General features: G+C 35.6%; 8 protein-coding genes across 13 annotated transcripts; 4 read left to right on the top strand and 4 right to left on the bottom strand.

Annotated features, from left to right (window-relative positions):
* Positions 1-45,662: 45,662 nt before the first annotated feature.
* LOC115976181 lies at positions 45,663-49,638 on the top strand. 2 transcript variants are annotated; one of them, XM_031097327.1, is made up of 6 exons: positions 45,663-45,922; positions 46,914-47,087; positions 47,333-47,376; positions 47,488-47,613; positions 48,560-48,649; positions 49,460-49,638. In XM_031097327.1, the coding sequence occupies exons 1-4, from the start codon at positions 45,782-45,784 to the stop codon at positions 47,534-47,536; spliced, it is 408 nt and encodes a 135-aa protein (XP_030953187.1). In that variant the 5' UTR covers positions 45,663-45,781; the 3' UTR covers positions 47,537-47,613; positions 48,560-48,649; positions 49,460-49,638. The 2 variants fall into 2 exon arrangements, with proteins under 2 accessions (XP_030953187.1, XP_030953188.1); XM_031097328.1 differs by lacking the exons at positions 47,333-47,376; positions 48,560-48,649.
* Positions 49,639-50,361: 723 nt separating this feature from the next.
* On the top strand, positions 50,362-83,157 carry LOC115976180 (protein furry homolog-like). 2 transcript variants are annotated; one of them, XM_031097326.1, is made up of 18 exons: positions 50,362-50,553; positions 50,635-50,776; positions 52,005-52,123; positions 55,416-55,461; positions 57,143-57,215; positions 57,341-57,398; positions 66,079-66,174; positions 67,253-67,370; positions 67,458-67,724; positions 70,225-70,326; positions 70,505-70,862; positions 70,960-71,073; positions 71,612-72,240; positions 72,352-72,548; positions 73,448-73,670; positions 77,684-77,803; positions 78,951-79,724; positions 79,874-83,157. In XM_031097326.1, exons 2-18 carry the CDS (start codon positions 50,681-50,683, stop codon positions 82,940-82,942), a joined length of 6,459 nt encoding a protein of 2,152 aa, XP_030953186.1. In that variant the 5' UTR covers positions 50,362-50,553; positions 50,635-50,680; the 3' UTR covers positions 82,943-83,157. The 2 variants fall into 2 exon arrangements, with proteins under 2 accessions (XP_030953186.1, XP_030953184.1); XM_031097324.1 differs by having other exon boundaries at positions 50,630-50,776.
* A 1,353-nt stretch (positions 83,158-84,510) lies between these two features.
* Positions 84,511-89,282, bottom strand: LOC115976179 (amino acid transporter AVT6A-like). Its single transcript, XM_031097323.1, has 6 exons — positions 88,513-89,282; positions 87,962-88,405; positions 87,639-87,791; positions 86,858-87,061; positions 85,753-86,218; positions 84,511-85,108 (listed from the first exon to the last, which is right to left on the bottom strand). Exons 2-6 carry the CDS (start codon positions 88,389-88,391, stop codon positions 84,970-84,972), a joined length of 1,392 nt encoding a protein of 463 aa, XP_030953183.1. The 5' UTR covers positions 88,392-88,405; positions 88,513-89,282; the 3' UTR covers positions 84,511-84,969.
* A 10,745-nt stretch (positions 89,283-100,027) lies between these two features.
* LOC115976177 (WPP domain-interacting tail-anchored protein 1) lies at positions 100,028-111,069 on the top strand. 3 transcript variants are annotated; one of them, XM_031097321.1, is made up of 5 exons: positions 100,028-100,131; positions 102,996-103,583; positions 104,036-105,027; positions 105,688-105,885; positions 110,409-110,671. In XM_031097321.1, exons 2-5 carry the CDS (start codon positions 103,019-103,021, stop codon positions 110,583-110,585), a joined length of 1,932 nt encoding a protein of 643 aa, XP_030953181.1. In that variant the 5' UTR covers positions 100,028-100,131; positions 102,996-103,018; the 3' UTR covers positions 110,586-110,671. The 3 variants fall into 3 exon arrangements, with proteins under 3 accessions (XP_030953181.1, XP_030953182.1, XP_030953180.1); XM_031097322.1 differs by lacking the exon at positions 110,409-110,671 and adding an exon at positions 110,900-111,069 and having other exon boundaries at positions 100,030-100,131; positions 102,984-103,583; XM_031097320.1 differs by having other exon boundaries at positions 100,030-100,131; positions 102,984-103,583.
* A 2,199-nt stretch (positions 111,070-113,268) lies between these two features.
* On the top strand, positions 113,269-116,953 carry LOC115976176. The gene is made up of 7 exons (XM_031097319.1): positions 113,269-113,547; positions 113,664-113,725; positions 113,837-113,920; positions 115,481-115,535; positions 115,928-116,063; positions 116,433-116,483; positions 116,562-116,953. Exons 1-7 carry the CDS (start codon positions 113,457-113,459, stop codon positions 116,659-116,661), a joined length of 579 nt encoding a protein of 192 aa, XP_030953179.1. The 5' UTR covers positions 113,269-113,456; the 3' UTR covers positions 116,662-116,953.
* Positions 116,954-118,655: 1,702 nt separating this feature from the next.
* Positions 118,656-121,750, bottom strand: LOC115976175 (F-box/kelch-repeat protein At3g06240-like). The gene is made up of 2 exons (XM_031097318.1): positions 120,298-121,750; positions 118,656-118,733 (listed from the first exon to the last, which is right to left on the bottom strand). The coding sequence occupies exon 1, from the start codon at positions 121,478-121,480 to the stop codon at positions 120,302-120,304; it is 1,179 nt and encodes a 392-aa protein (XP_030953178.1). The 5' UTR covers positions 121,481-121,750; the 3' UTR covers positions 118,656-118,733; positions 120,298-120,301.
* A 5,444-nt stretch (positions 121,751-127,194) lies between these two features.
* On the bottom strand, positions 127,195-130,483 carry LOC115968223. Its single transcript, XM_031087545.1, has 4 exons — positions 129,985-130,483; positions 128,574-129,849; positions 128,248-128,503; positions 127,195-127,686 (listed from the first exon to the last, which is right to left on the bottom strand). The coding sequence occupies exons 1-4, from the start codon at positions 130,481-130,483 to the stop codon at positions 127,195-127,197; spliced, it is 2,523 nt and encodes an 840-aa protein (XP_030943405.1).
* A 575-nt stretch (positions 130,484-131,058) lies between these two features.
* LOC115976174 (zinc protease PQQL-like) lies at positions 131,059-143,540 on the bottom strand. Of its 2 annotated transcripts, none has more exons than XM_031097316.1 (21): positions 142,973-143,540; positions 140,697-140,943; positions 140,499-140,624; positions 140,063-140,200; positions 139,843-139,977; positions 139,454-139,711; positions 139,224-139,361; positions 139,061-139,130; positions 138,738-138,951; positions 138,359-138,464; positions 136,713-136,946; positions 136,376-136,540; positions 136,139-136,288; positions 135,963-136,054; positions 135,488-135,569; positions 135,253-135,336; positions 135,054-135,170; positions 134,847-134,957; positions 134,489-134,569; positions 131,986-132,180; positions 131,059-131,606 (listed from the first exon to the last, which is right to left on the bottom strand). In XM_031097316.1, the coding sequence occupies exons 1-21, from the start codon at positions 143,179-143,181 to the stop codon at positions 131,529-131,531; spliced, it is 3,030 nt and encodes a 1,009-aa protein (XP_030953176.1). In that variant the 5' UTR covers positions 143,182-143,540; the 3' UTR covers positions 131,059-131,528. The 2 variants fall into 2 exon arrangements, with proteins under 2 accessions (XP_030953176.1, XP_030953177.1); XM_031097317.1 differs by having other exon boundaries at positions 140,697-140,938; positions 142,973-143,062.
* Positions 143,541-144,179: the final 639 nt, after the last annotated feature.

Raw genomic sequence — 144,179 nt, 5'->3', positions numbered from 1 at the left:
TGATTGGGAAGGACCCTACAGGGTTATCAACTGCAAAAGACAAGGGTCGTATGACTTAGAAGCTCTAGATGGAAGAAAGTTGGAGCACCCTTGGAATGTTGAACACCTAAGAAGGTATTATCAGTAAGATGCTAGTCTAGACGAGATCACCCAAAATGTTCACTTGTCACTCTGGACGAGCCATGCTTTCTATTACTTGCACGCATGTTGTTAGCATTATATGTTGTGTTTTAACTCCTTAAGAATGTAGTAGTTGTTAAACTATGTGCTATGGATTATGGATGAGGTCATGGTCCATGGTTGTATTTAAAATTGCCTAAAAGGCACTAGCTACTAAGCATGTGCCATACTTGTGGATGAAGTTTATATCATAAATATGGTGTTTGGATTTTCAATGTATGTAATGCATAAATCTAACTTCCATGAATTCACCCACAAGAAGGCTAAGGCCTAAGATGAGTAAAAATCTCTGGACGCAGAGATACAACATCTATAAGCTTTCCTTAAAAGGATAAAGCAATGAGACTTAAGGCACATTCGTCTAAACGTTAGACGAGACAAAGCCTGAAGCACACCCGTTCAGCCCACAGACAAGGAAATATGTGCATGAGAATATTCAAAGTTCATGGACAGGCAATTAGCTAAAACAACCCAAACTCTAGACGAGCAAAAAGTTGAACGCCTTAAAAATCCTATAGATGAAAATAATAACCAATACCATTCTTAAGTCGAGTTATACTTGGTTTGAAAAATGGTAAAAGATGTTAAACATGAGGGAATTCCTGTCATGAACAAGGCCATGCTTGAAATCAACGTTATGGATGGTGAAAAATAATAATTTTCGTCCATAAAACAACATGTTTAATAGTAAATAAAAAGCAATGGAAATCTTCATTCATAAAAGTTTTGAGAAGGGTAGACGACCATCGTCCAAAAACCCTTATAAGTAAAGCTTAAAAAAGATATTGTTTGGAGGCTCATCCAAAAAAACTATGGACGCGTTAAATGTGCTTAAATAACTTTGAATGGTCCAAAACAAAGGACCAAATGAAAAGAAAAGGAAAAAAAAAATACAAGGATAAACTAAATATCAAGATCTCGTCTTCATGAAGGAGGAGCGTCAACATTGGGGTCGTCCTGAGTTGGCTGGGTGGTGGCATCGTCCTCCATATTGATATCTTCTGAGCTCTTCTAAACGAGGGAGCTTGTAGCAGTACCACCAAGGTTGAGTTTAATGGAGCTAAAGTCAACCTCAGGGTAGTTTTCCATAGCGTCCATCCTGAAATCCTTAAAGCTGGCTACGTAGTTGGTGTCCATCAAGTCAGTGAATTGCTTGGACGCCTTAAACTCCGCAACCGTATCTCCCTTTGCTTTATCAAGAAGGGTACTCAACTCATCATTCCTCTTTTGGAGGTGATCAAGACGAGTATCCTTCTCTATAGCATCGGTCCTCAGTTCCTCAACCAAGTTTTGCAGCTCCTTGGCATTGTCTTTGGCCTTAGCCATCACCTCAGCCCACCTCTTGCACTCGTCCTTGACTTCCAGGATCCTCGTCTTTAGCATGATCCTCATCTTGTCCATCTCCGTTGCCTACCTGGATGCGGCGATGAACTTAGACATTGCCTAAACAAATAATAATTTTGTTAGACAAAATACATATGTATATATTATTGACTGGACGAGATAAAAAAGTTTACATACCTTAAAAAGGTCATGAACACCAGAGTGCTCGAAATCCTTCATAGACATGTCATAGCATGCCACCACGTCTTGGTCGGTCACAACCTTCTCGAACCTCTCCCAAGCCAGGTCTTCATTTTCAATAAGATTTTGAGGAACTCGTCAAGAAGGTTGGACAGAGGGTTGCTGGGTAGGAAGGACAGGAAGGCTGGGCTTAACCACTCCAAGCTTGGACGACCTGTGCTTAGCCCTCTTCTCCTTACGTTGACTTGGAAGGTTCTCCAAGTCAATTGCTTTTGACAAGTTTTTTTCTTTTGTCACCTACAAATGGACGAGGTTGGGATTGGACCCCCTACCTGACTGCCTTGTCCATCACTTCTTTGCCTTTATTTTCTTTCATTGTTGCCATCCCTGAAAAGAAAGACGTTAATCACTCAAAAAAAAAAAAAAAGAGAAAGAAAGAAAAGAAAGAGAAGAGAGAAAAGAGGACTTACGTCTATGGACAATAAGCTCGTGGGCAATAGCTTCAACGGACAACTCAGGACCTAACCCACAAGTGGCAAGATGTTAAAGGCTTTCCAAAGAATGGAAAATCCTGTCAGTGTATAGACTAGCCTTTTGGACTCGTTCAAGATAGAACTTGCTCAAATGAGGTCGTCTAACACCTGTAAAAAAAAAAAAAAAAAAAAAAAAAAAAAAAAAAAAAAAAACAAGGAGAGAACAGAGAATTGTTAGACAATTGCAATCAAGAATAAATAACAAATAATAAAATGACAACCATAAGCGTACCTTCAAGACGAAGGTTCCCTAACTCTCCTGTGTAGGGAGCAAATGGATCCCTACCAACCTCAACAGGGTGTCCAGCCCAGAAACTAGAGACGAAGAAAAACTCCATTTTCCAGTTCCTATCTAAGGTGACTAAGGACTTTATTAGCCTATAATCTTTCCCTATGGCTGTGAATTGATAGAAGTCAAGGGATTGGTTAATCTCGGAGGGTTTGTAGCAGTAAAGGAACTCGTCCACAGTAAGAGGACGATCCCATTCAAACACCTCCCTCCACAAAACTTGCATAAAGACAACTAGCCTCCATGCATTAGGATTAAACTAACATATACCTAAAACTAACCTAGTGAGCAACGCCAAAACGGGGTTGGCAACACTACTCCCCATGTACAAGTAACCTGGGGTTTAGGTCATTAGGAATTTAGTACCAAGTCTTAAGGGAGTCTAACCTTTTCTCGTTTGTCTTAGAAGCGACCCCTATAGCACAACTATAAACTATCTCAACCTCGTCTTGAACAGTAGAAGAGAGGGAGCACTTGTACTAGCCCTAGACCCGGACGCTGCCCTAGTCCTAAGTTCTTCCTGAAAAACCTCTAAGGGACCCCAGGAACACCAGATGTGTACTCGTCTGTGGTGTTTCCCCCACTACTACTATTGCTACCACTACTACTACTATCACTAGAACCACTAAAACTACTAAGGTCGTGATACTCGTCTATGGCCTTATCAACGCTATTGCTAGACGAGGAAAGGACAAACTCAGACATTTATAAGAAAACTTAAAACCTAAGGACGAGGATAGAGAAAATACCTGGATCTAGACGAAGGGAGACTATATACGCGGGAAACTTCTTAACGAGGCACTAAGACGACAAGTGTCAAAGGAGGAAATTTTAGAAATGTAAAGGGTAGAGGAGGAATTCTACCATTTACAGGCAGTAGACTTTGGCACCTGAAACAACACGACCAACCAAAACGTGACATATGGCATACTCCTCGAAAAAATGAATCGACGCGGCTGGTCACCAATAGGATTGTGACACATGGCACACCTATTGCTGACCTAAAGACATACGTCCAAAGAATAGTGTTAGGATATACATTTTCCTAGACGACCCATGGACAGGGGGGCAACTGATGGTGTGCTATAAAATAAGCCAACTCCCATCTCATCCATAAGGGTCGTCCAAGGCAAGAATAGAAAAATGGGCACTTTATATAGAGCACACGTCCATGCAGAGGTCGTCCATCGAAAAGACGTTTAGATGACTACACAAATTACAAGCATGTTTCTCTATACAAGTTAATGAAGTGAACCACACATTCTTGTTCCAGAGCATGAGTAAAAATCGAGGTTCATTACTACAAGTTCTTATTAACTGCTTCCAATGACGGTTATGGGAAATAAGATCAAATAATCTAACTTCCATGGCAATTATGGAAGTTAACTCCAAACCTTTCAACCTCCTCAATGATAGGGGAAGTTATTAGGCAAGTAACTACTTCAAATGTATACTATATAAACACTCATCTACATCAAAATAAGGTAAGTCTGAAACAATTCCCAAAAAGTTGGAACTCTAGAATTTAAGAGAGAAACTAACTTAATCATCAGAGGGTTCTTGGTCGGACACCACCAATATCCTTTGATTGTTTGTTTTTCTTTTCAGTCCTTCCAAATTATTGAAGCCCGAAGCATTCAGCCTACTGATTTTCTGTGCATCATCAATAAACATGATTCAAAGCCAAATAATAAAATCACTTTATCTTCGGTCTTTTCTTTTTCTGTTAATCATCAATTCCCTCTATGATAGGTACCTTGTCAGCATTGTCCCTTCTTTTGAATTCATAATTGACTTCATCAGGTCCTTCCCGGTTGTCTCTGAAAAACTGTTCTCTCATATCAATCCTTTCAGCTCATTTGTCAACAATCTTGTCTATCAACCAGTTAGAGTATTCTGTAGTCATCTTGTGGAAGTGCACCTTGACAAAAGATTGGTCCACTCGATCAGCCATCTCTAAACCCAATTGTATGCTCTGTACAAAAGTAGGGTTTGTGTCCATAGGAGAGAAAGATCTTCTTCTTTTGCCACTAGGTATTCCTTGCTCATATTTGAATTGCCTCAAGAATCTGTCTCCCTTGTAGAAAATTGCTCTCCGCAATCCAACAAGGAAAATATGATCTAGTCCTGGAGACTTCAGTAAAGGGGGTAGGCACTTCCACCAATAACAGTCCCATTGAATTGAGGTACTAGATTTCTTGTCTAAGAATCACTCAGCCACTCTCAATTTAGCATTTAGTCTTGATTACAGCCCTGCTAAGAAAACTGCTAGGCCCATAATTATCGGTTGTAGGTTTGGCAATCATGTCCAGTCGCTCCATTAGCCATATCTACAAAGTCAAAGGACTCCCTAAAAAGTTTTGAGTTTCTCCACCATGAAATACAGCATCCAGTCCTAGAAGAGTTCTGCCAAGATTAAAGAAACAAGATTATCACCATCCTTAATCTGACTTACAACACCTATAGCTCGAGCATCCACAAAGCTATTTCTTCCAGAGCAAAACAAAAGTTCTCCCACAAAGCATAAAGCCAAACTGAAGTTTTTCTACATGTTGTCAGTTACTCCATAGATGCGTTTGTCAATCAACCAAGAGATAATGGCATGAAGATTCACCATATGACCTTCAATCATACTATCACTAATGGAAGTAGGAAGACTGAGAGCATCAGACAAAGATTCCTTATGCTTGGGGTCACATGAAACCGCTACAGATTTTTTACCTGGATCATAGCCCAAGATAGTAGAGAATTCTTCAATTGTTAGACAGAGTTCATCAGTGTTGAACTAGAACACATGATCTTCGGGATCCCAAAATTTCACAGCAGCACGAAGGAAGTCCCACTTAATTTTGACATTCCTCAGAACCTTGATTCCCTCTAATTTAAAGGTTGTAAAATTGGTTTTGATACTGAAATCAAAGTAACAAACCCATCTATTGATGTCATGAATTGTTGAATGAGAAAAATTATGATTGCTAGCCATGGATGATTTTTACTTGTGATTATTGCGTTTTGCTAACCTTTATGTAGAGATCTGTCGCAGGAGAATTCGTTTAAATAAGCTGCATCAATTCCTAATCAGGTTTGAAATAGGTTTCAGAGAGTTTGTAGCTGACTAGGAGAGAGTCTCATGATCACAAATGAAGTAAATGTTTTTCAAAAAACGCGAAGCGTGCATTAGGAGACCATATGGAGTCGGCCCACCATGGCGTGAGCGTCATGGTGTGGCTCAGTGCAATTCGACTCTCTAGAAGTGCTGAACGGCACTCCAAAAGTGTCGAATGGCACTCTTCAGTTGCCAAGTGGTACACAGCCCCTCGGTCCTACACTTATGCAATTCCATGCAGTTTCATGTTCTCGAGTAATTTTTTTAAGATCATTTGACACTCAAAAAGATTTTTTTTAATTAAATTGAGACATTCCAACAAGTCTAACACACTTGTTTTCGAAAAATCATCCCCTGCATCATTGTTCTCAAAAAGTGATTAACTCAAGTTTTCTTAAGACTCATGGATTTATGTTCCAAACTAGGGGCATTAGCCCACATCTCATGCATTTTTGAAAAAAAAAAAATCACATCAAGATTTTCAAAAGTCATGCATTCATTTTAAACTAGGGGCATTTGGCTCCACCTCATGCAAGTAAGTGCAGATTCCAACAGAGCCAAGCAAGATAAGTCTAAATTAGTACTACAAGATCTCATCAGGTGAATTCTAAACTTATCTTAGTTAAAGTTTCTACATTATCCAAGGTGATACCAAGGACAAATAGCTAAACATGGAAAATAATACAAGATTGTCTAAGGAACACTTCCTTTTTGTTTTGCAGGAAAAATAAACATACAAGTCATGCATCATTAGGACTCCGAGTCCACTTGCGGGAGGATCTCTTTAATCCACCTCTAAAGGAGCCACCTTCAGTATTTCCTTCTTGACTTGAGAAAAAGCGGGGATTGTACTGACGATTTTCAAGTTCAAGGTTCTTGATTCTTCCCTCTAAAGTTCTTCTAGTATTGTCAGCGGTTTCCATTCGATGTGCCTGAAAAGTCAGCAAAAGCAAATGTTAAAGTCACTATCAAGCAAAGCTTAAGCCAAAGATCTTCAGAAAGCAACATGGTATACCCAGTTAGAATCATTGATCACATATTGGGAGGATTGGGTACGAGCCAATGACTGCAAGCCTCCAATCATCCGCATGCTTTCTTCCACAAGATCCACATCAACCTAGAGCACAACTCTACCGAGTTAGAAGCCATTCAAGAAAATAAGGAACTAAACATTCAAGAACATACCGGATCAGGCCAAGGAATATTTGGTACATGCTTTGGCCTTTCCATCAGGATTCATCACATCATACTGCCATGCCGGAAAATAAGGATAAGTCTTTGTGAAAGAACTAGAAGAACCACCAGCATGGTGAGGAGAGGGAATCTCTTCCTCTTCCTCTTCCTCTTCCTCTCCTTCAAAAGATGGAGGCTTAAAATCCGATATGCAAATACTGTTACCAAGCAGAAATATGGAAAAGGAATTTCTAGAGCAAAAGTTTGATCTTAGAAGGGAAGGAAAATACCGTTGTACCAACTAAACAGCCTTGCAGATGATCCCAGATAAATTCAGAATAATTTCCTCCTGCTCCTATAACAATATAGCCATCACAGACCCGAGCAATCTCTTCATCAGCCAAAAAGTCAGCCAACTGAACAGTGCGACAAGGATGAGCCGAAATTGTGGCAGGAGGATACACATGTTCAACTTGGGGCAACACCCGATCACCAAGATACCAATACTTTCCATGCCCACACTCAAACAATACTTAGCGGCTATTCAATTCTAAAGCCCGCTCACACTCAGCATACCCCTCACATCCAACCCAAGGATTTAATTTCAACTAGAAAGTCACCAAGAAACTCAGAAAGAGAAAAGACTAGATCATAACCAAATGCCAAATATTTAAAAAGCAAAAAGAAAGAACTCACATCATCAATTGTCAAATTGTCAATCACCAAGCGCCAAAGCTCCAAAGAACACTTAGAGGGTGGAGACAAGCGATGTTTGGGCAACCAACGAAGAAATATAGGAAAAATGCCAGTAACCTTCTCCCGAATTTCAGGACCAACCCCAAAATACCCATACATCCAAACCTGAAAAATTCACAACACCATTACCACATGACCAAAATAATTTTCATAACCGACACATAGCCAAAATAAATACCAAACTGCCAAACAAATGGAGCCCCACCCAAGCTTGAAAGACTTCGCCTAAAGAGTTAGGTCATGAAATACATCAGAGTAGCATAAGCCATGCCGCCCTAGTCATAATTCCGGAGATGTTCAATTTTTCTCAAACTCCCCAAGTAGTGCAAATTCACAGTATTGCCTAAATCTAGACATAAGAAAGTCCCAATAAAAAGAAGCATGAACATATGAACACCCTTTGCCACAGTCTCACATTGGGGAATACTCTCGCATAACCAAGACAAAGGAACATTGTTACTCCTTATTCTAGAAGGTATTACACCTAGAAGTTTCTTGAGCTCGGTTGAAGTAAGGGAATTATTGACAAGAATTCTTTTACCACCCAACCTCAGACCAATGATGACAGAAAAGTCATAAGGTGTCAACATTACCTCCCCAATGTTCGGAAAATGGAAGGTACAAGTAGTGTCCTAGAAGCGCTCTGCTAAGGCAAGAAGTAACTGAAGATTTTTGTACTCATGTGTCTCATGATTCGACAAAGCTTCAAAGAAGTTGCCAAAGCCCGCTTCATTGATGACATTTTTTATGCTAGGAGACAGTGCGGCCCATGCACTTTTCAACATTTGGAAACTCCCTCGACTCTTGAGGCTCTGCAACATAAAAATTCAGCTCATCAATTTCCATAACCCAAAATATGTAACCAAAAAATTTTCATACCGAAAAAATATTTCCACAATCAATACCACACCACAAAATCAAATCAATACCCCACCAAAATGTCACCACTACCAAATTTATCACATATCCGTACAACCACTAAATTTTTCCATAGCCATGCAAAAAGAAAAAATTTCCACATGCCAAGAAAAAATTCCCACAACTTCATGCACAAATAAATTTTCACATACCCAACAAAAATTTTTCTACAATACCCAAAAAATTTGCCAATGCCTATAAATATATCCATGCACATACCCACAAAATTTTGCCATAATCATAAAACAAAGTTTACACATGCCAACAAGTTTTCCCACATATATCATGAACACATTCATATAAGTCAAGCACAAAGTTTTCACGATGCCAATACTCCCAAAGTCCAAACCAAAATTCATCCAACATCATCATAAATTACCTACATTGTCAAAATTCTAAAAGCCACCAACATTGCCCAAATTGCACCAAGATCAAAGAAAAAACACACTTCAAGAATGCTCCAAAGCAAACATTCCAAACATGATTAATCACACAATGCCCTCAAAATTTCAAAAGTAATAATATCTCACCGTGAAACTTTCAATGAAACATGCAACAACATTCCTTCCAAGCAAAGTGATAGGCCAAAAATGAATTGACCCCTTGTGATAAATTAACTAATTAATTTAACCAAGTGAATTAATTAAGTTAATTAAAATGCAAATGCGTGGTAGCACAAACAAATCACCAATAAACTAATTATGCAGCGGAAAATAAATAACATGGTGATTTGTTTACAAATGGGGAAAACCTAACGGCAAAAACCCCACCGGGTGATTTTCAGGTCATCACTCCCGAAACTCCACTATTATCACAACAAGTGGTTACAAGTAAAGGAATCCCAAGTACCTTACCAACCTATAGTTGAACCTTTACCCCAATACCCAATTGGACTTGTTCTGTAGTGACAGTTCCCCCTTTTGATGCATGGCTCCCAAGTACGTGACTAACCAATTGCGTAGATCCCAATACGCAACTTCAATCACCAACTAAGAAGGTTGTTAGCTGCAAAGTTCTTTAGTTCATCCACACGATGAAGATCAAGAAGATGCTTGGTCACAAAACCCTACGGTGCACATACATAGCAACTTCTTCAAGAGAAAGAGATGAACTAGGGCAAGAATTTCGTTTTCGATCACAATTTGCTTGAACAAAGTTTGCTCAATACTTATGCAACTTGTGAACTGTTTGACAGCCCTTAAAACAATCCTTTTATATGTCTAGGGTTAGGAGAAAAGAAGGCCCAAAGACATATTCACGGATTCCAAGAAAATTAGATTAGAATTCTGAAATTCTTAAACCTCGACAGATAGGAGGTGTCGAGCAGTTATCGAGCAAGTGTCGAGCACACGGGCTGAATAGCTTCCTTAAACCTTGACACATGCTAGCTACCGAGCTTTAGTAACTCTGCACTTTCAACTTGTTTTCTTGGACAAACTTGAAGGCTTCAACACTTGATCTTGAAACATGGTTTCTTGAAGTATCTAAAAACATCCTAAATCTACCCAAATACAAATAAAGTGCGTTTTGTCAAAGGATAAACCAATTACATAAAATCATGACATATGTTCTTAACATGTGAAACACATATGTCCTAACACAAAGAAACCAAAGAAAAACTCACCTTGGTGTCTACATGACAATATGGAGCATGGGTCCTAGGGTCTTGAAGAAGTCCACCATTATCATGCCACTCAAATGTTGGATCATACTTCTTACCATGAGAAGTTAGAAAGGAAAATCCCTTGGAGGAAAAAGCCATTTTGATGCAAAGAAAATGGGTTTTGGAAAACGGGTTTCACCAAAAATGGGTATGTGATGAAATGCTCAAGAACACAAGGATCTAAAGAGATATTGATGGAGATGGATGAGAGAAGCTTGAGAAGCTTAGAAAAGTATTTTTTGTGAGAAGAAATGGTGAGATGAAGAAGAAAATCCAAGGGGAAGAAGAGAGTGAATAGTGACAATGGAGGAAGAGAGGTGGAGAAAGATGAAACAAACCAAAAAAAATTCGGCCCCCACACTTAAACTCAGCCTAAGGCTAAGTCAACTTAGTCAAACTGAGTTGACTCAGTCAACCCAAAAAAAAAAACTTTCTGTTTCAAAGTTTTCAAATATCTCAAATCCCAAATTTTCAACTCAAAATTTTTGTTCCCAAATTTTCAAATTCATATTCTTAATGCCCAAATTTTGAATTCAACTCTTTAGTTTTCAATAAAAACACAAACTTCAAATATCATGATCAAGATTCCGAGCCTTGATTTTAAAATTCTAAAGGCTCAAAATTTTAGATTTTAAACTCTGGATTTCAAGAAGAATTTTTTTCAAAGTCTCAAAAGTCAAAATCAAAATTTCAAAATTTCAAAAATCAAATGTTTCTCAAAAGAAAAATATTTTGTCAATTAAACTTTTCTTGATAAAGTTCAAATCAAGAAAGGGATCACATCTCAAAAAACAATGGGAACGCAAAGCCTTTATCAATTAGAAACTGATTCCAAATTTTGATTTTTGCAGGCAACAACTTGATTTTAAGGATGAGAAGCCCTAGACACCTCCCTTTCGTCAAGATCAAGCCAGTTGATTGCAAACGCTCCTTTTTGTCAAAATCAAGCCAATTGATCACAGACACCTCCTTTCGCCAAGGCCAACCAATTGGTCATAGATATTTATTTTCATCAAGATCAAGCCAATTGGTTGCAGATGCTCCTTTTTGTTAAGATCAAGCCAATTGATCGTAGACACCCTTTCGTTAGGGTCAAGCCAGTTGATCACAAACGCTCCTTTTTGTCAAGATCAAGCCAGTTGGTCGCAGACACTTTTTTTTGTCAAGACCAAGCTAGTTGGTCGCAGACGCTCCTTTTTGTCAAGATCAAGCTAGTTGATCGTAGACACCCTTGCATTAAGATCAAGCCTGTGATGCCCCAATTTGATTGATTGTGTGATGTGTGTGGATGTGTGATGAGTCCCACATCGGGTATTTACTGGGTTGAAATGGGCTTTATTAACAACTACAAGGAGCCTCAATTGTGACTAGTCCTTTTGAGGTATAGCGCAGATGTGGCTAGCGTTTTTCCTTAGGTCGTTACAAAGCCAATTGGTCACAGACGTTCCTTTAGTCAAGATCAAGCCAATTGATCACAAACACCCTTTTGTCAAGATCAAGCTAGTTGATCACAGACATTCCTTTTGTCAAGATCAAGCCAGTTGATCGCAGATGCTCCTTTTTGTCAAGATCAAGCCAATTGATCGCAGACACCCTTTCGTCAAGATCAAGCCAATTGATCGTAAACGTTCCTTTCATCAAGATCAAGCCAGTTGATTGCAAACATTCTTTTCATCAAGATCAAGTCAGTTGATCACAGACACTCCTTTTTTTCAAGACCAAGCCAGTTGGTCGCAAACGCTCCTTTTGTTAAGACCAAGCCAGTTGGTTGCAGACACTACTTTTTGTCAAGATCAAGCCAGTTGATCGCAAACACCTCCTTTCGTCAAGGCCAAGCCAGTTGGTTGCAGATATTTCTTTTCGTCAAGATCAAGCCAATTGATCGCTAACACCTCTCTTCGTCAAGACCAAGCCAGTTGGTCACAGACGCCATTTTTCGTCAAGATCAAGCCAGTTGATCGTAGACACCTCCATTATTAAGATTAGAATGAAAAAGTCTCAACCGTATCAGTTATCAAGAGTCATTTCAGAGTTCAACAATTACAAGCTAAGTCAAGTATTTTCATTGTTTTGATAAAAGATAAGGCACTAGTTCTACGTTCCAAAGTTTTAGGTTCGAGGGCTAGGTAATCTTTGAAAATTCAACCTCAATTAAATCATGGTCGCTAAAATCAGTGTCTTTGTTTTACATTGATATTTGATTTCCAAGCTCTATCAATGAGGGGCATTCTATAGACACTCGATTTTGCACCCATGATTTAATCAAAGAAGATGACTGGGGTGACCATCCATGTACAAAAAAAAAAAAATCATTCTTGCATCACATGCATCATTTTGTTCTTGCATCACATGCATCAATTTGTTCATTGTATGCATTAATTCATTCATTGCATATCATAAAAATGATCTTAAGATTCTAATGGTCGCAATGGTGTTTCCAGTTTTAGAATTGGACCATCGGATCGAAAGACATCACATGATCAAGTTTGCACAGTCAGCAAGTGTTAGGACATATGTGTTTCACATGTTAGGAACATATATCACTATTTTATGTAATTAGCTAATCCTTTGAAAAAACGCATTTTACTTGTATTTTGGTAGATCTAGGATGTATTTAATGCTTCAAGAAATAAGGTTTCAAGTTCAAGTGTTAAAGTCATGCAAGTCTGTCCAAGAATCAAGTGTGAAAGTGCTGCTCATTAAAGCTCGATAGCTAGCATCTATCGAGGCTTAGAGAGCTATTTGAATCTCGTGGCTCAACAACTACTCGACAGATAGGTATTTGTCGAGGTTTATGAAAAACATATTTTTCAGTTCTATTTTCATCCAATCCATGGGTATATGTTTGACCTTTCTTTTCTCATAACCCTAAACATATATAAGGATTATTTTGAGGGTCATCAAAGGTGACACAAGTTGCACAAGTGTGGAGCAAAGTTTTGTTCATGCAAATTGTGACCGGAGATAGAATTTGCCCTAGTTCATCTCTCTCTTGAAGAAGCTGCTGTGTTTGTACACTGTAGGGTTTTTGTAACCAAGAAGCTTCTTGTGATGAACTAAAGAACTTTACAGCCAACATCCTTCTCTAGTTGGTGATTGAAGTTGCGTACTGGGATCCACGCAATTGGTTAGTCACATACTGGGAGCTGTGCATTGAAAAGGAGAGATTGTCACTACAGAACAAGCCCAATTGGATATTAGGGTAAGGGTTCAATTGTATGTTGGTATAAGATACTGGAATTCCTTTACTTGTAACCGCTTGTTGTGATAATAGTGAATTCTCGAAAGTGGTGACCTTAAAATCACCCGATAGGGTTTTTGTCGAGTAGGTTTTCCCCATTCGTAAAAAAATCACCGTGTCAATTTATTTTCCGCTGCATACTTTAGTTAATTGGTGATTTGTTTGTACTGCCACGTACAATTGCATGTTAATTTGATAAATTAGTAAATTTGGCTAATTAATCAATTAATTCATCACAAGGGGTCAATTTGTTTTGGCCTATCAAGTGATATCAGAGTAGGCACACTCTAATTAGGGTTAATCTTTGCTATGCAATCCATTGACCCCTGTTTGTCATGTATAGAGGACAGTCTCTTATTATACCTCCTTTATTTGATGTATGCATACTAGAAAGTACTCATGAGAGCTTTCTTGTAGTCTTTAGATGAGAAAGTGTGGTAAGCTGTGGAGATAGGCTGGACTAAGCCTACAGAAGTGCCAGTCGATTGGGATGATGCTAAGATCAAGGCGGCAAACTTTAACAGCAGGGCATTGAATGCCTTATTTAGTGTGGTCACAAATGAGGAGTTCAAGAAGATATCCTCCACTGAAACTGCGAAGGAAGCACAAACCATTCTCCAGACAACCTATGAGGGAACAAAGGCTGTCAAGGACTCGAAACTTTAAAGGCTAACTACTAGCTTCGAAGAGATCAAGATGGAGGAGGATGAGTCGTTCGATGAGTTCTATGCCAAACTCAAGGACATAGTGAACTCAGCTTTCAATCTTGGGGAAACCATTCCTAAACCCAAGATTGTGAGAAAGGTGTTTAGATTTCTACCTAAGAGATTCCATGCCAAGAACACTACGATTGAGAAATCAAAGGATATTGACAAAATTCCTTTGACAAAGTTAGCTGGAAATCTACAGACCGATGAGTTGGGTTTAACAAGGATCAGGAAATCGAGCAAGAGCAAGAGCATGGCATTAAAGGCCAAGAGTAGTGATACTGATGAGTCTTCAAATGATGAAGATTTTATGATGAAGTCCTATATTACAAGGCAATTCAAGAAGTTCATGAAGAATGCCAATGGGAAGGGCTTCGACAAGGACCGTAGGTAATCTAGCTCCTCACAATTCAAGAGTCAAGACAAAGGGAAGAAGGATGCTAGGGATGGCGGCTAGTACACTTCCCTCAGGACTAAAGTGCTTCGGGTGTCAAGGCTTTGGACATATGAAACAAGAGTGCCCTACATATCTCAAGACCATTGGGAAGAGCAAGGTATTTGCTACTACGTTGAGTGACACTGAGCTTGAGGATGATTTTGATAATAAGGATGATGGAATCCTAAATGCCTTCACTGCCACTGTAAATCCTACTGAGGGGATTGTTGAAGATGTGGATGAAGAAGAGGAATTGGTGGAGTCTAAGTTTGAGAAGATGGATGAATAAGATGACATCCACATAGCCTATGCAAAGTTATACAAGGTCTCAGAAAAGCATGAGAAAATGTATAGGTTGGCCACCAAGAAGCTTAGTGATGTGGAGCTTGAGTGAGAAGAAATCTCTACAAAGTTTGATGAAGCAAATCAAACTATTGAAGCACTGAGGTTTAAGAATAATTTCTTGGCTAAGAAGACCAAGAAGCTTGAGGCAAAATTGTTCCAAGTCAGAGCTCAGCTAGAAAGAACTTCAAGCGCTAAGCTCGATAAGATGCTCAGTCTTCAGAAATCTGTTTCCGATCGATCCGGTTTAGGGTATGATTTCTCTTTTTCTAGTATTGCTTCTACTAGTACTACTGTTTTTGCTCCTCCTTCTAATAATATTGAAACTGGGAATAACGTTGTTAAAAATGAATTAGCTAATGAGAACATAGACAAAGGTAAATCTATCTTAGGAGCACTCCCTAAACTTGATAAAAAAGAGATTAAAAACCATAGGGCTAAGAAGGCTAATTCTCAAAAGCCTAAACAGAAGAAACAACATCTCTATCACCACTGTGGAGCAGCTAGTCACACTACCTAATTGTTATAAGTGATTAGCCACTCAACAGAGCAACGGCTTGATCGCATCGGGAAACTAGAATCAGTTTCCATCCTCTTTTGCTCCCCTTGGAGATCTTCTCAAAGCCCTTATATTCCTTTCAAACTGGAACGGTTTCAATTCTTCCCCCTCACCACCAGTTCAAGGGTTCACTCAAAGGAAAGGTTCTTCCAAGGTGTGGAAGGAAAGGGACTCCAAGTGATTCTATCACTTTTCTTTCTCTCTTCTTGTTTTTGTGTTTGCATTACTTGTGTGTTTTGCTTTCAAGTTTTGAGTTAATCTAGTTTTATGCTTTACTTTGTTTAACATGTTTTTGTTTGTTTTCAGTTTTGTTTATTTTGGTTTTCATATAAAAATTGAAAAAAAAAATTGAAAAATCAGAAAAATACAAAAATAGTGTGTGTTTTGTGTACATTGGTACTTGTGTACCTTGGATGGCCATTGAAACAAAGTTTTCTAAATTTTGTATCTTTTGTAACTTAAATGAGCATCTCTATGCATAACTAAGTAAGTGAGCTTTGTGGCTCGTGCTTGTGATGAGTAAGATTAAGTAATTTCTTGTACTTAACACTCATATCACTCTTTTTGATGGGAAGGACTAGAAAATTTTAAGAGAAATGCATAAATAACCATCTCACCACTGTGGCCTGCCAATCATGAAATGACATTTGTATACTTCGGCATAGCAAAATTGGAATGTCAATAGCTTAACATAATTGGGTATTTCTTTTCTCTCTCTTATATACCCATGCATGATTTGCTTAAAAGAAAAAAAAATATATATGCAAAGAAAAATAAAAGCAAAAAGATTAAAATGCTATATATATGATTGCAAGTGTGTATTCTAGGAGATGTGGAAGTTATAGGATGTACCTCAAAGGTGATAATCCCCATCAAACAGTTATGATTGTGTGTGAGCTAAAATGATTTTTTCATATTTCAAATCGTCATAACATGTAGACACTTATGTAATCTTGCGATGTTTTTCACACATAACACGCAATATTCTTTGCTACTCTTGATACATGTACAGGTACAATGTGATTTGGCTATCACAAGATTTACATTTGTTAACGTATGCTCACTAAACTGTCTTGACTTGTTTTTGAAATATAAAATTGGTTAAACTTGTTTAGTGTGTGTGTGTGTGTGTGTGTGTGTGTGTGTGTGTGTGTTTTGGGATCTATGTGCATAACATTTTTTTATTGAGAGATGATTTTGAGAGTTCAAAATGTTGTTTGGATCATTGGTTGAGTTGCATGTTTGATTGCATTCATGTCTGTGTTTTTCTCTTCTTTGAAAAAATGTTTTTAAGCAATCTCGATAGCTTCTCGACACCTCTCGACACATAGCTTATCTATCGAGCTCTTTAGTTTCTTTTTATCGTAATCTCAACATCTCTAGATAGTTAGGTCGATCGATCAAGCAATTTTCTGTCCCCTCGATAGCTCCTCGACAGATCCTTCGATCCATCAAGATTCTTTTTGCCTTGGACACCTGCTTGATAGCTACATCTCTCGAACCCTTTAAAGCTCGACACCTCTCGACACTTCTCGATCTGTTGAGAATTACTGAGCTTGTATATAAAGGGTTCTCGCGATCTCAGACTCATTTCGCTTGATCTCTCTCGATCTCTCTTGACTCTTCACCTCTCAAAAGCTCTCTCACTCACTCCAAACCTCTTCCTTGAGGATTTCTCGGCCTAGATCAAGTTTTTCTTCACTTGGTAAGGGTCCTAATCCTTCCTTTTCATGCATTTCATGTTTTATGACCTAGCTTTTGGGTTTTGATTAAAAATTTGGAGTTTTTCAAAATCAAAGAGGTTATTGTAAAATTTTTAGGATGGGTTTTGTGTTTTTTATCTTAAAACTTCATGCATTACATTCCATTTGCATTATAACAATGTTTCATGCATTCTTAAATATGTGTTTACCTTGTTGCAAACTTGTGTGCTGGTAGGATTGGATTGGACTAAGCCCATGATGCAATTACTTTTGCATGTCACATGTTCATGCATTCCCATGCATACGTACTTTCTATTCAATACATTTTGTTATTTTTTTTGCTGCTTGGGACTTTTCTAATTGTCTCTTTCTCCCTCTCTCTCTTTTGTTTGTGTTAGTCTGCTTCTATGGCACCCAAATACAAATCTACTCCATCTCGAAACCCTCTTCATTCCGAGGCATCCACTTCTTCTGATCCTACACCATTTTTTATCTGGTTTTGTGATGAAAAGGCCAAATCAAACTTCTTTGAGAACTTCTCTAGAAGAGGTGTTCATTCGCAACGCCAAGTCATTTTTTCGGACTTCTTCGACACTAACCTACCCACTGTCATTCACAGTAGGGGCTGGAAGTCACTATGTGACGTCCCGGTCACTTGTCCATCCGTGCTTATCTAGGGTTTTACTCCAACATGCATGGATTTGATTATTCAGTACCTTCTTTTGTTACTTGCGTTCAAGGTACGCGTATTATGGTCACACCGGATATTGTATCCGATGTGCTGTGTCCCAAGGGTAGAGCATCCTGACTACCTCGGTTGTGATTGTCTGAGGACTGTGTCCAAAGACGAGCTCATATCTTCTTTTTGTGAGCGTCCCTCTGATTGGGGTAATCGTCAGTTCACCTCTTGTATAGCCTTTGCTAAAGGCCCTAGGTTTCTTAACATGGTCATGACTTTTGTTTTACATCTTTTATCTCACTATAACTCTATTACAGAGCCCCGTGCTTGGTTTTTGCTTTTCCTTTTAGAGCATCTCTCTATAGATTTTTCCTCTCATTTCATTCTTTCTATCATAGATGTACATAAGGATTCGGCAACCCGTGATAAGCTCATCTTCCCTTCAGCTATTACGAGGATTTTACACCATTTTTTTGTTCCCTTTCCCTTGTCTAACCATTTCCATGTTATGGGGGCTATAGATACCGCTACCATTAAACAAAACGAGGCGCAGTTTCGTTCGAGGAAGTCCGGGTCGATAGCTCTTCCCACTCCTTCAACTCCATCCACCTCCGCTCCTTCTTCTTCTACAGGAGGTGTGACCCTTGATGCGATCAAGGCACAGTTTCAGCACATGGATGCTCACCTTAATACACTCATTACTAAGATGTATCAGGTGAATACCCATGTCGGCTGTATTCCCAGACGGCAAGCTCGCCTTGGTGGCTTTGTGGAGTCTCCCTCTCCTCCTCCCGAGGCATCCGAGGACAACGAGACATCTGAGGACGATGATGACTCCGACGACGATGATGATGATGAGGATGGAGATGCTAGCTCTTCCTGTACTGATGAGATGTCTACTTGATACTCTTACCCTTTGTCACTTGTGACAAAAAAAATGAGTAGTTTTGGATATAAGAGTAGTCATACTTAGGGGAAGGGTTAGTATAGGAGATTTTTGTTAAGGGGAGTGTTGATTTTAAGGGATGTAGTGATGATTTTATGTATCTTTTTCTCTTGTACATGGGTCTTGTGACCATTTTGACATACATTGTACTTATATTCTTTATATATTGATGTGTGTTCTTTCACCTATCTTTACATATGTTGTTTTTTTTCTCTTTATGCACATGTTTCTTATTACTTGTATGCAATCGATTATTTCTATTTTACACTAAGATGTCTTGATGAGTTTTGTTTAAAGTGTTTCAAAAATACAAGTTGTCAAAGTCTACTTGCCATAAACTCTCTTCTTGCAAAGTTTTTCAAGAATTTGTGTTAGGATAGATTTTATTATATTCAACAAGTAAGTATGAATTGAGTGATTTATGACTTCTCTCATATGTTCATTTGTTTGTTACGGTTTTGTCACAAATTGCCAAAGGGGGAGATTGTTAGGACATATGTGTTTCACATGTTAGGAACATATGTTACTATTTTATATAATTGACTAATCCTTTGACAAAACGCACTTTACTTGTATTTGGGTAGATTTAGGATGTGTTTAATGCTTCATGAAACAACGTTTCAAGTTCAAGTGTTAAAGCCATGCAAGTCTATCCAAGAATCAAATGTGAAAGTGCTACTCATTAAAACTCGACAGCTAGCATCTATCGAGGCTTAGAAAGCTGTCTTAATCCCGTGGCTCGACAGCTACTCGACAGATAGGTATCTGTCAAGATTTATGAAAAACAGATTTTTTAGTTCTATTTTCATCCAATCCATGGTATATGTTTGAGCTTTCTTTTCTCACAATCCTAGACATATATAAGGATTATTTTGAGGGTCATCAAAGATGACACAAGTTGCACAAGTGTGGAGCAAAGTTTTGTTCATTTTTCTCTTGAAGAAGCTGTTGTGTTTGTACACCATAGGGTTTTTGTAACCAAGGAGCTTCTTGATCTTCATCATGTGATGAACTTGACAGTTTTTAGACCCCTTAAACAATTGATTAAACCTAGGTAATTAGCCAAGTTGTTACTTAGTCCAATTAAACAAGTCTAGGTTATCACAATAATAAAGATCAATTCATGCAGAGCAGCGGAAAATAAATAACACACGATATGATCACCCAGGAAACCAAACCGGTAAAAACCTGGGGAGGATTTGACCTAGCTATCCTCAAGGTAAACTTGAATCCACTATAAAAAAGAATTGAAGTTCATACAAAAGGACTTACAAGCACCCCCGCTCGACTTCCTAATGCTACCAACCAATAGAACTTACTGACACGACCACGTGCAAGCTCCGAATCCACGGACTCCTTCTTTCTTTGGATTCCTACCAGCTACAAGCACCCCCGCTTGTGTATTCTTTAAGCTTTAATGGCAGCAACTGTTTTGATCATCAAGGTGTAGAGAATATCTCCTCCTTAAAAATCCTAAGTTTGTGTAAAGGAAAGCTCCTCTAGATCTCACAAGAGATTTACACAAACCGCAATATGAGCAACACTAAAACGTGGCTAGGGTTTGCCTTTTATACTTAGGACAAATAAGAAACCCTAAAAATGTTTTAAAACAACTAGGGCTAAGTTGGAAAATTCTGCAGAAAAGCAATCTGCCCGACGTTCGATCGGTCGAGCCTAAGCTTCGATCGATCGAGCCAGGCCGAAAGCCACAGTGCTTTCTACTTAACACTTGATTCTAACTTTACATTGACATACAACTTTGAGCTAACTTTAAACACTTCTAAACACATTGTTTTGATCATGGTTTGCCAACAATACAAATTAGAGTTCTAAATACATAAAGTCCTACACTTTAGAACCTAACAAACTCCCCCTTTGGCAATCCGTGACAAAACATAACTTAGAAGCTCAAAGTTTACAAAATGAAAAGCCCTTTACAAAATAATGCTCATAAACAAAAATTCAATCTTAACTACTATCCATCAGTTGCAAGTGTAGACAACAGCTCAATTGAATCAACCTGTATATTTCCTGAAACACTAAACAAAATGCATAACTGCATGTGTGGAAAAAATACAAGTAAACAAAATAACTTCTTGATTTCAAATAACACACAAATAAAGACATATATCAATGAATAACTCATAAATATAAATCAATAAGCAGTTTGAAACAAGAAACAAATAAAGTACCAACAAAAACATAAAAACTTCCCCTAACATGAATATCTCATCAAAAACAAGATAAGAGCTAAAAATGTTAAGTACACAGTGAAGCACCTAGATACAATCTAAAACTCCACAAGCTCCAACCAAAAACAAAAAATCTCCCCCTGAAAGCAAAAACTCTACAAGTACTCCCCCTTTTTGTGACGGAATGTCAAAGGGCAAACAAGATATCCATCATCAAAAGGGAGGTGGTCTAAACTGCACCAACTCCGCACGTAAGGCACGGATCTCATCAAGTACGACCACCAAAATTTGTCCTTGAGCCGCCTGAACGGTCAAGACATGATCCAACGTGCGACGAATGTCTGAATCATCCGTAGTAGTCGGTGGAGGAACAGCAGCATCAGCATCAGCAGCAGCACCTGAAGTCTCAACAGCAGCTGTACCTATAGAAGAGGGAGGAGGGGGAACACTACTAGATGACGCACCTCTAGGACGAGAAGAAGGAACCCTCAACTGAGCAGCCCTCTAACGAAGAAAGGTGGCACCTATGGGAGCTATCACATGAACAGGCTCACCTGACGGAAAACCATCTAGACCTAAATAGAGCAGAATCCTATGAATGAAAATAGGATGAATCAACGCATGCCCTACAGCAAAACTCCTATGAACCTCGTTCAAAGAATGAAGGAACAAGCGAGGAAAATTGATAGACGCTCCAGAAGCAAAGGCGTACAAAAACACACATTGCTCTAAAGGGATGGTGTGGAAGTGAGAGATAGGCCACAAGGAATGACACGCAATCCTAAAGAAGAGATAGGCAGTCTCGGTAAGCTCAACGGACGTAATCCGAGGATCAGAACCCCACTAGATAGATGACCCAGTGATGTAAGACATGACTACATCTAAAGAGGGTGACTCATCATAGGGATAGTCAGCATCCCGAACAACCGGCACCCCAAGAGTCTCAGCCACCACCCGAGGGGTAATGGTGAACTCTACACCTCGTATCCAACTCCTAACAAAGGTGTTGGAATCATAGATGTGGCAAGAGAGGTTCGAGTAGAACTCTCTAATCAGGGCGGTCGGAGGTGGATGATCTATCTGTACGAGAGGCAACCAACCCCTAGACTCAAAATTGGCCCTAATGGCCGGATCAAGCGCATCTAACACAACAGCTCGCTCAGACCAGATCTTACGCCTACAGTTCAAGGTGTCATAGGCTTCTCTACACTTATCATTCTTAAACAGCTCTACTCTAGGTGGAGACTCAGAGGAAGTGGAAGTGGTCCTATGAGCTCTAGTTTTCCTAGGCATGGTGCTAAGATAAGGATCAAAACACAGAGCAAAAGAACAAAAACCCAAAACAAAAACCAAAGGCAGACTGCAAGTTAGCACAAAAACAAAAAATAGAAACAAAATCTATATGATGCATGAACAAATTTAAATGTCATGATGCGTGTGCTAGTGCAGTGAATTGAGTCAAAAAGATTCAAATTACAAAATTGGCTTGCACATAAAAGTTTTTAACACAAAAAACCCCAAAATATAGAAACCACTTGATCAATTTTTAAAAAATTGACAAATTGATCATTACACATGATGGAATAACAACAATAATGACCAATTACATCAATTGGAGAAGCCAATTTGACAAAATCCCCAATTCGGATCAAATTCAAAACCCTAGAATTTTCAATTTTTCAAAAACCACCAAATTGATCAAATTAAACTATAGGGAACATCAATATAACATCATGGCACAAAAACCCATTGATCAATTACACAATAATTGGCTTGAATCATCAAAAACCCCAATAATTTTGAAGATGCCGAAAATACCCATGAGAATGCATGAAAAATGCATGAAAACAAGAAATAAACTTGAAAAAGAAGGGAAAAAGGGTCTTACCGGCTTCTAAGGACAAAAACCTTGCAAAAATCTTGAAGGAAAACGACAAAAATTGATGGTGGAGCCAAGAGCCAACGCGGAGAGAGAGAGAAGCTTGAAAAAGTTTGAATAGTGACTTTGAAAAAGTCCTATTCTGCTTTTTTTTTTTTAAACTGATACACGAGTTTCGATCGGTTGAAAATCAGTCTCGACCAGTCGAAACAGACAAAGGCTCCCTCTCTTAAAAATTTTAAAATTTTAAAAATTTCGATCGGTCGAAAAACAGAATGGACCGATCGAATCAGGTAGAGCCTCACCATATTTTTCAAGAAAAACACAATTTTCGAAAAACAAGTTGATTTGACTCAAAGCATTAAAATTCAAGAACAAAAATGCATGAGTATGAGATGATATGATTTTCCAAACAAGAATTTTTAAGCCCAATATTCCCAAAAACAAAATTTTGCATTCTCCACAAATTTTCAAGCAACAAATTTAGTTTGCACATAATTCAAAGTGATTGCAAAAACTTGGTTGGTCAGACCATAAACACACACAATAACATGTACAATGTTTAGCAACGAGTAACTCGTGTAGTGTGTGCGACTAGCAAAGACATGAGATACATGTGAGGTGATATGTGAATAGCAATCAAATACAAAGTCTACAAAATTCATCACAAAGAATTTAAAAGAGACTATCACCTAAAGAGTTACATCATATAACTCTCACATCTCCTAGATCATAAGCTTGCAATCATGTAAGTTTCTTGTATTTATGCCTCATAATATACATTCTAATTTTAAGTTTATGTGAGTTTGGCATCAAGCCTAATAGTACACACCAATTAGATTTTAAGAATTAAGCACTTTTACCGAGGCTTCACCTTATGTTCTTTTTATGCATGTGTTACACTTTCTCGAGCACAAAATCTTATGATATGCACTAAGGTGTTCATGATTGGCTAGTGAACAGTGGTGAGATGGTTATTTATGCCTTTCTCTATAAGTTCAAGTCCAACATTTAAAAACAAGTGACTTCAAGATTAAGACATAGTAATCAAAAACCATACACATCTTTCCCACACAACATGCACTACAAATCTTCAACTAGTAGAGTGCAATAAATAAGCTCATCAAAACTAAACAAGGTACAAAAAAAATGTTATGTGAAAATAAATTAACCAACCTTGTTCTCAAAAACCAAGAAGAATAGTGCAAAAACAAAATGTGCTTCCTTTTCCTTTTTTATTTATTTTTTTTTTATTTTAATAAAAATAAAAACACCTAGAATGAAATGCATGAATGTTATGCAATGCAAATCCTAGAGACAAAAAAAACACAACCAAAGAACAATGGTCACAAAAGGTAGAGTAATGAAGCACAAGGACCATGTCAGAAAGACTCAGTTAGGACGAGTCTTTTGCATCCAAAACTTTTTAGATGCACCACGAGCATTGGAGTTCTTATTCACTTGAGAATGATTTCCAACTCCAGGATTAGAATAAAGGTTTAAAACCTTTACCAAATCACCAATAATTACCATAGGATCAAGTGCTTGAGGCACAAGTACTTTTGGTTTGTTTGCTCTCTTTGCAGCTTGTAGCAATTTGGACGTTGTCCAGTCTTTCCACAAAAATGACAAACCCATGCAGGTTTTTCATGTGTCTTGTCCTTAGATAGGGTAGGCTTCTTAGGCTTAGATTCTTTCAGATCAACCCTAATCTTCCTAGATGATGAACCTTCTAAGGGTTTAGCAACCTCACTCACAGGGGGTTTGACAGTTTCACTCACTATCTCACTCGCAGAAGGTTCAGAAGAAGAAGATGAAGGAACAAACTTAGTGGAATGGGGAGCGGACACACAGATGCTATCAACATAACCTAAACCAGTTTTGTCAGAAGATAACTTTTAAACACTTAGCATTTGATCAAGTTTAGAACTAGCAGATCTAGCAACAGATAAATCAAGTTCTAAAGATTTAACTTTATCAAGCAAAAGCATGTTTTCAGTTTTCACATTGCTCAAAAGGTCATTAGCATCAAATAATTTAACAAGCAAATTTTTCTTTTCAAGCTCAAGAGATTCAATTTTCTTTAGGCCAAGTTCAACATTCATAGCATCCTTTGCAGCAACTTTGCAAAGTTTGTTATAGGCCTCTTGAAGATCTGCATCTTCAGAGAGTTCCCCATCAGAAGGGTTCTCTTCAACAGATATGCTCTCATCAACTACAGCAGTAGCAGTGAAAGCAATGAAGTTTCCATCCTCATCACAATCAGAATCATGATCAGAAACTTCACCATCACTAAGGGTTACAGCCATAGCCTTACCCATAGACTTCAAATAGGTTGGACATTCAAATTTCAAGTGTCCATACCCTTGACATCCAAAACATTGAGAGCCCAAAGAATTATTGGAAGTTTGACCTACTCTTTCTCTAGGTTTATCATTGTTATTAACCTTAGTGGGATCATACTTCCTAAAATTTCTAGGTTCAGCAGTGTTTGTGCCTCTTGCCTTTCTATTGTTATTCCTGAGAAAATTTCTAAAATTCTTAGCAAGATAGGCAATCTCTGTAGCAGAGAGCTCATCATCAAATCCACCACTTTCAACATCATCAACTGACTTAAGAGCCATTGATTTGGATTTGGTAGTTTTGGGTAGATCCAACTCATAGGATTGAAGAGATCCTACAATCTCATCAACAGGGATGGAGTCTACATCCTTACTTTCAGTAATGGCAGTCACCTTGGGTCTAAAGTCTTCAGTCAAAGATCTAAGAATCTTCTTAACAATTTTAGGTTGATCATAGATTTCACCCAAGTTAAAAGCAGAATTAACAATATCATTCAGTTTTGTAAAGAATTCATCAAAAGATTCATCATCAGACATCCTAATGCATTCAAATTTAGAAGTCAATTGCTGCAGTTTATTTATTTTGACAGCCTTTGTGCCTTCATGCACAGTCTGGAGGATATTCCAAGCAGTATGAACGATCTCAACATTCGAGATTCTCTTAAATTCCTCCATAGAAACAGCATTAAAAATCGCATTCATAACCTTGCTATTAAACGAAGCTGCTTCTTTCTGAGAAGTTTGCCATTCACTAACAGGAGTAGTGGGCTTCTCAAATCCGTATTCAACGGAGTTCCACACCCTCTCATCAATGGATTTCAGGAAAGCTTTCATCCTTACTTTCCAGTAAGCATAATTATTCCCATCAAAGTGAGGAGGAATAACTAGAGAGTGTCCGTGTTCCATGACAACAGGGGTCAAGGATCAGCTCAGTGATCAAAGGATCAACAACAAAAGAGCTACCCGCTCTGATACCACTTGACAGTTTTTAGACCCCTTAAACAATTGATTAAACCTAGGTAATTAGCCAAGTTGTTACTTAGTCCAATTAAACAAGTCTAGGTTATCACAATAATAAAGATCAATTCATGCAGAGCAGCGGAAAATAAATAACACACGATATGATCACCCAGGAAACCAAACCGGTAAAAATCTAGGGAGAATTTGACCTAGCTATCCTCAAGGTAAACTTGAATCCACTATAAAAAAGAATCGAAATTCATACAAAAGGACTTACAAGCACCCCCGCTCGACTTCCTAATGCTACCAACCAGTAGAACTTATTGACACGACCACGTGCAAGCTCCAAATCCACGGACTCCTTCTTTCTTTGGATTCCCACCAGCTACAAGCACCCACGCTTGTGTATTCTTTAAGTTTTAATGGCAGTAATCGTTTTGATCATTAAGGTGTAGAGAATATCTCCTCCTTGAAAACCCTAAGTTTATGTAAAGGAAAGCTCCTCTAGATCTCACAAGAGATTTACACAAACCACAATATGAGCAACACTAAAACGTGGCTAGGGTTTGCCTTTTATACTTAGGACAAATAAGAAACCCTAAAAACGTTTTAAAACAACTAGGGCTGAGTTGGAAAATTCTGTAGAAAAGCAATCTGCCCAACGTTCGATCGGTCGAGCCTAAGTTTCGATCGATCGAGCCAGGCCGAAAGCCACAGTGCTTTCTGCTTAATACTCGATCCCAACTTTACATTGACATACAACTTTGAGCTAGCTTTAAACACTTCTAAACACATTGTTTTGATCATGGTTTGCCAACAATACAAATTAGAATTCTAAATACATAAAGTCCTACACTTTAGAACCTAACAGAACTGAAGAACTTTGCAGCCAACATCCTCCTCTAGTTGGTGATTGAAGTCGCATACTGGGATCCGCGCAATTGGTTAGTCACATACTGGGAGCCGCACATTGAAAAGGAGAGATTGTCACTAAAGAACAAGTCCAATTGTGTATTAAGTTAAGGGTTCAACTGTAGGTTGGTATTAGGTATTGAGATTTCTTTACTTGTAATCGCATGTTGTGATAATAGTGAATTCTCAGGAATTATGACTTTAAAATCACCCGGTGAGGTTTTTGGCGAGTAGGTTTTCCCCATTCGTAAACAAATCACCGTGTCAATTTATTTTCCGCTCCATGATTTAGTTAATTGGTGATTTGTTTGTGCTGCCACGTACAATTGTATGTTAATTTGATTAATTAATAAACTTAGTTAATTAATCAATTAATTCATCACAAGGGGTCAATTCGTTTTGGCCTATCAGCATGCATTGTGTCTAGGTAGAATCGACCGCACGTGATTAATTTAAATTAATTTTGATTGGTTAAGCAATTAAAATTAATTAGATAATTTTATGATTGGTTAATAATTAGTGTTTAAAATAGGAATGTATGCATAGGAATAAAAGGGATGATTGGATAACAACAAAACTGTGGATAATCTGAACATTATCAAGATTTATTTTAAGGGATTTATCCACAAGATAATTATTTAAGATAACTGTCCTTAAATAGCCTGAATTATCCAAAAAAGAGACAAAAAAAAATTTCATAAATGGAGGTTGAAACATGTCTAGGTACAAAGACCGGCCAAGAAACCCTAGAAGGAGAGTCCAAATGGCACCCAAACACAGAAGTGCGTTCAGCATTCAAGAGCCAATTCGGCACTTTTGGAGTGCCGAATGGCACTCTAAAACTGCTGAATTGCCATCATGTGGGCTTTTGCCCAACGGCCTTCGAGTGACGACAAGGCACACCCTTTTAGACCTTTTCGCAAAAGGATGCATCCGGATTCAAATCCTAATCGTCTGTACCTATTTTTTTAGAGTCCTCTAAGCTCTATACATAGAGACTGAACCTCATAATTCAACACCTCTTTTTTACACTCTAAGAGACATACGTTTTTTACTCTCAAACAATACATATTTTCTGATCCTCTCTCTGAGTGTTGCTGCAAAATTAGGGTTTTTAGGTTTCAAAGAGAATTGAATAAATTTCTTTGAACCCTAAAACATCCTCTCAAGAACAAAGTGTGCTCATGCAAGAGGTTGTTTCCTTCACCTTCTCTTGCGATGTGATGGTCCATATTATATATCTTTCTTTTTCAAATATCTATGAATTGTCAATTGTCCTTTTGTTTAAAGCATGATATTTTCTATATGATTGTTATAATCTTTTTCTTGAATATCAATAAATTTGCATGTGAACAATTATTTTTCTTAAAACAAAACAGATTTGCATCTTTATAAGATGTAGACCTGAATTTTTTCTTAAAATAAAACATATCTGAATCTTTATAAGATATAGATCTAAATTTTTCTTAAAATAAAACATATTTGTATCTTTATAAGATGTAGATCTAAATTTTTCTTAAAACAAAATAGATCTGCATCTTTATAAGATGTAGATCTAAATTTTTTCTCAATACAAAAACTGATTTGCATCTTTCTTAAGATGTAGATCTGAGTTTTCTCAAACAAAAAGAGATCTGCATCTTTTTGAGATGGAGATCTAAATTTTTCTCAAATCTAATTTTCTTAATACATGCAAATTGTTGAAATAAAGAAAGAGATTATGTATTACTGTGTTTGTGTTTATTTTAATTCATGATTGCATAATTTTAGATTATGAGTGAAGTTTTCTTCTTAGAAAATCTTTTTTTTAAAATATATAATAAAACAGATCTAAATTTTTGTCATCAAAAATCATTTTTTTTTTATCTAACAAAACAGATCTGAATTTTTGTCATTATAAAACCTTTTTTTCACATCCCACAAAGCAAATTTGATATTTTGACAAATCAAAATCAATTTTTTTTTTAACAATAAAAATAGGTCTGATTTTTTCAATAAAAGAAGATATTTCATCCATGCATAGCATAGTACATTGGTCATAAGAGTCTAGAAGACCAAACTTTGTCTGGGCGGAATGGGTGCCTAACACCTTCCCATTCCGTAACCTAGCCTCCAGATTTAGGTTTTCGGTTTAGTAGATCTAGCCTTATCTTCATTTGTTTTGGATAGAATATAACTAGGAAAACAAGCCATGTAAATATTTGGTAGATTGTAACTAGGACCCAAAACTATCTAACTTTTTAATTTTCTTTCAAATATGTAATTTTATTCAATCAATGAATGGAACTATTCAATCATGTATTTTGTAATTAGTATTTTTTATTTTCTTTTTTTGTATAAAGAAAAATAAGTGGCGACTTCATACCACTTACCCAAAAAGACAGGTGCCTTAAAAAGGTACCCGAATCTCTTTTTTTGAGGGACACATCTATCACAACTGTCCTTCCGTCAGATACTCCAACACAACCTTTATCTGCCATCTTAGAATCTTCTCCTCCTATGATTTCACCTACCTCTCCATCTATTGTACCTTCATCTGCTGAACCATCCACTATATCCAACTCAGAACCTCTTCCAAAATCCTTAACTACTCTCCCTACCACTACAATAACACAACCTTCCTCACTTCCTTCTAACTCTACATCCAATTATCATCCTATGCAAACCAAATCCGAGGGTGGGATTACCAAACCTAAGTCCAAACTTTGTTACAAGGCAGTTCTTGACTATACCTACTCAGAACCTCCCTCTTTCAAAATTGCCTCTCAATATCCCAAGTGGTGTGAGACAATGGATGCTGAGTTTCAAGGTCTCCAAAGACAGCAGACCTGGTCCCTTGTTCCTACACCTCCTAATGTGAATCTAGTTGGCTACAAATGGGTATTTAAGCTCAAATTGAATAGTGATGGTTCAATCTCAAGGTACAAGGCCGGGTTAGTTGCAAAAGGGTTTCATCAGCAAACAGGTGTGGATTTTCATGAGACTTTTAGTCCTGTGGTTAAGCCAACCACTGTGAGGTTAGTCTTAGCTATTGCTGTGAGTTACAAATGGCAATTGAGATAGTTTGATGTCTCCAATGCATTCCTTCATGGCTGCCTAAAGGAAGAGGTTTACATGCACCAACCTCTAGGCTATGTGGATCCTAAGCATCCTGATTATGTTTGTAGATTGCATAAATCCCTTTATGGTCTCAAACAAGCACCAAGGGCTTGGTTTGAGAGGTTTACCTTTCATTTACTTCACCTAGGCTTTACTGCATCAGCAGCAGATAGCTCCTTATTCATTTTCTTCTCAGCTAATACCATCATTTATCTTCTCTTGTATGTTGATGATATCATTGTCACTGGGAATGATTTAGCTCAAGTTGCACATCTTATACCAGCTCTTGGTCAAGTCTTTGAGCTTAAGGACTTGGGACCCCTCAATTACTTCTTGGGTATTCAAATTACTCAAACTACCTATGGTCTCACTCTCACTCAGTCCAAATACGCATCTGATGTGCTTCACAGATTTCATATGGAGAACTCCAAAGCTACTAAAACTCCTTGTTTCCCTTCTACCAAATTGGTGCCTTATGATGGGGTTGCTTTCTCAGACCCTACTGAGTATAGGAGCATGGTTGGTGCTCTTCAATACTTGACCTTCACTCATCTAGATATTGCCTTCAGTGTACACCAATTATGCCAATTCATGAGTCACCCTACTACCACTCATCTAGAAGTAGCCAAGCGTGTTCTTTGCTACATTCAAGGCACCTTGCATTTTGGCATTTCTTTATCCCCTGGAACTTTGACACTCAATACATTCTTAGACGCGGATTGGGCTGGGGACCCCACTGATCGCCGCTCTAAAACAAGTTTGCTTGTTCTCCTTGGCCCTAATCCTATTTCGTGGTCTACCAAAAAGCAAAGTACAATGTCACGTTCTTCAACAAAGGCTAAATACCGTGCCTTAGCAACAATTGCAGCGGAATTGTCTTGGCTTTGAATTTTGTTCAAAGAGCACAGAATCTTTCTTCGTTGTGTTCCTGTGATTTGGTGTGATAACATTTCTGCAATTGCTCTCTCTGCAAATCCTGTTTTTCACTCTCATACAAAACATCTCGAGGTGGATTACCATTTTACTCGAGAGAAGGTTCTTCTCAAGCAATTGAAGATTGGATTTGTTTCTGGCAAGGACAATTTTGCTGATGTTTTCAGTAAATCATTCCCTACTCCCCTCTTCCAGTTTCACCGGGACAAAATTTTGGTGGATTCCTCCCCCTGCAGTTTGAGGTGGAATGTTGAAGATGGTAGTAGTCTCAGACCTGTAAAGAAGAAGAAGCAGAGGTTGAAGATAAAGGACAATCAAAACGATAGTGTTTTGCCATTGCAATAGTAAACGCACCAACACATCGTTTCATTAAAGGGGTTTTGTTGACAAAACGCATCGTTTAGTTTAATGACTGAACTTGAAGTTATGAGTGGATGAAATGGTGCCATATTGCTAAGTTCAAAGAGTCATTGGCATGGCGCAAAAATCTGTTAGAGTTGCTAAAATGTAATCATTATTTTTCTGGGTTTAGATCCACATAATGTGGAAGGTTAATTAAGTAGTTATAATCATCTTGTATACTATAAAAACAGAGCATAGAGCTCATTTGTAATTATGCATGAAATATCAGTTGGTTAATGCAAGTTTACTCTCTCAATTCTCTCTCTTCCTTTCTCTCACTTTCCCTCACTTTCTTAAACTTTCTCTCTTCAAGATTCTTTGTTACAATCTTTCTTCAACTGTTGTTGATATTCGTTTCTCGTTCTTACTTCATCAATACATTTTAGTTATTAAGAATTTCTTCAATGTGAGATTTATTTATTTTTTTAATGATTTTGACATTGGTTGTTTAATATGAGTTAGGGTTTATGATTTTCAAATTTGGGTTTTTTTTGGGGGGGGGGGGTTTATTTATGTGTGGCATTATGATATTTTGTGATGAATGTAAACTAGTTTATGATATATGTTTGATATCCAAGATTCCTTGTTAGAATTTGAAGTAGCTAATCTGATATGAATTCAATGTTTGATTCCCTTTGAGGCCATGTTTGCACTTTGGTCCTTGGATTAAAGGCCGTTGTAATTCTTTTAATCTTGTTTCCTGGTCCATCTTGATTACTATAAAATTATTCTCTTTCTATTATTTTTGTTCTTCTACAAGTATATAAAAAACTCCTGTTTATATGAGACCAAATAGCATGGTGATCTGTTGTCAAAATCAAGCATTTCTGTCATGTTCATGCTGTTTATTCTTGTTTAATATTAACATCATGTAGGGCATCATTGATGGCCTTACCTCACCAACAAAGGATTTGGCAATAGATCACCATAAGTGCAGTGTTCATGTGGCCCACGTAATCAATCTTCTGCTCTGTTTTGTTCTTCTATGAGTATATAAAAAAATGCTGCTTGTTTATGAATAAGGATCTTCACTATATTTAAAATCATACTTTGCTTAGGTAATGAAAGAATAGGTTTACTGGTCAAGTTATGTTGAGGACCCCTTAAGGACTCTAAGTCAAAATTTTAGCATATATAGGAAATAGAGGTGTGAAAGTCTTCATTATGAAGAGGATGCCGACCAGGTTTTCCTATGTTTTATTTGGGAAATACTAACAAATGCCTTTAGGGCATTGGTTAATAATCCATTTAAAGTAATTTTTTATGGGAAAAGAAAAAAAAATTAATTAACGTTTTGACAGTTTTTTTCATTTCCCTTAAAAATTGTGTCAAAACTTTCCTAAAATAGATTGTTAACCAATGCCCTAAGGGCACTCGTTAGCATGAGCCATTTTATTTTATGTTATGTAAATGATTGTAACATGCAATCTGACCAAAAGAATACAAAACGATAGGATGAGAAAGCATTGGTTGGAGAAATTTTTCAACAAAACCTTCTAACTTGAAGTTGTTGGATATGTTTTGCGAAACAAGTTAGTGGTACCATGGTATTCTTTAGGTTATTAATAATTATAGAACAATTCCATATTTTGGAAGATTATGTGTTTATGTTAGCTATATTGCCGTAGTCTTTGGGTTTTGTTATTGTAAGTGTGCTTATGGATGGTTATGCAACACTAATTAACATGGTTTGGAATGGTTATGGGATAATGTTATATTTCTCCGGTACTTCTTTTAACCACTATTAATATTTATTTGATCCCTTACTTTTATTTCATGCAATCAGTTTCTTTTCCATATCTTACCATCTTGTTACTCTTTGAATAACTTCTTTGCTCTCTGCTTTTCTGTTTATGCTGACTTTGGGAAGTTGCAGTACTGAATTGACTTGCAACTTAAGGTCTTAATATATTATCCTTAGTTTTTCTTTTGAGTTATGACTTCCTTAACTCCAAATCATCACTTTCCCCATTTTAAATTATTATTTCTATCGGAAGCCTTGGCCTGACAAATTGTTGAATTTTAGTCTCTAGTTCATGTGTTTCTATTTTGAATTTGCAGGTTGTCCCTGGATTTGGGCAGGGAGTTTTGCGTAAGATAGATCTGCTCTCAAGTTATATTTTTCCACTACTTTTATTTGCAGTTATTCTCTGATGCAGCTCTTTTATGAGTTTATCTAAATTGTATTTTCTCTTTTGTTGTTCAGCTGATATGGGACCGAGCTCTTGGACTGCCACTAGAGAGGCCAAAAAGTGTGTCGGGGGCCGTGACTTTGCTAGGCCCAGATTTGTTTTAGGGAGTTCAATCTGGAACTTAACATTAAGCCGCATAAACCAATGGCTTCCAGTGCATTTTTAAGCCTACAAAATAGATAAAACCCAAAGTCTAAGAATTGTGATAATGGTTGAAATAAATAAATAATATGTTTAGCATAATAAATTTGATTAAATGGTGAGTTGAACGTTATTATTATGTGTGTTAAGTGATGTCCATTAGAATGATTAATTAATTTTCATATGTACAATAATGGCATGAGTCCAATAGTCCATATCCAGCTATAGTATAGTTCAAGTTCAATATAATAAGGTATGTCCAAATAATATATATCCTTTTTTTTTAAGAATCAAATAATATATATCGAGCTGTGGTTTATGTCCAAATATTACACATCCAGCAGTGGTTAATGTCTAAATAATATATGTCCAGTAGTGGGTAGGTTCAACTTGTCACTATTTTTGTATTCATTAGTGAAATATTAGTGAATCCATTTTGTTAAATAGTAAGATTTATTAGCGTGAGTTTCATTTTTCGATATAGTGATAATGAAACAATATGTACTCAATAATGTAAGTTTACAGATTGAGACATAATAACTTATCTCGATATGGTTTATGGTTCCAGCTATAGCATCACTTTATATGGTTTGTGGCTTCAGCCGTATAGCATCAGTGAGCTAATAACATTCAAGCGGCATAATAACATAAGTCCAGCGGTACAATGATAATGAAGTTGAATATATTCCATAATTTAAATTTAGAAATAAAGACATAATGACTTATCTTTATGTGGTTTGTGGCTCCAACCATATAACATCTATGGACTTATAACATTTCAGTAGCATAATAAAATAAGTCTAGTGGTACAATATGATATGTTCAGCCGTGTGCATAGGTTGGTTAGAGCACTTGTAGCCGTGGAGCTAAATAACTATATAGCTATTTTAGCTCCACCAAAACACAAAAAACCACCATCTAGCAATGGAGCTAAAGCTATTTTTTTTAGCTTCATTGCTACAGTGCACATCTATCTATGGGTGTGCACTGTAGCTGAGAGCTAAAAAAATAATAATATTTTATTCCCAACCGGATTAAAATAATATTCCCAAGCTCTCACCTCTGTCTCACCTCTCTCAAAACTCTCTCAAGCTCACTCTCTCCCTCACAGCCACCTCACCTCAGCCCGCCATCACCGCCATTCGAGCTCGCCACTACCGCCAATCCAGCTCGCTGACGCCTCAACTCGCCTCCCTTCGTCGACCATTCACCTCCTTTCACTCCCTTCGCACCCAACCGGCGACCCTTCACCTCCCACCCATCCTGCAACCCTTCGCCTCCCACCCATCCGGCAACCTTTCACCTCCTACCCCAACCGATGACCCTTCATGAAATGAGTATTTTTTTTTTTTCCTTTTGTGTTAATTTTTGTTTAATGATTCTAGTTCCTTTGGGTATTTTTGTTTAATGATTCTAAATGCTTGATGTTAATTTTTTTGTTTAATGATTCTAGTTCCTTTGGGTATTTTTTTGTTTGATACAATAATGGGTACATGTATTTTTGTTTAGTTTGGGTATTTGATGTTTACTGTGTAATGGTTTTGAAGAAAGTTTCTTTAATGTTACAAAGATTTCATTTTTATTATTGTTAATTATTATTAGTGTTGGTCTTGTTGATTACATAGAGCAATTTGCAAGGAAATGAAATGAATAGAAAATAAAAAAGGAATTAGTTGGTGTTGTTTCTCTAAAGAGTTGTTCAGTTGAATGGTTGATTTTTGAATACGTGGCGGTGGTGGTGGAAGAGTCGGTGGCGGTGGTGGCGGCGATAGTGGCAGCGGTAGCAATTGCGGTGGCGGTGGCGGTGGCGGTGGAAGAGTCGATGGCAGTGGCAGTAATGGCAGCAGTAGTGGTTGCAGATGGTTGTGATTGTTGTTTATTGTAGTGAATATATTATTTTATTGTAGTAGATATATTATTTTATTGTGATGTTTATATTATTTTATTGTATTGAAAATTAAAATAGATCCACTGTTGCATCATATGTGTAGGTAAAAGAGATAAAGTAACTTTTTGTGGTGCCAAAGAGCTAAATTTTTAGCTCCAGTACTGTGGTTGCTCTTAAGTTTACCCCCTTTTATCATGCACTTAAATGATTTTCTCCATGTAATGCTCGTTTAGTTTTTAGTCAAATATGAGTGATATTGCATTCCATGAGAATGACTTTTAGTATTATAAGTTTGTGCCTTTCATAAGAAGGGCTTTTAGCATTATAAATGTATGACTTCCATGATAAGGGCTTTTGTAACATGTTCTTGGAAGAGTGTTTGATATCTTTTAAGATGTATGCAGATGATAAGAAATATATATTTTTTGTGAGATATGGTGTTTGTAAGATATATTAGAAATATATGAGGGAAGTACGTATGGATAGTTTGTGAGGAATGTGTTTGTAAAATATATGGAAGTATGAGATAGATAATATGAAGGTTAAATATGGTAAATACATGAGCTTATAATTCCTATTGGAGTGATTTTTTATGTTATGTTATGGGTTATGTTGATTTCTAAGAAGAGAGATTTTGCAAGAGAAATGGAGAAAGAGATGGAGATGTGTTTATGAGCTGCAAAATGATGAAGTTTCAGAATAAAAGAGTGAGAGAGGGATGGATAGTAGTGGTGTGTAATAGGTGTGTTGTAATGTTATTATCTAAGAAGAGAGATTTTGTAAGAGAGATAGAGAAGTATGGAAATGTTTAGAGATATGGGCAGCAAGATGATGATATTTCAGAATAATAGAGTGTAGGAGAGATGGGTAGTGGTGGTGTGTCAGTGTGTGGCTCAGTTCTTTTTATATAGAGCCAAGTATGTAACTAGATTAGAATTAGTTGCAGGAAAAATTAGCAAATAATGAAAAGTATTTGCCAAAGTAAGTGATTTCTCTAGTGGGTTTTTGGTTTTTAGCCAAAAGGAGAAAGTTTGAAACTTTAAGGCTACTGCTGTAGCTGAACAATAGCTGACACAATAGTACAGCAGTAGCTGCTGTAACTGACAGTTGTACAACAGTAGCTGCTGTAACTGACAGTTGTACAGCAGTAGCTGGCCTAACACAGCTGGATGGTGTCAACTGTGTGAGGTCTTCTGCTGTAGAAAATATTATGCATTAAATTCATGGGTTTGGCTAAAAATGGTAAGATAACTTTTATGGGATCTTCCTATTTCTAGTACTGCAACTAGAGGCTAAGGATCTTAGCTTAAAACAGTATGATTTCTTTTATAGGACCCTTGCTTCTTTGGGTATGGCAGCAAGCTGCTGGGATTGGGCATTAATGGGTTGATGATGACAATTTTGGACATGTGTCAATTGCTAGAGGCTGGAGTTAAGGTAGCTTCTGCTGGAGCTGCTGCTGTCTGTTGGAGCTTTTGGCTAAATTTCCTTTTTTGGAAAAATATATGCTTAGTCCATGGTTTTATACAATACATTTTTTAGTATATAATAAACTAGTTGGTTGATATTTGATGAAGTTTTAGATATGTAATTATGATCTTTTTGTGTTTTGACCAAATCTTAAAGAGCAAGGAGAGCATTTAATGCTAGATATGAGATATTAATATAGATTTAGTCATGTGCTTGGGATTGATTTTGTTAGGACATATGTGATTCACTTGTTAGGAACATATGTCACTATTTTATGTAATTGGCTAATCCTTTGACAAAACGCATTTTACTTGTATTTGGGTAGATCTAGGATGTGTTTAATATTTCAAAAAACCTTGTTTCAAGATCAAGTATTAAAGCCATGCAAGTTTGTCCAAGATTCAAGCTGAAAAGTGCAAGTTCATTAAAACTCGACAACTTGCCATCTATCGAGCTTGAAGAGCTATTCCAGCCCCGTGGCTCAACAGCAGCTCGACAGATGGGGTATCTGTCGAGGTTTAAGAAAAACAGATTTTCAGTTCTGTTTTGACTCTAATCTATGATTATGTGTTTGGACTTTCTTTTTTCACAACCCTAGACATATAAAAAGATTATTTTAAGAGCCGTCAAAGGTGGAACAAGTTACACAAGTATTGAGCAAAGTTTGTTCAAGAAAATTGTGACCGGAGACAGAATTTGCCCTAGTTCATCTCTCTTGTGTAGATGTTGCTGTGTTTATACACCGTAGAATTTTATGACCAAGTATCTTCTTGATTTTCATTGTTTGGATGAACTGAAGAACTTTGCAACCAACAATCTTCTCTAGTTGGTGATTGAAGTCGCGTACTAGGATCCGCGTAATTGGTTAGTCACATACTAGGAGCCGTGCATTACAAGGAGAGATTGTCATTACAGAACAAATCCAATTGGGTATTGGGGTAAGTGTTCAGCTGTAGGTTGGTATAAGGTACTGGGATTCCTTTACTTGTAACCGCTTGTTGTGATAATAGTGGATTCTTGGGAGTGCTGACCTTAAAATCACCCGGTAGGGTTTTTGTCGTATAGGTTTTCCCCATTCGTAAACAAATTACCGTGTCAATTTATTTTCCGCTGCATACTTAGTTTAATTGGTGATTTGTTTGTGCTACTACGTGTTTACATGTTAATTTGATTAATTAATAAACTTGGCTAATTAATCAATTAATTCATCACAAGGGGTCAATTCGTTTTTGGCCTATCTGATTTAAATGAAAATAATAATATAATTTATATGAAACAATATAATTATATTTTTAAATTTATATTATATAATGAATATTAAGTTTTAGGTAAAAAGCAATGGGGAGTTTTATCATTTTGAGTGTTATGTGATAATAAAGGCTTACTAAATGTTACCTATTGCACATTGACCCGTTAAAATTTAGGGAATTGGGGAAGACATGCCAAATAACATGTTTCCTTTATCTACTTTAAACAACTAGAGCTTTACTGAACATACTTCTTGACCATCCAAACCACGACTCCTAAAATTCCCCTGATAACTCATGAGCTTGGATCATGAGCCAAAAATGAGATGATGTGCCATGAGCTTGAACGATGGGCTTTGATGAGATAATATCGCCATGGGTTTCAAACCATGGGCTTTGACATCGTTTTGTGTAAATATGGGCTCTTTTGGGCTTTGAAATAGATTTACCCAAAATCCATGATAATATTGATGTGGTGCAGGTTGCCAATGAAATAAAGCCATATGGCATGAAAATTTTGTCCTCAACATTTAGCCCCCCAAGTGCATAGGCTTGTTTTGCAAGGGCATGCACGAGTAAGGTTTTGCTTGAAGACTTTGTGGTTGAGCCATTTTGAGATTTTTGACCGCTAGAGATGATGGCTGATAGTACTGCTAGAGTAGTAAAATAGGTGCTGTTGGACATGTGGTACATTTGATGAAGAGATATGATGTTTCCATGTACTTAACTTGAGAAATGTGATGATGAAGTTGATGATCGTTGGTTTTGATGTGAGCTTTATTTGTTGCTTGTAATTTTGTAATGAATGTCAAATAAAATGTTCATAAAAAAGATTGGTCGTTGTTGGACTGATAGACTTGTGTAGAGGAAATGCTCCATTGATATAGTTGATACTTTGTTGAATATCTAGTTGTAGCCCCTAGAATTGGAACCCTTTGGACTAATCAAGCCCCCAAGTGTGTAGAGGCATTGGATTAGCATAAATTGGGAATGTGGGAAGCACCTTGACAAGTTCAGCAGTGGAATCTTGGCACTTTGATGTTTGAGATAGTGCAAGCACTTGCGGTAATGATCTTGTATAATGATTTTTTGCTTGAATATGCTTGATTAGTAGGAGTCTGACTACTGGAGGCATCTGACAAGACTGCTGGTATTCTGAACATAAGCAGCTGCAGTTTTAATTTGGATGTAACGGCTGGATCCCTTAATGAAAGAGAACATGGCATATCTAGCAGTTGAGATGATCATTTTCTTGTAACAAAGAGATAGTTGAGATCTTCCAGCCATAAGGAGCTTGTTTTGTTTGCTGCTATATATGTGTTCATTTACTACTGGAGTAATCTTTTCTTGATTTGGATAAATGGTTCCTCATTCCTTGGTGGCTTTGTGACTTGCCAAATATATTAATGATTGTTGAGTAGATGATGATAATTGAGAGCAATGGATCTCCATCTCTTTGTTGGAAGCTTTTAGGAAAGTATGGCTGGTATGAGTTCTAGTGGTAAAATAGTATAAGCCAAATTGCTACAAGTATCACTACTGAACCGCTGACTATTTCTTCTTAGCTACATGGGCTTTGATAAATAATTTGCCATGAGCTTGAACCAAAGGCTTTGATTATGAGATTGAATTCCATTGATAAAATAGTTTTGCCATGGACTTGAATCATGGGCTTTTAAAATATTACCGAGTAGTATTGGGCTTTTGATAAGATATTGCCTAGCATTATTGGTCTTGGGCTTTGATAAATAATTTGCCATGGGCTGAACCGTGGGCTTTGATTATGATAAAATAGTTTTGCCATAGACTTAAATCATGAGCTTTTATTAATTAGTATAATTGTAGAATAAATAATTGCTTTGGTAATATAGTTTTTCATGGGCTTTTGATAAATGTGTGCCGTGGGTTTGTAAAATAAATGTAATTTCCATAGGTCTCAAATATGACTTCTATGGGTTTTAAATATTAGTAACACAAGTTCATATTTCTCCATGGGCTTGATGTATGTTTGCCATGGGTTTTGGAAAGATGGCTAGTTTTACATAAGATAAGTAGCTACAACATTTTTTATGAATCTTATGGTATAGATAAGTACATATCTTTGTAAAGAAATCTATGTTGCCAAAGATTATTAGTTTTGTGCTTTTAATAATATATTAGAAATAATTTATTTGCCAAGTATTATTAGTCTTGGGCTTTGAAGATTTTACGACAATATTTGCCAAATGATATTGGGCTTTTAAAATATTGCCAAGTAGTATTAGGCTTTTGATAAGATGTTGCCAAGCATTATTGGTCTTGGGCTTTGAATGTTAATGAGATAAATAATGTAACATAAGATAAATAATTATAATTTTCATGATAATATAATTTTTCCTTGAGCTTTTTATAAATGATTTCCATGGGTTTCTGTAAAATAGTAAGGTAAAATATTAATTGCCATGGGATTTAAGATAGTTTCCATGAGCTTTTGAATAGTAGAGATATAAATAATGTAATATAGGATAAATAATTACCATGGGTTTTAATGAGGTAAGTTCCATGGATTTATTATAAAGTATGAAGTAAATAAGTGTCATAAGTTTTGAACATAAATTGCTATATGTTTTAAGGTAAAAAGTTTTATGGTTTTAGATATTAGTAACACATATTCATAATTCTCCATGGGCTTGATATATGTTTGCCATGGGTTATGGAAAGATGAATAGTGTTACATAAAATAAATAATTAAATATAATTGCCATAGGTTTTAAATATAATTTCCATTGGCTTAATTATTAGTGACACACACTCACATTTCTCCATGGGCTTGATATATGTTTGCCATGGGTTTTGGAAAAATGAATGGTGTTACATGAGATAGATAATATGGTATAAATATTTGCCATGAGCTTATATGCTTACTATGAAATTTAATTTGCCAGAGGTTATTAACTTTGGGCTTTAAGTATAATGTTTTTGTTGAAAATTTTTATTTTGCCAAAGATTATTAACTTTGGGCTTTGAGTAAGATATAATATATTTTTTTGTAAAGTGATTTTGGATTTTTTGAAATGATGGTTTGCCAAAAATAGTACTTGGGCTTTTAGTAAAATATTTATAATATAATATTTTTCAAGTATTAATAACCTTGGGTTTTTTATAAAATAGTGCTAAGTAATTAGCTTAGGCTTTTGATAAAATAGTGTCAAGTAGTTAGCTTGGGCTTTTGATAGTGACAAGTAATTAGTTTGGGCTTCTGATAAAATAATATCAAGTAGTTAGCTTGGGCTTTTGATGTTGCCAATAAGAATGGGGCTTTTTGATGTTACCAGTGAGAACTGGGCTTTTGATGTTGGCAATGAGAATTGAGTTTTTAATAGTGTCATGTAGCAATGGGCTTTAATGGTGCCAATAAGAATTGGGTTTTTGATGGTGTCATGTAGAAATGGGCTTTGATGTTGCCAAGTAGTTAGCTTAGGCTTTTGATAATGCCATGTAGCAATGGGCTTTGATGTTGACAAGTAGTTAGATTGGGCTTTTGATAAATAATTTGCCATGAGTTTGAACCATGGGCTTTGGATATGGTATTTGAATTCCATTGATAAAATAAATTTGCCATGGGTTTAAACCATGGGCTTTGATTATGGGGTTGAATCCCATTAATAAAATAGTTTTTCCATGGACTTGACTCATGGGCTTTTTGAATATTGCCAAGTATATGTTGTCTTGGGCTTTGAAGGGATGATATTTGCGCGTTGGGCTCATATGGTCAGTTTTGGGCTTTGCCAAGTGTTAAAAAAATAGGGCAAGATATGTGGTTTTTGGGCTTTTATGGGAATGATTTATATTGTGGCCCAATTTGGTAATGAGATAGTAAATATTTGTGGACTAATTTGGTGATAGGATGAGAAATATTTGTGGAGGCTATTTGAGTTTTTTTTTTTTTTTTTTTTGATGAGTGGATAAGTAGGATTAATGTATTTTTTGTTGGAAACTTATTTGCTTCAACTGCTGGAGAAGAATGGATTGTCCAGCGATAGGATGAGTTTCTACTAATGAAACATGACTTTTTATACTAAAGTGACGGATAACAATGTGTTTGTCTAGCATGCATAAGGGCTTACTACTGATGAGGTCATCTGCTGCTGAAGAGATAAATATGTCTAGTGGTAAGAGAGGTTTCTACTATTGATGCCCTCTGTGGCTGGAGAGATGAATATGTCCAATGGCTAGAGAGCTTTCTACTGCTGGAGCCCCTTGTGGCTAGGATGATGAGTAATAATAAATTATTCCAACAAAAAAGAGAAGTTTCTGCTCCTGATGCCCTCTGTGGCTGGAGGGATGAATGTCTAGTGGTAAGGGGGGTTTCTACCACTAGAGCACTCCATGGCCGGGATGATGGATTATAATAAATTATTCTAGCAAAAAAAGGGGTTTCTACTAATGAGAACCTCTATTGCTAAACTTTGAACCCCCTTTTTTTTTTAGCTGCCACCACAGCTGGATAGACTTTTTTTTTTTTTTTTTTTTTAAGGGATAAGAGCTTCTTTTTTCTTTGCCTTATGGGGGCTATATGCTTAGAATAAGCATATTGAAAGCCTTGGAGTAGCTCACATAGTTGAGAGATAGGTGGTTTGGCATCTCACAAAATATCTCGAACATATGGACCAAGCGATATTGAGCATGTGATATGTTGGGGTTGAGATCTCCTTCATGATACGTGATCTTAGGCTTTTGGAGGCATAATAAGGCTAGGCTTTATGACTCCCTAATGGAGTCGCCAGAATGTTGGGAGCCGTTTTTGCGCATAGCCACATTTCTTCCGTTGGAGGCGTGACTTTGCTAGGCTTGGATTTGTTTTGGGGAGTTCAATCTGAAACTCGATATTGGGCTACATAGACCAATGGCTTCCGGTGCATTTTTAAGCCTACAAAAAAGATAAAGCCCAAAGTCTAAGAATCGTGATAATGGTTGAAATAAATAAATAAATAAATAATATGTTTAGGATAATAAATTTGATTAAATGATGAGTTGAATGTTATTATTATGTGTGTTAAGTGATGTCCATTAGAATGATTAATTAATTGTCATATGTCCAATAATGGGATGAGTCCAATAGTCCATATTTAGCTGTAGTATAATTCAAGTTCAATATAATAAGGTATGTCCAATAATGGTCTATGTCCAAATAATATATGTCCGGCAATAGTTCATATCCAAATAATATATATATCCAACTGTGGTTTATGTCGAAATATTACACATCCAGCAGTGGTTAATGTCTAAATAATATATGTCCAGTAGTGGTTAGGTTCAACTTGTCAATACTTTTGTATTCATTAGTGAATCCATTTTGTTAAATAGTAAGAAATAATTAGTGTAAGTTGCATTTTGCGGTATAGTGATAATGATACAATATGTACTCAATAATGTAAGTTTATAGATTAAGACATAATAACTTATCTTGATATGGTTTGTGGTTCCAACTATAGCATCACTTTATATGGTTTGTGGCTTCAGCCGTATAGCGTCAGTGAACTGATAACGTTCCACCGGCATAATAACATAAGTCCAGCAGTACAATAATAATGAAGTAAAATATATTCAATAATGTAAATTTAGAAATAAAGACATAATGACTTATTTTTATGTGGTTTGTGGCTCCAGTCGTATAACATCAGTGGACTTATAACATTTTAGCGACATAATAAAATAAGTCCAGCGCTACAATATGATATTATGAGTCATTTCATGGTGACTTCATGATTGAAGGGGAAAAATGGGTGCAACTAGAGGGAGAGAGAATATGTCCAGCCGTGTGCATAGGTTGGTTAAGTTTATCCCTTTTATCATGCACTTAAATGATTTTCCCCATATAATGCTCTTTTAGTTTTTAGTCAAATATGAGTGATATTGCCTTCCATGAGAGTTCTTCCTATTTTTGGTATTGCAGCTAGAGGCTAAGGATCTTAGCTTAAAATAGTATGATTTCTTTTATAGGACCCTTACTTCTTTGGGTATGGCAACAAGCTACTGGAATTGGGCATTAATGGGTTGATGATGTCAATTTTGGACATGTGTCAGTTGTTAGAGCTTCTGCTGGAGTTAAGGTAGCTTTTGTTGGAGCTGCTGCTCGAGCTTTTGGCTAAATTTCATTTTTTGGAAAAATATATGTTTAGTCCATGGTTTTATACAATACATTTTTTTGTATATAATAAACTAGTTGGTTAATATTTGATAAAGTTTTAAAGATGTAATTATGGTCTCTTTGTGTTTTGACCAAATCTTAGAGAGCAAGGAGAGCATTTAATGCTAAATATGAGATATTAATATAGATTTAGCCATATGCTTGAGATTGATTTAAATGAAAATAATAATATAATTATATTTTTAAATTTATATTATATAATGAATATTAAGTTTTAGGTAAAGAGCAACGTGAAGTTTTATTATTTTAAGTGTAATGTGATAATAGAGTCTTATCAAATGTTACTATTGCACACTAACCTGTCAAAGTTTAGGGAATTGGGGAAGACATGCCAAACAACATGTTTCCTTTATCAACTTTGAACCGCTAGAGTTTTATTGAACATACTTATTGGCTCTCCAAACCACAACTCTCAAAATATAAGACTCATAAGCTTGGATAATGAGTCGAAAATGAGATGATGTGTCATGAGCTTAAACGATGGGCTTTGATAAGATAATATTACCATGGGTTTCAGACTATAGGCTTTGGCGTCATTTTGTGTAAATATAGACTCTTTTGGGCTTTGAAATGATTTACCCAAAATCCATGATAATATTGATGAGGTGCATGTTGCCAATGAAATAAAACCAAGTGGCGTAAAAATTTTGTACTCAACATTTAGCCCCCTGAGTGCATAAGCTTATTTTGCAAGGGCATGCACAAGTAACATCAATAACACCACGACTCATTACATACTAGTCTATATATATATATATATAAAACCGAAACTTTTGAAGCTCCCACAATTTTCCACGTCAGCATTATTTAAAAAAAAAAAAAATCTGATTTTTTTTTAAAACCTGATAACACATAAAACCCAATAATACAAAAAAAACTAAATTCTGATTTTTTTTTCTCCCGTTCCCCTTCTCCTTCCCCGTTCCACTTCTCTGTCATAAAAAACCTCTGTTTCTCTTCTTCAAAAAAAAAAAATCTGATTTTTTTTTAAAACCTGATAACACATAAAACCCAATAATACAAAAAAAACTAAATTCTGATTTTTTTTTCTCTCGTTCCCCTTCTCCTTCCCCGTTCCACTTCTCTGTCATAAAAAACCTCTGTTTCTCTTCAAAACAAAAAACCCGATAATGACTTTCTTCTCCATTGTTTCACAAACATGAGAACAACGACTACACAATGCACTCGGCAGAGAGGCTCCACAGCACCATGGAGATCTGTGGTGGATTGACCCAAGAGACAACTCTCCACTTCCACCCATTTGCACGGATGGGTTTGCTTGAAGCTTTTCTCTCTGTCTTTGGAACACTGGTAATTCAGGTTTTTCTCTCTCACTCTTTGGGTTTTCAATTTTGGTAGATATATAGATTCAAATTGCTTCTTAAAATTTTCCACTCCTACTTAGGGTTTTGGTTTTAGGTTTTTGAATTTCTTGATTAGTTTATTTTTATGATTAATCGATGGGCAGTCCTAACCATTTAATCTGTTTACATAGGTTGTTGAAATTAAACATCTGTTAGCATCCGCCTCTGTTTTCTTTCAAACCCACTTAGGGTTTTAATTAAAATTTTCCACTCCTACTTAGGGTTTTGGTTTTAGGTTTTTGAGTTTTTTGATTAGTTTATTTTTATGATTAATCGATGGGTAGTCCTAAACATTTAATCTGTTTACATAGGTTGTTGAAATTAAACAGTATTTGGTTTCTTTTGAATTGTATGTACCAATTGATTTTTCTGATTGATTTTGTTGAATTTTGGTCTGTGTATGTGATTCAAATTTGAGAAAATTTTTAGTTGAAATTTCAAATACAGTAGGTTTGGATAGATTAGAGGTTGATTAGAGTTTAAATTTTGTGTTTTTGATGACCAAGTTTATGGATACCCAGATTTGTTTTTATTTTTTATGGATGACCAAGTTTGTGATTTTTTAGGGATATTTCTAGGTTTTGCATGTTGGTTTGTATTACTTGATGGATGTAATTAGGCTAAGACAGACAGGTTTTTCTGTTGACAGCTTAGGCGACATGGGGGTGGCATTGCTTACTTGAGTGGCAGTGCTTCTGCTCTGTCCCTGTGTAGATACTATTTCATGTGATGGAGATCAATAATGATTATTCTAATGAAGCCACAAATGTCATTGCAGAAAATTTTATTAATTTTGAATAATACAGCTTTTCAAGTCAAGAGTACATGTGTTTGTAATCTGTTAAGTTAATAGTTCTTTGGTAGAAAATGTTATCTTGAGTTATAACATGTGAAGAAGAAAAACCACTGTACTTCACTGCATTCAAAACTGAATCAATATATTTCAGAAAACTTGCAGCTACAAAGGCATCATGTCTGCGCCCGAGTCAATTGGAAACAACACTCAGAAAAAGCTTATAAAAATAGTTATCAGTTTAGACACTGTGTGTCCATGGTGCTTTGTGGGCAAAAAAAATCTTGACAAAGCTATAGCTGCATCTAAGGATCACTATGACTTTAAGGTTTGCTCTCTCTCTCTCTCTCTCTGTGTTTGTGTGTGTGTGTGTGTGCACGCATGTTTGTGTTCCCACTCTTATCTTTTATCAACTACATTTGTAGATTAGATGGCATCCATTTCAACTTAATCCTTCTGCCCCAAAAGAAGGCATCAATAGGAAAGAGTATTACAGGAACAAGTTTGCATTAAGTTTGATTTGGCTGGTCATTGTATGCAATAAATAATTATGACTGCTTTGCAAATTTTCAGGTTTTTAGGGGCCATGGATTGGAATATAACCTTTCAGGACTCACGTAAGCATAAAAACAGTTTTAAATATATGGATAACTTTATATAGGTGAGGAAGCTATGAAGCAACCTTAATCTATTGGAGATTCCACTAACATTGTCTTAAATGCACACAGGGGAAATACTCTAGACAACCACAGGCTTATGCATTTCGCTGGGCAATAGGGTCTTGATAAGCAACATAATCTTATGGAGGTGCTCTCTCTTGGCTACTTCACTCAGGCAAAATTTATTGGTGACAAGTAAGTTGGGCTGTAACGTTTGATCTTTATATTTTTTAAATGTTTAGGCTATTTGCATAAATTTTATTTTCCTGTAAACAATTCTTAAAATTATTTTTCTTATAGATTGATGTTTTGTTTAACATGAATACCATGTAGAATGCTCCCCTCCTCTTCCAAAAAATAAAAATAAATTCTTTCAAAGATCATGAGTTATTAGAGACTAAACAACTGGACAGATCTTCATTTTGGCTTTAGCTCCACATGTTTAACTCACTTATCAAAATAAAATTGTAGGAAATTTATTGCTTTCTAGAACCAAAATTTCTGCAATTATTGATCATTCTACTTTAGTTTGACATGGCACTGGCAGTCAACTAAAACTGCTGGTCCCCAATAGTTTGTGCAAAGAGTCACTTCTTTGCATAAAATATAGATTAAAGCTTCTTAGATTCTGGAAGAATCTATTGCAGAGAGATAATTAGAGTCAAAGCAATAATGTTGCTGCTACAATTCTTATAATTCTTTTGAATAAGAGTATGAAATTGAAACTTTGAAAGTTTTTTGCCTGTTTGTTGTTGATGATTCTAACTACCAGAAAATTTCATTTATTGTTGTTTTGGTTGTCATCAGTTGTCTCATGAAAGAAAAGCTTTAATCAATTTGAATATTTTTAGTGGAAATTGAGCTATGGGTTTGAATTTTTTATGATTCATATGTAAGAAATTGAGATTGGTATTGATGGTGAGATAGGTTTATATAGTAGAAAGGAGATTAATTGAATCATAATGGTCTCTAAGCTTATCAATTTGAAAGTTTAAGGGATATTGATAAGTAGGTTTGATTTTTTAATGATTAGAGTTTTGAACATAATGGTTTCTTCTATTAATGTTTCTTGAATGTTGGCTGAAAATTGGATTCCTATGGCTAGATTGCTGCATAAATATATTGCTTGAAATTCATACAGATTGTCAGAGTGATCGCTACTCATTCTCTCTCAATCACGCGCTATAGTCCACCCCCTCAATCTTTGCCTTTTATCAACGCCACCACCAAGGTTTGCTACTTTCCTCTAATTTTTTTTTTAAAATTTTTCTAGCCTACTTATGTATAAAATATATGATAGTTGACCATCACGAAACCTTCTTGAAGGTTTTCCAAAAAGGGTTTCACCATTGGGTCTATGAATCTCTGTCAAAATTATTGAAAAAAGATGGAACTTTTCAATTAAATATTATTGGCCTTCTCTTTAAATATTGTTGCAACAAAGGACTAAGCACACATGCTGCTCATACAGTCAACTTCCAAGGAATGATTTATAAGTTATTGGTGAATATGTCAAATATCTGCAAAATTTTCACAATCACTAAATCAGTTTTGCTTCCGACCGTTATGTATAACATTTTATCCTTCAAAATAGTCAGCATTCATCATTAAGTTTACTTCCAATCAAAAAAAAAGTTTGTACATACCTCATTATGAGACATCCGTAGGAAACATGGATCAGTAGAACTCCCGTTTATTGCTATGAACAATTTTCTTTTTTCAGTAGAACATCTTTGTCCAAGTTTTACTTGAGTGTACAATTTGAAAAATATTACTTTTGTTAGGTGCCTGAAGAAGTCGTCCTTCCTGTGCAAGTAGAAAATCTGAATTTGTTTTCCAAAGACAACTAAATGACTATAATCTTAAGTATGGATGAGAATTCTACACTCTCAAGAAAGTTTTTCATCTTTTGAAAATACTGACAAAGCAATTTAGTTTGATAAAATGTCAAAAGTACGTATTTTTTAATATAACAAAATTACAAATTAGATATTTAATTTGTTTATGTTGTAATACATTTATCAACCTGTTTTATTGTCAGGCTTACATCAGTGATACTTCAAATGAATGTAGTAGCAACTTATCAAGTGAACAAGGTGGTGATTCTACAAAGTTTCAAAAAGTTGATGTTCAAAGCAATGGGCAACTCACACCAACATCTATGCTCAAGGAAAACAAAAAGACATATTTAGTGACTATTACAAAGCAACAAAGGAAGAAGATACAAAAAACACTTTTTAATTTATTTTTTTTCAATTTATTTGAAATATTGATTAAGTAGTTCTTTAAATTTGTGTTTCATACATTTTATGGATAATCGAGGATGTTAAAGATTTAATTCTTCATTTTATTTTAAATTTAAGTTTGATTTCTATTTTTAATTATGTAATTTAATGATTCATATCAAAGATAGGAAACTATAAGATTGGAATTCTAATGTACAATTGAAGAGGAAGAGAAAAAGAACATTTTATATCTTTATACACAATAGCTTTTCCGTGCATCGCACGGGTTAGCGACTAGTTAATATATAAAGATAAAGATTATACATAGTAAAAATGATGAAAAATCTTAAATAAAAACTCTATTATTACATTAAATAAGTTACAAAACGTTTGCAAAGATGATTCCAACATAAAATTTAATTAAAAGAAAAAAAAAAAAACTTATTTTCCTAATCACAATCTAGTAATCTGCCTAAAAAAAACAGAATAAAATAAACTAAAATAAAGACAGAATATGAACGTGAACCCAACCGGACAGAATGATTCGAGTAACGAACCCGCTCGGTCGGGTATCAGCAATCGAGCACACATCGCTTATCTCTAAAATAATAAATAAATAAATAAATAAAAAAGAATAATAATAATAATAAAGAAAATAAGAAAAATGAAAAAAAAAAAAAAATTTGGGATTTGCTTATGTTGAAGCTGTAGAGGAAAAAGAAAACAAAAACAGAAGAAAATTGGTAAAATTGTATATATGAAGAAATGAAAACGAAAATAAGAAAATAGTTTCAGTTTTGTTGTTAATCATTCATCTCCGTCGGAGAATCGGAGGAGGTCTAGGGCTTCGTGCTTGCTAGACTCGATCCTCTCTCTCTCCCCAAAATTAAGGGTTCTGCAAATTCTTCAGGTACAATCTCTCTCTCACAAATTTTGGTTTAAATTTTGTTAGAAACTTTACTGATTGTTTGTTTGGGATGTTGAAGTGAAGGAATTGATGAGATAGTGTTGAGTGAAAAAACACGAGAGTTAGGAAAATGAAGGCAGGGAGCGCTGCTAAGTTGATAGTGGACGCCCTCCTGCAGCGGTTCCTTCCCCTCGCTCGCCGCCGCATCGAAACCGCCCAAGCTCAGGTCTCCTCTCCTCTCCTCTCCTCATTTCTCTCTATTATATGATGAACTGAGCACCACCACTCCATTTCAATAACTCTATTATCATTGCTTATAATAACATGACCTGACATGACATGACATGTCTAATTCACTGCAAGACAATGTTTGTATCTTAAAGCATTAAGATTTGTGATGAATTCTTTTTTTTTTTTTTTTTTTTTCAATGACCTTATGTTCCAAGTTGTTAACTGGTAGATACCAACTCATTTGGAGTAGCTTTCTTAATGCATAGGTGTGGGAGTTAATTAGGTGCGTTGCTTATAGGAAATTCCGAATTAGGCTGTATTTTGATGTAGCGCGCTGCTAGTTATAGGACGCCTCAACTTGTTTTCCTACAGGATTCATGTTCATAAGACGTAAGTTTTATGCTGATTGTCAAAAATATTTGGACACTAACAAGTTTGATCGACCATTCATGACTTCTGATTTTTTTTTTTTTTTTTTTTTTTAATTTTTATAAAACATGAATAACCAGAGTTTTGAAGATTTTGAAAGGACAATTCCTAATCTTAAAATCTTCTTCTTCAAAACCTTGTTGGATTGGTTGTCTGTAGTAGGCAGTCATTCTTTTTTTCTTTTCTTTTTTTTTGAGTTTTTTTCTTTGATGGATGCTTGTAATTTGGGTTTTTGATTGTTCTTGTCCCTAGCGTATACTTCTTGTGTACTTGGGTGTCATGTTTTTGATATTCTAATAACTCATTACTTATCAAAAGAAAAGAAAAGAAAAGAATAAGCAATTATTATTATGCGTCAAAATTTCTGCAGAAAGGTAAGATTATTCAGATTTTATTTTTTGGGATTTCATAGCTTGGTCTCAAACCATTATAAAGGAAAAAGTGTGTTAAGTGGGGTTGCAAGAGATAGAGGGTTCAAGACCCACAAGGTGCATTTGTAACTTACCAATAAAAAAAGGGTTGCAAGAGATATAAACCTTAATTTTTCCCCAATTTCATGGCATGTTTCCTACGTTTTCTGTACTGTGTGTATGATATAGATACCAACGATTTTGTTCTCAATGACCATTCATTTAAAATCTTACCAACATTATTATAGAATTGCATATTTTTTATATATTACCCCATGCAAAACTATGACTCTGAAAGCTGGCCAATGCTGTATTGCTAATATAGATTGATGCTCATCTATTGTATTTTGTATTTCTTCTTCTTGCTACTTGGGCAAATCACAGGATGGACAGTATCTTCGACCGTCAGACCCTGCCTATGAGCAAGTACTGGATTCCTTAGCCATGATTGCACGCCATACACCTGTACCTCTTCTAGAAGCTCTTCTCAGATGGAGAGAAAGGTGGGCCAAATCCCCATTTTTTTTCCCCTTGGTTTTCTTATATTGCTAATACAATCCATGTTGCTTACTTTTATTTTGTATATAATCAAAGGACAAGAGTGACATTTGACCTTTCCCCTTCTTCCTTCTTTGAACTCCTTCCCAATGAACCTAATGTCCACTCCCCGCTACACACTACTCCTTGTGATTCACTCTCTTGGTGAATCTAATTTGAAAGTTTATTATTAGTTTATTCTTTACACATGTAGATGAAATGGAAATCTCAAATATGTTGTAGGTAAATGACCCAATGTACAGCCCAATCACATTTTCAATCAATATAGGCTCATTTTTACTCAATATGACCTTTAAGCCAAGTGCACTCTCTTGGCGACCTCCATTTGATGTCATTTGTTGATTTTATTGACTCTCTTTCTTTGCGATTGTATTCTTTGAAAAGGGATTGTTCCCATCTTATTATGTGTCTTTATCTTTTCCTCTTCTATAAAATTTTTTTATTATCAGAAAAATAAAGATCTTTAAGCTTGTTACTACTTCAAAGCAAAGGATAAAACTTCGTAGAATCGTATTCATAGGTAATCAGGATGTTGAGAATTTCCTCACAAAACAGTTCAATGTCATCTGTGAAAAGGAAATATGAGATCTTCATAATCCCCATGTTTTGACCTCCTACATTAAACCCAACAATAAAACCAATTTCTACGTCCAATTCGCACTACTCATGGGTTAGTAGTTTGAAACGCCGCTAGAGTAGTAGGTTGGGATTCCTTATGTCAATTTGTTGGCTTTGGGATTGGAGATGGCAGAAGAGTTAGATTTTGGAATGATATTTGGTGTGGTGAGTCCCTTTTAAATAATATAGCATCACATTTACTCTTGTCGATTGGTGTTGCATGTGGAAGGGTAGTGGGTTACTGTGGATCTCTTATTGCTGCATTGTGCAGTTGGCCATAAACTGTGGTCTATTGTCTTCTCTATTTAGGAGTTATTGTGGATTATGTAGCGTGGATGCCAAATTTGACCTATTAATGCTGATTGATTTTGTTGGATTTGATTGATGCTGATTGATACTATTTGATGGATTTGATTCTATTTTATTTTATTTCTCATATCTCTTATGTAATCTTGTTATGAGGTTTTTTTTCCCAATGTCTAATGTGATTTTGGGAGCTGTTTTAAAGGGTTGAAAATTCACTATTGTAGATAGTTGGTTCTGGATTAATGAAATTGGGTTGGAAGTTTTCTTCTAGTGCCTTGTGGTGATTCCAAGCTAACCCATTACTTGGTGTTGGTTCCAAGCAACCTTAGGTAGTAATTACTAGTTTTTATTTTCCTCAAACCCTAGGTAGTGATTAATAGTTTCTATTTTTCTAGTTTCATCCTTGGTAGTGATTCCTAGGTTCTATAAATTTTGTTCTTTTTGTTTCCTCCAACTCTAAGTTCCCTTTTAAGATTTTATTGTCCTTCTGTTTTGGTATGTGTGGTATCTGAGCAAACCACGATCTAGTCTCTAGGAAAGTCAAGAAAGCCACCATAATTGCTACCCTCCTCAATTGACCATCACAAGTTCACAACATAGTCAACCTCCAAAACCTCAAATCAACTCCAAAAACCTATCCAAAAAAAAGAAAAAAGAAAAAACGACCCTCAATTACCTCCAAAGCCAGCTTAAATCCAAATTCCCCATAATTCATTAAGAAATAAAAAACACCCTCAGCATTGCCAACCCAATCTTGCTGCAACCTACAATAGAGTGGCAAGACCCATCCTAAACACCCCAACCAGAGATTTTATTCGTCACAAATCCAGAGGGTCCAACTGTCATTCAACCATGAACCAATTCATGTTGAGTACATTACCCACCCAAGTCATCGTTGTCAGCTATAAAAACCACAATCGAACCTCAATGAAGGCCAAACCCATTTCAAATCACCTTGAACTCGATCTGGCTTCACCAATTGAGCCCAAGACTTTGGCAACACCCTATAACCGAATTCCCTGCTGTGAGGTGACTTGCCTCATGAAGCTAACCACCTCTACTCCTATTGTCATCAAAGTCCTGTTCTCAATGCCATCTTTGACTTCTTTACAGGAGCCACCTAGGTCATGTACAAAAAAAGCCTCCTCATTGCAAAAGACAAGCTATGTCACCCTTTGGTTTTGAAGCTGATGGAGGTTTCAGAAATTTTTTTTAAGTAAGAAAATTCAATTGAGATTCAAGGGAGCAACTCTAGTACATGGAGAATATACGAAGGAGATGCCCAAGCAATTAGAAACAAAAATAAAGTGAAAATATTAGAAAGGCTAATGAAAGCTCAAGGTATCCAGGAACACTAGACAATCCACAATAGAAAAGGTATTAGAAGTTGAATTCCATTCGTATAAGTCTTTAAAAATAAGAACTTAAACTCAATCAAGTTTGGCTCCTTTCCCACAAATTAGTGAGCATTTATCTCTCCAAAGACTCCACATCAAGCATGACAGAACAGCTTTTCAAATCCTTCCGTTACCTCTCTTACCAAAATGTACCTTCCAACATGATAATAACTCCATCATAGAGAAAGGCCTTCCCCAAGAAACGCCAAACAAGTAGAAAACTAAGACCAAAAATCTTGAGCCACTGCACAGTTGAGGAAAAGATGAGCTACACTCCCATCATGTCTTTTACACATAAAACAACAATTCAAAATAGTTTTCCCTCACTTAGATTGTCTATAATCAACGTCTTCCTACGCACCATGGCAAGAAAGCCACCCTTGGAGCTATACAAACTTCAAATGCTCTGCCAAGGAAAAGAATTCCCTCCTCTGCTTAAAGCCTTGTGTTGCTTTTCATTCTCCTCCTTGTTTTACTCTTCTAAATATGTTTGATCATTTTATTTGATAGATTGATTATTCTTCTCTTTGAGTACAACCCGGATGTACTTGGTTTTTTTTAAAAATAAAATTTGTTATTACTTATAAAAAAAAAAAAAAAAAGGATATCAAATTTACAAGAGATGCAACCTAACAACCCCATAGGGAACCATCCAATGTCTTTGTTGTCTATATATCAAATGGCGAAAGAATTTGATCGACTACAATGAATGAGGAATTTTAACCTCCTATGTTATTGTTTTCATGCATATAAGAGTTAAAATATATTGTTGATAATCTTCATATATATATATTTTGGGTTAACATAAAAATGGAAATGGCATCACTCTAGTAGATGATCCTATCACTGTGATCTTATTTGGTGTTTGTATTTGGATTATGAATTTTTTTTTTGTGGGTTTTTTTATTCATTGCAGTGAGTCCCCAAAGGGAGCAAATGATGCATCTACATTCCAAAGGAAGGTTTGTATTATGATTAGTAGCTTGTAAAATTTATTCCTATTAGCAGACTCATTAATTTTTTGTTGTATTTAATGTATGTTGACAGTCATGAACCTGTTTCACTAATGCAGTTGGTTCCCTTAATTACTAATGATCATTTAAAGACGTCATTATCAGAGTAGTTTTTGTAAACTTGTGACTATATGACTGTACAGAGAGATATATTTTAGAAGCCTAAAGAAACTCCCAGACCCTTTGTCTTTATATATATAAGAGTTATTCCTTCATCACTGCAGTCAATGAATTGGATTCTATCAACTGAATAGTCCTACTCCCCCCCCCCCCCCCCCTCTCTCTTTTTCCCCTGGGCACTGAACAAAAGTTTGCCACTGGATCAGATGTGAACAATGGAAGCATTAATTATAACCAACAAATGCACTTTGCAGATACACAGTTAGAGCATAAAAATAATTAAAGTCGTGATTAAAAAAAAAAAAAAAAAATCTGATAATGCTATTCACTGATATGGACATGCTTATTTTGGCCTTTTATTTGACACATAATGTTAACTCGTGCTAGCGCTCTTGTAGCAGTTATATAAATTTTGTGTAAGCTCATCATATAGGGCACATCTAGTAGTGTTCTTGTCTTTGTGGATAGATTCTCTAGGATTGACTTTTCAGATACACAGTTAGAGCATTAGAATAATTAGTCATGATCTTATCAAAAAAAGAATAATTAAAGTCATGAGTTTTCAAAAACTACTCTGATACTGCTATTGGCAGATATGGACATGATAATTTTGGCCTTTTATTTGCTATGTGATTTTAACACATGCTAGTGCTTCTGTAGCAGTCATATCACATTAGTGTAAGCTTATTGTCTAGGGGACATCTATGAGTGATCTTGTCATTGTGGATGGATTCTTTAGTGGTTGATTTCTAGACCTAGATTTTGAATCAAAAGGTTGGGTTTTTCATTTTTGTCTTTTAGAGCATTGTTGTCCCTTTGTGAAGCTATTATTATCATCCCTTTGAGTTTTACTTATATTATTTTTCAATTATCAGAAGAAAAAAAAAAAAGATTTTTGTTTGATTTATCATATCATGGCTTAGTCCAAATGTTGGATTTTAGTATTCTATTGTCTTTGTTGCTTACCAATGTTGACTTTTTTGAATTGTGTGTGCCTAGCTATTAGTCACTAACAGTTTAGTTTATGATCGAAGAAAGAACTGCTTAAATGCAGTAGAGGGAAAAAAATTGGTTGAAGGCAATGAGATGGCTTTATGTCCCTGCAAAATCATTAGGAAAAGGATAGATGGGTGTTGTTTATCCATTTGCTTACTTAGACAGTGAGCTAATCTATTTATTTTTAGTTATAGCTATCATGAGTCTGGACATGAACGCATTTCAATCTAATCCTTATTCTGCATTTTTTTCTCTGATTGGCCTCCAATGGGTTAAATCTGCTAGAATTAAGATGGTGACACTGGTATTTATAAAAACAGATAATTGCTACAGCTGTTTTCTTTGTTAAGACTATGTTTATAGAAGACATCTGGACAAACCTTAATTATCTTTTGATTGTGAAAGACCTTTTTTTTTTTTTTCTTTTTTTTTAATGCATATATTGCATAATTGTTTCATCCGGATAAGTGTGCTTTATTGATTCTTGATTTTACATTGTCTTTATTTGGGTCAGCTTGCAGTGGAGTGCATTTTTTGCTCAGCATGTATTCGCTTTGTGGAGTGCTGTCCACAGGAGGGACTTACCGGTTTGTAAAGTTTATATATGCGTATATATATATATATATATATATATTTGGATATATTATTATGCTGTTTTCCCCTTTAAAACGGTAATATCTTGTTGTGACGTATCGGATTGTGCTCATTACAGAGAAGCTGTGGTCTGGGCTTGAGAATTTTGTTTTTGACTGGCTGATTAATGCTGACAGGTAAGCTGCTTTAAATGGGTGTGGGAACTTATAGAGGTTATGTGCTCATTCTTTTTTCTTGCATATTAATGACTGTTTGTGATAAAATTTTGGACTTCCTACTTCCCGAACGAATGTGGTTATTTCATCTTTAGGTTAAAGATTCAACTGAGTTTGTGTGAGCTGTATCTACTGTACATATACTAGGCTCTAGCTTTCATTAGATATCAGTGCAAGATTTCTGGACATTGACACATTTAAGCATTTGAATGAGCTTATTTTCATTAGTTTATCAAAGCTTATTTTGTTTATTGTGTAAAAGTATAACTGTACCTAGAAAAAAGTAATGCTTTAAAAAGCTGTACACAAGGCCTTAGTTATGTGGACTATCCAGAGTAAGAAGAATAATTGGACTTTCAGTGGAGTTGAAATTCTTTGTAACAAGCTAAAATCCTTATTTTTGAAACCCTTGTATGTTTTGATGGCTGCTTTTTGTAGCCCCAACTCCTTTTTAGATTTTTACGCTCTAATTGAATTTTCACATGTAATTTTTTAGAAAAATTTCTCCAAGAGCCTTATAATAGCTCAAATGACACCTCTTGGAATTTTCAATAGAGATATTAAAGGTTCCAAATTGGAAAGCACGGGTGAGCCGATTGGTTCAACGCACTCGAGTCCAATACGCATGGACGTGCCATGTGGCCATGGACGCAGATGCACGTGCGTCCATCACCGAATTTTTTATTTTCTGATTCGGGCCAATACGGTCCGATTCGGTCCAAAACAGGCTCCGAATCGGTCCGATATAGGCCAAAATAAGTGTTAAAAAAAAGGGTAAATTTTTTTGTCAAAACACACCGTTTTGACATCCTAGTTTAAAGAAAAAACCCTAAACTCATCTCAAACTCTCTCTGACTCTCTCGTTCTCTCCGTCTCCTCTCTCTCTCTCTCTCTCTCTCTCTCTCTAACCCACGACTCTCTCTTTCTCTAACCCACAACTCTCTCGTTGCTCTTAAATTGGTATATATTTACCATTATACGAAAAAATATGCTTAGCAATATATAGAAAATATAAATAAAAATATATTAAATAATTTATTAATAAACGTATCCCGCTGCACTCGCACCCTACTTTTTCAAAAATTGCCGAGTCGCCGCACCACACCCAAATCCGAATCCGAATCTGCACCTGTGCTTCCTAGGTTCCAAGCCCCCTTCCCTCATTGTTGTAACTATTGAATTATCAATTTTTTTTTAAAGAAAAATCTCTCCTATCACATAACAAGAACAATATTGAGTGTCCATGAGAATCTTTGCTTTATTGTACAAGCCTGCAATTACTAATTGGGAAAGAAATGAAAGACAAACTTATGAGAGGAATATCTACCTTAATCATATTGAAAGAAATATCTACCACTATATCATCATGATGATTTTCTAGATCAAAGATACGCTCTAATGCTATGGAACATATAGTTAGTGACACAATCAAAGAAAACAAGATGAGTGTTCCTGCCGTTTTTAGACTTAAACCCACTCCAATGCAAAGTGTGTGATAATGTTAATACTCAGCTTGATTTATTGGAGGCATCAAGAATGCCCAATAACCTCAAAGGTAAAGCTTCAAGCATGAATTGTAATAATGTTAGGCACTAACCTAGTGTTGAAATGGAAGTACAAACAGATATTGCTAGGGCAACAAGAAGAGCATACTGTAGCGTTTACAAAACATGCTGGAATAACAGAACCATGTGTAGTAGATTTGATATAGCTTGTTGAAGAGTCAGTTATGTTGCTTACTCTTGAGAAGGAAGATTTCCCACTGCTTGATGAGGAGAAAGTTCAGTTAGAGAACAACAAATCATAGGGTACATTTGTTTTGAATAGTGAGTAGATGCATCTACTACTGATCCAGTCTCTATGTTGCTTGAAGTTAAAAGGCTTGATGAAGTGGAAAAGATTGATACAATGGTGCTTCTTGTGGCTCAAGATAAGGCTGTATCATTTGCAATGTTGGTTGCACACAGTTAAGTTGTAAAATATGAAGATTTAGAGTAAAATGTGAATAATGAGGAAGAGAAGAATAGAGAGACAAAGAGAAAAGAAAGAAGAGGTTGAGGGCATTAACTTATCAAGCCCACACCTTAGCATATGTTTATATTAGGGTTTAAAACACGATTACAGAAATACCCTTATTAATATGCTAAAATAAATGACGACTAGAACTAACTCTAACACTCTCCCTCAAGCTGGAGCATACACATCAAACATGCCCGGCTTGGAAGTCAAACTTTGAAAGAACAAAGAGAGTGACGATATGTTTCTTCATCAATAAATCCTAAATGAAGTGACAATGCACCTCAATATGTTTGGTACATTCATGAATCACGGGATTGTTAGCAATAAAGATGGCATCTTCATGAAATGACAATCCACCTCAATATGAAGGAGAGATTGAACCCATAAACATCTTAGAAGCAGTGTGAGCCATAGCTCTATACTCAACTTCAGCAATAGAACGAGCAACAACATTTTGCTTTTTACTACACCAAGTAACAAGATTGCCACCAACATGGGTACAATAACTAGAGGTGAACCGATGATTAGAATGATTACTAGCCCAATTGGCAACACTAAAACCTGTCACATAAAGAGAATGAGAGGGCTCTTACAAAAGTCCGTGCCAGGAGCCCCTTTGAAATAACCCAAAATAGGATAGATAGCTTCATAATAAGGCTAATGAGGAGCTTTCATAAACTGATTAACCACTCCAACCACATAAGTAATGTCAGGACGAGTAACCCTAAGGTAAATTAACTTCCTAACCAAGTGGCGATATCGACCAAAATCACTAAACAATTCACCTTGCTCCTTATCAAGTTTGACAGTGGATTCTATCACCAAAAAAAAAGGTTTAAAAGTGGAATCCATAGGAGTATCAGTAGGACGAGCACACAAAAAACCAGTCTTGGTCAAAAGATCTAGAACATACTTCTGTTGAAACAAAAATAAACTTTGGGAGGAACAAGCAACTTCAATCTCGAGATAATAGCGAAGAGTACCTAGGTTCTTAGTATGGAATTGTAGACCCAAATATCTTTTTAAGTTAGTTATACCAGCAGAGTTACTTCTAGATATTATAATATCATCCACATAAACAATCAAAACAATAGTGCTAGTGGAAGAGTGACGAACAAAGGCAGAATGAGAACGCTGGAAACCATACCCAAGTACAACAACACTAAATCGATAAAACCTTGCACAAGGAGATTGCTTCAAACCATACAATGCCTTACGGCCCTTACTTAATTGACAAACAAGGTGTTCACTACCAGAAACAACATACCCAAGGGGTTGATCCATGTATACTTCCTCTTGAAGGTCTCCATGAAGGAAAGCATTCTTGATATCAATTTGATACAAAGGCCAAGAGTGACTAACTCAAAAGATAGTAGGATCCAAATTGAATGTAGGCGTGCCACAGGAGACAATGTTTCTAGATAGTCAACACCATATGTCTGTGTGTAACCTTTGGAAACCAATCAATCGTGCCTTAAGGCGCTCAACAAAACCATCAGGGTGGTACTTAACAGTGTATACCCAACGACAACCTACTGTGTGTTTGCCAGGGGGAAAGGTGGTAAGTTCCCAAGTTTGATTCTTGTGAAGAGCACTCATTTCCTCACCCAAAGCACGTTTCCATCCAAATGAAGACAAGACCAGCTTATAAGATGAGGGAATAGAAATAGAGGACATAGTACAAGCAAATGAATGCAGCCAAGGTGAGACAAGGTTAAACACGATGATAGGACACAAAATTTGCAGTTGGATGTTGAGTACAAGAACGTTTACCTTGTTGTAGGCAATAGGAAAATCATCAGTTTCTAGAAGACGGGTGGATAAAGTAGGAAACCTCGAATGAAGAAGATGTAGCATCAAGGCCATATGACACAACATGCCTATCCTGAGATCACTAATAAAATTGCAAGGGAGGATTAGGCTAGGAAGCCAAAGGTTTTGGAGGAGGAGAAGACAAAGGTACTAGAAACGTAGGAGATGGGAAGGAAACCTCACCCTCATGACTAGAGATAAGATCATGTGACATACATTGACCACGTGAAGAAAAGAATGGGGTGAACTCAAAAAAGGTGACATCAACACTCACAAAATAGGGCAAAACTCAAGACTATAACAATAGTTGCCTTTCTGAGTGAGAGAGTATCCAAGGAAAATACACTTATGAGCTTGAGGAGAGAGCTTATCTTGACCAGGATCCAGGACATGAACAAAAGCAACACAACCAAACACACGAGGAGTAAGTGGGAAAAGAGAAAAGTAGGATATAAAAGTGAAAACAAAGACTTATGATTTAAGATATTAGAAGGCATACGATTAATAAGATGGCAAGCAGTAAGAACAACATCACCCCAAAAATGTTTTGGTACTTGCATATCATGGAATAACAAGGTGTGAGCAACATCTAGTAAATGACGATGTTTTTTTTCAACCACCATTTTGTTGGGAGCTACGAGGACAACTAGTCTGATGAATGATACCACGATCAGTACAAAAGGAAATCATAATAGATTGTGTATACAGTAGCGCATTATCAAATCAAATAATCTTGATGCGTTTATTAAACTGGAAAAAATTTCATTATAGAATGTGGAAAAAAATGAGGTAGTTCAGATCTTCCTTTTATAAAAAACAACCATGTCGTTCGAGAATAATAATCCATAAATATAACAAAATAATGGAATTCATTCTAAGTAGAAACACGAGAAAGGCCCCATATGTCTGTATGGATTAGTTCAAAGGACTCAGATTGGTGACCATGACCACTACTTGAAAAAGAACTACGATGATGCTTCCTTAACTGATGGGACTGAATAGTTGGTGGAGTTTACCATGGTGTGTGGGTGGTGATTTCAATGCTATTTGCTTTCCCTCTAAACGTTTGGGGCTGCAAACTTCACTTAGAGTATGCACAAATTTTCTGATTTCATCTCCATTAATGGTTAATGGATATCCCCTTGGAGGGTGGCTGTTATACTTGGTCCAATTCATTGTCCAGGTCCAAGATACTGTTGTCTCTTTTGTCAAGAGTGTGAGGAACATTATCCTAATATTCATCAAAAATGGATGGTAAGAGTGTTGTTGACCACTTTCTGATTTCTCTAGAGGGTAGGGATATTCATAAGGGACGTAGGCCATTTCAGTTTGAGAACATGTGGTTTCAGGTGGAGGGTTTTGTGGGGAAGGTAAAAAAATTGGTGGGACTCTTATGATTTCTATGGTACTCCCAGTTACAAGTTAGCTATGAAGTTGAAAGCTTTAAAGGGTGATTTAAAAAAGTGGAATGAAACAAAGTTTGGTAATGTAACCATTAAGAGAATGAAGTTGTGGAATGATTTGAATGCCTTGGATTCTAAAGAGAAGAGGGTTTCCTTATCTGTGAATGAAAAGCTTGAACAAGAGAGGATTCGCATGGAAATTGAGAAAACTGCCTTGTTAGAAGAAATTAGTTGGCGACAGAAATCTCGAGGGTACTATGTTTAAAGGAGGGAGACAGTAATTCAAAATGTTTTCACCAGATGGCTAATTCTAATAGAAGGAACAACAGTATTGGCAGTCTCAATATTGATGGGGTGTTGATTTCTAGTCAGGAAGTTATTGAAGAAGGTATTACTCGGTTTTATAAGAATCTTTACTTAGAAGATAAGCTACATCACCCTCACCCAAATGTGCTGAATTTTTCCACAATCTCTGAGGCTAAGGCTAGCTGGCTGGAATGGCCCTTTGAGGAAGTGGAGATTTTTGGGGTGGTCAAGGATTTCAATGGAGATGAAGCTCCTAGACCTGATGGTTGCGTTTTTCCAGACTTGTTGGGCATTATTAAAACAAATCTTGTGGAATTCTTTCAGTACTTTTTTGAGAATGCTCAATTTGAAAAAAGTTTGAATGCCACCTTCATTTCCTTAATTCCTAAAAAACCTGATCCAATGGAGGTAAGGGATTTTAGGCCTATTAGTTTGATTGGGGATGTGTATAAAATTATTGCCAAAGTTTTGGCTAATAGATTGAAAATGGTGCTTGGGGACATTATGTACGAATCTCAAAATGTTTTTGTTAAAGAAAGAAAGATTTTAGATTCTGTTCTTATTGCCAATGAATGTTTGGATAGTAGGATAAAATCAGGAGTTCCTGGGGTGTTGTGTAAGTTGGATGTAGAGAAGGCATACGACCATGTGAACTGAGGCTTCCTCATTTATATGTTAGAGCGTTGTGGTTTTCTTGAAAAATGGAGAAGGTGGGTTTCTTTTTGTATCTCTATAGTCAAATTCTCTATCCTTATCAATGGCACTCTTTGCGGTTTCTTTGACAGCTCTAGGGTATATGATAGGGTAATTTTGAATTTTCTAGAAGAGCCATACTGTAGCGTTTACAAAACATGCTGGAATACCAGAACCATGTGTAGTAGATCTGATATAGCTTGTTGAAGAGTCAGTTATGTTGCTTACTCTTGAGAAGGAAGATTTAACACTGCTTGATGAGGAAAAAGTTCAATTGGAGAACAACAAATCATAGGGTACATGTGTTGTGAATATTGAGTAGATGCATCTACTACTGATCCAGTCTCTATGTTGCTTGAAGTTAAAAGGCTTGATGAAGTGGAAAAGATTGATACAATGGTGCTTCTTGTGGCTCAAGATAAGGCTGTATCATTTGCAATGTTGGTTGCACACAGTTAAGTTGTAAAATATGAAGATTTATGGTTAAATGAGAATAATGAGGAAGAGAAGAATAGAGAGACAGAGAAAAAGAAATAAGAGGTTGAGGGTGTTAACTCATCAAGGTCACACCTTAGCATATATTTATATTAGGGTTTATAACATGATTACAAAAACACCCTTACTAATATGCTAAAATAAATAACAACTAGAACTAACTCTAACACGCACATTGATTTTTTTTTATTTTTTTTATATAAGTAAGAAAAATTGTATAAGGAGAAGATTACTTCATTAAGGAATGAAGTAGCCAGAAAAAATATGTACAAGCAACAAAAAAGAAGAGCAAAAAATTATGTACAAGAAGAAAGGGAATCCAAAAACAGCGGAATGGATTCCCTAGAAATCCCCATGCATGAGACCAATCGAACAGGGTTCTTGCAAATAAAGCTGGGAGCTGATCCCCGGTAAGCACCAAATCTTCAATTATGTGATTATTACACTCCCTCCAAATAATCCACATCACACAATGTGGTACCAAATTTTAAATATTCGAAGAGTGCTTTCCCAACCAATTTCTCCATCCTACCAATAAATCAATAACCCTCTTGGGTAAAACCTAAGTAACACGAACCTATCTAAAAGCAAAACTCCATAACCGAGAAACCTCCCCACAGTGCAATAGGAGGTGATCAAAATTCTCCCCACTGCACTGGCAGAGGCAACACCAATCCACAATTGTAAAGCCCCTTCTCCTCAAATAATCACCTGTGAGAATCTTCCCCATGCAGCTATCCAAACAACAAAAGACACTTGGCATGGAGCCTTCATGCCCCAAAAGCTTCTTTATTCTTGGTGTTGCCAAAGATAACTCAAGAGTTGGTGCAAGTACCATGTGCCAAAATCTTATCGTTCAACACTTCAAAACTTTGGGTCAAGTTTTTTCCAACAATGTGAAAATGATGTGGGAACCATGATGAAAATTTTATTCTAATTTAGTCTTATTTAATTTTGGAAGTCAATTGTATTTTTATTAGTCATTTAAATTTTATTTTAGATATTAGTAGTTGATTAGGTTATTAGTTTTTATTTATTTAATTTACTAGAGCCAATGATATTTTTGTAATTCAGTAATTGGAATTTCCCAACTCAAGCATGATTATGGTTTCCTAAGTCAATTAGAATAAGAAATAGGGTTAATTCATAGTCTATATAAGCACGGTATTGTACCTCATATGGAGAAAATTTCCAATTTGATTGATTAATAAACTTTCTCTTGGAAATGGTCTAGTGCTAACTCTAGCTAGTCCTAGGTACCAACTCCTAGGTATGTTCTCTCTAGTTTGATGCTAACTCCAAGCTAGCATAGGTGCTAACTCCTATGTTATTATCTTTTATTTTCTGTTCTTTCAACTTTATTTTTGCATCCATTTTGGTTTTGATTTTGTTTCGGATCATCTTTCCCAGCTGTTTCTATTAAATTTATCTTTAGTACTTAAGGGTACCTTTCGAAGATGCCTTGTGTGCATAAGGGTTCTAGTTCTACCCTATAATAGAATTTTATCACTTACCTAGAAGAAGGGAAAGGGGAAAAATAGGAGTTGATTGGCTGTTTGTTCTACTGTTCAGATTGGAAGTTTTATAATAATATCTTGTAAAGAATACTTCCATAAGGATGGATAGTTTTCTATCTCTGTTTTCTTTTTCTATTTTTGGTTACTTAAAAAAAAAAAAAAAATCCCGTTGTTATTTTTTTAGTGTGAATTTTGAAGTACAATCATGCTTATGAATCTTCTGATCTAGACTGAAACATGTACTGTAGACATTAAGGGACTTGATATTTTCCTTTGGTCAGAATGGACTAGGTCATATACTTCAGAATTTTATGAACACATCATCATAAGCCTTGAGAAGTTTATAATGTGCACATATACATTTTTTCTTATGAATTCAGTATACTCTCATTGCAGGGTTGTTAGTCAGGTTGAATATCCCTCATTGGTTGATTTGCGGGGACTTCTTCTGGACCTGGTTGCTCAACTCTTAGGTGCCTTATCTCGCATCAGGTAACCCAATCAGGATCTTTAGAACTTGAACTTTTAAAGATTCTGCTCTGATTCAAAATTGTTTCACTGTTATGAAAGTTATTCTGGAAACAGGTAGTCTTTGTAGTGTTTAACTGTTTATATTCTCTCATATTTTAAAATTTTGGCTCTATGAGATATGCAATCATTGCTGCTTAGTTGGATTATTATAAGACTACATAGTTTTTGACAAACTGAATTTAGTTGTTCCATGATTATGTATCATTGGATGTTGGTCAAGTATGGCATTTCTTAGTCTCAGCATCTATGGCCTGTTGTGACTTGCTTTTGGGGTAGCTTGAGGAAGAAAATTTTGTTTTCCCTAATGATAGAATTATTGCTTGGTGAACCATTCATACCTTGTATCTGTGATTACATCATTATCATCGTTTCTTGCTTCGTTATGTCTGAAATTTCTAAGTTGATGCGAATTTAATAGCTACCTATAAATTGCAGCTATTCCTATAGCTTATTCCTAACCCACTCACAATTAAGTTGTGTGCGGGAACTAGCTTCTCTCATTGGAGGAAACCAATGCAACTATGATAATCTGAATTTTTTTGAGGTTGCCCCGCACCGGGGGGGGGGGGGGGTACCAAGTTGTTATATGGCTGCTTGTTTGTCACGACAGTTTTTTTTTTTTTTTTTAATAATTTTCCTGGCCTTATCTAGTATATGTCTAAATCATGGTTTAAAAATGATTTAGATTACTAATAATAGTATTCTCAATAATTTGATGCTTACCCTCAGCTCTATATTGTCATGTCTGGTAGAATTTGTGTTTTGCTGATCAGACGGGTTGTTCTTAAAGCTTTTAAAATATGATTATAAGTAAAGAGCTAATTCAGCCAAAAAAAAAGAAGAAGAAAGAAAGTAAAGATCTATATTTTGACCATAGAATGCTTCTACTAACCAAAAGAAATATGCTTCTCGTTGCATAAATTAGTTGATTGGGTAGTCATAGTATGAATGTGAGATGGGAGCAACCATCAATGTTTAGTTCTGTATCTCTGGAGTAGATCATATTTAAATTTATGGTTCTTTCCCTTTCCTATTACAGATTTAGTTCTGTGACTGAGCGCTTTTTCATGGAACTCAATACACGTCGGATTGACACTAGTGTTGCCCGAAGTGAAACCCTTAGCATCATTAATGGGATGCGCTACCTAAAGCTTGGGGTATGTACAAGTTAATTTTTTTTTTTTTTTTTTTATAGTGAAAATGGCATGGAAAAGACAATGATTTAACAATAAGGTAATTGCCAGGTTAAGACAGAAGGTGGACTGAATGCTTCTGCTTCCTTTGTCGCAAAAGCAAATCCTCTTAACCGTGCTCCACACAAACGCAAAAGTGAGCTTCACCATGCACTCTGTAATATGCTTTCAAGCATCCTAGCACCCCTTGCAGATGGTGGAAAAGGCCAGTGGCCACCTCCAGGTGTAGAGGCTGCACTTTCCCTATGGTATGATGCTGTTGGACGAATAAGATTGCAGCTCATGCATTGGATGGATAAACAGAGCAAACATTTTGCTGTAAGTGGATCTTAGAAAACGTAACTCCCTTTTTCTTTTATTCCAAGGTTCTGTTTGTTTTTCATCTGAGATGCGGAAATTGCTACCTTCACAAGTTTCATATTCTGTTTAATTTTACCTTCTAATCAGTTTGTGTCATTAAGTAAAAATGACGTTTGGAAAAAACTCTGATACCAAACTGATGCGGGACGGTAGGCTCATTGTGGAGTTTTAGGATAGCTAGGTCTAGGGTTTGTGGTGGGGAAGGCTGGAAAATATTATGAAATTTAGTATTTCTAACTGGGCAAGGGAAGCGTAGAGTTTGGACATGAAACAAAGATAACTAGGGTTTGGGTTGCTGTTCCAGCGTTAGGAACTGTAACCCAAGAACAATAGTTGGGTGGGTCTTCTTAGGTTGAATGGAAGTGTTTCATGGTTGGGCAATTTAGGGTTTTTGGGAATGGATTTGAGAGAGAGCTATTGAAGTAAAATCAGGTCTGATACTTATGGAAAATTGCTCAAAGTTCAAAAGAAAAAGGAAAGAGAATATACTGTCTAAACCTCACACCTAGCGATCCTAAGCATCACACCTAGGGTTTCCTTGATATTACACCTTCGATTAAGGTTGCATTACACTTTTTTTTTTTTTTTTAGATAATAAGAGTTTTATTGATGAAAAAGAACAATGTGTTTACGATTGTAAACTCACTGCCCTTGAAACAAATACAATCAAATCATTAGGAAAGTCTAATAGAGATAAGGAAATCAGACAAGGAACTACAATGTGTAAGACCCCAAATACGAGACCACTCAAACAAAGTCCTAGCAAGCAAGTTCTTCAACATATCTATAGGTCTCTCAATGTCCTCAAAAGTTTGGGCATTAAGGTTGCATTACACAAACCGCGATCAAAAGCTTCATAGCTTCTGAAATTTTTGCAAAACATATGCAATGGAAAAGAAAGCATTACAATCTGATTTCTACCCGTAATAGGAATTAGACTTGATGAACTTAGATCACTAGGTCCAAACTAGATAACTATTATAAACACAATGTAATTGATCCAATAACATAAGAGACCCTTTATATAACCCAATATGTGATAAATAATGCCCCTCTAGATATAAAATTACAATAATGCCTCTGATTTAAAATTAAATATAAAGTAAATAAATCAAATTCCAGCATCTTGCATCATTGTCTTCTGGTTGGAGAAAATTCATGATTACAATGAATCTATGAAGTCACACATTTCCTGTTTTCAGTTTTGTTAGTGTACCTTCCTTTTACCTTTCTTAATAGCTTTGATCTTCTTCTGGAGAAGGGATGAAAATAATGGAATTGATTTTCCCTAGGTGCTTATATGGCTAATTTTATATAAATATTTCTTCCAAAAGAATCTTCCTTTAATTACTTTGTAATTCCCTAGGAATCAAAACCTAGGTTTGCTTGCAATCAATACCAAGCAAGAGGAACAAAACATAGGAATCAACACCTAAGGTTGGCTTGGATCAGCACCAGACTATTGAATAAATGTTTGAGTGGGTAAATGTTTTGGGTTTGTTGTCCTTTAGTTCTTCATTTGAGATTCTTGACAGTTGTACCATCAATGCTTGATGGTGGTGTACCTATTTTATACTTTCTGTATATGTGGGTTACACCTATTTTCTTTTAATTAATGAAATATATACTTATAAACAAATTCTTATATTAACTAGTAGGACTAAACCCTGAGTCTAATTGACAAAAGGAAATCCCAAATGTTGAATTACACAGCTGAACCTTTGGCTGTGATGACAAGGTGCCTTGTGATTGGCGTTCAAGATTGCTGGCGCTTCTTAGAGACCAGTTGCGGGGCTTAGGGGCTTGATTTGACCGATGTGGGGTTGTGGGGCTTCCATCAACTTCCAGTGAACTCCTGGGTAGGCTCGACAGATTTTTTTTTTTTTTTTTGGGGGGGGGGGGGGGGTGGGGGTGGGGGGCTTTGCGATGGCTCAATGAAGGCAACTGGGTGAAGGGTTCTATGTCATTGTTTTACAGTGGTGAAGAGGGGTTTTTGTGGTTGTGGCTCTTGTGTAACAGTGGCTGTGGTGGATTGATGTTTCTTAGGTATGGAAATTTGATGTAGGACAATAGATTCTAAGATGACAGCTTGTGTTTGGGAAACAAAAGAAGATCAAAACAGGATAGCATCTTGGAATCATCACTGAGGGTTTGCCTGTAATCTACACCAAATGTTGAAAATAGGAAAATAGAACCTAGGAATGAGTACCTAAACTGCTTGGAATCAGCACCAAGCAGTAGAAGAAAATATCCAACCCAAATTTTATAAATCCATCGTCAATCAACTTCCAAAATTTATTTAAAGGGAAAAAAACTAAATTTTTTGGTAAGTTCATATCATCTTTTTTTCTCCCTTTTCATTTCTTAATAAATTTGCACCCCCCCCCCCCCCCAAAAAAAAAGTGCCTATTTATGTTTATAGTTTTTTTAATCCCCACTAACTATTTTTATGTGTTAGGTTGGTTACCCTTTGGTGACTCTTCTTCTCTGTCTTGGTGATCCTCAAATATTCCACAATAACCTAAGCCCTCATATGGAGCAACTCTACAAGCATCTTAGAGTAAGTTTAACTATTTGGCATTTAGTACGGGGGAACAAGGAAAGTGTGGATATGGTGATATGATTTAATATTCCATGTCTTTCTATAATGTCTTGTCTTGTTTATCTGTCGGCCATATCCATATGGAATTATATTTTGAGTTTTTAGCCATATAACAAAATCTGGGTTAATCATTCAGGACAAGAACCATCGTTACATGGCCTTAGACTGTCTTCATCGTGTTTTGAGGTTTTACTTGAGTGTTCATGCGGCTAACCAGGCCACAAATCGTATATGGGACTACTTAGACAGTGTAACCTCTCAACTCTTAACAGTTCTGAGGAAAGGGATGCTTACTCAGGATGTCCAACATGATAAACTTGTAGAATTCTGTGTGACTATAGCAGAACATAACCTTGATTTTGCCATGAACCATATGATATTAGAATTGCTGAAGCAAGATAGTTCAAGTGAAGCAAAGGTGATTGGTCTTCGTGCTTTGCTTGCCATTGTTATGTCCCCTTTAAGCAAGCATGTTGGCTTGGAAATCTTTAAAGGTAACTGAAAAATGGTCATAGACCTTGATTATTGTTATATAGTTATATTTTGATATCTCAAGGGCTGATTAGACTTCATCTGACTTTTGTTGAACAGATCACGATATTGGCCACTACATTCCAAAAGTAAAGGCTGCAATTGAGTCAATTTTAAGGTCTTGTCATAGAACCTATAGTCAAGCTCTTCTAACTTCTTCAAGGACCACCATAGGTAATTTTCTTTTTTGTCTATTGTAGAACCAGTCTGCTGCAAGTTTTGGTATCTGGTAACCTTAATTTAAAAAGGACATGGAAATATTGATTTAGATATTTTGTGTGATTTGCTCTTGATTTGATCTGCTAAATAATTGTATTTTCATAATGTGTTCTTTTCTTTTCCTTTTGTTAGACTTATTATCATTTTTATTGGTATATGTTTCCTGGTAAAAATTATGATTTTGATTTCATTATAATTGGTGAATGTAGTCCATTTCTATCTGATGTGAATGGGCCAAGCCTGAGCTCAATATGAGGTTTGCAAGCCCTTTGGATGTACATACCCCAAATGGACTAGGTTCAACACAATTGTTTAATAGAGCTTTCTCACCTCATAGAAATAAATAAAATTAAATGCAAATGATTCATGAAGCTGTTGATTAAATGCTTTAAATTCTTGGTTATCTGTTTACTGTATAGTTATGCTTAAATTGCTTACATTTATGTTTTGGTTCCTGCAGTGGCACATGCTAATTAAATTTTATTCTTTCCAGATGCTGTAACGAAGGAAAAGTCTCAAGGACATCTTTTCCGGTCAGTACTGAAGTGCATTCCATATTTGATTGAAGAAGTTGGCCGAAGTGATAAAATCACTGAGATAATACCTCAACATGGCATAAGTATTGATCCAGGTGTTCGTGAGGAAGCAGTGCAGGTACTGAACCGGATTGTAAGATACCTTCCCCACCGTCGCTTTGCAGTTATGAAAGGAATGGCCAACTTTGTCCTAAGGCTTCCCGATGAATTCCCTCTTCTCATTTCAACATCATTGGGACGTCTGCTGGAACTCATGCGTTTCTGGAGAGCTTGTTTATTAGATGATAGACTGGAATATGATGCTCAAGATGCAAAGCACGTTGGGCATGTAAATCAGTTGGCCAAGAAGCCTCCTTTCCACCAATCAGAAGCAATTGAGTTCCGCGCATCGGAAATAAATGCAGTTGGGCTTATCTTCCTTAGTTCTGTAGATAGCCAGATTAGGCATACAGCACTCGAACTACTTCGGTGTGTTCGCGCTTTAAGGAATGACATACGGGACCTAACACTACGTGAACAACCGGATCATAGTTTGAAATATGATGCTGAACCAATATTTGTAATTGACGTCCTGGAAGAACATGGGGTGGGATATTCTTTTCTATTTCCCCATCTTTTGCTTCTGTATTTCCTTATTCTTAATTTTTCCCATATCACTTCCTGATCATAATTTGAACTTGATCTTTGGATATGACAGGATGACATTGTTCAGAGCTGCTATTGGGATTCTGGTCGTCCTTTTGATATGAGACGAGATTCTGATGCTATTCCTCCTGATGTGACACTTCAGTCTATAATATTTGACAGCCCTGATAAAAATAGATGGGCTCGGTGTCTAAGTGAGCTTGTCAAATATGCTGCTGAGCTTTGCCCAGACTCTGTTCAGGAAGCAAAGTAAGTGTTTTCATATTCTTCTCAATGCTTGCTTCTGCCCAATGCTGACTTGATCTCTTGGCATACATGCTGTCCTCAACATTAAGTCTTCATGATAAAAATAATATTGGCGACATTGTTTCTTTCTTTTGTTTCTTTTCTTTACTTTTTATTATTATTATTATTATTATTTTTTTTTTTGTTGACTTGATGTGGTAGATAAGCAGAAAAAATGTTCCTCATTATACTTCATTTCTTTCAGTAGAAACATATTTCCTGGGGAAAGTGACTTGTTTTCCTATGTTTGGTTGCAACTTTGAAAAATATCCAGTGAACATTTTCAGCTATTTGACTTGCATGGAAAATCAGTAATATTTCATGTAGACGTGGTAGTGGGGGTGATGGAGGTGGAGGCACATAGGAATGGAAACTTGTGGGGGCACCAAAGAATCAGAAGCAGAAAACATTTTCCTCCTCTTTTGGGTTATTTTCTGTTGACTTTGGAAAATTTTATCTGCCACAGATTTTCTGACATACTAAACACCAGAAAATGCTGAGAACATTTTTTTGGAAAGTTTTTCCACTGAAACAAAAGGAGTGTTAAATCTCTCATATTTTATGGGTGGCCTAAAATAAAATTCTTATATGTTTCTCTAGTTTGTGACATTTGGGAACATGTTTTCATGTGTGTTAACTGTTAGGTCCCTGTGACTCAAAATGAACAGTTTACAGCAATTAATGAGAAAAGTAATTTGACATGGAAACTTCAAAATCTTGTGAGGGTTGATTTGTTACTAATTTGTCCACAAAATACTTAGTCTGCACATTTGCTTTCTAGTTTCTGCTCAAGATCTTCAGGTTAAATCAAGTTCACAAATTACAATTCCAGGATCTTCTTTTAACAAAATCTTTATTTGCAGGAAAGAGGTTATGGAACGTCTTGCTCATATCACACCTGTTGAGTTGGGTGGAAAGGCTCATCAGTCACAAGATGCAGAGAGCAAACTGGATCAGTGGCTGATGTATGCAATGTTTTTATGTTCATGTCCACCAATGATTAGAGAAGCTAGTGCCTTAGCATCAACCAAAGATCTTTACCATCTTGTTTTTCCCGCCTTAAAATCTGGATCTGAAGCACACATAGTAAGTACTTAAGATCTAATATTTGTATTTGTAGTAGGAAGTTAACCAGCCAACTATTTCCTACTGCAAATCTGACATGGAGCTCTCAGATGTTCTTTTCTGACACTCAAATATTGACTGGACCATATGTTTAGGAAATTGATCCTGTTTCGTTCTTTCCATCTTAAATTAAAAATAAAAAAAGTAAGAGAGAGAGCTATGTGGTCTGATTAAGACTAATGTCCTATATTCTGATGATAATATATATATATACACCCACATTAAATTTGAGGTAGCAAGCTTTGAATAACTGTTTAATGGCCCCATTTATGTGGTTGTTTATCCTTTTTTTTCCCTGAATGGAGGAAAAGTGGTGATAATTGATGTAGTCAAATATCTTATACTTGATCTTACTTGTAATGAGTAATGTGAAATTTTGAGAAGGAAATTGTAATGGTGAATGATGCAGCCCTCTAATTAATCTTCCTAGAAAAACCAACCATAAAATGTTTAATGGGGTAATGTTAGGTAAGTAATTAGCTTGATAAACTACCTATCAAAAAAAAGTAATTAGCTTGATAAACTACCAATTTTGCTAAAAGGTTAAGTTGACATGAATGGGTGAACTCACTCATTTAACCATTATTCTAACACACCCCTAGGGCCCTGCTTGTGAGATTTTTAACTTTTTTAAATGGGAAGTATAGTGGAGATCTGGTTCGAACTTAGGACCACCACTTGCTATGATACCATGTTAAACTATCACTTGTCCCAAAAGCTTAAGCTAATAGGAAATTGTGAATTTAATCATTTAACCATTATTCTAAAACAACCCTTGATTTACATATTTTGGGAACTTAAAATATATGTGGAGTCAACAAGGATTGGTAGACTCTTAATTTCATATCTAGGAACTTATGAAAGGAATTGATTCTGAGAACATCAAAATTATGTTAGGCTTGCATTCTCTATAAAAGAGGAATGAAAATTGAAGAAGGCTGGCTATCTTGGACTAGAAAAACTTGTCTAATTTATTGGGTTATTCCATTTCCGGTGGTTTTAGGCTGTATCTACCATTTCACAGCAAACATATAATACTTGCAGCATTATCTGACTGCATCAAGTGGTATCTAAGAAGAATTGACACTGACACTGACATGTACACAAAAAAATATAAAACATGGCAATATGGAAATTCTTGAAAAATTAGGACATGCCACAATGAGAATGGGACAAATAATTGATTAATATATAGGTAGGTATATTTTATTTATTTATAGGCATATTTTAGGTTTATTTTGAGTTTCTAAAATAAATAAACACCATCAAAATCATTAACAGTATATCTAAAATCAAAGGAATATAAAATAATAATAAAAATTACACGTCTGCGATTTTGGAGTGTGTGCTTCTTAGGGTGGTATTGAAGCAAAAATTGGTCTGTGGCTTTGCGTAAAAAATGATTGCAATAGTTGAAGCTCATATGCGGATTTTGGAAAGGAATTGCTTCAATTCTAGTGCTTTCCTAGAATAGCTAGAAGTGAATGGTATAAAATATCCTGTTCAAGTTTTTGAACAAAAGCATTTTCAAGTTTCCATTTGGTATTGGTATCAAATTGATAAATTACAGTAAGATTTTCTTTGGGGAGACATAGGATATATGTTTAAATTCCAATTTGTTTATTGGAGAACGGGGATGGGGAATCAGAAGCATGGTAATGTTCAATCAGGTATTGTTGGGAAATGGCTATGGCATTATGCAGTGGAGGCAGATGCACTTTGGGGGGGAGTGGAGGATAAAAGGTATGGAAGTACGTAGGTAGGTTGGTATTCAGCTGGAGTAAATGGTCCTTTTGGGGTAAACCTATTGAAGCATATTAGGAATGGTTGGGGGAAATTATCTGGATCATTAAATTTGAGGAGGCAATGGCAGTCGCATTTGATTTTTGCAAGGTTTATGGTGTGGGGACTATGTTCTAAAGGAGGCATTTGCAGAGTTGTATTAAATTGCATGGTCTAATGAGCCATTGGTCTAATGGTAATATTCATTGGGATATGTTATTTTTATTAGAGCCATACATACCACGATTATTTGCTTTTCTATTTTACTTACCAAAAAATATATGTGTATATATATATATTAGAGCCATAAATGATTGGGAGTTAGAATCTCTAATTTCTTTTCTTAATATAATATTCTACCAAGAATTTTTTTTTTTTTTTTGGGGGGGGGGGGGGGGGGAGAGAATAGGATATGCTAGACGCTGACTAGAGATTGGATATTTGAGGCTCAATTTCTACGAGGTTCTACATTCTAATGGTGATTTACCGTCTACAAGTTGGATTGGTATTTGGAAATTACTGATCATTTACTTATTGTGAGATTGCTCGTACATTTTGAAGGGAATGAGAGAGGAATTTTGGACTAGGAAAATTCTCTTCTTGTGCACCATGTATGATTGGATTGCTGCCACTAGTGGTCACTGCTTTTCTAATTTGATTGAGTTTCTTTACATATATTTTCCAATTTTAGATGATAATTTATTAGTGTATTTTTATATACATCCCTTGTACTATAGTTGTGCTCCTATTTTGCATTTATTTAATACAAATTATAAATAAATAAAAAATTTGCCTTCATCTCCTGCATTAGAGATTGATTGGAACTTACCTCCAATGTTTTATGATTACTGGAATAACGTTTCATTATGGGTGATGGATCTTTTGAATTAAGAAGTAAAGAACTAGACATTATATTTGAAATGATGGAGAGCTTAAAATAGTAGATGGTTTTGAGATTTATCCAACAAAGTTCTCCTCAAATTATGATGATTTTTTTTTGGTGAAGTTATTTTGAAGAACATGGGAAGGAGGAATTGAAGATTTTGTTTTCTTAAACAATGCATTTGAAATCAATGGTCACACAATAATGTTCAAGCAAGATGAAAAATTTTGGTCTTGTACGGTTAAAGCAGCAAATCAATTCAATGTTTCTTTCCTTTTGTCAGCCAGAGTTGTGTTTATTGGCACAAAGCTGCAAGAGATTGAAATGGGTTTGGTGGATTAGCCAAGAGCCGAAGTTAGCAACTGACAAGAAGACAATGAACTCAAGGTTGAGTTCTTGATGATCAGGGGAGACTGATATAGCCAGTTGGTCAAATTTCCTGAATAAAAGTCCATGAAATCTGTAATTGGGTATCTGAGTTAGGTTTAGTCATCAGCCCTTGATTTCCATAGTTTGGGAACTCCAACATGAGTAAGTAGCGTGGTCCACATCTCATAGGCTCTTAACATCCCATCTAGGAACTTATGAAAGTAGTTAATGGACCGTCTAGAATGTCTATGAGCATTAAATTTAATTTATGATTGTGTTCTCTTTAAATTAGGAATGAAAATCTGAGACTGCCTTTGACAGAAAAGTCATATTAATACTGGGATTATTCCCTTTTCTTTCTTTTTGGGCTTATCTGTTCTTTTACAGCAAGCATCATATTTGCAGCATTATCTAGCTGCATCAGTAGACCTGTGGGTTTGGTGGTGGTGGCTGCTGACTGCCAACCCTTTCTATTTCATATGTTGTGCTCAAGTTGCCATTTGTCTACCTTGTCTAACCTAATCTCTACATTCACACTCATACATGTACACACTGTTATAACTTATATATGGTATTTTTTCTCCATTTTACCTTAGGTATTACAAAATTGACATATTTGCCTAATTGGTGGACTTCACTCTGCCATTCCCCTCTTCACTGGAAAGCAGCGTTGGGATATATATATAAATATATATATATGTGTGTATGTATGTATGTATAACACTGGGGTGATTTAAGGCTGAAATTGTCTCACCCAAATAATATAGTTTTTGTACAATTGCTTCTGAATGCTCTAATCCCACAATGTTTTAAATTTTGATGCTTGTGCTTATTAATTTAAAAGACAAAAAGAAATCTATGCAATTTTCTTATTTATGTAATTTGAATGCTATTAGATTTGTTCCTCTTGGTTAAATTAATTTTTTCCATTCCAATTTAGCATGCAGCCAGCATGGCTCTTGGCCATTCACATCTTGAAGCATGCGAAATTATGTTTGGTGAGCTTGCGTCTTTTATTGATGAGGTTTCTATGGAGACAGAGGCAAAGCCGAAATGGAAGGTTGGGAATTTGTTTTAATTTGTCAAATGTCCTAAATTTTCTGATTGTCATTTGTATATTTATAACCAGCATAGAATTCTCATCCTAATTGCCAGTCAGTGAACTACGTAATTCTTTACTGGCAAAGGTAAGTTATCATAAGATTACAATAATTTGTGGTACCAACAAATTAATAGACGAAACAGGCAATCTGTTTTGCTAACTCAATACTTACAGTTTTGAGTAATATGAGTATAAAAAAGAGGTTACTGTGTTTGGGTTATCTTATTTTCTTTGGCTTATTTTGGTTAAAAAATAAGTTGGGTAAATGTACAGTTATAGCTAGAAAAAAATGTGGCATTAAAAAACTATACCAAGCTATACAAGCTTGGGGGGGGACCCCAGCCCAAATGTAAAGAACAAAATCTCTCTAATTTTAAATTGACAAATTATGATTAAATCAATGACGTTGTAGCCATTTGACTTAACAAGTGAATGAAAATTGCAAATGCTTTAAGGTAAATGGTAGACACTCTTAAGTGAGTGAATGACAAAAAGAAATCCAAACTACACTGGAGTGCAAGGGCATGGCTCAGATATATGACATCCAAAAAACTCCCAAGTTGGGAAAGAGACCACCACAATAGAGAATCTTTATGCACACTTAGAGAACGGGACAAAACGAGAACTAATACCTCAATCTCTGGAGCTACCTATTTTCTTGAGAAGGCTTAAGGCCGTGGAGGGTATTAGGATGCCAGTCACTTGCATGGTTCTACCAACCTGTTCTGATGGGTTACACCAGTTGATCTGTTATCAGAGATTGAGATTCCTTCGGTAAATATAAATAGATTTTCCTATTAATTGGTCCTATCAAAATAACCCTTATCTGACATATTCTGTATGAATGCTTGTATTTTTATGAAGGGCGCCCCTCCTAACCAAATATGGAAAATATGTTAAATAGCATATTCTCCTTTAGTTCATTGTCAAAAAATTCTAGGTAGTGTGGTTTAAGAGTGGGCAACAGCTGTTTTTACCTGATTCTTTGAAGAAATTTACTCACATTTCCTTTCTTTTGCATTAATAATTACTAAAAATCTTCTTTTTCCGAATTTTGGATTTCAGTCAAGATGACTTACAAAATATATCACTCCTTTGGATGCAGAGTCAAAAGGCTCGCCGTGAAGAACTCCGTATCCACATTGCAAATATTTATCGGACTGTTTCTGAGAATATCTGGCCTGGCATGCTTGCTCGCAAGCCAGTTATCCGTCTCCATTATCTGAAGTATATTGATGAGGCAACCAGGCAGATCTTAACAGCAACTGCCGAGAGCTTTCAAGAAATGCAACCTCTCCGTTATTCACTTGCTGCTGTTCTAAGATCATTGGCCCCTGAATTTGTTGAGTCAAAATCAGAGAAATTTGATCTTAGAACTAGAAAACGACTATTTGATCTTCTTCTCTCATGGTGTGATGACGCAGGCTGTACGTGGGGTCAGGATGGTGTTAGTGATTATCGACGTGAAGTAGAACGCTACAAGTCTTCTCAACATGCTCGGTCTAAAGATTCTGTAGACAAAATATCATTTGATAAAGAATTGAGTGAACAGGTTGAGGCAATTCAGTGGGCCTCAATGAATGCTATGGCTTCACTTTTATATGGACCTTGCTTTGACGATAACGCAAGAAAAATGAGTGGGCGGGTAATATCTTGGATCAATAGTTTGTTCAATGAGCCTGCACCTAGGGCTCCATTTGGTTACTCACCAGCTGATCCAAGAACTCCATCTTATTCCAAATACACGGGTGAAGGTGGTCGTGGAGCTGCTGGTCGTGACAGGCATAGGGGTGGTCATCATCGTGTTTCATTAGCAAAATTGGCTCTAAAAAATCTTCTACTTACAAATCTGGACCTGTTTCCTGCCTGCATTGATCAGGTAATAATGTTGTTCTTTGACTGTTGTGCAGCACTTTCCAATTAGCATGCATTTTACTGTTTGATAAATTAGTATGTGGGATGCTTGTCAGTTTCTTTATAAGGAACTAATTATATATATATATATTTTTTTTTTTCCTTTTTTCCCAGTGCTACTACTCGGATGCAGCTATTGCTGATGGTTACTTCAGTGTGCTGGCTGAGGTCTACATGCGCCAAGAGATACCTAAATGTGACGTCCAAAGACTCTTGAGCCTGATCCTCTACAAGGTGGTGGACCCATCTAGACAAATTCGTGATGATGCCCTTCAGATGCTAGAGACACTTTCTGTTCGTGAATGGGCTGAGGATGGTATTGAGGGTTCAGGAAGCTATCGAGCTGCTGTTGTTGGCAACCTGCCTGATTCGTACCAACAATTCCAATACAAGCTCTCATGCAAACTTGCCAAAGATCACCCTGGGTTGAGCCAGCACCTCTGTGAGGAAATCATGCAGAGACAACTCGATGCTGTTGACATAATTGCACAACATCAGGTTTTGACATGTATGGCTCCATGGATTGAGAACCTTAATTTCTGGAAACTCAAGGACTCAGGTTGGAGTGAAAGACTGTTAAAAAGCCTTTACTATGTGACATGGCGACATGGAGACCAATTCCCTGATGAAATTGAGAAATTATGGAGCACAATTGCTAGCAAACCTAGGAATATTAGTCCTGTTTTAGATTTCTTGATCACAAAAGGGATTGAAGATTGTGATTCAAATGCTTCTGCTGAAATAAGTGGTGCATTTGCTACATATTTCTCGGTGGCAAAGCGTGTAAGTTTATATTTAGCACGGATATGTCCTCAGCGTACAATTGATCACCTGGTATACCAACTGGCTCAGCGTATGCTGGAAGATAATGTTGAGCCAGTCGGGCTAAGTACAAACAAAGGTGATGCTAATGGAAATTTTGTGTTGGAGTTCTCCCAGGGGCCTTCAGTGGCCCAAATTGCAACAGCTGTGGACAGCCAGCCACACATGTCACCATTACTTGTCAGGGGTTCCCTTGATGGTCCACTTAGGAATGCTAGCGGAAGCCTGAGTTGGCGAACAGCGGGTGTTACAGGACGAAGCGTCTCAGGCCCATTAAGTCCAATGCCTCCTGAGTTGAGCATTGTTCCAGTAAATCAAGGCCGCTCAGGCCAGCTTCTTCCAGCTTTAGTTAACATGTCAGGGCCTTTGATGGGGGTTAGAAGTTCAACTGGAAGTTTGCGGAGTCGCCATGTTTCTAGGGATAGTGGAGACTACCTCATTGATACTCCTAACTCTGGTGAAGATGGATTGCATTCTGGGGTTGCAATGCATGGCATTAATGCTAAAGAACTTCAGTCGGCCTTGCAGGGTCATCAGCAACATTCATTGACTCATGCAGATATAGCATTGATTCTACTTGCAGAAATTGCATATGAGAATGATGAAGATTTCCGTGAGCACTTGCCTCTGCTCTTTCATGTCACATTTGTTTCAATGGATAGTTCGGAAGACATTGTGCTTGAGCACTGCCAGCATTTGCTTGTTAATCTGTTGTACTCGCTAGCAGGCCGTCACTTGGAGCTGTATGAAGTAGAAAACAGTGATGGAGAGAACAAGCAACAGGTTGTGAGCCTCATCAAGTATGTCCAGTCGAAGCGAGGAAGCATGATGTGGGAGAATGAGGATCCCATGGTAGTGAGAACTGAGCTTCCCAGTGCAGCACTTCTCTCTGCATTAGTCCAGAGCATGGTGGATGCCATCTTCTTCCAAGGAGATCTGCGTGAGACCTGGGGGGCTGAGGCACTCAAATGGGCTATGGAGTGCACATCAAGACATCTTGCCTGTCGCTCACACCAGATTTATCGTGCTTTGCGGCCTAGTGTCACAAGTGATACATGTGTATCACTCCTCCGTTGCCTTCATAGGTGCCTAGGGAATCCAGTTCCTCCAGTTTTGGGATTCATCATGGAAATCTTGTTAACGTTGCAAGTAATGGTGGAAAACATGGAGCCAGAAAAGGTGATACTCTACCCTCAATTATTTTGGGGGTGTGTAGCTATGATGCACACAGATTTTGTTCATGTCTATTGCCAGGTGCTGGAGCTCTTCTCACGTGTGATTGATCGTTTATCATTCCGAGACAGAACAACAGAAAATGTGCTTCTTTCAAGCATGCCTAGGGATGAGCTTGATACAAATGTTGATATAGGTGAATTCCAGCGTGTAGAATCTAGGAGTGGCTATGAGCTACCACCATCTAGTGGGAATCTGCCAACATTTGAAGGGGTGCAACCTCTTGTGCTTAAAGGACTCATGTCAACTGTTAGTCATGGTGTTTCTATTGAGGTTCTCTCACGTATCACAGTGCACTCGTGTGATTCTATATTTGGGGATGCTGAGACCAGACTCTTGATGCACATCACAGGCTTGCTTCCCTGGCTCTGCTTGCAGCTTAGCAAGGATCCACTGATGGGGCCTGCTTCACCGCTTCAACAACAGTACCAGAAGGCCTGCTCTGTTGCAGCCAACATCTCCATTTGGTGTCGAGCAAAATCATTGGATGAATTAGCTACTGTATTTGCAGCCTACTCCCGTGCTGAGATCAAAAGCGTTGATAACCTTCTTGCATGTGTTTCACCATTGTTATGCAATGAGTGGTTTCCAAAGCACTCAGCTTTGGCTTTTGGGCACTTGTTACGGCTACTGGAGAAAGGGCCAGTTGAGTATCAGCGAGTGATATTGCTCATGCTTAAAGCCTTGCTCCAACACACCCCCATGGATGCTGCACAAAGTCCACACATGTATGCAATTGTGTCCCAGTTGGTAGAGAGCACTTTGTGTTGGGAGGCACTGAGTGTGTTGGAAGCCCTTTTGCAAAGTTGTAGTTCGCTGACAGGTTCTCATCCACACGAACCGGGGTCATTTGAGAATGGGCTTGGTGGCCCTGATGAGAAGTTGCTTGCTCCTCAGACCTCGTTCAAGGCTCGCAGTGGACCCCTACAGTTTAGTATGGGTTCAGGGTTTGGGACAGTTCCAACACCTGCACAAGGGGGCTCAACTGAATCTGGAACGTCACCTAGAGAGGTGGCTTTGCAAAATACACGTCTAATTCTTTGGCGGGTGCTTGACAGCTGTGCTCTAGGGAGGAGAAGGGATTACAAAAGACTGGTGCCTTTTGTGAACAATATCGGGAATCCATAATCTGCAAAAGCCTGTTTCTTGCTTTGTATCTTGGGTGGAGCACTGGGGAAAGTTTTAGGTGATGAATATGTATATAGCCATCGTAAAGTAGTGATTTTTGTAGTTAGGGTTGTAAAATGTTGTTTAGTTCCAGTATTTATGATCTTTTACGGTAGTCCGCTGTCTTGTATCTCTTCTCTATTTATGTTAATTATAATTTCTTTTTCTGTTCTCAATGGAAGTCCTGTCATAATTTCTTTTCCTTCTTCCAACTGGATGCACTTTGAGTTTAGATCACTTGACCAAGTTAAAACAGGTTAGTTGGATTCATGGGATACTGCGATTCTAATGGACTCAAAATGTACATAATTTACTTCATTGAATGATATCGGTTCTCATGCTTGTGGTTCATCGTCTAAGTCTAGGCGAAATTCGGTGGGACCTTTCCAAGCTTAAAGATAGTTCCATGAGGGCTTTCAACACCAACCAACCAAAAGCTTCACAAAACATCTCAACAGAAGAACATGGGAGCCTTGATTTTCTTTTCTTTTCTTTTCTCTTTTTTTTTTTTTTTTGGAGGGGAGAAGGACAAAGTCTTGAGTGAAAGAAAAAAATAAATAAATAAATTCTATAGCACAAGAGTTTGCCACTACAAAGGGCCCATGATTATCATATTCGGATATTCCACTTCAGTGGGGAACTAATATTACTCCATATATTGGTTATTTAAGGTTAATTTTATGTTTTACATGGTATTTAAGGTTTTCTTTAACATGAAGGGGATTTTTTGTTGCAAGAACAAATGGGAAGATTTATCTAAAGAAAGTTTTAAGAAAATAGAAAGACAGTCTTTTTTTCTTTATCTTTATTTTGAGAAGAGAAAAAGCAGCGTCTTGTGTGAAAAAGAAATAATCCAAAAACATTTTTCTTTTAACCAAAACCCACAATATTACCCCCCCAACACAAAATCATGATTCAAAATCCCCAATTGTCAAACCAATCCATTAAAAATGTAAAACCCTCATATTCTCACTTCACCTTGCCGGCAGGGTTGCTGATAAAGTCTTCATATGACTTGAGCAGTGGGTCGCAACTGCACCTTGATCATGGGTTGCGCTGATGGATTGATGGGTTCAAAGGCTCACAACAAGGTCTTATCATGGTTGATGGGGGTGGCCTATTTATAATTTGCCACTGCATCAATTAGAAAATATAGAAATGAAACTGAAAATATCTTCTTTTTTAAGACATGATTTTAAGATGTATTTTTTATAAACATTCAGCCAAACAAAACTTCTAGTGGATCCCACGGTTGTTTTTAGGCATTGGAAACAAATCTATAGGGTCACAACATATCCACAGCCATGCAGCTGCAAAACTTGTTTAAAGTGGTCTGACTGAACTTTTAAGTCTTAACAGATATCCATAACCATGTATTAATTGGCTGATCTACGAAAATTAAATGATGAATACAATCCATTCAGTCCTAGTTATGTCAGTTAATATGTATCAAATGAAAACAGAAATTAGTAGTTAAAAGTAGACTAAAGCCATAATTACATAAATACCAAGTATCAAAACTTTAAATGTGCCAGCAAGCCAGGGAGAGTTGGGAATTATGGCATCATCAATATTATTATATAAGGCAATTTGTGTTCTTTTGCAACTTAAATTTCCCATCACATTCGTCAGGGAGAAGGGATGACACACAAACTGATAGAAAGAACCATGCAAGGCCCATCTAGGATATGCACTAGCATTTCTATGACTTAACCCTATTCCCTCACAACAAAATCCAATAACCAGCACAAAGCAAGACAACAATGCACACCAATATGCATATACACCTTCATACACTTCTAAAAGTACCTTTGTACATTGAGTAAGGGTCTTTATTATCACTATAATTCAACTCAAGCCCTCTTAGAAAACCTTGATTTTCTTACTGGCTTCCAAAGGATCCCACCATGATGTTCCTTTCTCTGGAAGAATGACCATACCTCCTGCCTGGGCATGTCTTCAGATGACAAAGCACATAACATGAGAGATCATTCACGGGGAGATGTATTCCTTTTTATCAAGGCATAGGCATCACTGTATATGGCCACCAAGTTTGAGAAGACTGCAAGGACTATCATAAAAACAGCCAAGATCTTGTCCTTCTTTGTTGCGATGTTGTGTCGGTCCCTGAATCACCAAGGAAAACAATTTACAACAAATTAATGATTTATTAGCAATTCCATCCATAAATCATTAAAAGCAAAAATAAAAACACCAATGACAGATATCCTGAATAATCCCCCATGTTAAGTCACAGAGATCAATAAATAGCAGGTGGAGCCAGTAGAGAGTCTCTTTAACATTATTTGATACAAAAAATAGTAGCAACCATTCAGAATTCTTGATATCAAGTAAATAAAAGGGCTAAAGAGTCACAGTGGTCCATCATTTCTATCAAAAGGTTAACACATTTCCCTTCACAGGAAATCACAGTCCTAGAAATATCCATAAATGCAAATTGAAAGGCCTTAATATTGAATTTTCCTTGCCTAAAGAATAAGTTCACATAAGCTAATCAACCATGAATGCCTGGACCAAACCATGATCTTTCTGCATTTTTTATTTATTATTTATGGGTAGTCACATTCGCACCCAAAGGCCCACCTCCACCCCATTCTTATGAGGGGGAAACATGCCAATTGAGCAAGTGCTCATTGGCTTTCTGCAAATTCCAATATCCAAATATTGAAAATGAAAATAAAATTTTACATTTGAAAAAGTTAAGAGAAATAAAATGTCTTTCTGCAAAGTAAAAATGTTGGGAAACTCACTTTAGGGTAATGGCAGCAGGGAAAATGAACCCAAGGCAGACTGCAGCAGTCGCTCCAGTGAATTGGAAAGCATCCCAAATGCTAGGTATGAAATTTGCACCTAAGAAGATAACAGCGATGAGCCCAATTGAGACCAATGCAAACCTAAGATTGTCCAGAACTAGAGGCCTTGATGTGGGAAAGAGAAGACCATCCAAGTTGAGCCTCAATGGATAGAAGACAATGGGAAACACAAGCATAAGGTGAGCAGCATAGCTAACACGGACAGCATCATTAAGCAAGGAACTGTAAGGAATGCCAAGGTTGGTGTCGTAGTTGGCAAGCACATCATCTAAAGTTGCATCACCAAAAAGAAGGAAGCCAAAAAAGCTTGTCATTATGTACACAGATGAGCATAGAGCAAGTGAAGTTCGCACAACCCCTTTTATCTGTGTAGAGTCTTCAAGTTCATTGTCTATGCTGTGAACTGCAAATGAAGTGCGCAGGAGTTAAATCCCTGTTATTTGCATGTTTCACAATTGAAAGGTGAAAGAACATGAAAAAAAGAAACCTCCCATTTCAATCAAAACAACTAGAGCTTATTCCAACCCTGGTAACTTTAACTCAAAGTTAATAGGATGATCTAATGTACAAAGCAGAGCTAAAATACAGATACCAAACATCACTTTTTAAGTTGGTTCCTTTTATGAAATTGCAAAGCCCATCATGGAAAAGGAAAAGATCAAATACAGGGAACACTGATTTTCATCTTTCCTTATCAACACAAAACAACCTGATTGGTTAAAAATGTTATTCACAAGCTCAAAAATCAAAGACAATTTTAATATTAGGCTGCATTCAAGTTGCAGAGAAGCAATGCCAACTAATCCAAACTACAGTCAGTTCAACCAAGTTGATTCAAAATTTTACTACTGCTGACTAAGTCAGTAGTCTTGATGGTGAGTTTTTCTTCATCCTTTTTGAGTTTTTTTTTTTTTTTTTTTTTTTTTTTTTTTGAGTGGGGAGGGGGGTGTTTACTTCTATTTCATCCAATTCCAACAGAAACACCAGGATGTAGGAAATGAAAAAAAAAAAATTCCCATAAATGAGTAAACAGCTTCCATACCGTTATAGTGACAGATATATGCAGTAACAAGGACAGGGACAACAGTGAAGAGATTGAGCAATGATGTCAGATCAGTAACATCTGGTATCAATCTAGGCATCATAACACCTCCACTTATCAACTTGATGATTGCAATTCCAACAGTAATAACAAGAAACACAACTGCCAGGGCTACGGATAAAGCAGATGTAAATTTCAATGAATCTGTCACCACAGAAAGAAGACATAAGATCTCCACAGCAATGCACAACAAACATAACAAGGCCAAAGAATATGAAATAAAGCCCTATGGCCAAGCTACACAAAGGTTGTTAAGAGGGATAAAAGCATTTAAGAAACCACATGCAAAAGACAAGGTATGAAAACTCAAAGCAAGAGAAGGCCTTTGAGATATGGTGAATTGCTGTTACACCATATTCAAATCACCCAGATGTCACAATACTTTTCCAATTTGAGAAGAGCAATATACCAACTTATATGTTTTATATTCTTGCAGGGGCAAGTATCATTGATCAAATCCAAAGAAAATAAGGTTTTCAGGCTGCAAATCTCTATTGCTAGTTAATTGCTATGTAGTAGAAACTACTAGTACAACATGCACATACCAATGAATTATATCACTTATGAAAAAAAAAAGTGCTAGTATAATAGTTTCAATAAAACATCAGAGATTAATAGATCTGTTCAGTGTTCTACTTGAGGTAGAAAATTAGAAGTTAGATGGAGTAGTTCAGATAGCAGCTGATTAAAAAATGGTTTATGAGTAAGGGATAACACTAACCGATTCGCTTAAAGCATGCCAATGGAGCAAATATACAAACAGTTGTGACGGAAAGAACAACAGCACGCCCATTCCACCATTGGTCTCCAAACCAGCCTTCAAGGACACCAGCATGGTGAACTCCACTTGAAGATGTTCCAGAAAGCACATCACCTTCAAGTAATATAAGGATACAAATTTGCAAAATTAATCAAACATATTTATAGCTTTCTCCAAAAAGTACAGGTGAGCAAGAAAATCTACAAAAACCTTCCCTAGATAAGGTACCAGTAACACAAATGAAACTGAAACAGAGATTTGTAGGAATTAAATATAAGTCATACCAATAATAATCATGTACACAATGAGTACACCAATATTGTTAATCATAACACATATCTGCAGCATAATCTTTCCATATTTTCCAAAGGCATCCCCCATAAGACCTCCATAAGAAGATGACTTTCCAGCCCGGCTAAACCTGAGGATCAACTCAATTGAAGCCTCAGTCAAGAAGGCCATGAAGATGATCATGACAATCCCAAGACCAAGCCCCAACACTTTCATTGTTGCCGGCAGCGCCATGATCCCAGCACCAACAATTGTGGTAGATAAGTTGAACACTGCCCCAGTAAAGGAAGCACCATTGAACTCATCAAACTCAGCACCAACATCATCTTGCCTCTTAGGCAACAAGGGTGCTTTTTCATCAACAATTGATTTGTTCTTTCTTGACTTCCTCTCCTTCTTAGGTGCAATATTTCCAATCGTCATCTTCTTTCAAGTATCTTCAATAAAAGTTTCACACCAAATATGATTAGCTTCTAAATTGTATAATTCTTGGGAGTTTGAAATCAAATTCAAGTAAATTTGCAAACTTTTAACAAATACTAACCTGTAAAAATGGAAGAACTTCAACACAAACTATTGAGATCCCTTATACTGATTCTCAATCCACAAGAAGATATAATATTCAAAACAAATAGCTAACTTTAGAAAAAAAAAACCCACTTCTTTCAAAGTTCCAAAAGAGGCAGATCTTTTGCAAATGGTTCCAAACTAACAACAAGAGGGCTGATACTAACAAACCCAGAAGAAATTTCAAAACCCCAGAAGGCAAGTATTGAAATTAAGCTTGGAATTTGGCTAAATTCTTTAATACACACAATTGATGAAGAAGAAGATTCAAACCCAATTCCACAAACCCAGAATGTCTTGTCTCTTCAAAGATAAGCAAAACCCCCCAAATCCAAACAAGACACAGAGATTTCTGAAATAGAAACAACAAACTTGAAAACCCCAAAAGCAGAAATTGATAAAAATTGGAACTATAAAATTAAAACCAAGAATTATTGGTTCTACGATGGGATGCTTGGCAATAAATTTATAGAGAAAGTCAGAAACCGTGAGACAAAAGCTTACGTAATGTGTTGTACATTTGTACAATAAAATATAAAACTACTAATAATTTTATATACGAATTGACTGAAACATGAAAGCAAATTATGACTATAAAGACAAAGAAATTTCAGGGATTGGCTAATGCAGTATAAATGGTCCAAATTACCATCAATCTTTAACTATTCTCCATTCACAGACATTGACGTCAACATCAACTCCAACATTAACAACAGGGTCTGTTTTTTTTTTTTTTTTTTGATAATCCAACAACAGGGTTTGGTTTGGTTTTTTGGGTGATCAATGGAGAGAAGCTTATCAAAAAATACAAAAAAAAAAAAAGCTCAATTATTGAATTTGGGATTTTGGGTTTTTATCTTTAAATGCAACAAATTGAATTTTCCCAGTAGCAGAAAAATTCAGAAATGAAATGCATAAGATATTTATGTTTTCCAACTTTTTATTAAAAATATATATATAAATTTTCGAGGAGAGACTAATCACTAATGTGCTTTTCTTATATACTAATTTAATGATTTTTTTTAGGCTAGAATATAGGAAAGTAGAATGGTAAGTAAACATTACAGGCTGAGATTCTCAATAGAGTATTTTGGAAAACTTTAACTGTAAACTTGTTAGAATCTTTAACTTTAGCTATTAAATAAGAGGTCCAGATTCTCCAATATTATTAGTAATGTGCAGATTCCAGTGAGTTAATCTAATGATAGTTTGTTTGTCAATAATATTTTCTAGGAAATGAGTTATTTAAAAAAAAATATTTTTTATAAAATTATTTTATTTTTCTATATTTGGTAGCAACCTTAAATTGATAAACAATCTCCTAACTTTTCTTATTTAGTTTACATAAGATGAGATAAAGTTGTTTTCCAAAAAAAATTAGTAGAAAAAAATCTTTAAAAATAAATCATACCTTTTCTATTGACCAAAAATTGTTTTCTTTTTACTCATTGTTTCTGATACTACCAAACACAGAAAAAAAAATTATATTTACACAAAGTTTTCCATCTAAACATACAGAGTGATAAAATTATGAATAGCATTGCTAGCACAATAATTTCACAACAAAATGCTTAGGTGACAAATTGTTATTAATTCTTATCTGAATTCACTAATGGCATATATTTTTTACTTACTATTAACAATTTAACACCTGGACTTTATTATGAAATTGTTATGCTCATGCTTTTTTTAAAAGCTATTTATTTGTCATGGAATAAAGAATACTCAATATCCTTTTTAAAAATAATGAAAATTAAGTTATTCTATATTCTTAGCTACAAATATTTAGAATATTACTTCTTTTCAATGTACAATTTAGACAAACCGGGCTTATTTCTTTTATATTTTTTATTTTTTATTTTTTTGATAAACCAAGGAATTTTGATTAAATTAGACTATAGAGTTTGGGCAAAGCCTCTCGAAGTAGATGCAAATAACATCAAAATACAACAAAGAATTAATTGATATTAATATTCACAAGTGGAAAAAATGAGAGGTGAACCGGGATTATTTCTATATCATTAAAATATTTATATCAAATATATATATATATATATAATTATCACACTTAATTAATATTTATTTGAATATTGATGGAAAGACAAAATCTAAAAACTCATTTAACAATCGGAATTTTAGTCTATGATACTCTAAGTAATGTTACAAGCATAATATTTTTACAACAATTTTACAATAAAGCCTTGGTGTCAACTTGTTAAAAAACTTAAAATTAAAATATTTGCTACATGATATGATTATTGATCTTTGATCAGATAAAAATTTTCAAGTACGTAAAATATAATATGAAAATGTAATCAACAATGAAACTATCAAAATTCACATTAAAAAAAAAAAAAAAATTGTAAGTAGTGTAACATTGTTTAAAGTGTACCTAACTCTCTCACATAAAAATAGGAGACAACAAAAAATTTTCCAATTCAACTAACTAGAATCTATCTTCAAAAAAAAAAAAAAACTAGAATCTAGTTTACAACTTTACATACTATGTTTAAGTGCTTATTTAAAATTTATATATAACAAAAGATTTTACCAATTCTACTCACTAGAATCTATCTTCTAAAAAAAAAAAATTTAAAAATAGAATCTATAGTTTACAACTTTACATACCATGTTTAAGTGTTTACTTGAAATCTATATATGGGATTAATAGTTAGCACAAGATATTTCTTAATTTATATTTGTAGATTCAACCATATCTTGCATCTTACCCACCCACCCACACACACATGTGTGTGTATATATGTGAACTAAATTTTTGGCATCTTTTTCATTATGATTACCATCATGCCAAAATAAGAGTCAACAAAATGTTTTACCAATTCAACTGACTCGAATTTATAGTTTACAACTTTACATACTATGTTTGTACATTTACTTGAAACCTATATATGGGATTAGCACAAGATATTTCTTAATTTATATTTGTAGATTCAATTATATGTTGCATCTTGCCTAAATAATATGCTTATAGTATATTTATTTTTGTTTATTACTATCTATTAACAGGAGGCCATTGTTTTTCCTATCAAATACAAGATTTCTTATGACTCAACTAGGAGATCAATTGTTTCTCAAAAAATAAAAAAAAAAAGAGATCAATTAGTATTATTTAAAAATACTAATAATTATTTATAACTAGGAGATCTGTTTGTTAGAAGTATGTGGTTAAATGATTAAATTTATTATATCTCAAAAGCTTAAACCTTTGAAATAATTGGTAATTTAACATAGTATTAAAGTAGGAGGTTCTAAGTTCAGTCCACATGTGAGGGGGAGTGTTAAAGTATGTGATTAAATGATACGTAGTTTTGGCCCACGTGTGAGGAGGAGTGATAAAAGTATGTGGTTAAATAATTAAATTTACCATATCTCAATAGCTTAAACTTTTGGGATAATCAGTAATTTAACACTATTAATGTAGAGGCGCATTTTCCTTGAATTTTTTTTCTAAATATGAAGTGGAGGAGCATATGATTAATGTCGATTACATGTTTTATAAATTAATCAAAGTGGATATCACTCAAATCCCCATGAAATAATATATACCAACCAGGTCCACAAGTCCTTGAGTATCTTCCAATCAGGTCAAAGGGCAGCTAATTAAATTTCTCATTATTCCTGTTGAAAATTTGTGGTGTTTATTTGAATTGTCTTTTTGAACAGCAAGTCCATAAGGGCGATTTACTAAAATGAAAAAACTAAAATGTGGTGTGCCACAAATTATATTAAAGCCACCGCCACAGAAGTGTGAAAGCCAAAACTAATTAACATAAGGACAAACTATAAACAATGCCTGTGGTGTGCAAATTGCTAATTGCCATTGACCCTTTCACAATAGAAAGAAATAAATATGAGTTTGTTTAATTTTGTATACTATATGTTTGATTATATGTTTTTGTGTGCTTTACGTAATAGACCCATAACCCATGGTCAAGAATGAAAATTTGGACTAAAAAGAGGCTTTGGGATTGAGCAGAGGAAACATTCAAGCAAAAATCAGGCAAAGGTATTATTCATAGACACCCTTTGAGGTCAACATCAACACCAACATTAACAGGGTTTGATTTCTTTTGCGTGAACAATGGAGAGAACTTTAACCTTAAAAGCCCAATAATTGAATTGGGGATTTTGAAATTTTTAGTTTTGAAGGCAACACACATTGAATTTGCTCAGAGATAGAAATTCAATGTAATGGATCTTTGGACGGTAGCCACTTAGTGCTTTGGTTTTGTTTTGGTTGTCCAATGCAGAGAACCTTAACCTAAAAAGCCCAATGAATTGGGTATTTTGAGTTTTTAGTTTTGAAGGCAACAAACATTGAGTTTGCCCAGAGATAGAAATTCAATGTAATGGATAATTGGAAGGTACCAACTTAGATATTAACATGGCTTTCCTTAGATGAGTTGTGCCACAAAATGTTAAAATATTTTTATAACAATTGAGTTGTCAGCTTATCATAGGTTAAAATAAAATGAAAAAGATTATACCAAGATTTACCACAATTGAAAACAAAAGTGTTGTGACAATGATGTGACATTTTATTGTGTCTCTAGACTTCTCTTCTTAAAAACTAATTTTACGATTTTTTTTTGGCAAAAAAATAGGAGGGTAGGATGGTATACAAGATAGGCCGAGATGCTCAAAATATTTGGAAAACTTTTACTATAAAATTCTTAGAATCTTAAATCTTAGTTATTACTTAAATTAGTTAAATCTTTTGTTTTCACTTAAACTTGACTCATTTGGATCTGGATCTGATAACCCACTTGAACATGAAGGACTTAATTAGTATGTCTAGGAATTTTTTTTGACTCGTAAAAAAAAGATTCGCTGAAATGATGGACATAAGTCATAGAAAGACTAACAATGATAGCAAAAGCATACTTAGGATTTTTTTAGGATAGGCTTATTTTGTTAAAATTGAAATTTTTTTACTAAAAGTATGGTAGAAAAGGTAAAAGTTAGTTAAAATAGTACGATAGGACTCATGAATAATACCAAAATGTACAGTGAGGCCCATGAATAGTAGCAAAAATAAGCTGAATAGTAAAATAAGCTAGCAAATTTCACCACGCCAAACGCACACTTAGAGTTTGTTTAGGATCCGCTTATTTTGTTGAAACTGAAAATTTTTTGCTGAAAATACTGTAGATAAAGGTAAAAATTAGTTGAAATAGTACGATAAAACCCATGAATAGTACCAAAAAGTGTAATGGGACCCATAAATAGTAGCAAAAATAAGCTGAATAGTAAAATAAGCTAGTTTTTTTTAATTTTTGCCAAACACACACTTAGGGTTCGTTTGAATACTGCTTATTTTGTTGAAAACTGAAAACACTGTTGCAAAATAATATTTAAATGTGTGAATAGTGTCGTGGGATCCATTTTTAATAAAAAAGTTACTGAATAAAGAGGTTTGTGGGTCCCGTGAACAGTGCACGGGACCCACTAACAAACCACTTTCCAATTGAAACATCCTTCTCAACGTGCCAAAAAAAAAAGAAAGGAAACAACAGGCGCAAACGCGTCTGGTTTCATCAGTACCTAAACGCCACTTTAAGGTCTATTTGGGATCCGCTTATTTTATTAAAACTGAAAAATTTTTATTGAAAGTACTGTAGATAAAAGTAAAAGTTAATTGAAATAGTACAGTAGGACCTATAAATAGTACCAAAAAGTATAGTGAAACCCATGAATAGTAGCAAAAATAAGTTGAATAGTAAAATAAACTGGCAAAAAATAAGTTATCCAACGGAGACTGACTATACCAAAATGACAAAAATGAAATCTACAGGTTTAAAATGAGAATTAACCAAAATTAAATAGTGTAATTTGTCTCATCCTCCTTTAAAAGTTACTATTATTTTTTGGTGGAGTTTATAATATGCATTTGTGTTAGAACCACATTTCATTTCCTTTGTGTGTGTGTGTTTCTTAAATAATAATAAAAAGGTAATTATCCCATATTGCTTAGTGGTTCATTTGGATTAAGAGAGAGTAAAGTAGAGTAGAATAAAATAGATTTGGCCCAAAATTAGTCTATTTTCAGCCAACTCTACTCTACTTCCCCTCCTTCTCCCCTCAATTCAAATGGGCCCTAATATAGTATGTTGTATATAGTATAATTTGTCTCACCACCTTTCTTAATAGTTATCATGACTTTTGATTAGAGTTTATAATATATTTTTGTATTAGTAGTTAGAACTACATTCTCTCTCTTGTCCGAGTATGGTATGGGAGTGTGTATGCTTCTCAAAGGGGTCTTTTTTTTTTTTTTTTTGCCAAAAACAACATAGAATTAATGACTCTGCGATCTTGAATCCCAGCACACAATAAATAATGTGACGTATTTGTTTTATTGTTCTTATCCAAAACAAAATGATAACTACGAAGATAAAGTTTAGTTCTTTTATTGAGGAAAACTTGGATGTGAATTTCCTTCCTCCATTTGTTATAAGAAAAAACACTTATTATCCTTATTTATTAAAATTATGAATAAAAATATAAGAGACGCAATGATAAAATTATATAGTTATTTTTTTTTTTTTGTAAATTTTTTTTTGTTTTTATACAAGATAAATTTTTTACTTTAACTTAATATAAGTGTGTATGTGTAAGAAACTCTTTCCTAGAGACTTAAATTCCAGTCTATAACCCCACTCCACAAGAACTTAATATTTATGGAGTAACCATTACGTCAAAAGTGTACGGTAATTTCTTGTAAGACTTTCAAACACACAAAAAAACTAGAAAAAAAAGGGCATCGCATTCCTTTTTTATTCTATTCAATTCCTTAATTACTTATTTATTATATTCTATACATTCCCTCTACGTGTTTGAAATGTTACATTGAGATCATTATATAGAGTGGAGCACCCAAAATTCCATGGCCTTCCCCTTATGTTTAATCCAGGAATGGTAAAATCCGTTTGTATTGTGATTTGACTAAATTAATTTAAAATTGATGTCTTCGTTAAAAACACTAAAAAATACCAATCAATTAAATTACAAGACTTTTATTATTTATACAATCTAATGACATTAGGAAATAGTAATGCTTAATAATTCAATGAATGACAGTGGCAGATTATTCTATAAAAAATATGAGGCTGTGGTTGCAAGAAGGTTTTAGTAGCCGACGAAAGGCATGGCAATTTTTTGAAAATTTCCCTCTACTTGCTGAGGTGTACCTTGCTGAGGGGTCCCTCATTAGTTAATTAGTCACTCATGGACAAGACTCAAAGATTATTTTATGGAAAAACAAAAGCTAAATTACAATGGATTTGTAACTTTATTAAAAGTTGGGTGACCTCATTAGCCCAAAGATGAATCTCCATCACAAGTTTTTCTTTTTTTTTGCGTTACATATGAATCATGGTGGATAGTGAATATGATGGAGATGGGCCCATGAGCCCAATTGCCCACCAAGAGTCACACTAGGCATTTGATGAGGCCCAGTGTTAAAATACTAAATAAATAGATAAAATATACAAAGATTTCACTATCAATTAGGTCTATTCACTTGGACGCGGCGACACGCAAAATGTACACATTTCATTGGGTTTTTTAGTTTGGACTTTGGACACGATCTTGATTTTTATTGGGCTTCTTAGTTGTTTATTACAACATTGCGGAGATTGGATTGAGATAAAATATTTCAATGCAAATTCAAGGGCAAAAATGGCCCATTAGCATTAATTTTTGAAATATTTAGCAACAGAGCACTGTTTCGGAAATAATTAGGGAAATACCACTTTTCCGAAAATGCCGCTATAGGGCCCGAAAACGCCACTATAGGGCTTAAAAAACGCCACTATAGGGCCCCTTGAACCTGTTATGGGGACTCATAAAAAAAATTTTGCAGGAAAACGCCGCTATAGGGCCCAAAAACGTCACTATAGGGCTTAAAAACGCCACTATAGGGCCCCTTGAACCTGTTATGGGACTTATAAAAAATTTTTTCAGGAAAACGCCGCTATAGGCCCGAAAAAGTGGTAGATTGCTATATAGTTCGGAAACAGTGTTTCTGAGCAAATTATTTCCAAAATTGATGGTAATGGGCCATTTTTGCCCAAATTCAAGAGTTAATTGGTTCCATTTAGTTCAACTACTAAAACTTTTTATCATTAAAAGATTTGAAAAACCTCATTTATAGCAAAAATTAATTAGTGTCTTAAAAGGATAATAGATAATAATAATTATGAAGCAAAAGTCACAAATTAAAATTTTATCATATCTATATTTAAAAAAAAATTCGAACTGTAAGTAAAATTTGTCAAATTTACATCCCCATTAACCCAGAACGTGTCACATATTTGTGGACAGTGGACACTAGTGGAAATGGAAAATCCAAAGTGAAATCGGCACAGATGAGATGACAAAGAAGTTCTTCCAACTAAAGAAGTTCTTAGCCATCAACTTCACCTAGAAAATGATGCGTGTGCCTTTTTTGTAACCAACAAATTAAAACTCTTCAGCACATCCTTATATTATGTCCATTGACCTTTTGTGTGTGTGGTCTCAAAAAGTGTGGCCTTTTAGATTTAAGAGGGGGTGCGATCATACCGACACTATATCTCTATGCAATTTCAACCAGAAATTTCTGAATTAGTGCTATTTTGACTGTATCTAAAGATATAAAAATGAGATTGTGTTGGAAAGCAAGTCATTGGCGGTTTCGATTAGTAAAGTTGGTGTATGAAGAACGTGTAAAAACTTGGGATTCACTTAAACCAAGCTTTAGAGGAAACTCAGCCCACCCTAACTCCCTCTTGGATGAGAGTAAGAATAAATTTTGATGTGGCAACAAATTACTACACGAGTCAAATTGGATTTGACTAAAATTTGATGCAACAGCAAACCATTATGTTCCGCATCTTAACAAATGAATGTAGTATTACAACTATGAGGCAAGAAACTCTCTAGAGCAACAATTGGAGTATAACCTTGAATGAATAGATTCCCCTACATAATTTACTTTAGAATCCTGGCTCATAATAAGTGTTCTTGTAGGGGGATAAATTGTATGGTGATTGGGTGAAGGGTATTTGATGGAAGCTCTCACAAAAGAAGATCTAACTCGCTAGTACCTACACGGCTACACACAATAAACGCAGCACCATTGTAGGAGGTGGTAGTGAGCAATCTCAAGATAAAGTTAGAATTGTGGAAGATATAAAATCTAGTGGAAATTCTCCATTGCCTTCTCATATTGTTTTTTGTAATGTGACAAATCTCTGTCTGTTTTGTTGGTCTGGTGTGTGTCTATAATGATTGGAACTCCCACCAAGGGGACAGGTCACATCGCATTAAATGCTGAGTGGGTGGTTAGGTATGATAAATGTGATTTGACTAATCTTACAATCCGATTTACTTTTTGAAGATTATCTCATGATCGGTCTTGGTGAACGATACATTGAGCTATTTGCATGCCAGCCTCATATACCAACCTCCTACCTACTATTACATGTTGATGGTGAAGTTACTATATCTTGCCCTTGAGTCATATATTCCAATAGGCAAAAGTTTATAAATAATCAAATGAGCCACGGTTTCTTGCTGATTCTTGGCAAAATGCACAATTTCATTAGACAGAACTGAAGTTTAAAAACAATCAAGTGAGCCATAGTTTCTCGCTGATCCTTGGCAAAATGGGCCTATCTATGACTACCTTAGCTCTCCTTAGCATCCAAATCCTTTCATTGCCAACACTCAACACTCAAACCCACAACACACCTTAGTCCTCCAAATCAGTATTAACAACACTTCAAAATCCTTATTAAAAAAAAAAAAAAAAAAAACACTTCAAAATCAATTTAGTTTTAATACATGCTATAAATAGTTAATAATTCCGTGTGCCTCTATGCCAACTTTCATAACATTAACAAGTTTTCTAGAGCAATTACATAATCCATATAAAATTCATTTTGTAAGGAAAAAAAATTTAGATGATCAACTAAAAAAAGCAATTCTAGAAGTATCAAATACAACTACTAGATAACCAGTTGTAAATACATAAAAATAAATGAAAATTTATGACATCCAAATTCATTAAAGAGACAACTGATATACCCCTTCCAACACAATTGTGGTAGTTGCATGGTTTTATTAATTATTATGTAATGTGTTAGAGGAGTTTTTCTCTAAACCGATTTGAAAGTAAATTTTTTCCTTATAAAATTGATGACTCTCACTGTCACTGCCTCCCTCTTTCAATGAATTTTTTTCCCTCCGTTTCTTTGATTATATTCTGTTTGTTCATTTAAGTAGTTATTTATCAGTGATATAAATGTTTTAAATATGACTTTCACTTAAAACTTTAAATGTTCATTTATGTAAAAATTTTCTATTTCGGTAATGCTTTAATAGAAATAGTTAATTTAACTCCTTTTTTTTTTTTCTCCTTAAAGTAACATATGATTACTTTCTAGGTAATTTTTTTTCAAAGAATTAATTTTATTTACTTATTTATAATCTATCTAGACCAATGAATCATGTCTCAAATGGCACTTCCTTCTCATATAAGAATGAATGGAAGATGTGATAATGAATTCAAAACTCATTGGGTGCATTTATAACTTATTAATAATTTTTTTGTTTAAAATGCAAAACCCACTCTCTAAGTTTCACCAAAATTCATTTCAGTTCTCCAATTTTGCTTTTGTTCATTTCAGTTCTTTAAGTTTCAAGTTTATTCAATTAAGACATTTCCTTCAACTTCTGCTATTTTTTTTTCTAAATAGAAAATATTTTGCAATCATTAATTGAATTTTTTTAAATTTAAAAATTTCAAAGAAAAAATTAAAAATTTGGATAATTAGCCGCAAAAAAGAAGTTGATAAAGGTGCCTTATTTAAATAAACTTGAAATTTAGATGACTGAAATAAATAAAAGTAAAGTTAGAGGACTTAACCTAATCTTTTTATAATCAACTAATTTTAAAAAACGAAAACTAATATTCAATTAAAAAAAAAAACTAAAGCTAATATAAAAATGTTAAATGAGATAACAAAAAATAAAAGTCATTGTAAATAATCCAAGTTATTATTACCTTCAAATTTTGAGGTCTTTTCTTTATCCAAAGTTATTATTACTATTTTCTCTCAAAAAAAAAAAAAATTTGTTTACTATTTTATATTATCTCATAAATTTAAAAATTTACAGAATCCAGAAAGTCTAAAACAGAGACAATCTAGTACAAAACCTTATCCATTTGACTAATCGAAAAAACCATGTCCATTTGAAGATATAGACTAGTTGTATTAAATAAAGAAGAAGAAATAATAGACTAGTAGACTAGTCGCCTTAAAACCAAGACTCTCGACGTAATAGGTTCACTTCGTATTTCGTAATAACAAATATAAAATCCGCTACTACAAAGAATTTATTACGTCAAAGTGGCTCCTCACACAAAACGACGACGGTTGCGTCTTATAACTATTAACTAAAAATTAACGTCCTATTTATAGTATTAATTAGCTAATTGCCAATTGGTAAAGCGAACCAACACATTTCTGTTCGGTGCTCCGGTAGTTTTTCACCTTGACGGTTCTCTTCTCCTACTTTCCTTCGTAAGGTAACACTTTCTCTCTCTCTCTCTCTTCTGGTAAATTCAATGTTTTTTACATTTCCTCATTGATTTTTGGAAAAACCATGTTGGAAAATAATGTGGGTTGTTTTTATAATCTCCAATGTTTGGTTTATATGTGTCATCAGTGCAAATCATGAGATGGGCATTTTGTAGTTTCTATGTTTGGTTAATGAAACTTCTTTTTTCAATGATATATGGGAAATTTAGGATCTGGGTGTTTCAAATTTTTATCTATTATGAATTATTATAAGCCATATAAAGGTTTTTTTTTTTTTTTTTTTTTTTTTTTTTTTTTATGGCTGATATTATGTGGATTGCTGCTATTAGAAACTGAACCTTCACGGGGTGAACTGTCAACTTTTTTAGATGGGTGTTTAGGAGTAAGGATTGTTCATTCATTGAATTGTTTCAAGTTTTTTTTGTAGAGGGATTCTTTTGTTGGTTTATGGAGGTAGTTTGAGAAGTTAGAAGAGAAATTTGGATTGGTTTGAGGTAGGAAAATGGTTTCCTTGTTTGTGTTTTGTGCATACGTGCGGAGTTTATAATTTGTTCTACTTACTGAAGGGTGAAACTTGGATTGGATTTCTAGTGAGTGTTCACTTATGGTTATAACTTATATATAAGTTAAGTTGTAAATTTTAGTGAAGATATTTAAGGAAATTATTGAGTTTTTTTTTTTAGTAAAATGCACACCCAGTGGATCTTTGAACTAATCACCTCCATGTTCTTATAGGGAATGACATGTCATTCAAGGTAAAGCTTATTGGCTTTAGAGTTTTTGTTTAGTGCAATTATTTGTTTTTTTGCACTCGATCCTGCTCTATCGCCTGAGCTGGGAGATCTTACAATGTATTGCAATGGCTTTGGGAAGAAAAAAATTTGCTTTATATGATATGGAAGTGAACCACTAAGACAGCTTTGCCAAGACATAGTCAAGGGCAAAACTAAGATTTTATCTTTTGGGGTGCCAAACTATGAGCCAACAAAATTTGACTACTTAAGAATAAGAAATATATTAAAATGCAAACCTAAATTAATATATGAAAAATAAACTAGAATTTATTTATTTGTCTTTTTTTAAGAAGAACTAGAATTTATTTAGTAATAACAAAATATGAACAAAATAAAATAATTGTTTCTTAATACATTTCAACTCAATCATCTATGATCTATCAAAATAGAACTTGATGTTTTATTCAAATCTTGAAAGTCATTAATGATTGATTATGAACCTAATTTCGTAGCAATTTCCCTTTCAATGTACAAAATCCAGGAATTTTTTAGAACATTACCTTCCATTTTGTTGTTAAGCCTAGTTTTGACAATATTCATGGCTAAAAATGCTCATTCCATAGTTGTGGTTGAAACTAGAAGAGCAATTACAAGTACATCCACAAGTTGATAGTGTTAGGCTACTGATTTTCTAGTCCTTATAAGCCATTTGCATAGTAAAAATAATATTTGATAATCTTTTGAAATAAAAAAGCAAACTTACATTATGCTTATGATGATGAAGTTCCAATTCCAGTTCCAATAGTAGTTTTTCATGATCTATGAAGTCAAGCATATAAATTTTTTTGACCAAAACAAATATAATCAATTCTAAAAGATTTATGTGCCTATAGAGGAACCATAGTTGAGCTAAGAATAAACATCTTTTCATCTTCACTAAGCCAAATATATATATATATATATATAATTTTTAAAATTTAGAATCTATTGTAGCATAGAAATGTCTACTTTAATAATGATGCTCAATTCAATTGTAATTTGTAAAGAAATCTTGTTGATGGTGAGCTCGACCTTGTTTCTCAACATAAGGAACATTCGTATTGGGGAATTTATGTTGCATTCCTTAAAAAATTATTTCGAAGTGGTAAAGTAAAAGCATCTCATCCATCGTGTTTGAATTCTTTTAACTAAAAGAATATTTAGTTTTACCAAGTAAAAAAAAAAAAAAGTGTGGGTTCCAGTTAGCTTACAATCTCTTGTTGTCAAATAAGAGATTTGGCATTCAAACCCTGTCTATATCAAAAATTAATTAGTGTCTTGGCCTAATGATAAAGAGCAATCATCATAAAGCAGATGCCATAGGTTGGAATTTTATTATATTTATCAATAAATAAATAAAACCAAATTGTAGGCACCAAAAAAAAAAAAAAAAAAGAACCCAAGGAGCAAAACAGCATCACAGCACCCAAATCCCAAAATTTTAACATTGGTAATAAAGAGAAAATAATCTAAGTGTCATGCTAAACACATATATAGGTCAGGTGGTGAGGTGGCTATGTTTTTTTGGGTTCTTTTGGCCAGCTTTCAATTTTTCTTTTTTCTTTTTTTGGGGGGGGGGAGGGGGGTTGTGGGAGGAATAGGGGAATATAAATTTTTTGGGTTCAAACTTTCGAATCTTATATATGCTATTAAATAGAAATTACATTCTTGGGGGGGGGGGGGGGCGCTTGGTCTTATAATATTTTCCGTAACTGCTGAGGTAGTGGTGGTGCTGAAATTGATATGGCAGTGGCAGTGTCAGTGGTGAGGATGATGGCACAGTGGTGTTGGAGGTGGTGGTGAAAGGGTGGCAGCAGTGGCTGTGGTGGGATGGTGGTGGCATTTGTGAACTGATAGTAGAAATAGAAGTAGTAGTTTCTACCATTTTCATTCTTAGCGAAAACATGAAATATTTGCTTCCTCTATTCTCTGAAATTTTGTTTCTGTTTCCCATTATTTGGAAACAAATTCTCCTTAGCTAACTGTAGTGCATTAATTTTCATGATATTTAGATAATTTACAACTGTTTTCCTTTACAACATGCTCTAATTTACTTATTCTTTTAGTTCATTTTCCAGGTTTTAAGAGCTAGACAATTGCAATGGAAACTGATGCTTTTGGTGAAGCAAGTGTATCTCATGATGATGTTGTTACTGGTTATCCAGAGACAGAGTCTAATAAAGTTGACTCACTTGAAGGGAGTTCATCTAATGGAGAGGTTGTTGGAGAATTAGGAAATGCTGGGGAGTTTCTAACGAGAGTTGAATTAGATTTAGCATGTTCTTCTGAAAAATTGGTTAACCTAAGTGTCCTTATGATGCAAGTGGCGACCAGGGAAAGTGACTATGAAGCCTTTGTGTCACGGGGAGAAGGCATGTCGAGTAATTCTTTTGAGAAGGCTTTGGAATTTGATCTCTTATCTGGAATTTTAGATTCAGAGGTGCAAGAAGTGGATAAATTCATGTCTACACTTCAAGCAGATGTAATTAGTGCCCATGAGATAGTATCTTTATTCAAACACTTGGGAGAAACTTTTGTGGAAATGGAAGGAAAGTTGTGTGATTCTGAACTATCTTTGAAGCAGTCGCAAGATCAGGTCTCTGAAATTAGGATGCAATCTGCGAAGTTCCAGAGGATCTTGGCAAGTTCTAACCGGGATGAGCATTGTAAGCTATAGAAAGTAAATGTAGTTTATAATAACAAATAATTGTTATCATCATCATCATAATTTTTAGTATTATGGATTAATATGATCATAATATGAGAGGTAGCTGTAGAAATTCATGGAGTGGAACAGGGTTGTTTGTGCTAAAGAAATGTGAAGTTGACTATAAGCAGTGAAAAGGCTTTTTATAATCATTCTTTTAATATATTATAATATATATTTTTTATATGTTTACCACTCAAATGGCTGAACCACTATGGCAGCTGTATGTGGCAACTGAACATCTTCAGATCGTTTTTATAATTGAATGGCTCAATTCTGTTCTTCCTGATGAAGATTTGTGACAGATTAAGTTTTTCTCTCTGGTGCCGTTATAATTTAGTGCAATATTAGATGAGAAAATTTTTAATTGTTATGTTGGTATCTCAGTTTCTAATGAATGCATGTTGACAGGGAATAATGATAAAGGTGTGGACTTTCCGGGGGATGATCAATTTTTGGATACCTATGCAAATATAAAAATGCAAACTGCTGAACAACAAAGACATATTCTCAGGCTGCTGGAAAAGTCTTTGTCTAGAGAGATGGATATTGAGAAGAAGTTGACCGAATCAAGGCAAATTGAAGAAGAATTGAAGCTGAGGCTACATTCTTCAGAGCAAGAAGTATTTTTCCTAGAGGAAGAAGGAGCAGATATTTGGGAGAGATGGTTCCAGGCAGATAATGCCTCAGAAATTCTGATGGGAATTTCAAAAGAACTACTGGGTCGTCTCCATATTTTTCAGTTTAATTTGAATGGTGCTGTTCAGAGGGAAGCTGAGCTAAGACGTGAGCTTGAACGCACTACAGAACAGTTGAAATCCAAAGAAATTAATTTGCACAAGCTTGAAAGCGGTGAAATGGACAATGTTATTGTGGGTCTGAAAGAAAAAATATCTAAAGCAGAAAGTAGGGCAGAAAGCGCTGAAGCCAAGTGTAAATTATTAGCAGAAACCAATATTGAACTTAAGGATGAGCTGGGTCTTCTTAAAGATGGTGGTAATATCTCTGAGAAGGTGAATTTACTTGAGAGGCAATTGCAGGAATCTGATTATCGACTACAGCGTGCAGTGGCATCTGCTGAAGCTAGTGAGGAGAAGCAGAGCATGTTGAATTCTACAATTGGAGACATGGAGAATTTGATTAAGGATCTGAAGTTGAAGGTTTTAAAAGCAGAAACTCGGGCTGATAGTACTGAGGAGAAATGTATCATATTATCCGAATCTAATATGGAGCTACATAAGGAACTGAGCTTTTTCAGTAGCAGACTGGAATCCTTGGAGGCATCTTTGCATCAAGCTGAGGAAATGAAAATAGCAAACGCAAAGGACATTGCTACCCGGAAAAAAGTTATTACAGATTTAGTCGTGCAACTGTCAATTGAAAGAGAGCGTCTTCATAAGCAGGTATGGACCAATTACATGTGTGATTTGATTTTTCAGATCAAAAGCTGGTTTTATCTATAAAATATCCCTTTTTGTTGTCTCTTTAGCGTTTACCTCCTAAATTTAAGTATCACCTGAAGTATGTATTTAATATCTGCATATCAAAATTAAGCAAAAGTATAAAACTATTCAATAATCAGCAACTTGGTAGTCACTAACTAAAAACTATGATAAAAGATTTTTTGTCCCGACAGTGTCTCACTTCAATCCAATATAGAAAAGCCTTGATGAATCCTATATAAAAATTTAATAAACTAAGTTATGAATGATCTGCTTTCTTAAACGAAAAAAGTTGTATGTTTTTGTGTTTTAAGAAAATTAAAAGTGGGGACTGCACATGACTCACAAATTATGCTTTTCAATTATTGGATTGAGGCATATGTTTAGTCTTGTTTTTGTGTAAAACTTTGTGGAGTTTAAGAATAAAAAAATGTAGAAATTTGGTTATGGTAAGAATAACACCAAGAACAACAACAACAAAGCCTAAATCCCAAAACTTTGGGGTCGGCTTTTTGGTTGTAGCAAGTCTTAAATATGAGGGTATGCTTCTAAAGATAAAATGGAGTTTTTCTGAACTCAGCACAGTTCCTGCAGACTCAAGATATTTTGTGTTATGTGCAGATATCTACATTGACAGTGGAGAACCACAATTTGCTACTGAAGTTACAGCAGATGAACATGCACCACCCTGTAGATATTGGCCATAATGGTCGAGGGAACAGTGAAGAATTTTCATTGCCCAAGCATGATTTGACTGATGTTACTTGTGCAAGAGAAAGTAAGGAAGAAGTGACTGAGTTGTCAGCTACTGGTTCCATGGTAGGTGCTTCCTATTTATTTATATTCTTCTTAACAGTGGGTCGATTTCTTTTAAGCAGGTTTAAAGCTGCCTTATTCTTGTCAGGGTATATAAATTTGTCATAGATGTTTGATCTGCTAACTGCCTTTAACACTTGTTTTCAAGCCCAATCCCTCCCCCAAAGACTTAGGGAGACAGATCTTTTTTGATGACATGGAACCTCACCAACGCAAGGCCCTTTGGACCTACTTTTGGGGAGTAAACCACGGATACACGACCTCACCTACCAGAACCGTGTATCATGTAATCCAAGAGAACTCCTAGTGGGGATCAAACCCAAGATGTTTGGGTCTACAATTCATCCCAAGCCTCCAATCACTAGGCTGCCCCACACCACTCCATAAGTAGGAATTGAAGAGCCTTTCAATGTCCTTGATCACCTTTACAGTCAAAATAAAAGTGCTTTTCCAATACACTTGAATGCCACCCAAAAAAAAAACAAAACAAAACAAAACAAAACAGATTGTATAAGCTGCAGTCTTCCATAAAAAAGACAGCCTTCTAGCAGACCATGTGTGTTTATCCTGGCAGCAATCTTGTTAGCCAACAGTTTACAAACCTTAGAAGCCAATTTACCAGAAATGAGGTGCAGGCCCAAGTACTTGACAGGTAAAGAGCCCTCTTTAAAGTTTGAAAGTGTCAGAATTTTCTGCTTCATTTCACTGGTAACAGCTGAGAGAAAGATCTCAATCTTTGATGGATTAACAGCTAGGCCAGAAGTCAGTTTGAACTGAATAGTAACATTCTGAAAGATTGAATGGAGCCTTCCTTTGCAGTAGCAAAGCGCATCAAATCATCAGCAAAACAAAGATGAGAGAGTGCCTCCTTATCACACCTAGAGCGATACTTGAATCTGTCCTTTGTCCTTGCCAACCTACTCATCATTTTTAAGAACGCCTCCATATCTATAACAAACAGGTTGGGAGTGAAAAAGGATCACTTTGCCTAAGACCCCTTCCACCTTTAAATTAATCCACCAAGGGGCTATTTATTGCCACTGAAAACTTTGGTTAAGTAATACAAGATTCAATCTAACCAATGAATCTATGAGCAATACCAACAGCAGCCTAAGTGTCGAGTAAAAAGTTCTAATAAACTATTATAGGCCTTCATTGGATCCACTTTTCTTGTGCATCTTAGTGAACCAAGATCCCTGTGGTAGTTCCCCACCAATTCCTAAGCTAAATGCACATTCTCAGTGATGCTTCTTTTGGGTATAAATGAAGTTTGAGTAGGACTAATCAGATTATGAAGAAAAGCCTTTAATCTGTTAGCCAAGATCTTTGTGGTACACTTTTTAAATTGTATCGCAACAGGAAATTGGTTAGATTTCTAAATCAGATTTACATTATATGCTTCATTACACCTGTATAGTCAATTTCTGCCTAACTCATGATTCTCATAGTTATTCAAGAAACTCCAATTGGGGAATAAAAAAATCCTTAATTTTCATAGAATTTTCACCCTTAACTCTAGTCTCTAATTAACATGCTAGGTTTTCCCTATGGATTTAAGCCTCTAGCATTCTTAACCTCTTTTTGTTTGAAAGGGTCATTTAAACCTCTACCATTCCAGATAAGAAGCTTCATTGGCTTGTATCAAGGAAATGGCAAACATCACTCTCCAATTGGAGAAGCACATGCTAAATCTTCCTGATCCACATAATCAACATTTTCCTTAGCTTTCCCAGCTTTCTTCGGCTTTAGTTTTGCACCCAGCTTCAAAGTTGCATCTAAAAACTCCTTTTAAGTAGTCTGCCCTCTAGACCTTGTCACAACTGCTATAAGGACCTTCCACATCCTTCATCAGTATCCTTTTTCCAACGGCAGGTTTAGATCTCATAACAGCATCATCAGAGTGAGCAGTTCTGGCCCCTGGAACCCTCTTCCAAGAGGAATTTTTTGGAGAAGCAGAGCCTGCAACTTGATAGCCTCAAGGTTTTTCTCATCTTCCTGCTTTCCTTTAGACTTTATCTCCTATCAGATAGGAGAAATACTACTTCTAATCTATTCTCATTTTACACCATTACTTATTACCAAACTTTTTTTTTTTGTTGAAAAGTACCATTCCTTCATTGGTTTTCATTGATCTAGAGAAACATACAATAGGGTCCTTAAAGAGGTTATGTGGTGGGTTTTGGAAAAGAAATGAGTTCCTATGAAGTATATTAAGTTGATTAAGGATATGTACGACGTAGTGGTAACTAGTGCGAGAACAAGTGGAGGAACCACAAGTGAGTTTCCTATCACTATAGGTTTGCATCAAGGATCACTATTAAGTCCATATCTCTTTGCACTAGTGATGGATGAGCTCACTAAATCGATCCAAGAGGAAGTCGTTGGTGTATGTTTTTTGCAGATGATATAGTTTTAGTGGATGAAACTAGAAGTGGAGTTAATGCCAAGTTAGAAATTTGGAGAGATGCTTTAGAATCTAAAGGCTTTCAATTAAGTTGGACTAAAACAAAGTACATGGAATGTAAGTTTAGTAAATATAGAAACACAAACAAAGGGTTAATAAGACTTCATGATCAAGAGATACTAAAGAGTGAAAGCTTTTTATATCTTGGATCAATAGAGAAATTTCAGTGGATGTGAATTATAGAAAAAAAGCAATGTGGATGAAGTGGAGAAGCGCGTCGGGAGTGTTGTATGATTGTAGAATATCTATTAAGTTAAAGGAAAATTTTTATAAGACTGTTATATGACCAGCTATGCTTTATGGTACCGAATGTTAAGAAGCAGCATATTCTTAAAATGAGTGTAGCTGAAATGAGAATGTTAAGATAGATAAGTGGAAATACACGGAATGATAGGATTCGAAATGAGGAAATTTTCCTAAAAGATGATGGAAAATCACTTGAGATGATTTGGTCATGTTCAAACTTCAGAGGATAGTGACTACTGCAACAGTAAGAAAGAGCGAGTTTATCCAAGTTAAGGGAACGAAAAAAAGGTAGAGGAAGACCAAAAATGACATTAGTAAAAGTAATAAAAAATGACATGTCAATTAAGGCAGTAACAAAGAATATGACTTTAGATAGAGTATAATGGAGGAAAATAATACATATGATTGACCTTATAACTAATCTATTGATTATCCATAGCCAATCCCAAAATTTTGGGACTAAGGCTTTGTTTGTTGTTGTTATTTTTGTACCATTCCTTTATACCAGACTTTATCCTCTTTCTTTGCTCATGCTCTGTTAGAAAGACCAAAACACCTTACAATGAAAAGTATAGGTGGCTTCCAGGGGTATTCTATAGAAGCCTCCAAGAGTTGATCCATCAAGTGATTCAACTAGTAAAAAATCTGGAAGTGCATCCTCAAGCCCAAATTCCACACAAATGTTGGCAAACCCGAGCCTCTTCTGCTGATCAGTGATAGCATCAGCAAAAAGGGGCTTTCCAATACCACTAGCAATATAGCTAAAGCATTTAGGAGCCCAAAATTTAATTGGTAGATGCCGAATTTATTCCAGATTGGAATCTTATTAAATCTTATCTTTTCCATCTGCAGCCTGGGGTTCCATTCTCTTAGGAACAATTGCTTATTAGCATTAGCAACATGCCACATTTTGGCCTCCAATCAAAAGTGAAAACCTCCATCCCACCAAATGATATTCACAGAGCTTCAACAGACTTCTTTACTAGATAAAAGGGGATTTGTGTCCAAACACTGTCCAAGTAGCAAGTAGACCATTAAAAAATGCTTTATTCCACTACCTCCATATTTGACAACAATTCCCCCATTCTTTTTAACAGGAGCATGGAATTTCCAAATGAGCAGCTTCCCTTTATCCAATTCAAAACAAAAAATTTTAAATCTTGAAATTGGGTCCATTTCCCTTGAGCATTCTGATCCACCAATTCTTTACACATATTCTGAACTGCAGAGGATTCGGAGACTTCCTGCATACCCAACCCCTCCCAATGCTTCAAAGAGATTCCAGCCTTGCCTCTGCCTCTCCCCCTAGTCTTCCTCATGAGTAAATAAACACTAATTAAAGAATTTAAAGATGAGAATTTGGATCAAGAATCACAGAAAACTCAAGAATTTTCAACCGTGCATAGCATGCGTGATTCTAACATGGACTGAGAACATCCTAATCCTAGCTAACCAACTGCCTCTCTCACAATACCAATACTTGTTACAAATGATTTACTCCCTGGAATAGATGTGATCTTTTAGGATTCCAATTTTACAAAAGCTTCAAAAGCTGTCCTAAAATGCAGCCAACCCTAACTGTTTTTTGTTTTTATTTTTATTTTTATTTTTTTCGTTTAAAACTCCATAGAATAAAAGAATAATGTATGTGGGGAAAATTAGAATAATTTAATTGGTAAGATATCTGAAATATCCTCATTTTCCATCATTACCCCTTTTTTCTGTTTGAACTCTGTTTTACTGAAAATTATATTTTCAAAGTATTTGGAATTGAACCTTGTTGTTATTGCTGTCTTGCCTATTTCTTTGTTTCCAGTTGGACAAGAATCAGGTAAGTGTTACAGTTGGTATGACCAAAGTGGTGTCTGCAAATTCTACATCAGAGCTTGAGTCAGTGAGGAGAATAGATGCAGGGCTCCTGAACTTTAAACATGTTTTAATGGCGATCATCATCTTACTGATTTCAGTTGTAGCTTATTTAATTCAAAAATAAATTTCCTTCTGTTATTTTATGCTCGTCTAAAGTTTTGTCATCGCCAATAATAGAAAGGTTTTCATCAGTGCTTTTCTTGGTGTTTATATTCTCTCTTTTGTAGTGCATGTTATTTCTCTCCTATGGTAGTTTTGTTGTTAACCAGGGGTTTAGAGCCTCGAAAAAAAAGTGATATTTTTCTCAAATTTTGTGAGAAATGCGACCTGTTGTGCCTAAAGCACAGATTTTCATTAGCTTAATACCTGAATACATACAAACAGAAGGCTTTGTGTTTTGAGGATAACAGGATGAGCTTTGTTATGTAATTATAATAGGGTTGGGAACCAAGTGAGAATGATATATCTTGCCTGGACTGAAGACAATCAAGAAGTTAGCATGGAAAGTGCCCACCGTCAACACTCTGGCCTTCTGCAGAACACAAGTATTCTTGACTGGTGTTTAGCCACCAATCCATGATATGGTTTTAACAAATGTATATAATAATCCATTTATCCCCCAAATAAGAAGTAAATAAATTTTCTGGAAAAAAAAAAAAAAATGCTTGTTATGGAAATTATCTCTCCTGTAAGTGTGCTTTTGATATAACTTATTTTGGTGAGGTGAAAAACTGAAAATAGGCCGAGGTTTGACCAAATTTATGGGAATTGTTTATTTATTTTTATAATACAGGACAAAAATTTAAAATCTAGTTTATATTCTTTAAAAGCTGAAAGTTAGATTATCTGAAATAAAATTAAATTGAGACAAAAAGTTGTGTGTAGCTTGCAAACGGTATATAAAAAAAGGCAAAAAACTAACTTATAATCATTTCCCAAACTAAGGTTGTCAAAATCGGAATCCTACATAGAATCGTTGAAAGTATATGGAATTGTAGATCATAAGATTGGATCATGAATCGGATTGTGAATGGTAAGATCTTATATATTTTCAGATTTAAAGTAAAAAACACATTAATAATGACTTTGTATGTTGAATAATCATGTAAATTATAAATTTATCCATAAAAAAACTAACATTTGCATTATATGATGTAATTTGCATGTCATACATCGCTAAGTCTATATTAACAAAACAAATATATTTAAGTTGTGACCCAATGTATCTAAAAAGTTCAATAAATGTTTAATTAGCAATCAAATACCAAAATATTTATCAAAACATATGGAAAATATTTTCTAAATTTTAAGTTCCAAGTTTGAAATTCAAAATAAGTTAGCAAATGGAAACTAGCTAACTACAATATAAAATCCAAAAGCAAGATGAATATTAAGGTGAAGTGAACATTTAATTATTCTCATTCTAAGGTTCTTATAACCACCGTCCTAAATTCCTAATCATTATCATCCATTTCATCATCTATGTAGACATTATATATATTTGTATATTAGAGCTACAAAAGACAGCAAGATACAATTTCAAATTCAACTATTCAAGTTATACCACTTGCAACAATTAAAGAGCATGCTCAAAAAATCAATCAATCAATATACAAATACAAGCATAACTAATAAAATTATATATAAAAAAAATATTTTAGTAATATTGGAACACAAATTAGTATATTGATTAAACAAATTTAACAATATTATAGTTTATAAGGCAGCAAAGCCAACATCAAATTCTTCATTTAGAAATGATGAAGCATTCATTCTTTTTTTTTTTTTTTTTTGGATAAATCCATTTATTCATTTTGATTACAAGTGAACTAAAAACTAGAAAACATTTGCTTAGGTTAACATAATTTTATAAAAATAAAATAAAAAATCATACTATCACAACATGAAAAAATAAAAACCCTTAAAGCTTCATCGAAACAAAAAATTTATCCCATAAAAAAAAAAAAAAAAACCAAATTTTTTGTTTTTGGTAGGATCGGTAGGATCCCATATGATCTTATGATCCTATACGATCCTACATGATCCTACCATTTTTATGATCCTAGTACGATTTTAAACGTTTTAGTGAGGTGGGATCGTAAAATTGTGTGGATCTACGATCCAAATCGCAATTTTGACAACTATGCCCCAAACGCACATATAAAAAGTATAATTTTAAAAAACTTGTAACTATGAAAATAAGGTGATAATCACATAATATGAAGGTGGAGACAAGTTCGATGCCATACCTATAGCTCATCTCTACACAGAGGCAAGATATTGAAATGGTTATTTTATTATTATGATTATTATTATTATTATTTCTTGAGAAACACACTAATTGCTAAATACACACACTTTTAATTATACTCTCTCAATTGAAATGGTTATTTAGCCAAATAAATGCAAGAATATTGCTATATTTTTGATAGTTTAGTCAAATAATTCATGTATACATAGTATTCACAATTTTTGTTTACTGTGACAAATTCACAGTGAAATAAAACAAACAAAATATGTGCCATTGTAAATAATTAAACCTTAAATTTAAATAGAAAAATGCTACGTACATAATATTTTTCCAACAAATCTTATGTGGCAGGTTATTACAAGATGTTATTGATTAGGTCCACTTATAGTTTATTATAAAAATGTTATTGATTAAGTTAAAAGAACAATTCCTAACCAAAACGACATTCGTTAATTCCATAGTTTGTTACTGATGACTTGGCAAAAATTGAGGTTGAATTTCAAACATGATGCGAATACGAACTCAGGTCAAATTCCCGAAGCGGTTAAAACAACAGATGGGAAAGCGTCAACGTTGTTTCTGTCACACAAACAAAACACAATTTTCCTTTCCCCAACATTTTCCCGACATTGTTTCTTAAACTTTCTCGGGCACCGAACAGGGGAAAAGCTCTCTCAGCGGCCACAACGAAAACGCGCGGTTCAGAGACAGAGACAGAGACAGTCGAGGTCGAGGAGGATAACCATGAATAAGCTGACGAGAAAATGGCGAAATTCTCATGACGATAGATTCTCTCTCCCTACTCTCGACGATTCTCGCCCCATCGACACCCAAGGTCTCTCTCTCTCTCTCTCTCTCTGTGTGTTTGGTTACTGAGAAAACGAAGGTAGAGAAAAGAAAATTCAAAGTTTGAATCTGGAAATCTTGTTTTTCTTTTAAAAAATTTTGCAGAACAGGAGGAGATGATTCGATCCTTTGAAAAGACACATGCTCAACAGAGTCGTCTATGGCGGGTAGTTATATTTGACTTGTTTCTCAAGCAACAAAATGGGTTCCACTTTATTTTTTACTATTTAGCTCGAAAATGAAATCTTTTTATTTTTATTTTTTGGATTTGTTGGCAGGGTGTGTTCGCAGCAATGCTGTTTTGTTTTGCGGTATTTCTATTGTACTCTATCTTCCAGCAAGCTTCATCTCCATGGGAACTGGTACGGAAATCCTTAATATTGTTATTCCATAGTTTTCGCTTAGTAGTATTAGACGAATTAGATCTTCTTGGGGCTAATTCCATTATGGAGTTTCTAAAATTCTATCCATCTATTTTGAATTAAGTTGGTTGGATTTTGTCACATTATCAACTATCACCATTTTATTACCTCTTTAAATTATCCGTGCAGTTATCTGGTTATATTATCTAAAGTGTTAAATTTACTGAATTTGTGACATTTGTTAGATTAATGGTGGAATGATTAAATTAATTCATTTCCATTTTACTTTGTAGTGGTAATTTTTATGGTAGAAAAAAAGGTGGTCCTGAGTTCGAACTAATTCCATTTATGATTTATCTCTCATTTAATGTGAGAAATTCCACCTTTTGAAAACTACTCATTGAGGGGGAATTTGGGCCTACTTGTACATAAGGGGAACAAATAATGTATGTCTTAATGTCTTAATGTAAGGACGTTGGGAATCAGTCTCTTCAAAACAAATTGGGGGTAAGGCTGCCTAACATGACCTGTCCTAGACCCCACAAAAATTGGGAGCTTTGTGCACTGGGTATGACTTTTAATGTAAGGGTGTGATTTGTAATAGGTAAGACAGTCATTTTGGAGATGTCCTTAATCATATTTTTATTGATGAATCAATTGAATATTATTTCACAAAAGAGTTCACACCAAGAGCCCAAAGGCCCAGAAATACAACAAACCATAGGTACACCTCTATATCACCCTGCACCAACCAACACAGTACACAGCCATAAGCTTGAAACCAAAAACAGAGCAAAGTACTCTGCCACAGCTCTAAACTACAATTACAGTAATATCCTAAACTATTGCAGAACCAATATAAGCCGTAAGGCTATTCAGCTACACAGAAAGGAGCTCAGGAAGTTTTGCAAAGAATAGCAGGATTTATGTCCCATTTGCAGCATAATATCCTCATTATCCTGTTAAGAATTAATTCTTCTTCTCCCCTTTTGCTCTCTATTCTGCTTTTAACATCCTTCTTAATAACCTTGATGATTTGCTTCTCACTCTTGATCCTCTTTGAATGAACAATAGCATTTCTCTGCTGCCATAAATGATCGACAGCAGCCCACCAGGCTATCTTACAAATGGTAACTCTAAGACTATGCCCTACTAGATCGTTAACAACCCAATCACTCCATTCCTTCCATCTGCTTTCAGCATCTGAGATCAATCACAGCTTCATTACACTAGCCCAGATTCTACCAGAGAATGAGCTTAATCCTTGATCCTAATATTTTGAGCTTAGTATGTTTTGGTGAGCTATTGTAGGATACTGAAATCTTGGCAGAATGCTGTTATGTTCATCATGGAAAACTCTAGAAAATTGAGACGTGTAATTCCTCGAATTTTCTGGATAAATGGAGCTTGTTTGTTTCTGTTTTGTGGCATTACAACAAAATTAGCCAATAATATCAAGTTTAGACTTGGGGCTATGTAATTGCATACTGTATCTCATGACTATTTCCTTTCAAAATTTGTGTTTGTTCAATTGATTGTTTAACCTTTTTTGATGAACAGCGTTATCATGCTTACTTCATGGAGGAGGTTGACTCATGGATGGTTATATCTGCAGGTTCATTTTTTTACTTCAATCTTCTTCTTTTTCCATTCATTTTGGGATGATTGCATGTCATTTATTGTTAGACTATTGTAGCATTAATATCAACTGTTCAGCTAGTCTTCTGTAATCAGCATTTATTTTTGGCCCTTGCATATATGGTTCTTGTAATACCTTCCTTTGTCTTGCTTATCAATCAAATTCTTTGTTTCATGAGAACGTACCTGTTTGGTGGCAAGGCAACAGCTTTCTATATGTTCTTCAATGTATTAGTTGAGTTTTATTTCTTCCATTTGGAGTGAGGAATTTTGAAACCGGATGTTGTGAATCTTGTGATGTCATGTTTTTTACACGGTTGGTGTTGTTAAATTCATTTCAGATATAACACTGGTTTTAAATTTGAACAGATTGGCTAGCTGTTTTAGCATGTTCAGTTGCCATCATAGGGCTACTTCATAACTCAAAGCATCACAGGCAATGGATTTGGTACTCGTGCTTAGCTGGAATCATACTGGCAATTTTCTGGTTATATCACATGTTAAGGTATTTCAAGTTCTCAAAGTTACCTTTCCACAAACTCAAACAAGATAATATTATGAATATATTACACACGGAGTATGTTTGATATAAAATCTCTTGGCCTCTGTCTTCCCTCATTTCTTTCGCTTCACTGACTTTCTTCTTCTTTTTTTATTTTTTTATTTTATTTAATTTCTTGGTCCCTGTTCTAACATGGTACAGATGCAATTATCCTGAGTTGCTGGTTACATTTTCAATTTGATGCCATGTTTTTCTGCTCTTTGGATTCTCTTCACATAGTGAAGTGTGTTTTAGTGTTTATATCCTGCTGGATGTTCTAATATGTTAAGTGCAGTGATCTGTTTACTTATTTGATACTTCTTTGGGTGGTAGATTGCCAAAGTTCCGGTGGGATGTTATCTGGCTTCCATTTGGGCCATTTGGGTATGTTATTAACTTATTTGTCAGCATTTTTCTGTTACAATGTCTTCACTGAGAAATAACGCATGCATGGAATCGCAGCGGAGCTGGAGTATGTCTCTATGTAGATCATCTACTATTGGAGTCATCAGAAGAAATAAGAAAGCTTCGAGCCTATACGTATTCTTACAAAGCCTATTGAAAGGGAATTTTGGTCATTGTAGTGGGGTTTGAGTTAGTTTTTAAATACAGAGGAGACAGACGAAGAATATGTGCGCCGGTGATGTTTGTTGTTGTCATATACTTAATTGGTGATGTTTGTTGTTGTCATATACTTAATTAAGTTCTTGATGGGAATGTACAAAATCATAGTGTAACAGTATATAGAACTTCTCTGGAATTTTGTTTACAAATTTTGTGATTGAAGACTATTGGCAGTAGAGATTGTCTATGTAATTTGTTAGTTATTATCAATGAGTGGATGAATTTTTTTCTTTTGTCGTTTATAACAACTGGCCTCTCTTGCGTTCTCTCAAAATGACAAAAATACGGACTAAATGGCATAGTTTTGTTTAAATGTTCGAACACCTACAATATATATATATATATATATATATTGGCTTATTAAGTTAAAAGGGGAACATTTTAGTGGCCACAGATACGGTTTCTTCTTCTGGAATGACAAAATTCTGTTAACCGGTATATAAACTCAGTGTACATGTCCTATCAAAATTAGTAAACAATAACCAGAATCATACCAGAAGAAACGAGTACCAAACATGGGCCACCAAGAAATTCATAAGCAGACAAACAAAGAAACAAGTAAAAACTTTTAGGAATGGTCCCTCTTTGTTACTTGAATAAAAGATGGTTGACACTGCAACAAGGGAACATTTGGCGGGTATGCAGTCCTTAATTGCAAAGTGGATGAAACTGGACTCCATGAACCTTATCTGTGGTGAAGTAACTTTTGGGCAATAGGCAGCAACACAAACTTCTTGTATTTAAAGGGGTTCGTATATCTAATATTATGTATTTGTAGTGATCTGTGTACCTAGTTCAATGATATTATTGTACTATATGGAAGAATATTCAAGTAGAATCCGTATTTCCTCCGTTTCTATTTATTACTAGACAACATTGAAAAAAAGAACCAGAACCAAGGAAATTCATATTCTATCTGACATTCTGATATGTCCATAACATCTAAAGTTCAAATCCACTCTACCCTATTGTAAATATTGAATTATTTAAAAAAGAAAAAAGAAAAAAATATATTATAGATGTTATTCCAGTCCAAGGATGTTCAGGAAAAGCTGATATGTTTTTTAGTCTACAAATCATATGTTAAGCCCAATGTAGCATCTTTTGACATTTTCCTTTCTGGCTATTGTTTTTAATCATTTCGATTTTGTGTTGCTACAGCACAGACATGGCATTTAGTATCCTGTCTTTTCATTGATCTTTCAACATTGATTAAATTTTGAAAAAAGCATAAAACCTAAATAAGTATTCCAGGCAAATACATTATTGATTCATGAGATGTAAAAAATGCCAACTTGATCATTTTCCCAGTAAAGCCACCCCCTCCAACAAAATTTTTTTGGTGTCAAATAATCTGGAATGCATCTAAATTTTTAGCCATCTCACCATGTACGTCTAGAGAGTCTGTGTTCGTCATGTAGTCCAGATGCCTCAAAGAATGTCACATTTTTTGCCATGAAGACAACAACAATGCTAATCCTCCAAAAGGAGAGCAAAAGAAAGACAGTTCAGCAAACTTTTTACCAATAGAAAATGAATATCCAGCAAAAGCTAGCTGCAAGTAAGTAATATGCATCAAAAAGACATACGCACACAGTCCAAATGAAATTTTAGTCGGATATCCTTTACTTGTATTTATCGGTCTGCCATCAAATCCAAACAGCCATCAAACAAGTGGAATTTTTGTAAAAAACTCGATCAGACTGTGTAGCATTAGAATTAGTTCTAACTACAACCAAATAAAAGTGCCAAAAGCCAGCAATCTAAAGATTAATGAAGCAAATATCTGAAATAACTTGCTACTCAATTCTAGCCTAAGTCATGTAATCTTTATACAGCCTATGAAGGGCAGGGTTTTATTTAAAAAGATAAAAGATTCTTCAATGGTGCTCAATCTGTACAATAACTACAGTGAAATGTAATCACTCTTCCTTTGCATTTTTCGTCATCATCTTTCTTCGTCATCATCTTTTTTGCCAACAACGCTAACCTAGGTCAAACCTCTCCAACCTGTACCCAAAAGAAAATTAAATAAAAAGGTAAAAATGTTAATAAAAAGAAGTAATCCTCAAGTTCAGAGTAAGTTTAAAGTTTAAACTTGACAGGCTGATTTCTTTAAAAATAAGACTATGCATGTAATTAGTAATTACAACAAAAAGAAACAAGTTATGAAATGATAGATAAATAGCTATATAAAACACTATAAGGGAGACAGACTTCTTTCTATCATGCTTTATCTCAAAAGTTTATATGAAAAGGCATGGATTAACTTTTAAAACCTCTAAATCTGCCTAGAGATTGTTTTACAATTCACATATTCTTTTTCCTCTTTTTCAACTGATAAAAAGAGAAGAAAGATCAACTAATACACACTTTTTGATAAGTTTAAGCTGTGCGTCTATGCCATAACAACGCATATAAGATGGTACCTTTAATCTATACTTGGAAAGTTACTAACATGTGCTAGAAAATTAGTAAAAAATGGAATAGCAGCATCTTTCTGCCATAATAATGAACAAGTGGGATGCGTTGCATTGTCTATAGGTAAGTATGAACATAGAATGAATGCATCTTCTCTTCAAAATAAAGTGATCAAAATAAAAATCATTGATGCAATATTCCTTTGCTCATAAGAAAAAGATTCTTAGTTTAACTAAGCATGAGAACAAAGTCATAATAAAAACAAGATTTTGATAAATTAATTTTTTTTTTTTAAGTCCTTGTTAAACTCATTAACCCATCGATGGTTTCCAGAGACTGCAGAATAAAGGTCATTGCAGCAGGCCACTATGTTAAAAATGCACCAAAAGCCTCTATCCATAACCACAGTGACTACTCTTTTTGCATTATTGCTGTGTTGGCTGAAGAAAACAAATAATTAATAGCCATTCAGTCATGTGAATGAAGGTACATCTACGCGCAAGTGCGCGCGCACACAATTATATCATCTAGCATCTGTTATATTAAAAGACAAGAAGGGTTTTATCATGTCAGGCTAAAAAAAAAAAAAACAAGGCAACAATCCTTTGGAATTAAAAACTTAAAAAAATGCTGACCTGATCTACTACCTAGTTAAGAATCCACTTTTTCTTTTTCTTTTTCTTCTTCTTCTTTTTATTTTATTTTATGAATAGTTAAAATTCCACTTGGTTGCATAGCTGACCAACATCTCAAATGCTAGGTGAGGAAAATCGCATTGAATTCAAGATCAATGTACCTTTTTCATCTTGAGTATTTTATCAAGTGACATGAATACCAAAGGTCAACTTAATCTCTTGATAAGGTAGTGAACTGTAATTTCATCTTGATACACCTAAAAGGCCCTCACTGTGCTATGTAATTGCCTCTGAAAGTTAAAAAAATTATGGAAAACTAGAATACCAAACAGGGCATTCTGCTTAAAACAAAAAAAGTACGGTCGTATATGGGAAACTTGACAAGAAAGTTATTTAATCACTCAAAATAGAAGAATAAATCAGTAATAGTGGAACCAAACCCATTTATGAAAATTGAAATGGAACATAGTATGGGATTAAGAACAAATGGAGATAGAACATAATATAAAATGTTTTACCTTGCTATTCCTCGACCTTTTCTTGAGCATTTTCCCCAATTCTTGGAGACTGCGAATGAGCACCATCATAAGCATTTGGTGAAACTAAACTTTCCACATATACAGTCCCATCAAATTCACAATGACCAATAGGGGAAATGTATATCCTCCTATAATTATTTTCCTTCAAATTGTAGGCATCCAATTGCAATCCACCTTTGAGCATTATCGCTTCACCATTCTTTGCAAAGCATAATGGTACCGAATATTCACGAATATATTCCGGCTCCATCTCTAGCGAAACAGTGGCGAATTTAATCCAGGACACCTTAGCTCCCTCTTCCGTCATTGTCCATACTTCAACATCCTTCCCAAACAAAGAACGACATGCACAAAGAGACTCTCCTAGAACACCCAACAAAGGCCCTTCAGCAAACTTGCTATCAGGTTTTGGCAACTCACGAAATTTCTCCTTCACCAAATCAAAGGAAACAATAATGAATTTTGTCTCTTTTGTATCTTCACGTTTTGCTTGCCAATAAACAGACCCATTTAACAAGGTCCCCCTATCATCAAGAAGATCAAAACTATGACCACCATAACAAACGCTCCTCCAAGAATTGGTTTTGAGTGAAAAGACATCCACACTAATCTCGTCAGATCCATTTCTTGGAATTACTTTAACTAACTTGTAATCATCATTGCAACAGTCATAACCAAAACCATAGGAACCTAATCCACTGGGTTCTTGTAATCTCTTGTACTCTCCTATACATGGGTTCCACATGATAATGCCATTGTCACCTATGCCTAAACACAACAAACCATTACAAGAACCAAGAATCCTAACCCCACGCAAGGAACCCATTGCAACTGGGAGTTGAAGATTCTTTACAGCAGACTTTTCATCATCATCACCACTAACTAAGGCTTCATAGTCCAAAGATTGGATTTTGAGCCAAAACATGAAATACATAAAGAGTTTGTGTGACAGTTTTTGTTTAAGGTGCATTTTGATGAAGTGGGGGTCAGAGAGAAGAGAAAGCCATGGCTTTGAAACGCACCTGAACTGGCCCAGAGACTTAACTGGCAGTCTTGAAAGTATCTCTGCTATGACTTCGTTTGGAAGGGTCGGAATAGCCATTGACATAGACATAGCCATGGCTTCAGTCTTGTTTGCATGCCTTGTTGTCATCACCATCATTGTTGTGTTTGCCACAGTTTTCTTGACTTTCTTTCTTCACACGAACACAGGTTTGTGGGCTTGTTTTTGTCTCATTGTCTGTACCGGTGTGATCTCATCCAAATCCAGTTTTATCTACATCACTTTTTGTACAGTGCCTTTTTATTGCAGCCTTTTTTATTGGGGGATTTTGGATAACGTGAAAACCGCTATGCTGAGTCGTGTATTAATTCAAAGTGTTATCTTACGCAGCGTTTTCAGACGGAAATACCGTGATTTGGCACAATCAGCGGTGATTTGGAAGATCTTATCTCGGACAACCGGATAAGAACAAAAATTTGATAATTACATAAATATATCACAACTTTTATTACAATTGTCCCTAAGTGCAAAAATTTATGTCTATTTTAGTATAAGGATATATTTTTTGTTTATTTATTTTAGAGTAAAATGTAAAATTGAACCTCTAAATTTTTTCAAATTTCATTTCAATCCTCTAATTTTATTTTTATTTATTTTAATCCTTTAACTTTCAAGTCTATTCAATTAAGACTTTTCTATCAACTTTTATTATATGATGTAGTTGATTTTTCAATTTTATAAATTTTTCTTCAAATTTTTTTAATTAAAAAAACTCAATTAATGATTAAAAAATATATTCTAGATTTTTTTTTCAAATTTTTTTAATAAATGTCTTAATTGAATAAATTTGAAACTTAGATAACTGTGAAACTTAGATAACTGAAATGAACGAAAACAAAGTTAATGGACTGAAATGAAATATTATATTATATTTCATTTTTCAAAATACATCTCATCAAACTATCTATTTTATATTATATTTCATTAAAATATTAATTTTTCTTGATTTTTTTAAATTTTTTTTTCTTCACACAACAATTACCATTCAGGCTCTCCCTTCACCCTTAATATAATAAATAAAAAATAAACAATTAAATACAAAATGAATAATATCAATGTAAACTTGTAAATTTATCCAATAATTATACACAAACTGATGTGAGTAATTTTTAGATAAAATTATATAAATTTTACATCTTTTTCTATTATACAGAATTGGATTCTCTGAATAATAAGAGAAAAAAAAAGTGATAATTTTAAGTAAAATTAATAAGTAATTAATTACAGAGATCACGTCATTGTGACAAAAATTCGTGACATTTAATGCGGTATCATAATTAATTCTTAAACTACCATAATAAAGTAACTTTAGCTTTATAGTAAAAGTGAAGTCCATGTGATCTTTTTATTTTAAAAGGAAAGCTTACGTGCCACATATTCAAGCTTATCTCATTAGATATATTAATAAGGGAAAGGCTAACGAGTGCATTTAGAGCACTCGTTAATAATCTATTTAAAAAAAAATTTTATAGGAAATAAAAAAAAAAAGTAATTAATACTTTGACAGTTTTTTTCATTTTTCATAAAAGTGGTATCAAAACTTTTCTAAAATGGATTATTAATTAGTACTCTAAGGGCACTCGTTAGCATGACCTCAGTCTTGATAAGGAAAAAAAAAACTGTCAAACAAGTTTTTATATATATATATATATACAAGATTGAAATTCCATTCTAGTTTAATATAAGTGTATATGTATGTGAACTCTTTTTCTAAAGACTTAAACTTCGATCTTTATTCCCTACATCCCACAAATATTTATACTTGTAGAGTGACCATCACACTAAAAGTGTGTAGTGGTTTTACACAAGTTTGATGCCCGACAAATTTCATAATGTTTTTAATAACAATTAATATAAGATATCATGTATGTGAACCTCCTTTCTAGAGACTTAAATTCAGTCTTTACCTCCCACACCACACAAATATTTATACTCGTAGAGTGACCATCGTATTAAGGGTGTATGATGATTTTAAACAAGTTTGATACCCAACAAATTTCATAATGTTTTTAATAAATTAAGATAAAATATCATGTTGTAATCAATGTACAATAAAAATTATGTTAATAATAAACTTATCTCATATAAAAATTGTATGACATAAGGCTTCGAGCCCACTGGGCATTGGGCTTTGGCCCAAGCACATTACTTAGACACTCTCAAGCCCAAATCCAATAGTAGGCTTATTTAGTTGATCGCATGGTAGATAGGCCCATACCGACCATGTATGGGTTGATCGGGGGCTATATTTACCTGGAACAACCCATGAACTCGGCAGCCTGGTATTTCCTTGGGGAATATTGTTGCTGAGCAACCTTTTGGAGTCAAGAACCAATTCCAAAGTTATCCCCACCATTTCCAAAGAAGCATATCCCATGTCAGGAATAATCAAATCGAACCCCACCCACACGAGTGAGACCAGAACGTAATCATGAACACTCCACCAACCTTAAGCTATAAATAGGGGAAGTGAGTAGAGAGTGGGGTGGGTCATTCTGAGTGAAAAAAGAGAGCTAACAAGAGATAATACTAACCACAAAGAGAAGCTTAGAGGAGAGGGGAGAGTTTCGCAAGGGCAAAGGAGTATAGCTAAGTAGTCCGGTTAGGAGCTACCCGTAGTAGGAAACTCATAACCCACCATAAATAAATTGTGAACCCAACACCAAGCCCAATCCAGTGAGGAAAATTGGGCACGTACAAAAATGATATCATATTAATTACAATCTTCTACTTAAAATATTATATAAAAATAATAATAAAATTTAGTGTATTTTTATTTTTTTACTCATAATAGTACTAATTGATAAATGAACCAATTCGTTTTTTTTTTTTTCCCCTTTAAAAAAGTAGTCCACTTGTTATATAACATCTCTATCACATTGTGTAAATTCCACGTGTGAATTGGGTCCACACAATATGAGAGAAATGTTGTATATAACTAATACTTCAGATTTTTTTTTTTTCCACATAGTCTTTTTTTTATTTTTTTTATTTTATGAAAGACGATAGCATTTCAAGACTAAAAACCAAAGCAAGGTTCAGTACAAGACCTAATGAAAGACCTCCCACTGAGATCTCCCTCAAATACATCTATAATATCCACAGGCGGACTATCAAAAATAAGAAAATCAGCATTTAAACTAAAACTCATCCTAGCTAAGCCATCAACACATTGATTTGCTTGCCGGAAACAATGCTTAATACGGACATTTTGAAATAGAGAGATCAGATGCCTACAATCATCTAAAATAGGGGATATAACATTATTAACATAACCTGTATTTTGAAGCACATCAACAATGGACTTGGCATCCATCTCAACTTCAAGACTGCGGATGTTTAAGTTGCAGCACAGCTTGAGTCCCTCACGCAGCCCCCACATCTCAGCAGCAAAACTACTAGTGATCCCAATGCACTTGCTAAAGCCCGCTACCCACTGCCCATCCTCATTCCTTACCACTCCCCTACAACCAGCCAGACCGAGAGGCTCACTGCATGCCCCATCTGTATTCAACTTCCTCCACCCAAGCTCAGGTCTCTCCCAACGAATGCTCCTTAAGACTCTACGGGATTGCAATCTAGGGGCAGCCACACAATGCACATACTCTTTAGCTTGATACACAATATCTAAAGCCAAGTTAGGACTCCGACCTTTCCTATTGAAAACAATATCATTTCTACTCTTCCAAATGGACCAAATAGCAAAAGGAAAAACAATTTTCCATGGGATACCCGAATCATGCATTTTTCCATTCTTCCTTACATTCAGAGACAACCAATCCACCACATTTTCATGCCAAAACTCATGATTAGCAGCCATGACCCCTAGTTGATTCCACACATGTTTCAAGTGGGAGCAATCCCTCAATGCATGCAAAATAGTCTCATCCCCATTACAGCAAACAGGACACACTTCATCTTGAACCACTCCTCTCCTTCCCAGGCAAACTTTAACATCGATACTATTGTGGGCACACAACCAAAGAAACATTTTAATTTTTGGCAACACATCTGCCTTCCAAACCCAACTGCATGAAAAAACAGTAACATTTGTGGACTCCATAGCCATCCCATAAGCGCTTTTCACATTAAAGGACCCATTAGGTGATCCGGACCAAACCAACTTGTCCATGCCTTCACCTAAGGTTGAGATGGGAATTGCACAAATCAAACCCTTAACTTCATCAGGTAAATCAAAGGTTAGTTTCTCCCAATCCCACCCCACATCAAGCATAAAATCTTTAATTTTCAAAAGGTTGGCTTCTTGGGAAATAGGACCTTGAATCAACTTTCTAAGGGGACCCCCATTAGTGCAATTGTTATGCCAAATATTCAAAGAGCTATTTTTTGTCACCAACCATCTACATCCTTTATTAAAAGTGTCCATCCCTTTCTTCATAGCAGCCCAAATAGATGAACAAGGAAGTTTGTCCCCATTTGCCGCTGCTCTCCTTCGGTTGTTGCAATACTTCATCTTCAAAACATTTACCCACGGAGCCTCACCCTCCGTATGAAATCTCCAGTTAAGCTTGGATAAGAGGGCTACATTCCTACCTTTGGCTGTTTGCAGCCCCAAACCCCCTTCCTCCTTTAATTTTGTCACCTTCTCCCAACAACCCAATGAATCTTCTTGGCTGTGTTTGTAGACCCCCAAAGGAAGTTCCTATTAACTCTATCTAGCCCTTCCAGAACCCTTCCCGGAAGATAAGAGCATTGCATAATGTACGACGGGATGGCAGCTAGAGAAGACTGAATGAGAACTCTACGGCCTGCCAAAGATAAAAGATTTGCCTTCCACCCGGACAACTTTTGCTTCACTCTATCCAAAATAAAGTTATAATCATGAGAGGAAGAGCCCGACTGCTTTAGCGGAAAACCAAGGTACTTACCAAGATACGGCGTAGACGCAAAGCCCAGAATATCACAAAAGGATTCTCTAGTATCCCTATCCACATTTGGAGAAAAATAAACCCTTGAATTAGCTTCACTCACCGTTTGGCCAGAAATACTACAGAAAGTATCCAAAACATCTCTAATGGTTGAACAATTAACCCCATTAGCTTTAGCAAAAAGAATCAGATCATCCGCAAAGAAAAGATGTGAAAAAACAAGGCCCCTCTGAGAAGCCTTCACTGGCTGCCACAACTTCTCACTGCACTTCTCTTCAATTAGCTTCCCAAGAAAGTCCATACAGATGATGAACAAATACAGAGAAATTGGATCCCCTTGTCTTATACCTCTAGATGGAAAGATTGGGTCAAGAGTTTCTCCATTGAATAAAATAGAAGTAGAGACTGTGGACACACAACTCATAATAACATCTATGACGTCCATAGGAAGATTAACACGAATAAGCATATCTCTAATAAAGCTCCACTCTAACTTGTCATAAGCTTTTTCCAAGTCAATCTTAAGAGCCATATATCCAGTCTTCCCCTTCTCTTTCCAAGGGAGTGAAGAATCTCTTGGGCAATAATAACATTATCAGTCCCTTTACGACCCGGTACAAAAGCCGTTTGCATAGGAGAGATGAGTTTGTCCAGATAAGGCCGCAACCTTGCCACAATAATCTTAGTAACCACCTTATACACTGTATTGCACAAACTAATTAGCCTATAATTCCCCAAAGTTTCCGGCTCCTGAATTTTTGGAATCAAAGCAATGTGGGTACTATTCAAAACCTCCGGAACTCTTCTATCAGCAAAAATCTTTTGAACCTCTTCAATCATAGAGTTACCCACGGTATGCCAGAAGTTTTGGAAGAAACCCGCATGAAGGCCATCCGACCCTGGAGCTTTGAAAGGTTTCAAGGACTAAAGGGTTGCCTTTACCTCATCTTTAGAAGGCCCCCCACTTATACTCTCCTTCTCCAACTCCGAGAGCCTAGGCTGACATTGCGAGCCAGCAGGATCCATCCTAGGCACAGAAGAGAGAGAAGATAAGAAAATCTGCTCATAGCCACTCCTAATGAAGTCTTTTATCTCCCCCTCTTCAATAATCCAATCCCCCACTGTATTCTTTATAGCCATAATTTTATTCCTCTTACTTCTAACCAAGGTTGACACATGATAAAAAGTCGTATTACGGTCCCCTTGAATCATCCAATTCACCCTAGACTTTAAAGCCCACAACTCCTCCTCTTGCCTAAGCACAAGATCCAGCTCCCTAAGAAGCCCATCTTCCAAATTAACCAAGAACTCCAATGGGCGTAAAGCTAGAGATCTTTGAATACCATTCAGCCTCGACATCAAGTTCTTTTTCCTAGTGAAAATATTCCCAAATTGGTTTTTATTCCACTCCATCACCTTCCGAGTAAAACAATTAATGGCATCAACCAACCCATCATTCCTATCCCACGCTTGATGCACTATAGGAAAAAAAAAAGGATCCAACATCCAGCCAGTTTGAAACCGAAAAAGCCTACTCCTCCCATTTTGGGTTCTCGGCTGCAACTCAAGGAGCACAGGACAATGGTCCGAGTGACACCGAGTCAGATGAGTTATTTTTGCATCAAGGTACAAAACACACCAGTTCGGGTTAACAAAAAATCTGCCAATTCTCTCTTGGATCAAAGCTTGAACCTCCCTCCTATTTGTCCAAGTGAAACGGGGACCCGCGAAACCAATATCCATCATATTACATTTATCCAAACACTCCTTGAACAAAAGAGACCTATTCACACTCACCCCCCTACCACCAAATTTATCCTCACTAAGGAGAGGTTCATTAAAGTCACCAGCTATAACCCAAGGCATATTATGTAAATCAGCCACACTCATCAGATTTTTCCACAAAATTTGCCTTTCGGCGTTCCTAGGACTAGCATACACAGCAGATAATAACTAGCTAATGTTTATGAAACGTACCTTCACCTCCGCATGAACCGCCTGCTCAGTACTGGCGAGTAAGGCTAAATCAACTCTGTCAGCGTTCCACAGAACCCAAAGACCCCCTGCATAGCCAATGGAATCAATATGGAATGCTCCATCAAACGGCAACAAATTTGTGATCTCCCTAGCTCTATCACCCCCTACACGGGTTTCCATAACAACCAAGATTGATGGGTTGTAATTTTGCACCAAATTAGTAACACGCTTCCTAAAAGAAGGCTTCAGAGCACCTCTACAATTCCAGATGATAACATTCATAATAAAAATAATGATAAAGAAAGGAGCAAATTTAACACTAAGACTTCTTAAAACCGCCTCTAGCTTCAAACTCCATTCCCTCCGTCTCACAATCTTCCATAGCACATTGGCTTGAGATATTTGAAGCAAAAACTCCCCCAACCGCTTGCATGCCTCCATTGACTTCGGAATCTTCACTAAGAGGCAACTCCCTATGCTCAACGCTTGCTCCCACACCGATCTGCTCACCCACTAAATCTCCTTGAGTAGTGAAAGCTGAAGAAGCCCCAATAATCTGATCAGCCTTGCTCAAAACTTGGCCAGGACAAAAACCCAGCTCTCTCGAATCACCCCTCGACGACCCTGCACTGGCAGTGAAACAAACACCATCACCATCACCGCCACCCAAACCACCGAAGCGGAACTGCCCATCACCGTTTTCGCTTTGTCCCTCAACCCCAACCAAGACAGCACTAACCTGAGCTTGCTTGAAACCGGTGCGGTGTGAGCTCTGCGCCCCAACGGCGCTGCCTTGATCATCATTGTGAGATTTTTTATGAGCTGCCCCTTTCTTCCCTTTGACTGATGTAAGCCTCTGAGAATTGGGATAAAAGCTAGACCGGTCTAAATTTTGACTTGAAACTCCTCTATTCAACATCAAACTTGGGCTTTGTTGGGTCTGGGCCTTACCCTTCTGCTTGATGCTTTGGACCACAGAGGCAAATCGGGCCTTATCCACAAAACTCTGAGGAGACATCTTCCTTTTAGACTCTCTATTAGACCCATCAATCCCAGCAGCCCGATCCGCAATTCCCTTTTCCATGTACTCAGTTGTTCTGGTATTCATCCCACTACCTTGCCGAGGCAATGTCCCACCACTCCTCAACGGGTTTGTACTATTTTTTCTGCGCTTTACTACAATCCAAGGCCCGTACACCTCCTCACGCACATCCACCTTCTCAGTACTTTGCTCAAAATCACGCATCACACCACTGGTCCCCTCCCCGCGCCTTGCTTTGTCAGGAACATGTGTAGACCGTGAGCTAAAACACGTCTCACCTGCCTCCTTCAATTCGGCCTCCGAGTACGACGGTCCTTGCCAGACAACATGAGGGCAATGCTCCTTACTATGTCCTAAACGGCCACACTCAAAACACATTTTTTGAATTCCTTCATAACAAATCTGTTGCTCGAGCTTCCCTATCATAATAGCAATAGCTAGAGGTTTCTCCACATCCACTTGCACACACAACCTTGCAAATCGTCCTCTAGTTTCCGACGCCGTAAAGGTATCTATTCGGAGGACATTGCCAATGGCTTTTCCAATGAGCTGCAGCGCCTCTGCATTGTAATATTCAATGGGTAGCTAATTTAGTCTAATCCAAACAGCGATGGAGGAAACACTTGCTAAAGCAGGCTTAAAATCCGACTCCCATGGTCTAATAGAAAGAAAATGGTCTCCGACAAACCACGAACCTTTCCTCAAAACATTTTCATAATCTTCACTTAAGGACAACCTTGTAAGGAAGAAGCCATGACCCAAATCCACACAATCTAACCTCCCTGCCGGTTTCCATAGAGCCAGTAACCTACCTTGAATGAAATTTAGCCCCACACTCCGATCGTAAACTTTAACGATAAAAGCGCTTGTCCACAGCTTACGGATTCTTTGTTTGAGTTCCTTGGGAATTTTAACAGCTAACAGGCCTTGCCGGAGTGTTTCAATCTCCCCATCCGACTCAACCTCATCATCCATTCCATCCTCAAAGCTAAAAGCTTGTGCGAAAGCCCCAGGAATCTCTCCCAAAAGTTTATCTCTGAACGACGCACTTAGATTCCACGGTACACCATCACGATTTGGTGAAGCAGAGCCAGAGCTATGGCCTTCACCGAAACCAGCATGGCTCACATTCTTGACCTTTTTTGTGCTACGTACAAGTTCCTCTTTCTCCTCACGAGAGAGAGAGCGTTCCATAATAACTTTCTAACTATTATCTAAACTAGTTGAAATACATATTGTCTTATGCTAGCCACTAGGTACTTGGGTTAACTGCAACCTTTTTTGCCCCTATAATTAGTAATTTTCCTCATAAACTTCAAAACTGAGCAATATGCAAATGTGCACTCACAACTACTGGTAATAAGCCCTATTAAAAAATATCGGTAATAAGCATTTTACTCACGATTATTAGGATTTTCTTTATATTGAATTGATTTAAAAATCAATTTTTTTCGAAAAATATGATCAACAAAAGTTGTATTGGTATGGGACAATGTGCTAAATAACAATAGCGAAGAAAGGTCGTTAATTGCAAAGTTTATGAGACATTGCAAGTAACAAATGCACCATAATAAATGGGAAAATAATGTTTGCCTAGTTTTTTACTTGCAAAGTTTTTTTTTCATTTTTATGTGCTCGGTGTTGTATTTTGGACCTATCCGTGCGGACCAAGCCCCAATATATTTGAATTACGTATTTTAAAATTTTAGACATGACAATTTCTAATTAACAAAATCGTCAAAGAAATGACGTGAATTGAAATCCCTCTCTATAACTAAAAGAAAACCAATTAAAAAACAATTATCATGAAACATACCTCATGAGTTTCAAATTCTATCATACACATGCGATCCTATTCGACACAAGGGGAAACCCCATTAGAGAAGCCAGGCCATGCTAATCGAACAAATTATCAGCATTGTTTTGGAGTCTTCAGCCAAATTTCACAAGAACTATTTTGTTTCACAATATAATCTGTTCAGCAATGAATACTACATTGCGTATCACCCCTAGAAAGTGGTGCATCCTACCCTAGCTGACCAGATAAAAAATGGGTATCCATATATGTTACAAGCCTTCATTGGGGCCATATATAAATTTGTAATGTAGTTCCTCCCAGCTCTTGTGAAGGTAATATGCACCATCTCACATCCATCTACAGTGAAGAAATAATCCATCCTGACTTGTGTTGGAAACCTTCATACTTCTCAACTATATTTAACTTGGCTAAGTACATCTCCTAAGATTTCAGGGTACTCCTTGAATATCTCCACAAACTAAGACCTATGACCGCCATACCAGCAATGCCTGCTAAAATCTGCCACAACAAAATAGAATAGCAAAAATTTGAGATACAAATTTCAAAAAAAAAAAAAATTATACTAGAGTGCACCCTCGTCAAGAGATAACAGGGATGAAATGGATTAGCTTACATCTTACCCCCCCCACCCCCCACCCCTTCTCTCCCCTCCAAGAAACGAAGGGTAAAGCAATACACATCAGGGGCAGATATAGTCAAATTAACAAATTAGGAATTTTGCTGAAATTTTGGAACGAATTAACAATATACACATTGAGAATGTTGTAGAACTTCTAGAGAATATTTAGAATGTTCCAAAAACTCTTTAGAGAATAATGGCATGTTGACAGTGCACTAGATACACATAAGTGGTAAAACATGCATAATCATGACTGACCTTTGCGTCTCTGCGATAACTGGTCTTAGTAGATCGAAAGAATGATTTCAGTAACTTGAAGCGAGATGTCTGGGGCATTAGAATCACTGCAGTGTACTGTTTTTTGCAAGGATAAGGTAGTATCCTCTGAAGTGCCAACTTTGCTGTTTCTGGTGTCAGAGATAATCTAACTTTGGACCGCCCATCATCTATAATCTGCATCAGAGAAATAATTACAGATTTAAGTCTTTAAGAATTTTTTTAAAGTATAATACACGTTTCTACCCTACTATTGTTACTAAAATGGCTCCATACAAATGGAGGCTTGGAAGTGAAGATGAAGTGCTTGCTGAGCTGCAATTACATGCCCAAGCATTACATTTTCTTTCTTCAGCTAAAAGATGAATAGAAACATGAAGGTATGGTGGATACTTAAAATCGTGACTATTCAGCTAGAATGTTACTGTCATTGCCAATCCTCAGTAGCAATATTGTTTAGAGAAGTATCCAAACTATTAATTGCTTGGAACTACTTTTTATGTTAACCAGGACAGCTGTATTTGAAATTTTTACAAGCAAAGAGAGATTTAGGTGAAAATACCATTTTGAGGTCTCTAAATTTTGGTAACTGTCAATTTGGTCTCTGCTATTTTCAACTTGTAGTCAATTTCCACTAGTGAGTTAACCATAGAGACCAAATTGACTACTACCAAAATATATTAACCAAATTGACAAGGGACTAAAAATGTAACTACCAAAGATTTTTTTTTCCCCCGCTAAAGATCTAAAAACACGGTATTAAACTTGAAATCCAGAACTTTTTCACATGAATTTTTTTTTTTTAATAAAGAAAATAACATGTATTTGCCATTTGGAAAGTCATGCAACAAATTACCTGATGTAAAATGCATTACTTTGAATTCACCACTTATATTAAGAATGAACTACACTTATTAATACTTATTCAATAATTTTAAAATTATAAAAATCCTAACATTGTTATCTAAAACAAAATAACACAAAAATAAGTAAAACAAAGACACAAATTTTATTTCTATATGATATCAACATCTCAAAATATAAAACAAAATTACAAATGACTTATTGGATAATTCATTTGACAAAGAATAAAAACATATAAGAAATTTACAATCTTGAAAATTAATTTTATAATCTATGGTCAATTGTGGTTGGCACTCTATTTTAATTTGAGATATACATTAAAGTTTGATTGTTTATTTATTTATACATTGTCTCTTTTATGAATATCATATCATTATTAAGCAACACACACTCTAGGAAATATCATAATTTATTTTGAAAAACTGTTTATTTTGGATATAAATTGTTAAAAAATAGGTCTAAGCATTCATAATTTATGTTAATTTGATACTTTGGTTTCACTATTTTCACACTTGTGAATATTTCTCACAAATGTCTACAATTTTAAATCTATATTTTTAACTGTACTGTAACCATATTATCTTGGCATGTATTTTGTTATTTGGTGAGCGTTTGGATTCAACTTAATCCAGCGTTTTCAATCTGCGTTTGCATTTTGCTGAAGCTGGGACCCACGCGCACTGGAGGAAACGCAAGGCTACTAAGAAACGCAAGTTTTCAGCCGCACTATTTGACCAAATCAACCGTGAACAGTGCACCCGTGCACTATTCACAGACCCACAAATTCCACTTTTTAGCAACTTTTTTATTAAAAATGGGTCCCACGGCACTATTTACACATTTAAAAATTATTTTACTACAGTGTTTTCAATTTCAACAAAAATAAGCTCAATCCAAACGGACCCTTGATATCTAAAAATCTTTACTCATTACAGAATGCTCAACCATTCATCTTTCAATTAATTTGCATGTAGTTATGTAAATGTCTTAATTGTTTCCTTAAAGCTCACAACAAACAATTAAACTAATATTGTCTTTATTTTATTTTATTTTTTTACCAAAAAAAAAAGTTTTAAAAAATGGTTCAGGTTTGGGTTGGGTTAACCCACAAAAAACATGGGTCGAGTCACGGGTCAACCCGTTTTTGCTTCAGGTCAAAAAATCGGGTTTGGGTCAAGTATTTTTCGGGTCGGGCCAGAAAATTCTGACCCGTTTTGCCATGTCTATAGCCAGCACAATCACCAAAGTTTTCTCTCCAAATTGGAGAGATTACATTTTGGTGGGCCCAGGGAGAATATTTGAGCCCGACTAAAATCTTTCCCCTTTTCTCTCCAAACCAAACAACCCAAAACACTATTTTCTCTTCCCCATTTTCTATCCTCCCTATTTTCCACCCAACCAAATGGACTCTAGGGCCAAATAGAAACATAACACATTGCCAAATGAGTTTAAACTCAAATGCCACCTCCACCAACATAAGAATGGGGTAAAGAGGGTAAGGTTGTGGGTTCAAAAACCATTGGGGTACACTTGTAAGCTTATCAATGAAAAAAACAGAGAGTAACACTTGTATGCAAACAGCAACTTAGGCTGGTATACAAACACAGTTACAACCACCAACCTCAAAAGAAGTGCCAACATAACCAGAATAGATTCTTGACTGGTAGCTGCGTAAAATCCTGTCAAGCCAGAAGTAATTCTCCTGAAAAAGCATAAGTAAATCAGCATCAGGAAATGAATGGTAGTAAATTGCTCTCATTTCTCACATCCATGACCCTTAATGCTCTGGGTGATTGCCAAAAACAGATGAGAAGAAAGTCAAAAGTTTTAATGCAAAGCAAGTTGAAAATGGTCTGTCTAAGAATCACATAGCTTTTTCTCCATCTTTATGACAACCATATTTTTTGATAAGTCATCTTTTTGACAACCATATGGACCACATTTTTATGAAACACACAGCTATGTAAAGAAAATCTAACCTGAAGCCCATTTTCATGGGCTCTTTGCTCAATTTCAAGGATGGTTGAAACATCCTCATCTGTAGGTCCTTCCTCTTGAAGAAGTAATATCTCATCCAGAGCAAGATCAGCCTGTTAAGAAATATACCAAGAGCTAGAAAGTGAGCAGATAGGCCACTGAATTATTAGACCAAAAACCAAAAATAAAATACAACTATAACAACTTACCAGCTTTGTGGAGATTGCTGGATCACAAGAGAAATTTATGCTAATATCACCACGAACATTACCAGTTCGAGAAGGTTTATTACCGCCAAGAAATACTGAAACACTGGCAGAGTAGATCTGAATGCAGAGAGGCAATTAAATAAAAACAAGGCCAACAAATATTATGATCAAAAGAAAGATAAATGACATGCATGCAGACCTGCCCATGCTTGAAACGCAGAACCTGCATTAATTTTGTCTCAAGAAGTTTGCTCAGGAACCCAACAAAGTGAATCTCTTCTACCTGCCATTATTATTATTATTATTTTGGGTTTAATTTATTCTATTTCACAGATAACTCACCATAAACCATCAGTAAAATGAAAGCCAAGAAAGGCCTGATGGCAATCCATTACAGAAGTATTTAATTGATAGATCTAAAATTAGACACATACCATGGTTCCATTTTTCAGTTCCACAGGAAAGCATAACAGAACCGAACATTGTGCTTCCACCATCGGGCTCCGGACCACTTCTCTACAAGCATATCCAATGGTTAAAAGGGATTTGAATTCTAAACAAAATAAAAGAGGCATCCACACAGGAAAATTCCAATGATGTTTCAAATGTCAACAGAAATGTATGGAAGCAACAACATTCAAAGATAACAACAAAGAGGAGGAGGATTTAAGAACGGGTGTCCTGTCAGAGAAAAAAAAGTGGAATGAATAATTCATGCAAAGAAAGAAGATGAGAAATCTTCACTGTAAAGTCAAGGATAATTCAGGATCATTAGCTGGTCCAACTGAATCCATAGATGACCCTACCCTTCCTATTACATTCCAGAAATATGTTCAACTACTACCATAACTCAAAATTATATGGCTGTATACGAGCATGCGTGTGAGATTGCACGCATTTGCTGATTACCTAATTATGGTTGATGGAAAAGTGAATGGTAAGCCTTTGAGGTCATCACGGTTAAAATGCATAATAGGTTCAGGAGGCCTTGGTATTCCACCCTGCATGCAGAATCACAAACCCAGTTAACATGGAATATTTACCATTCCATGCCTAACTAGAAACAAAAAGAATCTATTACTTACCAAATACTGCAATATTAAGGGAAGTGCAATCGTCGGAACAATATTCCCTACAATCACAACAGTAAAAGTTGATGGATCTTTGAAACACTTGTTGAAAAATTCACAAGCTCTTAATGGATCAACTTTTCGAAGGTCACTTAATTTAATGGGCTACACAAGGAAGAAATTGACAGCAAGTTAGAAGGAGGGCACACCCATCTTGAATCAGTAATTTTTAAAACAGGATATCAGGCACACCTTAAAGAAATAGGAGTTTCCATAGTTGAGCTCCTTCACACGGTTTGCAAAAGCAGTGTAAGGATCCCTCTCTTGAGCACGAACTGCTTCTTCGGCCATTTGCATCACTATTTTGACATCTTCTTCTCCTGGTGTTACATTTGTTGTAAATAGTTGATAGACAAGCTGCCAGAGCCAGAACAGCATAATTAGAACTGAAAAAGCCATTAACCCAAATAAAACCCAGATCTGGTTGGAAGGAGGGACAGGCACAATAGGAAGCAACAACTTTGTGTACAATCCCCAATATGCATGCTTAACAAATTCCAACAAATGAGACTTTGGACATGAAACAGACCTGCAAGGCAGTTTCCAGGTCTGATGGTGAACAATCACCATAGAAACTTCTCATGTATGCTCCAAGATTCATACCGACTTCAGCTCTCTTGCCAGCAAGCATGTCCATTAATACTGATGGTCTATAACCAAATACACCAATTTCTCCAGCAATGGTTGGTCCCATTGAACAAGAGAAATATTCACTCTCTGGGAGTTCTGATAAACCCCCATATGAGAAGCCTGTAAAGATAACCTGTTGGAACAAAGAGCCAAAAGAATTATACATAGCACCTGAAGTCATGCTCAGGTTTAGATCATATATTCACTTTTTTTATTTATATGTAAGCGAATCTTTATTGAAAAGAAGCTGCGAAAGTAGCCACAACAGCCAAAGACTACAAATCAGCTGAACAGCACCCAACCACAACAAGACAACCAGCTGTAACAAGATCAGGGTACAAAGACCCAACCTAATATACCAAGTGCAGAACAAACCAAACACCCAGCTCAAAACCACAGCCAGGACACAGAAGCAAAGCCATACATAATAATCACTTTTGTAGGCCAAAAAATAATTTGCAACCAAAAAGTATAGAACAAGAGCCCCTGTATATTTGAGGTAACATCAACAAGAAACAAATTCTACTCTCAATGAGAACAGGAAACAAAAAGGAGAATTGATAAATGCCCCTTCACAAGAGCCTTCAAGTAATCAAGTTCTCTCGAGAATGATTAGTCTCCTTTAAGATGCACCAGGGAATATAAAATAAAATAAAAACGAGAGCATAAAAAGAGGAGAAAAATAAAAGGAAGTTCCTCTAGGTTTCAAACTTGACCTTCAGTCTTGCAATTACACACTATAATAACTCCTGCAAAGATTGAACCTAAATTGGATTCAAGTTCATATCCCTCTGCAACCAACAGTTAAGTATGTAATCCTAATCCCCAAAGTCCACATATAAGGCAATCTATGCCCTCCAGATATGATAGACCAATTTCCAGATCTTTCGTGCTTCTGCTTACAATAATGAAAGGAAAAACATAAAAATGGAGACTTACTCCCCAAATGACTGGAAAGGAACCTAGTCGACCTTGATCATATCACATATAGGAGTATTTCAAATCCATTTCTTTCTAAGATCTAAGTGCGAATTTTATAGCCATATAATTGGTCTTAAAATGAAATTATATGATATGAAAGACTGAAATTTACAATAGAACTAACCTTTGTTAGTCTAGTTTTAGTTCTCTTACTAGTAAGCACTCATTCTTCCAATGATCTGTATCATTTCATAGTTGACCAGGCCGATCCACTAATTTTTTTCCATTGGAAACCACAATACCTTTGTTTATATTCCTACAGTTTTCATAGTTGTTTCATCTCATACCCAACTTAAGAAACTCATCCATTAGTTCCTACCATAAAAACTGTTAATCTTATGCACAGGACTTCAAAATGCAAGATTTACTTCTATGTTTCTCCCAACTCTATACAATAATTGTTTCTATGTAAGTTCAAAACTTTAAGAATAAACAAATACGTTAGACCAACAAAAACTCATAAATATAGTGAATTGAGGAGGTAATATAAATGAGATTTTACATATAATTCCATTAGATAGTTCTTTTCACTACAGATATTCCAATACCTATACGGTTTTATACCTGGTCATCAAGAAAGTCTGTACACTTATAGCAAACTCGCATGCCATTTGATAGAATTAATTCAGTAGCTCCAACAATTGGATATTCAAACTGCTGCATAATATTCCTGAGACAAATTATTTGCAACAAAAAAATTACATTCATATAATCAAATTGCAAACGTGATCTGTTTTGTAGATTCAGATCCTCCTAAGTAGCACAAATGAGCTGTCTCATTGAGCTAGTAAGGAATATAGAAGAAAAAAATGAATGCATCATGTATCAAACTACATCCAAAGACAAATAAAAGCTAGTCAATGCAGATAGGGAGAGTAGTATCCAAAAAATAAATAAAATAAATATCTACAAAATACTGATCTGCAAAGTGGTCCAACTTTACCCTGAATTTGGCTTTGAACTGACAATTTCTTCTGGAATTTGTTCATCATCCCAACGAGAAATGTTCCTCTCTTCCTCAAGAATATTGATCCTCAACACTACATTCTTCAGATCATCTACTGTTGCAGAAGCTTGAGGCTCAATTGTCTTTATGACACAGCTGCATGATGTTCTTAACTTTTCCGAATATTTGGATACCTCTGATGCCGTTATATCTATGCATATAAGAGAGCATGGTGAGAACAACCATATATATTTTCATACTTGGTCTTTTTCAGAAATCTTAGAACCAGTGCATTTATAGATACAATAATAGTTACTAACAAGGTAGAAGAGTTTTCTGGAGTTGAGCCTCATATTCAATCCCAACAACAGGTTCATTGCGCAGAAAATGCTGCCAAAAACAAAAAAGAAGACGAATTTTTTATAATGACTAAAAATTCAAATTAACAGTAAGATGTCCCAAGAAACTACAATTGGGATATACTTGTAAATATTCATCCCGCAAGCTTGTTGATTGCATTTGATCACGCTCCAAGTAGGCAGATTCAATCTCTGACATCAGTAAGGCTCGAACAATAGATATTTCACGTTCTGAAAAACCATGTTGCCGTACCTTTGCAACCTGAAGCATAAGAGCTGTTATTAAAAAGGTAAACATTTTGAGAGAGAGAGAGGGAAGATAGAGGAAGTTCTATAAACAGATAAAAAGCAGACCTCAATCAGCATTGACTCTAGGGCCTCAACAGTCCCTTTTTCTTTACAAGATGAAGTCATTATATAGGCCTTTAACGGACGCACTAGAACATCTGCAGCAGCTGAGCATGAGAAATAGGGTGGATCCCTTCTACGAGAGATCTTAAAGAACCTTTGGTTTAGAGCATAAAGAAACATGGATTCCGCAAGTAAATCCCTATAGTCCTTCACCGTTTTCAGCTGATCCGCTTGCATCTTATAGCTAATCATAACTGCAGACTGTTTTTGAATAAAGTCAAGATATTGCTATTAAAATTACAATTTCCATGTGAAAGCCTACTACTCACATGCTCTCAAAAATGTGCAGAAATATTTGTATGAACCAAGACTAAAATTTATTCTGTACTAACCCCAGCAGCTTCAGATTCAACAAAACATGAAAAACGTGGTTCCTCATGAGATGGAACTGTAAATTTTGGTATAAGAGGAGGCTCAGGTGCCGAACTCTTTTGTCCGAAATGAGTCTTTATCAACTCAACTACACCCTGTGAGAGAGAGAGAGATTGTCAATAAATCTTAACCAGAAAACCTAGGTTCCAGTGTGAAAATTTATACATAAACAAAACAAACCTGCGTATTAGAAAAATCTCCAACAGCTATGACTGCCATATTAGATAAATGGTACCACTTCCTATAGAACTGCTTCACAGTCTCATGAGACACCGTCCGAATTACCTTCTCTAATCCAATCGGTAAGCGCTCAGCATACTGCAATCAATCAGAGGATTTAAGAAGCAACATGAAATGATAAAACAAGGAAATTGAAAGGCCAAAAGCAGTTTGTGTATTACGGTGCTGCTATATAGAAGCATTATAAGAGAAGGCTAGTAAAAGTAAAACATAATTGCATGTACTCATCAAGATAGCTAGGAAAGAGAAATGTTTTAGCTTTTAATGCAATAAATGTGCAATTCTATCTGCAAGAGAGCCTCAACAATGAATTGATACAATAATTAATCATTAAGATATGAAATATTAACAAATTTATTGTATTTAATATCAGTACCTGGGAACCTTCCATCATCAGAACCCAATGTGCATCCTGCATTCTTCCAGCAGCATTCCGATTCCCTCTGTATTCTTCCATTACAGCTCCTCTTTCTTTTTCCAAATCATCTTTTGAGACTCGAACCTGCATGGAACAAGTAAATATATGAAACGAAGTAAAAATTTCAAAAGTACCAAACATGGTGGTTATTAATACCTCCGAACTAAATTCTGCCAGGACCGAAATGGCTTGAGATAACAGATCAGGCTTGTCAACGGGAACAAACATCTCATATACAGTGTCATCAGCACAAGTTACTGCATTTTGACAAGCACCAAATTCTGCCCCAATACTTTCAAGGAATTTGATAATATCATGGTTTGAGTATTTCTTAGTGGCACTGAAGGCAAGATGCTCAACTATGTGAGCAACTCCACGTTCATCCTCCTCTTCCAAAACTGATCTGCCATGAAACCAATAAATTAGCTTGTTTGACATTCTTTATATATATAGTCAAATTCAAGTTACACCTAGTTTAGTTCTTTTTTTTTTCTTTTTTCTTTTTGATAAGACACCTAGTTTAGTTCTTTATTAATACTACACCACTTAATAATTTTTTTTATTGGACTAGTATTTAGAAAATCAACTGTTCAACTACACATTCTCTTTATTCTTGAGACACATGCCAAATTTCCTATTAATCGGACGTTATTTACCATCTAAATAAAAAACTCATGTTTTATATATATTTTTTAAAATACAAAAAACTTGAAATGTAAAATTTTTATAGATTGTTTAGTTTTTGATCTTTGATAATCTTGAGATATTGCAGGCATAGAAGATATAAGGAGACAATCTAATCCAACGAAAGATTTGTCAAAAAATATATCCAAAGAAAGTTATTATAGCATTGACAAACTAACACCTGGTGTAACTTGAACCTAATATATATTTATATAAATAATAAATATAAAGCCTTTAACTTAGATACGAAACCTATCTATTTCAGTGAGCTAGCTTAGACCAAACACTCTATATACCATGTAACACTTCTTCCACGAAAGGAAAATTTATTAAAGAAAGCAAAACTCAAATAATAAAGCCTCCTAAAGAATTACAGTTGTGGTTTAAGAGATCCATGAAATCAACTAAAGAGTTTCAAGATACCCCAAACATAGTACAACATTCAAAGAAAAAATGCAAGAAAATATGTACGATCCCAATTACAGATATCTCAATCCTTTGAAAGCTCAATTTTTCTGCTCTCTCCACAAATTTTCCACATAATACAATGAGGAGTCACGTCATATTTTAATACAGAAGAGATTACCAGTACAAGTGGATGAGTGACAAATGTACTTGTTCTCCTTGCTCAATGCCTAGGGTTTGAATCCCACTATGACCAATGAGCTATAGCTCAACTCATAATTCCTCCTCCCGTAATAATGGGATGGAGGGTGAGGTCATATCCCATTGGATGCATGTGTAACTTACCAATAAATAAATAAAAGAGTACGAATCCCACAGTGCTTATTTTGCAGTGGATGATACCTACACTTATGGCTCAGTTGAGTATAACTTTCTAGTCAGTCCCTGCCACACCATCCTACCCTTTTTCCTAAGTGGAAAAAAACCCTCAAGAGATTGTGATTAGTGGCTTTTTATGAGAAATCCAAATAAAATTTTACATTGGGTGTTTTTCATTTTCAGAAGGTAAACCAAATTTGAATTGCATTTGGGTAACATACATATTCTATAATCTCATGGTAAAAGTAACTTTCTCTACCGTTCTCTTAGCTCTTATAGAGGATGCTAACATGCCATTTAGTGTGCGTGTGGGAATTGATGAAAAAAGTTTTGCTTTTTGCTTTTCATCTCGGCATTTTTGCAAATAATCTAGCTTTTAGCTTTTTGTAACACAATTAACGTAAAAGTTACCAAAAAGGCAAAAACTATATCTTTTGATAAACAATATGCAAATAAGCTATTGGAAATAAGCAATTCCCAAACAAACACTAATTAATTGTTCTCAACCCAAAGCATAATACACACTGCTCCACACATTAAATAGTTCATCAAGTCGAAATTTTGCCAAGTGGGTCAAACCCCATACCCCATATTCTTGCAGTACATAACAGATTCAAACAATTCGCCATTTGAAATAGCATACTAAACTACTATCAAACTCACCAAAACTCAAAACACAGCCGCATATAATCAAAATCAAACCAACCCAACAAACAAAAACAACTGTTGGGCACATGCATATATATACAAAGTACAACAACAAAACCATAGTCCCAAAATTTTGGGGTAAACTATGGACCCTCAATAGATTAATCAATGTCTCCACCATTCTATCATATATATATAACATCATAATCAATCTGCATGTGATCTTTTACTGATTCTTCCAATATTATTCTACATATATGGCACTTTAAAAAAGAAAAAGATTAAAAAAAAAAAAAAAAAGGGAAAAATAAAATTACCCAGCTTTGACAGCAAGAGCAAGAGCAGCTCTCATTCTGGGTTTAGAATTGGAACGGACATAGTAAAAGAGACCATTGTCAAGCCTGCCATAGTGAACACCAACAGGTTGTTGAGCAAGGACTTGGTCCATGTCCACGTTCACTAGCTTCAGGGACCTGAACCGATGTTTCTTTGGGATCTGTGAGTTCTCTGCTGGAAGCAAATCCATCCCAGATAGACAGACAGTATAAACCCAAAGAAAGAATCAACTGTTGAAATATTCTGTGTGTTTGTGTGTTCGTACGTACCCACTAGGCTCTTCTTTTATAGGCAAACAAAAAAATAAAATAAATTTGGTTTTTGCAGCAGCCAAAAGCTTCTTTTATATATTTTAGTCTACTCCACTGGCTAAAATCAAATAAGATTAATTTTTTTGGCAAATGGCAATGTTCTGGTGGTGCTTTGGTACTTTACTCAACTGGGTTTTGATCTTTGAGCATCATTGTGGTTTTTGGGTCCACTCTATCGCTTTGACACGCAAAGGGGTCACGTACATGATTGTGTGTTTGCACTATGCAAAGAAAGACCATCAATGGACCTCACATAGCAATTATATTATTAGGTCAGGTTGGGGATAGCCGGAGGATATGTCCTAGTCTTTTCAAACTATAATGAATTGAATTCCTCACTTCCAAAAAAAAAATTTATATGAAAAATTTACAAATTTCCCCCTTCTTAATCATAGCATCAAAATTTTTATTTTTGGAATTTTTAATGGTAATGTTTGATTAGGGGTGTTCATCAAACCCATTAGCTCAACAAAACCAACCCAATCTAATCCAACCTGATGCCTCAAGTTGGTTTTATTGGATGGTTGAGTTGAAATTTTATTTTTAGTCTTAGATAAGGTCAGGTAGATAGTTTTTTCAACTTATCTGACTCATCATAACCCGTCATGTATATAAGTTCATTTCATTACCATTATCTTAATTTCTTTTTAGTTTGATTTATATTGATATTTTGAGAAGTAGTTTTGATAATTTTGAAAATCTGGTCTATAATTCAACCATATTATATGAATGATAATAATTTATATAAAAAAAATTAAATAATTGATGAGAGCTTAATATTCTGTAAGGCATAAAGCATGTATGCATAATCCATCAATCCAACACCACCCAACTTGATCCATGTGAATTGAGTTGGGTTAAAAAAAAAAAAAAAAAA

This window comes from Quercus lobata, chromosome 2, assembly GCF_001633185.2.
Source record: "Quercus lobata isolate SW786 chromosome 2, ValleyOak3.0 Primary Assembly, whole genome shotgun sequence".
Classification (NCBI taxonomy): domain Eukaryota; kingdom Viridiplantae; phylum Streptophyta; class Magnoliopsida; order Fagales; family Fagaceae; genus Quercus; species Quercus lobata.
The sequence above is the reverse complement of the archived record's forward strand: the minus strand, read 5'-3'. Positions and strand labels throughout refer to the sequence as shown.

Excerpts from the sequence above, each read along its gene's own strand:
- LOC115976175 (XM_031097318.1), bottom strand. The coding sequence starts at position 121,480 with ATGATGGTGATGACAACAAGGCATGCAAACAAGACTGAAGCCATGGCT.
- LOC115976181 (XM_031097327.1), top strand. The coding sequence starts at position 45,782 with ATGCACTCGGCAGAGAGGCTCCACAGCACCATGGAGATCTGTGGTGGA. Across the intron at positions 45,923-46,913 it reads TTGGAACACTGGTAATTCAG|AAAACTTGCAGCTACAAAGG; the intron begins GTTTTTCTCTCT and ends AATATATTTCAG. Across the intron at positions 47,088-47,332 it reads AGGATCACTATGACTTTAAG|GTTTTTAGGGGCCATGGATT; the intron begins GTTTGCTCTCTC and ends GCAAATTTTCAG.
- LOC115976179 (XM_031097323.1), bottom strand. The coding sequence starts at position 88,391 with ATGACGATTGGAAATATTGCACCTAAGAAGGAGAGGAAGTCAAGAAAG. Across the intron at positions 87,062-87,638 it reads GGCATGCTTTAAGCGAATCG|ATTCATTGAAATTTACATCT; the intron begins GTTAGTGTTATC and ends CTGTGGTGACAG. Across the intron at positions 86,219-86,857 it reads ATATATCTGTCACTATAACG|TTCACAGCATAGACAATGAA; the intron begins GTATGGAAGCTG and ends CTTCATTTGCAG.
- LOC115976180 (XM_031097326.1), top strand. The coding sequence starts at position 50,681 with ATGAAGGCAGGGAGCGCTGCTAAGTTGATAGTGGACGCCCTCCTGCAG. Across the intron at positions 67,371-67,457 it reads TGCGCTACCTAAAGCTTGGG|GTTAAGACAGAAGGTGGACT; the intron begins GTATGTACAAGT and ends GGTAATTGCCAG. Across the intron at positions 70,863-70,959 it reads TGGCTTGGAAATCTTTAAAG|ATCACGATATTGGCCACTAC; the intron begins GTAACTGAAAAA and ends TTTGTTGAACAG.
- LOC115976176 (XM_031097319.1), top strand. The coding sequence starts at position 113,457 with ATGAATAAGCTGACGAGAAAATGGCGAAATTCTCATGACGATAGATTC. Across the intron at positions 113,726-113,836 it reads AACAGAGTCGTCTATGGCGG|GGTGTGTTCGCAGCAATGCT; the intron begins GTAGTTATATTT and ends ATTTGTTGGCAG. Across the intron at positions 115,536-115,927 it reads ATGGATGGTTATATCTGCAG|ATTGGCTAGCTGTTTTAGCA; the intron begins GTTCATTTTTTT and ends AAATTTGAACAG.
- LOC115976177 (XM_031097321.1), top strand. The coding sequence starts at position 103,019 with ATGGAAACTGATGCTTTTGGTGAAGCAAGTGTATCTCATGATGATGTT. Across the intron at positions 103,584-104,035 it reads TTCTAACCGGGATGAGCATT|GGAATAATGATAAAGGTGTG; the intron begins GTAAGCTATAGA and ends GCATGTTGACAG. Across the intron at positions 105,886-110,408 it reads TGTCAGCTACTGGTTCCATG|TTGGACAAGAATCAGGTAAG; the intron begins GTAGGTGCTTCC and ends CTTTGTTTCCAG.
- LOC115968223 (XM_031087545.1), bottom strand. The coding sequence starts at position 130,483 with ATGGAACGCTCTCTCTCTCGTGAGGAGAAAGAGGAACTTGTACGTAGC. Across the intron at positions 129,850-129,984 it reads TGAAAATGTTTTGAGGAAAG|AGGCGCTGCAGCTCATTGGA; the intron begins GTTCGTGGTTTG and ends ATTACAATGCAG. Across the intron at positions 127,687-128,247 it reads CGGTTCATGCGGAGGTGAAG|GTGATGGAGTGGAATAAAAA; the intron begins GTACGTTTCATA and ends TTTACTCGGAAG.
- LOC115976174 (XM_031097316.1), bottom strand. The coding sequence starts at position 143,181 with ATGGATTTGCTTCCAGCAGAGAACTCACAGATCCCAAAGAAACATCGG. Across the intron at positions 138,952-139,060 it reads CCAGAAAACTCTTCTACCTT|ATATAACGGCATCAGAGGTA; the intron begins GTTAGTAACTAT and ends TTATATGCATAG. Across the intron at positions 131,607-131,985 it reads GTTATCGCAGAGACGCAAAG|ATTTTAGCAGGCATTGCTGG; the intron begins GTCAGTCATGAT and ends TTGTTGTGGCAG.